The sequence below is a fragment of the Tasmannia lanceolata genome, unplaced genomic scaffold (assembly GCF_043159265.1).
Source record: "Tasmannia lanceolata isolate RefF3 unplaced genomic scaffold, GAP_Taslan_0.1 ptg000003l, whole genome shotgun sequence".
Classification (NCBI taxonomy): Eukaryota; Viridiplantae; Streptophyta; class Magnoliopsida; order Canellales; family Winteraceae; genus Tasmannia; species Tasmannia lanceolata.
The window spans coordinates 64,150,521-64,294,699 of record NW_027518680.1 but is presented as its reverse complement, the minus strand read 5'-3'; the positions used below and the strand labels follow the sequence as shown (position 1 = coordinate 64,294,699).

At 39.5% G+C, this 144,179-nt stretch overlaps 2 protein-coding genes and 1 pseudogene across 5 annotated transcripts in view; 2 read left to right on the top strand and 1 right to left on the bottom strand.

Annotated features, from left to right (window-relative positions):
• LOC143858674 (putative glycosyltransferase At5g03795) overlaps positions 1–11,683 on the top strand; it is a 23,460-nt gene extending 11,777 nt beyond the window's left edge. For 2 of the 4 annotated variants that reach the window (XM_077369408.1, XM_077369392.1), the window contains one exon: positions 10,778–11,683. In XM_077369408.1, the coding sequence (XP_077225523.1) occupies positions 10,778–11,246 (469 nt within the window). In that variant the 3' untranslated portion in view covers positions 11,247–11,683. Of the gene's footprint in view, positions 1–9,269; positions 9,962–10,777 lie in introns of those variants that run through there. The other 2 variants (XM_077369398.1, XM_077369385.1) reach the window with 2 other exon arrangements.
• Positions 11,684–19,693: 8,010 nt separating this feature from the next.
• Positions 19,694–36,703, top strand: LOC143870074 (uncharacterized; annotated as a pseudogene).
• A 16,215-nt stretch (positions 36,704–52,918) lies between these two features.
• On the bottom strand, positions 52,919–131,959 carry LOC143858668 (uncharacterized). The gene is made up of 18 exons (XM_077369373.1): positions 131,134–131,959; positions 121,520–121,755; positions 106,638–106,776; positions 98,660–98,811; positions 97,005–97,088; positions 96,822–96,884; positions 86,673–86,804; positions 86,376–86,582; positions 78,233–78,349; positions 77,755–77,804; positions 69,081–69,243; positions 68,848–68,985; positions 67,328–67,450; positions 67,117–67,215; positions 64,480–64,569; positions 64,246–64,330; positions 53,851–53,981; positions 52,919–53,497 (listed from the first exon to the last, which is right to left on the bottom strand). Exons 2-18 carry the CDS (start codon positions 121,649–121,651, stop codon positions 53,342–53,344), a joined length of 2,061 nt encoding a protein of 686 aa, XP_077225488.1. The 5' UTR covers positions 121,652–121,755; positions 131,134–131,959; the 3' UTR covers positions 52,919–53,341.
• Between the last annotated feature and the right edge of the window lie 12,220 nt (positions 131,960–144,179).

Sequence of the window (144,179 nt, the reverse complement as noted above, 5' to 3'; positions counted from 1 at the left end):
TTGTTTTTATTGTGTTCAAAGAGCTCTGTTGTAGAAACCTTCATCTAGGATTACCAAGGAATTGTTATGCTAGGTGAAAAATAAGAACTTAATTGAGAATAATATGTTTGAGTTGATTGTTTATTATGTTATGACTTTATTTGATTTCCACTTTGAGGTCTTTACTATGTTGAATAGATGCTTTTATTTTGGAACAATCACTCTTACTAGTGACCGGTGGGTAATTTTAGCTTTCCTAGGCATGTCCTCCTCTGGGAGTAAAATATGGTTACTTTCGCTTTCGTAGGCAGATCCTCCTTTGGGAGTAAAATATTCTTTACAAATATTGCCTTTGTTGTAAATTTTTTTTTTTTTTACTGTGATGCTTCAGGAGAATTTGGTTTTTGGTTTTGTTGGGCAGATCACCTAGAAATAAGCAGTTCAAGAATAGTAGGGTTTGTAGAGCACACTCTCTCTCTCTCTCTCTCTCCCTCTCTCTCTCTGTTTTTGCAATCCTCCACCTGCTTGAACCTGAAATTTAATCTCTTTATTCACATTCGGTATTTGATGCATATAGGGAAACGATGTCAGTCACTTCCCTATTTTGATGGTCACACTCCTCACTTAATTAAAAAGTAGGATATTGCCTGCACCATAGGATGATCCAAACCGTCCATTAGATGGGCCACAACCTAAATAGGTACATATAAGCCGTACAATAGGGACATGTACGTGGTACTAAGAATAAAAGCCACAAACCACTGGAACCGATACTTTTTCAGTAATGAAGACCCATAATTAACATCATGATCCCCTTAGCCAAATCTCACATATCGCTGCCGGCAAATATGCTATTGCTATTCCTGTGGTACACCTGTCCATTGTATGCTTGCTATAATAGCCACCTTGAAGAAAAAGACCAATGATTAGGAATTTTAGTGCCCGAAGTATAGCCGTCCAAGTTGCAACAACTTTGTTTGAAAGAACGATTTATTGCAGGAAAAATTCCACCAGCTTCATCTACAAGAATCATGAGAAATTAAAATATGGCCCTACGATGGTCCCCATCACTAAGCTTCATTATTTGTAAAAGAAGCTTAAAGAATGGAACTCAGATTGGAGAAAAGCCATAGTGGAAAGAAAAATCTGGTTGTTACTTAGAATAAACGAAATAAAGATGAAAGAGGAGAGGAATTCAGCCTCAACAGAAGAGGTGGAGGAAGGAGGGAGATTCAAAGAAGAATATAACCCTTTGTTTGTGTATGAAGAAATTACCTAGGGACAAAAATCTAGGGTGAAATGGCTTAAGGAGGGGGACATAGCCACTGCATACTTCCATGGTATTGCAAGTGCTAGAAGGCGTGGAAACCAAATTGAGACTCTGAAAATAAATGGGGTACGAATTGACAAGGAGGAAATAACGAATGAAATAGTGGATTTCAATAATTGGTTATACGTTTCTGAGAGGATAGCTCGGCCAAAGGTGTGAAGTATTCATCTAGAAGAGGAAGATATTAGAAAATTGGAGAAACCCTTTGAAGAATAAGAGGTAGAATGGGGCATCTTCTCCTTGGTTCGGGATTGGGCCCCAGGTCCGGATGGCTTTTGTCTTCCGTTCTTTCAAGCTTGTTGGGGGCACGTTAAAGATGATATCAAGAGATTCTTCAGGGAGTTTTTTGAATGCTTGTAGCTTGACAGAGGGAAGAGTGCTACTTTCGTAGTCTTTTATCACTAAGGTGCCTGGAGCCTCTTCTTTATCTGAATTTCGCCCTATAAGTTTGGTTGGGTGTTTGTATAAGGTATTGGCTAAGATTTTATCCAATCAGTTAAAGAATGTCCTCATCAAAGTAATTTCTGATTACCAATCGGCTTTTGCTAGTAATAGACAAATCTTAGATTGTTCTTTAATTGCTAACGAGGCGGCTTGCTGCTACTCAAAGATGGGTCTGTAGGGAATTGTATGTAAACTAGATATGGAGAAAACTTATGACTGAGTAGAGTGGGAGTGTGGATTAAGAAGTACATTTCCTCAGCATGGTTTTCGATACTCACTAATGGATCTCCTAAAGGATTCTTCAAATCCTTACATCGGCTCGGGCAAGGAGACCCGCTATCTCCTTTCCTTTTTGTCATTGTTGCTGAAACCCTTTGTAGACTGATGGATAAGGGTAGAGCTTGTGGCCTTATTGAGGGCTTCAAAATTGGCCTATCGACGATAGAGATATCCTATTTTCAATATGTAGATGATACGCTTCTTTTTGGTGCCCTTGTTACGGTGAAGGTATTGAATCTCAAGGTTATCATTAGGTGTTATGAGGTGGTGACTCGACAGATGTCAAATTTTCATGAGTAAAAAATTTTAGGTATTCATGTGGATTTGGAAGTAATTGAAGGCCTTGCTGAGATCATGGGTTCTAAGTGGACAATCTACTGTCATCATATTTGGGGTTGCCTTTGGGAGGTGGTAGACCAAAGAAAATGACTTGGGACAGGATAGTGGAGAAAGTGGAAAAGAAACTAGACACATGGAAAAGGAATCTAGTAGGGGAGGAAGAGTTACTTTAATTAAGGCCGATTTATCAGTTCTCGGTGTTTTAAATGTCCTATGAGTATTATCAAGAGATTGGAGCAAATTCAGAGAAGGTTTTTATGGGGGGATCAACGAAAAAGCATGGTATTTCTCTTGTTAAATGGGAGGATGTTTGCAAACCTTTTAGAGCTGGAGTTTTATTGATTAGAAAGTTAAATTAAGTGAACCAAGCGCTCTTGGGTATTGTGGAGGTTTGAGAAGGAGAAGGTGCAGTTATTGGCAAAAGTTATAGTAAGTAAATATGGTACATGTTTGGGGCATTGAGAGTCAGAGGGTCCGTTTAATCGGCCTGGAATCATAGTGTGGCGTGATATCTTGAAATATTTACATGTATTCAAGGCTGGAACTAGGTTCAAAGCTCGTTCTGGTGATAGGGTAAGATTCTGGTATGATAAATGGTGCTCTATTTCCCCATTAAAGGATCTCTTCCCGGAGTTGTCTGTAGTATCCACTCTCAAGGAGGGACTAGTGAAGGATTTCTTTAAGGAAGAGAGGACGTGGTTGTGTGGTTGCCCATCTTCAGGAGAAAATTCTTTGATAGAGAGTTCCCGTCGGTGGCTAGACTTTTCAAAATTCCTGAGGATTGTTTCATTAAGAGGGATGGTCCAGATATAAAGGTATGGGTTTGAAATTCTTCTAGTGAGTTCTCCCCAAAATCTTTCTACCTCCACCTTGTGCCTTGTCCTGTGTCTCCAGAGTTGCTCGGGTATGGTCTATCCCACGGAAGCAGGAATCTCTACTCAGAATGGGGACCTGAAACGCGATTCAGAAACAGGAATCTTCTCGATTCCCTAATTTTTTGGAATCCCTTTTCGGAAATGTGGGAAACGTGATTCCCACTCTATGGGAAGCATGATTCCGCTCTATGGGAAACGCGCATCCCACTCTATGGGAAGCGCGTTTCCTGTCTACCCTCCTTATTTCTTGATAGTCCTCGTTTAAGTAAATGTCGGATTTACATGTAAACAAGGGAATTCCCCGCATTTGAGTTTATTAAAAATAGTTTCAAGACCCAAATCTAAAAGGATAAAAAGCCAACTTACCAGTTCTAGTACAAAATTTGAAAAAATGTAGGGGTGCAACTCGGGTCGGGTTGGCATCAACCCGACCCAACCCGAGTTTGAACCCGAAGATGGTCAACCCAACCCAACCCGAATATTTTTTCTCTCAACCCGAACCCAACCCAACCCGACCTGAGTTCCAAAAAAAATCAGAAGTAGAAAAGATGAAAAAAATAGGAGAACAGTGATTTTTTTTTTTTTTTTGAATAGAGGAGAATGGTGATTTTTGTTCGGGTAAAGAAGATCTCTAATAAAAACCACCTTCGTTAATCCAGAGAACAACCAGGAAGAGAAAGAGACAGAAAAAAGAACAAGTTACAAAAAACTTACCTTGGACTATTTTTACAGTTCTTGGGACGGTGTCTCCGGCAGATTCTCTTCCTTTTTCTCCTCCTTCCTCCTCCAGTCGCCTTGTGTTATCATTGTGTTTCAGTGCTTCTTGCGTGAAGAGATGAGTTTCAATGAAGATTTGAGTTTGTCTATTTGGCATTGGGACAGGGAAGAGAGAAAGATAAATAATAATAATAAAAAGGATATGAGCTGTGGCTTTGGTAGAGTCCAGCTGTACATGTGTAGCGAGAATGCAAGTTCTACTTCATTTGATGGCATTGAGACTAGTAAAAAAGCAAAGAAAAAAAAAAAGGAGGGAAAGGGTGTGGAAAAGGGTGAAAAGTAATAGTTCTACAGTCAAATCAAATCAATATTTATTTAAAATATTAAAAAATCTAAAGTTTTGACTTTTGAAAAATGAGCCACCTAACGTTTTGATTTCCCAGGGGTTATCGCATACGAGATTCGGGTTTCGGGTTGGGTAGGGTTGTTCATGCCTCAACCTGAACCCAACCCGAAATGAATTCGGGTTCGCATATTCTAACCCTAACCCAACCCGTGGTGTGATTTGGCCAACCCAACCCGACCCAAAATCGGGTTCAACCCGTCAAGTTCGGGTCGAACCCGACCCAAGTTGCACACCTAAAAAATTGGGTTGGGTCAAAATCTTAACTTCCAAACGATGGGGTATTTTTTTCAATTTTAAAAATTCATAAATTCTATCATGTTCAAACATTATTAAATCTCAAAAGTCTAGTAAAAAAATCTCATAATTTGGTTTCTAAAATTTTTTCATCTTGTCAGGCACTAGTCAACACACTAGTCAACAGACTGGTCAACATAGGCATTTCATAGTTTTTTTTTAGCTATCAGCATTTCAGCTGATAGTGATTTTCCTTTAAGTAAATTTTTGATCTTTTAATAAAAAGTGTTTTTTTTATAATTGGTTCATAGAATTATTTCTTATATATTTTTAGTAATTTTTTTATTTTTAATTTCTTTTTAAAATATTTAACTATTAAAAAAAATTCTCCGACCCTTCAACCCTTCACGCTTCCCGCTTTCCCGCTTCCCACCTTCCTGAAAGCCCTCGCTTCCCGCTTCGCCTCCCTCTTTTGCTTCCCACTCTGGCAACCTTGGTCTATCCAAGCCCCACCCTGGTTCGTTTTTTGTTGGGCGGCTCTCCTTGGGCGGATTCTGTTGGTGGACTTCCTGCGAAAGCCTGACATGATAATTATACATCATTGCTCTCTATGTCTAGAGGCTGGAGAATCCGTGAATCATCTATTGATTCATTGCAAGGTAGCTCAGGAAATATGGAGTGGAATTTTGGGCAGATTCGACATTTCTTGGGTTTTTCCATTGCACCTCATTGATTTATTGGAAAGTTGGCAGTTGGTTCCTTGGAAGAAGAAAGGTTGGATTTTGTGGAATGTTTCATTCCTTACGGATATCTGGGATCTTTGGAAGGAGAGAAATGCCCGGGTTTTCAAGGGTCATGCTAAGAGTTCTCCTCATTCATTCCTGAAGGTGATCGCTTTAACAATTTCTTGGGTTAAGACGATCCCTTGCTTCAAGTCCGTGTCCGTCTTTAATCTTTGAAATGGGTGGAAGAAGGTGTACTTTAGTTCAGAAACGCGATCCTCAATATTGCAACGTTGGGAACCTTCGGCCTTGGGTTTCTTGAAGTTTAATTTTGATGGATCTAGTTTGGGAAACCCCGGACCGGCCGGGATTGGGGGTGTTCTTAGAGATGATTCGGGTTCAGTTAGATGGGCGTTTGCTGGCCCCTTAGGCGTGGCCGACTCTATTGTAGTGGAGGTTAGTGTGGTTCACCAAGGCTTAAAATTGTTGGTGGGAGAAAATTTAGATAAAATGGAGGAAGTGCACTCCCTTGATGTGATCCATTGGTTGTGGTTCTCAAGTTTTTCCATGGTGGTTCGCTATGTGTTTTGATCAGATTCGTGCTATTGCAGGTTCCTCAATGATTTGTTTCCACAACGTTAGAAGATCTGCAAATGGGGTGGCAGATAATCTAGCTAAGAGAGGAGTTCAGTTGGAGGCTTTGGAGCATTATGATTTCCTTCCACCTTGAGCTTCTTATTGTCTTGGCGTTTCTATTACCTGTATATATCTATTGTATTTTATGTTTATTCGTATCTTTGTATTTCTGTTGGACCATCTCGGTCTTTTATTAATGCAATTCTTGACCATTCAAAAAAAAGTAACAGGCCTTTCTTTTGACCGGCAGTCACACCAGTGTAGAAATTTAGTTCATAATGACTACAGTGACTGATTTTCCACAGCTCTCTTGCTTACCAAGTAACTTCATTAAGCAAGACCTGAGTATCCACACGTATTGAACTTGCCCTGCAATTACCCTACATCAAAAGTCAACACGGAGGATACAAGCATTGGATTCGCCAAGAATTACCTCGGAGAATAGTGGTTAGTAGTGTTTGGTTATGCGGCATAGACTCGGAGAGTAGGAGAATAGGTAGGGGGTGCTATTACCAATATAGAGAGGAGAGAGGAAGGGGGGAGAGAAAAAAGAGAAAAAGCACTATTCTCAAGATTTTTCAAGCCAAACTCCACATTTTTTGTATCATTCAAAAAAAAAAAAAACTACACATTTTCAGTGGAATTTGGTTTGAAAACTATGAGGGGATAGGAATTCCACCTCAGCAGACATGCAACAATTACTTAGGGCCTGTTTGGTTGCCACATGCCTGCTTGGAGCTGTTCGGGCCTATCAATCACACCCAAGGACATCGACAAAGAGACATGAACTACAGAGAGAGGTTAGTGAGCACCACTTTGATAACCGTGATCCTCCCCCCAAGTAAAGAACTCTTCTTCTATGGAGAATGTTTTTTTCCACCCTCTCAGTCAAAGTCAGAATATTTTGATTTTTCTTCCTCCTTTATGCATTAGGGAGATATATTTGTAAATACACATCCCACATTAGTTGGTCTGAATTAGTTCCCTATTTTATGATATTTTGGGAAATGATGTATCAACCATTTATGTTGCTGTGTAAACAGCTACTTTGGGGTTTCTTAACTCTCTGTATCTTATAAATGTGGATTGGGGACAGCTTGGTTTCCAGCGCAGTGGTTGTAAATGGATATAAACTTAAATGTTGATAACTAGTTTATATTCTAGGTTTTAAGAGATAATGAAAAATTAAAACAAGATTTATTACAATCTTTCTCAAAATCTTCCATCAATTGCAAAGTGAGAGAAAAGTATCCTTAGTCTACAGGTTTGAGGTTATGCTATTTGGATCCAATAGGTGAGAAACTGTAAAAAGCAGATCTTGAGCGCTTTTTTATTTCAAGATTTGAATGGAAGTTGATTGTGGAAAGAGCCTCTTAGAATGCAGTTAATTGGGTTTGAATATTCTATTGCTCCACGAAGATTAGAGCACCTCATTGATGAGTTCAGGAATTTACAACAAATGATGTATCCCAGACATATTACAAGTGGAGCCAGTATGGTTGCAGATGATGTACTTGGAGAAGGTATTTTAGGCTAGATTTCAAAATCTGGAAATCTTGGGCCCTTGTGTAATTTATCTCTTTTCGTTTCTTCTGTAACTTTTATTTATCTGAAAAAGAGGAAAAAAATTGATTTCTGGTCATTCTCAGACTCGGATGTAATTCAACGAGGATAAGAGGCATATTTTCCCATCAGGATTTTAGAGATTTATTTTCCATATTATTTAGTTTCTAGGATTTTTATTTTTATGTTTTAGTTTTAGGGCTTTTATACATAGGCCTCATGTATGGAACTTTAATTGGTTTTGATGATTAATTGATTGATTGAGAGTTTCTCCCCCAATTCCCCTCTTTCTCCTCTATTCTTTCGCTTCTCTTCTTCCCCAATTCTTCTACATATTTGATCCAGGCAGACTAGAACTTGAGGGTGAGTTCTTTTCAAAAGGGGGAGAATGATGTGGATTGTAGGCCCAATAAGTGGCATATTTGCCCATTAGCACTTTTAGGGGATTTATTTCCACGGTATTTAGTTTTTTAGGATTTATATTCCCGTGTTTTTAGTTTTTAGGGCATTTATTTTTCATGTTATTTAGAGATAGAGAATTTAGTTTTTTTCCATGGAATATTATTTCAATTGCCTATAAATAGGCCTCATGTATTAGGGATTTTTAGTTTTTGATGAATTGAATATTGATTGAGATTTCTCCCCTCTAATATTCTCTTCTATTTCTGGTTCTCTTCTTCTTCCCTCTTCTCTTGTCCCCTAATTTCTTTCTCTTCTTCCCCTATTCCTCATCTATTCTTCTCCTTCTCCTTCTCTTCTCCTAATCTTCTTCTCTCCTCTTTTTCTTCTATTTCTCTTCCTGGTCCTACATCAACATGTGGCTGAGGAATTGGCTCATTTCTTCATGGTAGGGAACCAATAAACATATCAGCCACATTATGGCATACTTTCAAATGGGAGGCCTCTTATACATGTGTATAGTGGCAGTTAAGCCTGGGCTAAATCTGTGGATGTTGTACATGGATTTAATACTCGTGAAAGCATCTATTTATATGATGTAATCAATTGACCATATGAATCAAGGCATTCAAAGTTGGCTGCTATGATTAAACAGATGGATGCTTATGTTGAAGACAAGTTGAAAACTTGTGGATGGTTTAAGTTTTCGTTTGACTCCAATGCGAAGAAGCTCAATTGGTTGATTCGACTGGCTGAAATTACTAGTACGGTTTATGATACTTTGCATCCACAATATCGGAAAGGGCTCTCTCTGCATAGAGTTTTAGGTGTTTTTATCACTTTAATGTACCACAATGTACCAACTATCATACATCAGAAACATAAAAGGCTTGATTTTATAATTTCTCGATGACACAAGCAAGGGTCTACAATCCTCGGTTTATCACATGCCTTTCACTTGGCTAAAGATTATGTTCATTGGGATTCAAAGAAATGTTTATTGACATTCTTGCAGCTAAGAATACTTGAGAATTTTCTTCTTGTTTGTTTCTGTCAGTTCATTTCTTTACAATTAGAATTAAGGACCACAGTTTTTAATTTCCACCAAAACCAACCGACACGAAACGATCGAAATGTTTCCATTTCCATCCCCACCAAAACGATACCGAAATCGATATTCGTATCGAAATCAAAACCGTAGGTTCATTAGTGGTATACTATATCGATGTGTGTTACATGATTATATTTATATTATTTTCATGTGAAATGCCGTGTATGAACTATACAAAATTTATATGTGTAGTGGCTTTAACTATATCCTGGGCAAAATCCCTTCCCTCTTTCAGATTTATCTCATCATATGACCTATGGCATGGTTGGAAGGAAATTTGCTATAGTGAAGAAAGAAGACAAAAAGCAATGCTAAAATGGGAGCCTCCACATGTAGGCTTCATTAAGCTCAACTTTGACAGCTCTAGCCTCGGAAATCCAGGTCCCTCTGGGATTGGAGGGGTTTTGCGTAATGAGAACGGTGAGGTGGTGTGGGCTTTTGCGGGGCCGATTGGTGTGGCGGATGCATTGGAGGCGGAAGTCCGGGCAGTTCATCAGGGAATGATTTTGTTGGGCCAGGAGATACTCGGGAATCTAGTAGTAGAAGGGGACTTGCTCAATGTCATTCGGTGGTTGAAGGGAACTTCTTCACATCCCTGGAGGTTTGATCATTATTTTGATGAAATCAAGGACTGTATTGGTGATGCCGCTGTGATTTTTCGGCATGTTCGCAGATTAGCTAACGATATTGCTAACTGGCTTGCTAGAGAGGGGGTCTCTAAGGATGCTCTAGCCCTTTTGGGCGATCTTCCCCCATGATTCTCGATTGATTGTCTACTTTGCTTTTATTCTCGTTGACGCTCCTTTCCTTTTCCCCTTTATCTTCCGCTTCCTCTTGTAATTGACCATCTCGTGTGCTTTATTGATATAATTTTGCTACTACTCAAAAAAAAAAAAAAAAAAAAAGAATTACATGTGAAATGTGATATGTAATGAATTATCGGGCATGTTATTAGGTGTATGATGTTATTAAACCATTATGGATGGTTGTCTTGCTTATGTGATGGTTTCTAAGTGTGTATTTATGTTAATTCTAGCATTTCCTGAAGTTTCATCTTAAATTTCTTTCATTTGCATAGCTTTTCCTTGATTTTACATGATTTCTCCCAAAATTTCCAACCAAAACCAAAATGTTTCCATTTCCGTGTGGCTGATGCCTAAACCGAAATTTAAAACCTTGTTTAGAACTAGGCATACTAAACTAAAATCTAAGCTCCATTTTCATGTTGATATAGAGATAATAGTGAAAAAAAGAGGTCAGATTTCTTTTGCCAAAGTTGTTATTCGTAAATGATAGAGATTAGAGTTTCTTTTAACCTGTAATTTCAATCTAAAACTACCAATATATTGAATGCTATTCTCTTCTTTTTATTCTTATGCTATCTATATGAAAAGTACCCACTTACCTAAATATCCCTGTAAAGTAGAATGAAGAAAAAGGTCTGAGCAGGGTATGATTTGCTTTGATTGTAGAGGCTGATGATATAACTAATTATATTTGTCTAGAAAAAATATCAATGAAATGTATAAATTGAAGTATTAGCAAAATATTATTTTTTTGGTTTTGTTTTTTTTGTTTTTGTTTTTTGTTTTTTTCCAGAAATAATGTTTCTAGATGCTATAATATCATAGAAAGGGTTCAGGTCCAAAGTACAGACTTGTGGAAGTTCATAGTACCTTCAGCTCTGAGTATGACAAGAAGTTCTATTTTGTACAGATTATGATAGGTATCCATTTGTTGCAGGACTAGACTGGCCTTCTTTGCTGGACGAACACAGAATTCCCGGGTTCGTGAGGAGCTGATATCCATGTGGGGGAATGACACTTCTATGGACATTTTCTCTGGAAATCCACCCACCTCATATGAGGAAGGGTTTAGGAGGAGCAGATACTGCCTACATGTGAAGGGGTATGAGGTAAACACTGCGAGGATCTCAGATTCCTTGCATTATGGTTGCATACCTGTTATTATTTCTAACCACTACGACCTTCCCTTTGCGAATGTGTTGGACTGGAACAAGTTCTCGGTCATCATCAGCCACGGAGACATTGCCTCCTTGAAACAGATATTATTATCTATATCCAGAGAGATGTATTTAGATATGTATCAGAACATCTGCCAAGTCAGGAAACACTTTCAATGGCATTTGATTCCGAAAGGCTATGATTCCTTTCATATGACTGCATACCAATTGTGGATCAGAAGATCGTGATCATCAAAGCAACATAGGTGGCTTGTTTTCTATAACTACTCATCTTGCTCTCATATATATGCTGGAAATGGAAAACCATTTACCAAGGCACAAAGAAGACAAATATTAACGACATTTGGATTGAATTAGATTCCATGCTGGCGGTAAAGATCATCATCGGAGAATTTGGGTGCCCATGGTGTGCTCGACCTTATGGGCAAAAGATCAGAGGCCTCCTAGACTCATTCTTCCAATGGAAAGCATCCCACACATGGAGAGAAGCAAACGAAGCTGCTGATTTTTGTCTAAGATTGATTGTCCGTGTAAAGGGATGGATATTGATCTGGTATCTATTCCATCTGCTCTCTTAGATATTGTGTGTAAGGACTCTAGTGGAATTCTCTATACTCAATTGTAATATTATTTTTTTCATTAAATTCTGGTAGGGTCATGCCTAACCCCAACTTGCCCACCAAAAAAAAAAAAAAATTGTGGATCAGAAGATGCATGCATTTGCCTACTTGATTAGACAATTATAAGTTCTGGGAGGCAATTCTGATTGGTCAATAAAAATACATTTCAATGCCCTTCAAACCCTGTATTTTACGTCTTTTATACAGCTGTTGGATCATTCTTTCGTTGCCCGATTCGAATGTTGGGTTCCGTACGACGGGTCTTTAGTTCCTTGAACAGTCTTTTCCCTACATACAGGGACCCACAGTTGTATGTCCTCTAATTGAGAAGACCTAAAACAACTGCACCCCAATTGGGGTTTCGTGATGGGTTAAGGTTAATACGAATGAGATAGAGGTAGTTGATTAAGAGGCCCCCTCAATTCGGATGATGATTGACACAGCCGATTCTCGTCGCCATTTGTTCCATTATTTCATCGGATAACGAATTGGTATTTAGAAAGAAAGTTCGGGGCGCTGATGAATTCGCCCCTGCCAGAACCTATCCGCCCCCTTTTAACCTTTATACCGGTTTTTTTTTTTTTTTTTGGATGGGTAAGCTGGGGTTAGGCGGGACCCCTACCAGATATATTAAATAAGAAAAAGATATACATGAAGCTTAAGGAAACAACCCCTCAACATGTTGGGGGAACAACAAGAAAGCAAACAAAAGCAAGGACCAAACAAGAACCACAAAAACTAAAACCTAAAAGAGGACAGCAACCTCAACAAACTTAAGAAAGGGCGGGCTAACAGAAGCCCACTAAGAGGTGCTCGAGGAGCAACCCCACAACGGCAAACATGGTTCAAACGAAAAGGAAATACAAAACAAGAAACAACAAGCAACAACCAACCACAGGTAAAGCCAAATAGAACAGCCAGAAACCACAAAGCAGCAACATAGAGCAAAACGGCTGGAGAGTCCATCTCTCGAAAGAGAAGCTAGGAGAGAGGGACCAAGCTAATGACTGCTGCCAACCCCAGAAGGAACCAACCACCCAGCCCTAGCCTAATTTTGGTGGAGGTTTCGAAGGGGATGGGAGAATGCAAGAGGGAGAGGGTCTAAGCAGCAGTGCCCCGGATTTTTCTTTCTTCTTCTTAACCAGATGCCATCCATCACCATCGGAATCAGATTTTTCTTTATACCGGTTGTGAGCTTAACGGTGGTACTCTCTCTCTCTCTCTGCACGCACACGCTGCATAAATTGTATTTTAAAAAACTAATTACGCCCAACTTGTTCTAAGATCCAAACCGTTCATCTGATAGGCCCTCGATCAAAATAGGTTTTAGATTTTACGCTAAAAATCATCTCCAACGGATTATCCTAACCATCCTATCTATAGATGGAAAGACATTACATAACAGATCGATGAGTTGGAAAGTTAGGATCATCCTTTTAGACAATTGAACAAAGTGGGCCCACTCTATTTTTGAAAAATAAGTTCATCTTCCTACAAGTTGGATCAAATCAATGGTTTGTAGATTTATTAATTCAATCACACCCTTGAATTGAATTGAATTGGATTGTGTATATGATGAATCCGGTCAATGGAAAATAAGATCAATGGATGTTATTTCCCATGAGTACCACATCAAACACACCCTTCAATTTTAATGATTATACAAGACCATATAAAACATCATCAACAATCATGCATACGAAAGAATATCAATGGCATGTATGATCTAAAATCCGAATTTATGAACCCTTGTATATTCAATTTTTTTTACAAGATTGAATCTAAAGCGTTGGATTACAAACTATCAATTTTTATCCTTCTTCATGGCTTCATCTAAACCCTAAGTTAATAAAATTTAGCTACTCATGGCTGATTTTAAACAAAACAAATAAGTTGAAGAAAACAATATACTCATTCAATAAACTAAAAATAACCAATAAATAAAGTTGACTTCCCTCTTATTCGCCAAAAAAGTTCAAGTACATCAAGGTTCAAGTGAGGCCCCAAAACAAAAACAAAAGCTATTTTTTCTTCTTCATTGCTCCTCTCCCCCTTCTTTCGATTGTGTTGAATCCCCTCAAAAAGAGAAAACTTCTTCTTCTTTTTTTCTTTTTTTTTTCGTTACTCTTTTTTTCCTTCTTTTTTCCTTACGGGCCGTCCCCCCTCTATATTGTAGCAAAAACCGTTTTTTTTTTAAAGAAGGAAATCCCAAGAAATTTTATCCAATAAAGAGACCAACCAACATAGCAAACTTGACTCCACTCTTTCCTTGAATGTTTGGATTTTTATAGAATACCACAAGAAAATAGGGAAGGCTCTAATCGAATAAGTGAAGTTCCTACAAAGTAGGAAAGGGTATTACAAAAAAGGAATGGCTACAACAAAATTGGGAGAAGCCTCCCAACGAAATAGGGAAGATGCCAACCAACGAAATAGGGAAAATCCCAACGAAATAGGGAAGATCCCACCTTTACTAAAATCGCATCTCACCCTTGTTGATTTTGGCCAAAAAAAAAATCCGAATTACTTTTGTTGTAAACTTGATATGATCTTGGCTATTGAAAGTATGATCATCCAAAAATCATCTTTGCTCTTCAATCAGCCCATAGTTGTGCGAAAATCAAAGACAAAAGAGGGTGTTAGTTACAAATTTCGGCCCATGGCTGCACTTTTTACTTAACCACTTCAGCTTGGTTCAACTTGATTTTCCTAGCTTTGATTTTTCTTCAAATTTCCATCTCCTTAGCTCCATTTTCCTTGAAATTTCTGGAATAATCCTGAAACAAATAAAACACAGAAAATACCTGAAGTAGCACTGTTCGAAGTATAAAAAATGCATGCTTTACTACCTAAGATTCACACATAAATGTGCTCATCAACCCCCCTGAAGAACAAAAAAGCGTTACATTTGTCTTCATACTTCCCGTTAAAAGGCTTGAGTCATTGTGTATGTCACTCAGTAAATCCACTACGGGTCCATGAGGTGCATTCACAATAATATCTTTTTTCCCCTGAAGAACAAAAAGGCGTTACATTTGTCTCCATACTCCCCATTAGTGCAGTCACGACAATATCTTTTTTCCCCTGAAGAACAAAAAGGCGTTACATTTGCCTTCATACTTCCCGTTAGAAGGCTTGGGTCATTGGGCATGTCATTAAAATAAACCCACTCTGGGTCCATAAGATGCATTCATGATAATATCTTTTTTCCCCAAAAGGACAAAAAAGGCATTACATTTGTCTTCATACTTCCCATTAGAAGGCTCGAGTCATTGGGCATGTCACTAACTAAACCCACTCCGGGTCCATAAGATGCATTCAAGGTAATACCTTTTTCCAAGTGCATACCTAATGGCGATTTTGTTTCCCCACTAGCAAGAGAATGGGCATCATCAACACGGCTTAGAGTGGTGGTTTTCTTTTGGACAGTGGCATCAAGGAAAATTATCTCTTGTGAGAGGCTTAAAAAGAAAGGCTACCTTGCAAGTATGTGTGTGTTTTGTAAGTGTGAGGAGGAGACCTTATAATCTTAGATCACCTCATGCTCAATTGTCCCCATGCTCATAATATATAGGCCAATTATATTAGAGTGTTTTGATGTAGCTTGGGTATTTGAGCAACTGGTTGCATCCATCCTTAGAAATTGGAGCTCCAGTCCCTTTGGTGATAATGGGAAGACTCTTGAGAAAAGGTACCATCTCCGGTGGTTTGACACTGCTGGGGGAAAGCAACAATAGAATATTTAAAGGAAATACAGGTCAAGGGTAGATCGGTAGTAGAAGTCCAGATTGACCAATTAAATAGGCAATTGAAAAAATGAATGTAATTGGATTACCTAAGTTGATATTTAGAGGAATTGGAAATTGATTATTTTTTCTAGAAGCTCATCATTAAGACCAAGGCCAAGATGGCACCCTCATCGTAATCTTTATCCAATTAAATGGACGTTCACAAGGTAACATCGGGCCTACGGGTGTGGGGTTTGTGTTGAGGAGCTCTTCGGGTGAAGTTATTAAAGTGTACTCTGGTCTGGTTGGGTAGATTGATTCAAACAATAGTGCAGATAAGAGTGTTGCTTGCATGCCTTTGCTTTTTCAAGATGGAATTAAACCAATTGGAATTAGTTGAAAAAAAAATTTCCATTGTTTCAACTCATCAAATAAAGAAGAAAAAAAAGCCGACAAAGAAGACGAAGAAGAAAGAGAACATAACTAATGACCGTTGTCGCCTTCTGCCTTAACAAGTTGCCTTCACCGGAAGCGGGTAAATTCTTTGTTTTTTCCACCTTTGACCGAGATTAAAGTAGGTGGGGACTACAACTAAGCATATGCACTTTGTCCTCGTTCAACAATGCTTCTCATTCTCCTTCATTCTAAACAGATGAAACTGGCAGGAATAAGAGAATAGGAATGCCCATAATGACTGTTTGTCACTTTGAAAAAACTACCCTTTTTTCTACTCAAAAGGCAAGGTTTGAAGAATCATTCATCGTGGGTCAGGATTGCCAAAGTTTTTTAATTTTTAATTCTTTGCATGAAAAAAGCGCAAAAGCACTGCAGAGAATGGTTGTCGAACGCCACCTTTCTTTTCTGGTTTTTTAATGGCCCTTTCTTTTCTGTTTTTCATCACTGAGATTAGAAGTAGTTAGGGAGAGCTTAGAAGTGGGGACTACATGTCACATTCTTTGTCAGAGATTAAAAGTAGGTGGGGACTTTGATGTTCGAAACTCTTTGTTTATTTTTCATGCTTACTTTCTCCTTTTTATATATTGGATGTGCACTTAATATTAAAAAATCAATATACAGATAAGTATTAATACTGCCACGTCTTTTCTCATTTTTTTCATCTTCCTCGGGTAAAGCATGTAGGTATCTGCACTTAGTCAAGCACATTGCAGGTGCTTGATGGCATTACTTACATTGTGGAGGGAGACAAGGATAATGACAAGAACGACTTACTCATTTTTTATAATTGATATTTGTCATTTGATTGTTTGAGACTTAGAATTGCTATGAACTCGTCTTTAATTACTTTTAAGGTTATTATCCAATATGCATAGTTTGGACGAGAAATAGATGATTACTGTGTGATAAGTTTGCGAGCAAACAATTCGAATTATGATATTGAATAACTAATCGTGACAGTTTCTATTTAAATTAGTGAATTTGGATGGAAAATAATTATTGAGGCATTTTATTGGGTCAGCGATATTGGAATTGTCATGTTTTGATAATTGCACTAACTCACTTCGTCTTTTCTTTTTTAATTGGCATTTAAGGGTGATATTGGGATTGCGATGTTTTGATAATTGCACCAACTCACCTTGTCTTTTCTTTTTTAATTGGCATTTTGAGCTTTTTGGGAATTGTAATAGCCTTTTACTGCTGGTTAAATAATAAAAAACAACGTTACATTAGTGCAATTATTAAAACATGGTAGTGCCAATATCAGTAGCCTTTTATTATTTTCTCTGATTTGTTGGCATTTTTTTAAAAATGTATATTATATATATATATGTGTGTGTATTTATGTTTGTAGAGTGAGAGAAAGAGAGAAGAATGCTAAGCTGAAGGATGTCTTTGCAAAACCCCGGCCACAAGGGCCTCCCATTGGTTTCACGTCAGCCAACTGAATTTATCGTTCATTTAATTTTGCATTTTCTAGTGTTGTTATACATGTGGCTGGGTGAACATTTGACGTAGCATGCCAGTGAATAGAATAAGCAACTTGGAAAAGTCAATAGCAAGTTGCTATTCACGTTAAATCCACATTACCAAGTTTCCTTTCATGCAGCCTTTTAACTTTAGCAAGCTTTAATTAACAACAGTTACTTTTTGTAAAATGGCAAGTCTATTATATGCTAGTAGTAGAATAGGAAGTCTCTTATATTATTATCCCTTATTTTTGGTAGTTACCAATGTCATAGGTTTAGTTTCCTTTCCAGACTATGCTAGTATTTTAATGGGGAATGTTTGAACGTGAAGGACTAATGCATTTTGGAATAAAAAAAATTCTTCACTATCTCTCTCTTGTTCTCTCTTGATCTCTTGTTCTTCTTCTTCCCTAGTGGATTCTAGGGTATATTTGGATCGGACGCTTCGGCTATGGTTTCACGTTTGATCCGCTACGCTAGTTGGTATCAAAGCTTTGATTGACCTGGGCTGATGGCAACTCAAGACGGAGAGAACGACCTCAACAATGTTGATCGTGGGGAAGTCCTTACGAGGGCCGAGTTTCTTGAGTTCCAACGTGAAAATCAACAGATGTTGCAATGTTTAGAGGCGGCAATCGGGAGGCTCACGGTGGAACCCAATCGGGATCGCGACAATGACAGACCTTGTACCGACGAAGGGGCTCAAGGACAGTCGGTTCTAGGGCGCTTCCCTGGTCACGTTCCTACAATGGATAGACATATGGCATATGAGGAGGAATCCAGCGAGGATGACGAATATGCCGAACGAGTTTTTGCAAGACCGGACAGCGTTCGAGGTAATCGCAATGGTGGAGATCGCGATTCTTGGGATTTTCGTATGAAGATTGACCTTCCCACTTTCAACGGTCACCTTCATATTGAAGATTTCCTAGATTGGCTAGCAGAGGTCGAGCGATTTTTTTATTATATGGAGATTCCTGAAGAGAAGAGGGTTAAGCTTGTAGCCTACAAGCTTGAGGGTGGAGCATCGGCATGGTGGGATCAATTACAACTTTCACGAACGCGACAAAGAAAGGCACATGTGCAGACGTGGACGAAAATGAAAAAGTTGTTGAAAGCAAGGTTCTTACAACCAGACTATGAGCAAACACTGTTTCAACTTTATCAAGAGTGCAGGCAGGGGGGTCGTTCAGTGCACGTTTATACAGAAGAATTTCATAGACTCTCATCACGTAACGATTTGATGGAATATGAACAACAACAAATCACCAGATTCATCGGAGGGTTGCGGACGACAATTCATGATCGGGTTTCATCACGGCCTGTCTTTACCTTGACGGACGCCATCGCTCTTGCTATGAGGGTTGAGAAGCAATTTGAGAGGCCTATTGGAAGAGCACAGGCACCTACTTGGGCTTCCTTCGATTCATCGTACTCTACAGTAAATAAAGGGAAGCAGCATGTGACCACTCAATCTAAACCACCCATTGACGGAACACGAAATGCAACAGCTGTTAGTGGCCAAACAAAACTGACAGAAGGACCTTTGTCAAAGAACCCATATGCCCCACCAACACAAGATAAGTGCTTTCGGTGCCTGCAACAAGGACATAGGTCCAATGAGTGCCCAAAAGAGGCTCAGTGAACTTCGTTGAGCCAGAACATGAAGAATACCAGGAAGATGAAGGTGAAACGATGGAATATGATGGTGTTGAGGTGACAGAAGGTGACGAGGGAGATAACCTTTCCCTTGTCGTGAGGCGATTGTTGTTGACGCCAAGGAAGGAAGAAGATCCTCAGCGGCATAATATCTTTAAGACGAGGTGCACTGTAAATAAAAGGGTCTGTAATGTAATCATAGACAGCGGAAGCAGCGAGAACATAGTATCAAAGTCGATGGTGAGTAAGTTACAGCTAAAGGCAGAAAAGCATCTGTCTCCCTACAAGATTGGCTGGATTAAGGAAGGCACTGGAACCAAGGTAACGGAAATTTGTCGGATTCCTTTTTCTATTGGGAAGAATTATAAAGATGAAATATTATGTGACGTGGTTGATATAGATTCGTGTCACATAATATTGGGGAGGCCTTGGCAATATGATGTGGATGCAACTCATAGGGGCAAGGATAATGTTTATGTCTTTGAAAAGAATGGGAGAAAATTTTTCCTTGGGCCTATGAACGAGAGAGACCTACCCAAAGCTTTACAAGTGGAGGGGAAGGCATTTCTCACTATTAGCAGTAGGGACTTTAAAAAGGAGGTAAAAGAGATGGACGAGGTTTATGCCATGGTGATAAAAGGGGAGGCGACAGCAAACTCTCTCATTTTTCCTGAGAAAATACAACATTCCTAGATGAGTTCAAGGAAATCATTCAAAGCGAGCTGCCGGATGGACTACCGCCAATGCGGGACGTGCAACATCAAATTGATTTTGTACCTGGAGCTAACTTGCCAAATCTGCCGCACTATCGTATGACTCCGAAAGAGAATCAAATTTTACAAGAGCAGGTGGAGGATCTTGTCAAAAAAGGACTACTTGAGAGTATGAGCCCTTGTGCAGTACCGCCTCTATTAGTACCGAAGAAAGATGGGAGTTGGCGAATGTGTGTGGATAGCAGAGCGATAAACAAAATCACTATGAAGTACCGTTTTCCCATACCCCGACTGGATGACATGCTAGACATGTTAGAGGGTTCAAAAATATTTTCCAAGATCGACTTGAAGAGCGGGTATCATCAAATCCGCATCAAACCAGGAGACGAGTGGAAGACGGCCTTCAAGACCAAGGAGGGCTTATATGAGTGGCTTGTGATGCCATTCGGCCTTTCAAATGTGCCAAGCATTTTCATGCGAGTGATGAATCAGGTACTTAAACCCTTCATTGGAAAGTTCGTTGTTGTTTATTTTGATGATATTTTAATCTATAGTCGCAGTGAAAAAGAACATTTTGCACACTTGAGAGAGGTGTTGACCGTATTGCAGAAGAACAAGTTGTATGTCAACTTGAAAAAGTGCAGTTTCATGACAGATAGGTTATTATTTTTGGGCTATGTGGTATGTGCTGAAGGTATTCGTGTTGATGAAGAAAAGGTCCAAGCCATTAGGGAGTGGCCTACACCAAAAACCTATGGAGATGTTCGCAGCTTCCACGGTTTAGCCACTTTCTATAGAAGATTCGTCAAGAACTTTAGTAGCATTGTTGCCCCTATTACTGAGTGCATGAAGAAGGGAAAATTTCATTGGGAGGAGGAAGCAGAAAATAGTTTTGCCTTGATCAAAGAGAAGTTGTCCACTTCACCAGTGTTGGTGCTACCTAATTTTGATAAGGTGTTCGAGGTAGAGTGTGATGCTTCGATCATAGGGATAGCTGCTGTACTTTCCCAAGAGGGGCGCCCAGTTGCCTTTCATAGTGAAAAGCTTAGCGAAGCACGCCGGAAATGGTCGACATATGAGCTGGAATTGTATGCTGTTGTGCGGGCTTTGAAACACTGTCTGATACAACGGGAATTTGTGTTATACACTGATCACCAGGCTTTAAAGTATATAAATAGCCAAAGCACCGTGAACAGGATGCACGCAAGTTGGGTTTCATTCTTACAACGGTTCACTTTGTTACTAAAGCACAAGTCAGGACGACAAAACCGGGTTGCAGATGCTTTGAGTCGAAGGGAAAATTTGTTAGTGACTATGCGAGCTGAAGTTGTGGGATTCGAATGTCTAAAAGAACTATATGAAGAAGATGAGGACTTCAAGGAGGTATGGAGAGAGATCTAGCTATGTATTCTTCATCTTTTTATTGTTGTTGTTATCATCACCACTGTCATGACTATTACTATGTTGTTATATTTTCAGAGCCCTTGCGAGCATGCTTTCTGTTTGGCCTGTGCAAGAAGTGATTCAAGCTGCTATCTGTAAGCCTACTTTTCATCTTTTATACCCATACTTACCTTTTGATACCCACAACCTTTTAAAATAAAGGCTTTACTTGTATGTTTCTAGCTATTGAAATTGTGTTATGCAGTCATGCTTAATTTTCATTCTTGGCAATGCAATTTCTTGATTGTAGAATTACAAGAAAATATATATGTGTGGCTCCTAATAGGAGTGCTTTAGAAGCAGGAGGAGAAGGCCAAGATATCGTGAGAGACCGACAAGAGATAGGATTCAACCGACTAGAAGTAGAGATCGTCCACAAGGGCTAATGATCGAAGACTCGTTGCTGGGCGAAGAAAGAGAGCAAGATCCAGAGAAAGCATAGGTTACTCGGTCGGACCGGGCGTCATAACAATTCGGTTGATGTTGTTGAGGTATCATGAGATGTAGTTTGAAGCAGAAATTTGAAGAGTTTCATGAATGCGCTGGAGAGACAGAAGAGGAACCTAGGAGACTTGGCTCAAACGAAGGATTTCTTGTCAACTGCAGAAAATATTAGAGTTTGTCAGATAGGGAGCTGTGGATTTGCAACTGAGGCTTGGAGCCGGAATCAAGGAACAAGATGGTGGTGGCTTTTAAAGGATCCAACATTGTTGGAAAACCAAGGTGGTTCGACTCGGCCTCTGGAGGGTCAAGAGGGAGTGGTACTGCGGAGGGTATCTCTTACAGGGAAGTTGTTCAACATGGGAGACTGGTGGTGGATGACACCTTTACTTGGTACGATGAGTTGCTGGACCTTTTGCCGATAGTGGGGTTCCTGACTTCCTGGAGAGATGGTTTGTGTGGGTTGGGGTCCACGAACAAGTGGTAGTTGTTGGAGCTAGCTAGGATGTGGTTTTGGTCTTAGCATTGCATAGGCTACTAATGAAGTGGACCGAGTACTGCGGCGTCCAGGCGAAATCGCCTTGGTGGGAGATTCGGGGGTTCCTCTCCACGCCTAGACAATTGAGACATTCTCTAAGATCGGTCTGCCTTGGCAAAGTCGTTTCAATGGACAGGCCATGTTATCATGGTTTCAATTGATTGTTTGGATGTTTATTTGCTAAGGTGACGTCGTTTTGCCCCTCATCGTTATGCATGGACCTAGAAATCGATGAAATGAAGTTTTAGCTGGAAATGGCAACTGAATGGACGTCGAGACTAGATGGAATTATGACATTATGTCTTGCGGGTTCGAGAGATGAGCTAGATGGTCAAATGCGGTGAGGCTATGGAAAATGTCGCAGTTGCAGGTCTCTCTAGATCACCTTGCATGAGGGACTTGTCGGAGAAGCAAGGTTTTAAATTTCGGTTTCGGTCAACACGGAAATAGAAACATTTCGATTTCAGTGGAAATTTGGTGGAAATCTTGTAAAATCACGGAAACATATGGAAACATATGCACATGATGGAAGTTTATATCTTTTACACAAATATATGCAAATGATAAAATTTTAAGATACAACTTTGAAAAATGCTAGAATAAGGACTTTTAACTAGCTTGCACAACAATCGCAATTGCAGTGAGGCTATGGAAAATGTCACAATTGCAGGTCGCTCTATGGATCACCTTGCATGAGGGACTTGTCAGAGAAGCAAGGTTTTAAATTTCGTTTTCAGTCAACACGGAAATGGAAACATTTCGATTTCAGTGGAAATTTGGTGGAAATCTTGTAAAATCAAGGAAACATATGGAAACATATGCAAATGATGGAAGTTTATATCTTTTACACAAATATATGCAAATGATAAAATTTTAAGATAAAACTTTGAAAAATGCTAGAATAAGGACTTTTAACTAGCTTGCACAACATGTATCAAGAAGAGACGACTTTTCAAGGGGAAGAAGATGATCTCTACACTGAAGGATAACCTCTGCTTTGTGAACATGTATGACCGTATGCAGCTTAACTTTTCTTTATAATCAACTATAATTTTGTTAGAACAGAAGACTATCAGAGACGTTTTCAGAAGCAGTCGGCCTCTTCCTACTGCGGCTGTTGTTTCTGGATTCCCGGTGGACTCCCTTATTTGTTCGTGTGGCTTTAACCTTGACCACACGGTCGATCACTTCCAAAATTTCCTTGATGCAGGGTACCATGCTTTGAAAGTATTTGAATCTTTGAGGATCCTCAATATTTGCTGTCGGAGCACTCTCAGTTTATTCGGGCAAGGTGATACCGTGAATAGGTCTCAGTGGGCTCCTCTCAGATCCCACTCGGGGCCCTTGGGTAGCATTGAGGACAGAGACACCAGAGTGAGACGGTTAGAATTCGGGGCCAAACGAATCCCTGGCCGTAGAGCCTCTGGATTTAACCATCGTTTGCCCCCTAATGGTAGTGATTGGATGTGTCCTAAATGTCAATACAGAAACTTTGGATCGCGAAACGCATGTAGAAAATGTTCAGATCTCAAAACCAACTTGGCCCCAGCCATGATTTGGAGGCCTAAATTCGGACCCTCTCAGGCTAATATACATGTTGACCCCATAGCCCTTGAGATCCCGGTTTCCTTAGTAGAGGAAAGAAAGAAATATCTAAGGAGTTGTCTCAATGGAAGCTTGAAAGCTGGAGCTTGGCTGCTGGACCGGTTTCCTTAGTAGAGGAAAGAAAGAAATATCTAAGGAGTTGTCTCAATGGAAGCTTGAAAGCTGGAGCTTGGCTGCTGGAAGACGTACGGGAGTGGGCTAAAAGATGTTGGGGCCTGCCGGATTTGCAAAAGCCTTTCTCTATTAACTCAATGGATATCCTTTTTTGTTATGAGTCAGAATCACAGGTGACTACCATCCTCAGGCGTGGAGGTGTTGCTCTGGAGGGCTTCTCTCTTCCCTTCAGCCTTGGTTTCCGGCATATAATATGCGTGCTAAAACCATCAGGATCAGATTTTACGATATTCCTCTTCATGCCTGGTCAACGTCAACTGTGGAGTCTCTTGGGCAGCACCTGGCCAGGTGATCCAGACCCAGCTCTTTGTTAATCATGACCACTACATGTCTTTTGCCTCAGCCTTGGTCATATATCCCCTTTGGAAATCTATCCCCTCATTCATTAATCTAAGAGTGGATTTCAGCATTTATTCTGTTGGAGTTAAGATGATTTCTGAGGATAGCATTAATAGTTTGGCGTTGTCGGTTATGGGGGAATCAATCAATAAAGATAATTTGGATGCTTGTGAGGGCATCAAACAGATCTCCGGTTGCCCGCGACGGTTGCCTCACCGGAAAAGGTGACAGACGTTGACCTTGATACCTGCGAACCTTCCAGGGAGCCGTTGGTGGGCTCTGATTTGAATTTTGAATCACCCAAGCCTTCCGTCACCAACTCGCCCGGAATGTCAGAGAGTAGGAAAGTTGTTGTGCTTGGAAATGGGGGTTAGACTGGAAATTGATCGGCACGGAAAACATTATATGCAGCAGCTCGTGGCAAGAAAGGAAAAACCTTTCGAAAAGATGTTGCTGACAGTTGTATACTGACTTCGGCTAAAGAGAAAAAGACGCTAAAGATAAAAACTAGATTTAATAGTGAAAATAAAAAACCTATGGAAAAGCGCCCACGTACCGGAAAAGGAGGAGGAGATTGGTTGTTGACAGTCAGAAACTCCTTCAAAAGTTTGACACCTCCGTTTTGCCAGCTATGTCAGGAAAGGAATCGGCTTAGGGTGAAAACTCTCCGTCCACCCAAGATTTCTCGTATGGAGCTGGAGATATTGAGCTCCTGAAAGACCTTCGCTATAATGAAAAGCTTGCTAGAAAGGAGTCACCTACCCCTTGTGAGACTTCTCTTAGCCCGTTAAAAAAAGCGTTGGGCCCAGCTAAAGAAAAACGCTACCAGCATCACTAGTCTCGACCTTAACTCTGAATCGACAAGTGATAAGGAATTGCACTTGCCTCTCCTTGACCTCCCCATGTTCAGCAAGGTCCTAAAAAAGGAAAGACGCACCTGGCAGCGCCTCTGAGAGGAGGAAAGAAAGTCTGTTATCAAATACCTGGAGAACAATCGATCCAACCCGAATCCTGAGGTAGCTGTTACCTCGGTCACTTCAAGACGGATTGATGATCTGCTTGCTGGGGGGCCAAGAGGACTAGTGGGGACTCAAAAGGTAAGGCAAAGTAGGTTGATGATAGCTCAGAAGGTTCAAGGAGTCGGGGATCGTTCTCGGAAGAATTCAAAGATTTGTTATCGATGGGGATGTATTTGGGATTGAATATGATGAAGACTTGGGGGCAACCAAAGACATGTTTCTTGCAATGGAGGCAAGAGATAAGGAAGAAAAAAAGGTAAGAGAAAAAGAAATTGAAAAGAAGATTGGAGAAGGTGTTTATGTAACTAGGTTAGAAGATGGGTATTGACTTCTCGCTCAGTATAGTGCCTGATGGGGGTAATGGAGTTTTGATTTAATCTGATGGCTTTTGTTGAAGTTTCAAAATTTGGACAGGTTCTGGAGGTCCAGCTCTCGGGTAACCATGACCATTGTATGACTTTCGCCTCTGCCAAGATCCTTACATTGCAGTGGAATTCTTTACCCACATTCATCAATTTGATGGTAGATTCCAGTATCTATCTTGTGGGGGGTAAGGCGGTAGTTGAGGAGAACACTACTAATGACGAAGTGCCGGTGGTGGGGGAGCGGACTAAGGAAAACTCAGTATTGCATGGGTGGCCTCGAACTTCTGAATCCGGTGAAGAATTGCTCGAGAAAAACGTTTCCTTGGAAAGGGATGGAATCCTTAAGGAAAGTAAGAAGGGCAAAATTGTCAGCAATAGGGAGCCGTTAGAAGGGCCCTTAAAAAATTTTGAATCACTTTTTGAACTGCCCCTTGAAAAGTTATCCTGGGGGGCTGAGAGTAGAAAGATATCTCTGTGAAGGCAGAATGGATGGCGTCGAAAATGGGCAACTTTGAAATCATTAAATGCCAAGGCACATGACATTAAGGGGAAGGTGACTCGAAAAGATACCACTGATAATATCAATCTACAGTCGGCGTAAGTCAGAAAGTTTGTAGAAATAAAGAATAGATTTAATATTGAGGGCAAACGGAATAAAAGGAAACTGAGGAAATTGGAAGCTTTTAGAACTCAGGACCACGGTGGTTGTGTCAATATCCTTTGGAAGAGCAAACGTCTCTGTGGTAGAAGAGATGTTCTAGACGTCGATTCTTGTGGCTCGAAGCACATGTATTGGCCACAAAAGGCGGTCTCTACCTCTTTAAAAGAAAGCTTCAAGGTCTATTCAGTAAAGAGGAGAATAGAAAGAAAAACCCAATATCTAGAACTCATATCGCGTGGGAAGACTCTTCCGCTCCAGCCATGTCTGAGGAAGGAGGGTGTTCTAATAGGAAAAGGAAGGAAGTTCAGGACTTTTCGACCGAGGCAGAGGATATGGAGCTATTGAAGGAGCTAGAATACGATGAACAAATGGCTTCAGAGGAGTTTCCTACACCGAGATAATCTCAAATGAGGCACTGGAAAAAGCAATGGACACAATTCAAAAAAAGATGCAAAGGATAACGCAGAGGAGTTTTTTAGGATTACAGGAAAAAAACATCAAGGGGTTATTCGTTCCTCTCCATAAGCTTCCTCATTATAAGGAAGCTTTGGAGGAGGAAAGGCTCGACGATCTCGCTGGGAAGAGGAGAAGGCGTCTGAGATTAAGAGGTTGGAGCTTTTGGTTATGAGTCTGGATGAGGAATCCAAGATCTCTCGAGAATTGCGGGATCTGGAAGTAAGCTAAGTGGTCCGAGAAGGTGTAGGTAAGGTAGAAGAAAATAAGGGTAAAGACAAAGTTGAGGAAGTGAGTTCAAGCGTAGTTGTGGAAAGAGGGTATTTGTCAGAGGATTTGGATGAAATAATGTCAATAGGTGATTTTTTGGGACGGGTTTTGAGGATGACGTCGGGGCAACAAAGAATATGTTTGGGCAAGGTGGGAAAGGATTTCAAGGTAAAATGGGAGAAAGAGAAGAAAAAGGGCTTAATGGTGCGAATGGTTTCGCCTCCTGGCAATTAGATGGTAGTTCCTTCCCTTTGGTGAAATAGTTATTTTGGTGGTATTCAGAAGTTTTGGGGGTCTAAGTTCGTTTTTGTCTTCTCTCTAGTTGCTTTTGTGTTTTAGTTTCTATTTCATTGTGTAAGTGGGGTTCAGAGGTATGTTGGGGAATAGGAATCAGTTCGGAGTTTGGGAGCCTTTCTGGATGATGGGCAATGGTAGATTGCAATCCTTATGGTTGTGTGGATAGTCGAGGGTGTACCTTGGTTCTTTTCATCTTCATGTTTCTTGATTTTTAGAGTGGATTCTGGAGGTTAGATTCAACATAGTATGCAATTTGGAGAATGCTAAAGCTTTATCTGTGTGTGCTTGAGGAGCTTTGTTCCTCGCCGCCTTGAGTTTGATGTAGATGCCTGACTTATCGGGTCACTTATAACCTTTCTCCGATGTATGTTGCAACCCAGGGTGCTAGATCTTTTGATCTCAAAATGATCTAAAAATGAGGGATGGATAATCTTTTTTTCTGATTTAGTCAGAGTTAGTAAGATTTTAAGCTGTGGATTGAAGCATTGAGGCAGGTTGGTCTCCTGGAGTTGGTCTCAAGATCTTCGTGGGAAGATCGCAAAGTTTAGAATTGGCATTTGTTTTTGGAATGTGTAGGAGGTAGATAGATGGCATCATAGATCTATAGTAGTGGAAGCACCTCTTGATGAATCTCAAATGTTCTTGGGTCACGATGCAGATGGCCTCGTTTGGGATTGGGATTGAGATTTTTGTATTGTATAAAGAACAGGTCAATCTATAGTATCTATAGTTATTTGAAGCACTATAGGTTCTTCTCTTATGCTGTAGTTCTTTGGGCCTAGAGTGAACCCTACTTCTCATGCTATGTAAATGCAAGTTGGGACTCCTGGTCCCCAATGTTTTTTTTTTTTTTAAAGGCGACATATTTCATTGATAATGAATTAGCAATCGAGACCAGTAGTCCCAGCCTGCTATTGCAACATATTAAGGGAGACCTGGGCACGCCCAAGGGCAATACAAGGGTAATGTATTGAAGAAAGATTACAGTAGCCAAAACTATTCAGGCTTTCCTTCTAAATTACGGAAAGGCTATTACTTTCATCTTCTCCCTTTGAGCTCTAGCCTTCGCCAAGATATCTGCCACATCATTCGCTGATCGTCTACGATGTTCGATCCTCGGGACGAGCACTCGCATCAGGTCCAATATTTCAGCCACTTGATCCTGTAACCTCCAGGGTCCCTTAGAGGATCCAGATGCCCAACCCACAGCATTAGTAGAATCCCCTTTGATAATTAAGGGACGTTGATTATTCATAAAGGCCCATCGCAAACCAAATAGAAGAGCTCTGATTCCTGTCTCATTAGCATCGCAGATAGCAACTGGACCTGAAAAAGTAGCAACTATCGAAGAATCATAGTTTCTGAACACTCCTGCTATACCGGCTTTCCCCAGGTTACCTAGGGAGCACCCGTCGAAGTTAAATTTTAGCCACCCCGGTGGTGGTGGGACCCATTTTGGTTTAGGTTTGGTTTTGATTGCCCTGTGCTAGATGACAACCCACCAGTTTCTTACAAGATCATCAATTCCATATGTAAACGGTTTCTTGGCTTTTGTCCAAGAAATTAGATCACTTTTAATATCCGCTGCTAGACGACCACAAGTTCTACTTTTTTCCACAAATATCCTCCTATTTCTTTCCTTCCACACATTCCAGATTATAGCATAGGGAAAGTTCAACCATAGAGCTTTATCAATATCTCCAAAGGGGCCAGCTTACCAGCCCAGAATCAAGGAACTGATTGTTTGAGGGCATACCCAGGATATACCAAAAGCCCCCACCGCCTTTACCCATAGATGGTATGAATATGGGCAATGTAATAGAAGATGATCCAGTGATTCCTCATGTTGTGTACTGAGGACGCACATGCTGGCCAAGCTAAAGTGTCTCCTCTTTAAACGATCACAAGTATTTAATTTATGATGAACAAATGTCCGTCCAAACACGACCACCCTTGGAGGAGCTAAGGATTTCCATATGCGACTGATTGGAGAGGATTGATTGTCATTTAAGGTAGAGAAAAAAGATTTAGCTATAAAGTCACCATTGGGTGTCGGCATCCATATCCTCTCATCCTCCTTGAACTGGGTACAGTACTTCGACTCCAGTAATGAAAGGAGTCTCTGTAAATCGGGAATCTCCTCCTTCAGGTTCCTCCTTAATCTTATATCCCAGAAGCCCCTGCCTGATTGACCTTCGCGCACCAGATAGTCTGACACTGTTGCATTCGGGTTGACAGCAGTTCGGAATAATCTCGGGAATTCCATACTCAGGAGGGATTTCCCACACCTGTGATCTAGCCAAAATCTCACATTCATACCAATGCCCACTTTATATCTAATTTCACAATCAAACGCATCTTTGACGGAACATATGGACTTCCATGCTCCCGATCCTTTCCCTCCAGTTGGTGTTTTACCATTCCAATCCCCCCATTCAGATCCGTATTTTGCCCCTACTATTTGGTGCCATAGTGCCGATTTTTCTAGCCCATATCTCCAAAGCCATTTATCAAGAAGCGATTTATTCCGCAGTCTGATTTTACCTATCCCAATGCCTCCGCTCCTCTTGGATTGGGTCACCTTCTCCCACTTAACCAGGTGTCTCAGCTTTTTTGTTTCACCCCCTCCATCCCAAAGGAAATTCCTCTGAATTTGTTCAATTCACAAAGCAACTTTCACCGGAATCCTGTAAAGGGACATAAAGTAGAATGTCATATTAAACAACGCCGCTTTTATTAGAGTGATTCTGCCCTCAAATAAAATGTATCTCCTCTTCTATGTAGCCAGTTTTCTCCCAATTCTTTCTACCACCGGGTCCCATTGGGCAGGAGATGGGACTCCAAACCCTAAGGGAAGGCCTAGATATGACACCGGGAAAGAACCAGCACTACAACCAATTGTCCTTACAAGCCTCTGGATCTCAGACGGATCCATATTTATACCCAAAAGCATGCTTTTACTGAAGTTGATTTTTAAACCCGAAGTAGCCTCAAACTAGTTGAATATCTTCATAATATTAGGAATAGCTTGAGGGCTATTCTGCAGAAATACCAGTGTATCATCCGCAAATTGAAGATGGGTGATTTCCTCAGCATTAGGTCCTGCTTGAAGGCCCCGAATGAGTCCCGAGCTACTTGCCATAGTCAACAACAAACTAAGAGCCTCGACCACCATAATGAAAAGGTATGGGGCTTGAGGTCCCCCTAACGAATTCCCTGGAAGCCTTGAAATATCCCTCGGCTGCACCATTGATAATTACTGAGAATGACTTGAAGGATATGAGTGATCTGACCCACATCCTTCATTGTGGACCAAAACCCATCCTTTCTTGGATAGAGTCAAGAAAATCCCAATCCACATGATCGTATGCTTTCTCGATGTCTATCTTGAACAGTAAACAAAGGCTCCTTGGAAATGGGAAATAATCCCACCCATGGCCTTTTTCACCCTTCTCGCCAACAATTTTGCAATGATTTTTGCCACACTGTGCATTAAACTAATTGGGCGGAAATCCTTAATCCCATTAACTCCTTTTTTCGGGATTAAGGCAATGAAAGTCGCTTTAGCACCCTCGCTAATGATGCCCCTTTGCTGAAATTCATAAAAGAAGGCCATAATATCCCCCTTTAGGACATCCTAGAACCGTTGGAAGAAGGCCATTGGGAAGCCATCCGGCCTAGGGGCTCTGTCCCCCGCCATTGAAAAAATAGCTTGTTTCACTTCCTCATCCAAGAAATTCCCATCCAACAGTTCTTTTTGTGCCACGGTTATGGACTTGAATTGGATTCCGGTCAACGTAGGTCGCCAATCCGAAACCGTAGAGTACACAACCTTGAATAGAACTCCACAATTGCTGCTTTAATGGTTGATTGTTCTTCTATAATGGAATTCTCATCTTTTAGACAATTTATAGAATTTATTCTCCTTCTCGAATTTGCAGTTCTGTGGAAATATTTTGAATTCCTATCTCCTGCTTTGAGCCACAAAGTTCGTGATTTTTGTCTCCACTGGATTTCTTCTCTTCGTAAGATCGCCTCATGCTCCTCCAGGAGTTTGAGGCGCATCATTCTGCCCTCTGCTGTTAGCATCTCATTCTCCTCTTTAGTCTCCTCATCCACTGTCTTTTGTCACTCTCTAATTTTAGATTTCAACCCCTTCAATTTTTGGCACAGTATATAGCCTTTCCATCCCCTGATCTCAAACTCCTCCTACCATTGTTTGACTTTATCATTAAAGCCTGGTATTTCCAAGAGATCTAAATCAAATCTGAAAGGTCGAGGACCCCCAGAGAAGACGGAAATATCCAATACCACAACATTATGATCCGACACCGTTCTTAGAAGCGCCCTCTGGGATAGCAGGGGAAAGCATTCCTTCCATTCTCGAGTAAGAATAACCCTGTCGATTCTGCTCATTATCAGCCGATCCTGGTTATTAGACCATGTGAATCTAGCTCCGTGAAGAGGGAGATCTATCAGTTCATGGTCTTGGATGAAGGCTGAAAAGTTCCTCATGCTAGTGATGATTTTGGTATGGGAACTTTTCTCTGATGGGAAACGAATTGTGTTAAAGTCTCGACCAATAATCCACGGACCCTGCCAATTTTCTCTGATAGTCCTTAGTTCACTCCATAGTTTACTTCGTTCAGAAGCTCTAGCTGGCCCATAGACAGTTGTAAGCATCCACCTCTCGTTCCAGTCAGAAGAAGAAAAGGTGATCGATATCGAAAATCTCCTCATACACACTGCCTCCCGATGAAAACGACCTTTCCAGATTACAATTATGCCTTCTGTTGTACCCACCGACTCTTTTGCGACTCATTCTCTCTGATTTCGGCCCCAAGACTTATTAATAATTGAATCATCTACCCCCATTAATTTTGACTCGATGACAGCCACTAAGTCAAGCTTATTCTGGATAATTAGATTTTTTACCGCCCGAGTCTTCCTATCCTCCCTTAAATTCCTGATGTTCCAAAATGCTAGCTTCATTGGGAGCGGGGTCCAGGACTCCTAGAAGCTTCACCGTTCTCTTAGATAAGAACTCCCCGGTGGTTGCCGCCCAAAGAAGCACCACCCACTTTCCACAACTGAATATGGCTTTTTTCCTTAGGAGCTTCCTTGATAAGTATCTCCCCCAGTGTTTGACTAGATCTCTTCCCCTAATTTGCTGGATTTCACCTTTGTGTTTGTCCCTTTACTAAATGTCTCGAGCCTTCTGACATTTTCATTCCCTGTTTTAGAATTTGCAGGGCCCTAGCAACTTTTTCCTGCAGGCTTACCGAGGTTAAGGGTAAGACTGTCAAATCGCTCCCCTTGGCGTATTCGATGTTTCCTTCCAAGCCCTACTGGTGATGTCCGGTCTAGAGACCGCTTTAACCGGTCCTGTCAGAGGCTTTTGAAATTTAAAATTTAAAAGTTCTTTCTGGGCCCACATAGGGGCCAAAAGATCTGATCCACCCTGGATCGTATTACCAGGCTGCCACGTGGCCAAAGAACCAACGGTCATCTTCTCAATAGCCGACGAGCCATCGAAGGGTGAAATCTCAGATACCGCCGACGACTTGTGCTCCTTTGAAACCATAGCTTGATTCGGAACCTCCAAATGGAGTAACGATGGCCGAATGTTTTCTTGCGGCAGGGGAGGATCTACCGGCTCTTCTCCTGCATTCTTAGTAGGATCTCGAAACTCATCTGTGTCCAACTTTGGGGGAGAAAGACCTCAGCGCCTATTTTGAACAGCGAATCTTGTACTTGGAGGTCCACGAATGGCAACCTAAACTTCCATTTTGGTACAAGAATTTTTGCCGACGCATATCTCATACAATCGGAGTGGTGTCCTTTCATGTCTGTTTCAAGGACTTCACCAAAAATCACCCCCATAGCTTCAACTGTTGAAACAGCCCATGCGTGAAGAGGAATTCCTAGGAACTTGACCCAGATTGCTTTAGACCCCGGTTGATAGTCCTTATTCCAAGCTCTAAGGGATGAAAATTGGCTTCCACACGCGTTCCCCCCATTTGCAGTAATCTGGATGCCATACTCTCCTCTTCAAACATAAAGAGGACCTCGTTAGAAGCAAGTATGGAAGGTTTAGGGAGAGATGGGATATCCCAAAACCATTTGGCCCATCTCCAGAGATCTTCCAGGTTACACTCATACTGTTTAGGCCTCCCGATTAAGCATGAGTGCAAAATCTGCTTCCTCTCATCTATTTCCTCTCCAGTTACTAATATAATCGGTGCTCCATTTCTATAAAAAAAAATGAGGTCTTTCCAGAGTCTGGCCAAACCTTTACCTCCTCCAAGCTGCGGTGGTTTAGAGGTTCACCTTTAAGTTTAGGAGGCAAAGATAATCCACCAGACCTTTTCGCATTGCATCTTCTACACGCCTCGCGCCATTTAAAGTTCATATACCTGCATCTTTTAAAAGTCCAGTCCCCCAACCTTGGAATTCCCTCATCTTGGCTGGCTTTATACGTCATCCTGTTCTTTGATACCTTGGTCCTAGAGTAGGAAATCGGGAAGGGCTTGGGCCCTAAAAGAACGAGAGGATCAAGAAGGGCTTGGGCCCTCACACTGCCGGAGGTATTCGCCGGGGATCCAAAACGGTTGTTTTAGAGATTATCTCAAATCCTTTTCATGAAACCTGAAAAATCTTCAATTTTATCAGACCTGTCCCCAATGTAATTCTCATGGTATGAATACAATTGTCACTTTTCAAAACAAAAAAAAAAAAAAGATCTGAAAAATTTCGGATCATGATCAAGACATTGTAAAAAAATCCGATGGATAGTCACAATCCGAAGTCCTTTTACTAAAATACCCTCAAAATATTTCTTATATTAAGTCTTAAAGGTATTTCCATAAAAAAGGGAACTAAATAATGCTTAGCTTACGACTTCCCACTTCCGCCCTTTTCAATGCATCTTTTTCTCTTCCTTTCCTTAATCGGTTTTTCTTCCTGTAATCTTGCCACTCACCCTCAACAAGGATTAGTTACTAGAAAGTTTTATCCTCACGCACCCTTGAACATTGGATTTCTTTTAATAAACAATAAAATCCTATTCTTCATCAAAATCATGGGTTAGTATTAGATAAAGTGACTAATTCTATTCTGAATTGAGGAAGTTTTGGAGATCATTTCAAATGAAGAAAGCTGATATTTTTTGCTGTTTTTTAAGTAGGACCTACTAGGACACTCAGTTGGGCTGTCTGATTTGAAATGGATCGTGATGGGGAAACAAGAAGTAGGATCCGAAGAACACTCCGAATCCGATCCGACCGATAAGGGATTTGAATGGATCGTGACTAAGACATAGGTGGATCCGATCCGAAGTGAATCCGTTGACACCCCTACTTTGAATGGGACTTTATTAAGGAAAAGATAGTAAGCTGGCATATTTTCCATGGATGCCTTGATAAGCGTAATTCTCCCCCCAAAAGATCAATAGTTCCTTTTCCAAGTAGCTAGTTTCTTTTCCATTCTTTCTATCACCGGATCCCATTATTAGGCTTTGGGAATTCCATGTCCCAACGGTAATCCGAGGTACGATAATGGTAATTCCCCACTTCTACAATCAAGAGTAGCCGCATAACGAGGGACCAATGCCTTTTCTACATTCAGTTCTACTAAGAGACTTCTTAAGAAACTAATTTTCAACCCTGAAGCCATTTGAAACCAACAAAAAATTTGCTTCAGGTTCCCTCTGCTTTCTCCTCTAAAAAAATAAGGGTGTCGTCAGCAATGAGGGTTTAGGAACACCAAAATTCATACCTCAACGGTACCCTAAAACCACATACCAACTGTTTCTTCTCTGCCTTGGTAGGTCGTACGAACTCTTGGAAACTATGGTATTATGCTTGTACGAAAAATGTCCAAGAAGCTCTTTTTGGGGATCCATACTGGGTATCTTACCTGCTTCTGCTTAAGGTTTATTGGGTGTAGACTCATCAATCTCTAAATCTCAAGTTTGGTTTCTGAAATTGATGACCATCGTGTCTTGCTATCTTTTGAAAGTCTGCCTGGTTGATGAAGTGATTCATTGAATTATTGAAGTTTCTTTTTTCCTGATGTTTTAATAATCATGCAGTTGTGATGAGCGTATTCAGAAAATTCAGACCATTAAGATGCTAGAGGGGATCCTCATCTGTGCAGCTCCTCACGGTCTCAAGTCCTTCCTCAAGCGATCCGAATTTGAAGCCCATATCAATGAAACCCATATGGACCTTCTTCAAACAAATGCGGAGAGAGAAGAGAATGAAACAGATGCTTTCAACATCATGAGGCCCGCCTCCGAGCCACAAGCTAGACAACAACCATTGCCAGCAGTAGATTATTCCACTTCCCGTGCTCAGCAAAGGCCTGTATTTTCACCGAATTCAAATTCTCAATCCCACGATCGTGAGGATAAATCCTGTCGCCATCAGGCCAGGGAACAAACACCCCTCAAGCCAGTGCAACTTCAAAAGCCCCCTCCATTTTACGGCCGACAGCTGCACCCGCCGGTTGAGCTGCAGCAGTCAGACAACAACCCACACCAGGTCTTTGACAGGCCCTACAATCATCAGTTCCACCATCACCAACAGTGCTTCGAGAACCAGGGCAGCCTCCTACTATATCGACGAGATTCTGATAATTTTGCAGACAAACAACAACAACAACAACAACCACCAGGAATTCATCCTGAATCACCATTTGCTGATTACCCACCTCAGCATCTCCACCAGCCATCGAGTTTTCCCGGACCCCCTGCAAATATGAACCAGGCGCCGACTCCCATTCCATCGTTCAGCTATCCCCCTTTTCCAGCTGATGGAGCTCCTCCGTTCTACACTGCTCATTATGAGATGCCACGACCAGAATTGGTGTCAGAGGGTGGGCCAGAACAGGCCTCCTTGCTTGTTTTTCCACCGCCAGGAGGGGTGGCTAGTAGTTTCCCAGAGAGTTACCCTCGACCATAGGGCGGCATGGGACCCACAGCGATGTCTTGTGAACTACAGTCTTTGCCAACTGCAGGTCAGGGAATTCCAGAAGGTTATAGTAACCCGTCAGATACTCAGGGAAGAGCTCCTTTTTTCCAAGGTGATTACAGTCGGGGTTTACCTATGAATCCACCACCTCCCGGTAAGGCAGGGTTGGAGACTAATAGTGCAGATCACAAGGATAGCAGCAAGGATGTTTTGGCACCATTGCCGCTGCCATTGCCACTTCCTCTTCCCCTTCCGCCACCACCACCACCACCTTCCAATGTCACAGTTCAAATGGGGAAAGTTTACAGGGTCTGGCGATAACGGTCCAGAGGGTCAGGCTTATCGGTGGCAGAATGACAAGAGGAGCTTCGGAAGCAGCAGCCAGGATTAGACTAAGGAGCCTTTTCATATTGTAAATGACATTCATGTTTGCATTTCTTGTTTATTTTTAAACGTTCCTGCTTCCTCCCTCGCTCCCTCCTTCATGGTGATCAGCTCTGTTGATCAGCAGTTGTCTATGACTCTTGCTTTTGGTATATATAACCAAGAGTAGTAGCTAAACCGTGACTTGTTTCTGGTCTGCTACTAGTGGCACTTGGCTGTGTTGTTGCCACTCCTAACGACTATTTTCTTTCTGGATTATAAGAGCAAAGGCACAGTAAAGGGTATCATAGTTATTGAAAAATGATATCAGCACTACCATGTTTTGATATTTCCACTAAAGCATCTTGTCTTTTAGTATCTAAAAAGAGCTGTCAAGAGGTTATTACAGTTCCCAAAGAGCTCTCACAGACGAGCTGGACCGTGCAACTATTAAAACATGGCTGTGCTGATATCATTTCCCTCGTTATTTTGTGAAAATTTTGGCATCTTATTATCCAAGTTTTCACCTTATTTCAAAGCATGTAGACAGTCGAGTGCAAATATGAGGTTATTAAAGTAACGGAATTTTCCGAAATATATATTAAAAAAAAAAAACAGTTGATAATCCTCTGACCGAGGGGATTTGTTGTAATATCATTGTTTAGGGGGAAGTTGTCATAATATAAATTATTGAACAAACAGTTGATAAATTTCACCTTTTCCTTGTGAGACCCTCTGACCAAAAGCTTGGAAATTCGAAACAGGAGAAATGTGGTTTCAAAACTATTGTGATCTTTTTCTCGTAAACCCACCTTGATGAAATTCATCCATCAATCTATGCAATGAATTCATTAGGAAGAGTGAAATGTTAGCAACTTCACACTTGTAACACAAAGATATAAGGGAAAAGCACTACCTCTCGAGACGTGATTTATTTCTTATAGAAATCTTCTAGAAAAACCGGCACAAGGGATTTGAGAACAAAACAGTGCAGAAAAAGATCCAGAGGTGTCCTCATTTAAGCTCCCAAAATGCTCAAAAAAACTGATTCTAGCAGAGTTTTCAAGGTTACCCAGTGACTGTTTAATTTATCATCTCCCTTTAACAAATCAATGTGTGTACTTACGTCTAAAAGATGGATGTCTTCTAAAGTTTCTAAATTAAGAAACTTTCTATTTTTTCAATCTTCATTCTCTGTTAACTAAATCTAAGATTCAATATCATCTCTTTCTCATCTCAAAACTTGGTTAAAAGCTCCTTGACACCATCTCTAGGGTTTCCTATGTTTAAAAGTTGAATATTTTATAAAGTTTCTAAAATAAGAAACTTTCTATTTCTTCAATCTCAATCTTTCATCAAAGAAATCTAAGATTAAATTTCATCTTATCCTCATCCCAAAACTTGGCTAAACACCCCTTGACACTATCGCCAGGGTTTCCTATGTCTAAACAATGGATATCTTACAAACTTTCAAAATTAAGAAACTTTCTATTTTACAATCTCCATCATGCGTCAACTAAATCTAAGATTTAATATCATCTCAAAACTTAGCTAACAGGTCATTGATAGCATCTCTAGGGTTTTCTATTTCTAAAAGATGTATGTTTTATAATGTTTCTAAAATCAGAAACTTTCTGTTTATTCAATTCTCATCCTCATCCTAAAACTTGGCTAAAAGCTCCTTAACACCATCTATAGAGTTTCAAATGTCTAAAAAATTGATGTTTTATAAAGTTTCTAAAATCAGAAACTTTTTATTTTTTCATTCTCTATCATTCGTCAACTAAAATTAAGATTCATTACCATTACATCATCATCTCAAAACTTGGCTAAGAGCTCCTTGACACAATCTCTAAGGTTTCATATGTCTAAAAAATAGATGTTTTATAAAGTTTCTAAAATAAGAAACTTTTTATTTTTTTCCCATCCTTCATGAACTAAATCTAAGACTCAATACCATCACTAACTCATCCGAACACTTGGCTCAGCGCTCCTTAACACTATTTCTAGGGTTTACTTAGTGTAAAAGATTGATGTTTTACAAAGTTTCTAAAATAAGAAACTTTCTACTTTTTCAATCTCCATCATTCAACAAATAAATCTAAGATTCAATACCGTCTCATTCTCATCCCAAACTTGGCTAATAGCACTTTGACACCATCTCTTGAGTTTCTTATGTCTAAAAGATGGATGTTTTATAAAGTTTCTAAAATAAGAAACTTTACATATTTTCATTCTCCATCCTTAATCAACTCAATCTAAGATTCAGTACCATGTAATCCTCATCTCAAAACTTGTCTAAAAGCTCCTTGACACCATCTAGAGGGTTTCCTATGTCTAAAAGATGGATGTTTTATAAAAGTTCTAAGATTGGAAACTTTCTGTTTTTCAATATCCATCCTTCATCAACTAAATCTAAGATTCAATACCATCTCATCCTCATATCAAAACTTGGCTAAAAGTTCCTTGACACCATCTCCTAGCGTTTCATATGTAAAAAAGATAGATGATTTTTAAAAATTCTAAAATAAGAAACTTTTATTTTTTCGCCATCCTTCATCAACTAAATTTAAGATTAAATATCATCGCTAAGTCACCCCAAAACTTGGATCAAAGCTCATTCACATCATCTCTAGGGTTTCCTATGTCTAAAAGATAAATGTTTTGTAAAGTTTCTAAAATAAAAAACTTTCTATTTCTTCAATCTCCATCCTTCATCAACTAAATCTAAGATTAAATTTCATTTCATCATCATCCCAAAACTTGCACAAAAGCGTCTTAACACTATCTCTAGGGTTTCCTATGTATAAAAGATGAATGTCTTATGAAGTTTCTAAATTAAGAAACTTTCTATTTTTTCAATCTCAATCAGGCGTCAACTAAATCTAAGATTCAACATCAACTTATCCTCATCTCAAGACTTGGATAAAAGCTCCTGTACAGCATCTGTAGGGTTTTCTATGTCTAATAGATGTATGATTTTTAAGGTATCCAAAATAAAAAAAATTTCTGTTTTTTGAATTCTCATCCTCAACCTAAAACTTGTCTAAAAGCTCCTTTACACCATCTATAAGGTTTCCTATGTCTAAAAGATGAATGTTTTATAAAGTTTCTAAAATCAGAAACTTTCTATTTTTTCATTCTCCATCCTTCATCAACTAAATTTAAGATTCATTATCATCACATCCTCAACTCAAAACGTGGCTAAAAGCTCCTTCCCTCAATCTCTAGGGTTTCATATGTATAAAAGATAGTTGTTTTTTTTAAGTTCATAAAGTAAGAAATATTTGATTTTCTCCCCATCCGTCATCAATTAAATCTAAGATTCAATACCATCGCTAACTCATCCCAAAACTTGGCTCAGTTCTCCTTGACACCAATTCTAGGGTTTACTAAGTGTAAAAGATTGATGTTTTACAAAGTTTCTAAAATAATAAACTTTATATTTTTTCAATCTCCATCATTCAATAAGTAAATTCAAGATTCAATACCGTCTTATTCTTATCCCAAAACATGGTTAAAAGCTCTTTGACACTATCTCTATGGTTTACTATGTCTAAAATATTGATGTTTTATAAGAACATCAATTAGAACTTCAACTGGAGCAACCCCTTACTCTCTTGTTTACGGGATGGAAGCAGTGCTACCTGTTGAGATCCGTGTACCTTCGCTTCGAGTATTGACTAAGGTTAAGTTGCCAGAAAATGAATGGGCAGATGCCAGATATAAAGAGTTGAACATGCTAGATGAGAAGAGGTTAAAGACGCTTTACCATGTGCAGGGTTACCAGCGCAGAATAGCCCGGGCTTTTAATAAAAAGGTTAAGGTCGGAGATTTAGAAGAAGGGAATCTTGTTCTGAAAGAGAATCGAGCACCAGTGTTTGAGCCAAGGGGCAAGTTCAAACCAAACTGGTCAGGACCCTACATTGTGGACCAAATCTTACCTGGAAAAGCCGTCAAGCTCCGTAATTTAAATGAAGAAATATTGCCACAACCAACAAATCTTGATCAACTCAAGAGGTTTTATGCTTGAACACCAGAAGGCCGTCTTTTGGCCGAATAAATCCCAAATTCATAACCCAAAATTAAAAAATATATAACCTTTTGCGAACCCTTTTGAGCCTAAATAACATTTTCCTTCAAAAACCCAATTTACTAAGGGCATCCGTTCTGAACTACGCATAACCTGATCCCTAAACTGGGGTACGTAGGCAGCTCGGTCAAACCGAGTTCGGTTGTTTCAAAAGAAGAAAATCAATCATTCCAAAAAAGAAGTTGAAAAGAAAAAAGAAAAGAAAAAGGAAAAATTCATGCAAAAAGAAAAGAAAAGAAAAATCAATTAACCTTCATACAGCTTGTCTTCAAACTAGGGGCATTCGCCCTGAACTACGCATGACCTGATTCCTACCCTGGGATACGTAGGCAACCTGTTCACAGGTTCGGTCGAAATCTTTATTGAACCTTAAGCCATTCTTTGAAAAGCCCTATCCTACCTATAAAGTCCTTCCGGTGTTCAGAATTAATGATCTAGGTCCCGAAACACAAAAAGTGAAAAAAAAAAAGAATGGAGCTTGAAAATCTGCTAGATTGAAAACCTGAAAGGGCGATCTAGGCAAAATTTAGGATCATTCCCCTGCTAAGTCGAAAACCTGAAAGGGCGGCTTAGGCAAAAGTTAAGGGGGTGGCCTGCTGAGTTGAAAATCTGAAAAGGCGATCCAGGCAAAAGTTAAGGCTGAGCGGTCCGTCAAGTTGAAAATCCAAAAAGGGAGACTTGGTCGTTGTAAGATTGGGTTCACACCAGAAGAATTACATCGATCTCTGAAATCGCAGTAGGTCAGGCAAAAATAACAACGATTCCTGAAACTAGGGGCATTAATTTCTAGCAATCGAAAAGTTGATAGAAAGACATATGAAGTATTACTGTCTTAAAAATAAGTGAAGATGTTTATCAATGGAGAAATATTCTTTTAAAGAGGCTAGCCTAACCCAAATGAAAATACTGATACGTCAGAAGCATCACAGGATTACTTGAGTAATATTTCTTATTTCGTCATTTTATTGCAAGTACTTGTAGTTTTTCAATTGTTTAGAAAAAAATTTTACGAATTCTATTTTTAAGAATTGTTGTAGAGTGCAATCGCTCTGAAAACGGGTCCATTAACAGGTTCTGAGAAACTTGGAAAAGGTGAGACAGTCATGAATGGCGAAAATCTTTGAAGGATGATCTCTGGTCAATGAATAGAAGAAGGTTAGAATGCCTCAAACTGGGGCAGGTTGCTAATGAAGTGGCGTCCCAAATTCGGGCCTTGAAAGTCCTTTATTATATGGTGTAATTAAATCCTTTGCTTCGAAAGTTGTTAATTGGAGATTTCGATTTTCTTTTCTGATAATCCCTATCAAAACTCAAATTATCATGTCTCTTATTTTCTTCGAGCATCATACAAGTATTATGTCTCGTTTTCTTGGAATCCGTAAAAATACGGTATTTCATTCTCTTCGAGTCCATACGATTATGATCTCTTCTTCTCTTTAAGCATCATAGAAATGTGATGTCTCATTTCCTGTGAACTCCGTATAAATACGGTATTTCATTCTCTTCGAGTCCATACAACTATGGTCTCTTATTCTCTTTGAACATCATACGAATATGGTGTCTCATTTCCCTGAAATCCGTATAAATACGGTATTTCATTCTCTTTGAGTCTATAAGAATATGGTCCCTTATCTCCTTTGGGCCCGTACAGCTACGGTATCCCGTTTCATTTGAACCCGTACAACTACGGTGTCTCATTATCTTTGAGTCCATATGACTATGGACTCTTATCCTTTTAGGCTTGTATGACTACAGTGTCCTTTTCCCTTTGAGGCTGTATAACTACAGTGTCTCATTCCCTTCAGGGTCCGTATAATTACGCCGTCATGTTTTTTTCGAGTCCGTACAATTACGGTCTCATTCCTTTGGAATCCGTATAAATACGGTGTTTCATTCTCTCCGAGTCTATTCGAAAGTGATCTCTTATTCTCTTTGAGTGTCATACAAATTTGACGTTTCATTTCCTTGAAATTCGTATAAATACGGAGTTCCATTTTCTCTGAGTCCATTAAAAATGGTCTCTTATTCCTCTTTGGGATCCATACAAATATGGTTGCTCATTTTCTTTGGGAAACCGTACAAATACGGTGTCTCGTTCTGGTGTCTCGTTTCCTCTGGGTCTGTATAACTACAATGTCCTGTTCTCTTTGGAACAATACGGTTATGGTATCGCATGTTATCTGAGCCTGTTAAAAAATGATGCTTCGTTTTCTTTAAAAATCTTTCGAAAGTCCTCTGTTATTCTCTCTAAAACCATTTGAAAATGGCGTCTCATTTCCTCTGAAACCGTTCAAAAACGGTATTCCTTTCCCTCCGAAAATCCGTTTGAAAATGGTATCCCCTTCCTTCATTGCCCGTTCGAAAACGGTGCCGCATCATAATCATCTTTTGTTCTGGATTGCAAGATCTTTGCACCCAGAGTAAATCCGATTCTCCGTTATTCTAAACTGCCATCTCGTGGTGTTTAGAGTAAATGATTTTTGATAGATGTTCAAATTCTAGGATTTCATCAAGGGTGTTGCATTATGTTAAGTTGCATGCATTCGCATTTAGGTTGCATTTTATCTAGAGAGTCCTTTGTTGGCAAAACGCTGCGCAAAATGGTGTTGTCACTTTTGCTTCGATATTCAATGACTACGTCATCTCTACCAAAGAGGGGCATCTGTAGACACCCCCATTTTGCTCTGCTTTAATCAACAAAGAAATTAGTGTTTTGCTATCGGTTTTTCAGTGTTTTCCATTCCCGTGTCCGCCTCTTATGTTTTCTCAATATTTTCGGTCATTTCTGTCATGTTTTGCGTTTTCCTGCTAAGTGTTGAGAGGGGTTGTTCGCAAGAATCAAAACAAGAGAGAATTTGGACCCACTGGATGAGCCTACATTGGACATTTCGATTGGAATGAGATCAAGAAAGTGCGCTCTGCATTGATATTCATGAAAAATGATTTGAGGATTTAGAGGTACAACTTGTTTGCGCCGCGGCCCCATTAATTTGATAGCTCGAATTTGCCTATAGAAGTGGCTTTGAATGTATAACCGATTTGCACTATGTGGCCCATCTAAATGGACAGCTTAGATCATCTATGAGAATAGGGGGTACAATCGACATATTAGGGCCCACTGTTGCCTTTTAAATATTTTTTTATCAAAGATGAAAATTCAAGTTGTTGAGGAGAATAAAAAATTCGGCTATGAAGTAGGGCCCACTTTAAAATTATCTTAAAGAAGGCTTTACTTGGAAAAGAGATATGTTTGGGCTGATATTTTGGGAAGCATTACGACAATGGCTCTCTCATGAAAAAGATCAACAATATGATTGGGAAAGAGCAGCCTTTAATTTGTCGACATAGCCGCATTTCATCTATAAAATTTGTATCGATTTTCACCTTCTAAATATTGGATCAAGTTGTTTTTTTTAGAAAGTGAGTAGTCAACTTTGGACTCTCCTTGATCAAAGAATCCAAGCAACCAATTTTAGGAGGAATTCTATAGAGGGCATCTCACGTTGATATTCTCTATGGACGAAAAAGAAAAAAAAAGAAAGCATGCACTTAAGAGTGGCAATAAGGAGTGATAAAAAGGAATGCCCAATTGTCTCTGTAGTCTAAATTCTAAATTATAGAAAGTAGGGTCCACCAATTTCACTAAGTATTGGATATATGTGGGGCCACCATCGTTAATCTATGCGTCTGTGGAACCACTGTTTTTTTATGGATGGTGCCACTATCATTTTGAGCTTCATAATCTATTGTGTGGGGCCTACAATTTACACATCAAGCTATGGTTTGATGAGGCCCATCATTTTATATTTTGAATATGATTGGAATTCAATGGTTTGATCTGCGAGGCCCACTATACCCTCAATTACATGCGTGACGTAGATGACCACAAGATTTGGTAATTCCACCTCCTAAAAAATAAATTCGGCAATGTCTCCCCATTCTAGTTACTATCATAGTATGGCAGCTATCTTCATTCTAAGATTTAGGCAAATAGCTACTTTGGGGATGCCATGTGTCATTATTTTGAAAAGGAAATTTTTATAAGAAAAGCATGGTGTAATTTTGCTCTCTGTCCTTGAATATTTTTGGTAATACCCTCTCTCTTTTTAGAAATAATGTTTGGATATTCTTTTCCTGGATGATGGTTTTTAGCAAGACACTAAATGTAGGAAAAAAAAGGATTTGAGGAGAAAACTTTCACAAAAAGGTGGGAGGGGAGTTTTTTTTTTAGAGGGACGGTGGTAGAAAGGAAGGAACGTCGGTCTTGGTGTAGTTCCCGAACACTCCCTCATCTTCCTCCAAATTCTGTGAGCACTCTCTCAACAGCCCCTCTCTATCTCTCTTTCTCGCTCTATCTCTCCAGCAGAACCAGTCTTCCTATATCTCTATTTCGTTTTTCTCATCCTTCTAAAAAAATAGAGTATTGTATTTCATCTCTCTCACCAGCCATCTCTCTCAACAGCCATCTCTTACAACAGCCATCGCTCAACAGAGCATCACTGTCGCTCCCTCTCCATCCCACTATCACCCTCTCCCACACTCAACAGAGCATCTCTATCTGTCCCTCTCTCATCTCTTTCCACACTCTCCACAACCCTCTCATCTCTCACATATCTCTCTCGCTCTCATCTCTCTCATATCCCTCTCCACAACAGTTCTCATCCCTACATATCTCTCTCACTCTCATCTATCACAGATCCCTCTCCACAACAGTTCTCATCCTTACATATCTCTCTCACTCTATATCTATCTATCTCTCTGTCGTCTCTCTCACTCTATATCTATCTCTCTCTCTGTCGTCTCTCTCACTCTCACTCTCACTCTCTCTCTGTCATCTCTCTTATCTCCCACTCTCTCTGTTATCTCTCTTGGATTCGGCAAGGATCTCGATTAAAGGTAGGTTCTTTCTTCTCAGATTTTTTCAGAATTATTCTGTATTTTTTTTACATATTTTTGCATGGTTTTAGCATTTAAGTTTATTTAATTCAATATTATATGGGTGAGCTTAAAATCGTGTTTACATGAGTGTTTCAAGTCCGATTAGTTTCAAAATTTAATACATTGATCCATTTAAATAGACTAAAAGAACTATTGGATCGGATCGGACGTTGGATCAAAGGATTTCCAGAATTTGAGTAAAGATTGAAATTTAATTTCAATTAATAACCGAGATATTAAGAAATTGAAAAAAATAGCTATCTCAGGATGATCTATTTCTTGGAATATTAAAAAAAATTTATGTTCATCACATCAGAACAATGTTAAAGGACATTTTTCAAAGTCATAATTTTCTCAAAAATCATGTTTAAAAAATAGAAAACTCTTAAAAAACATCTTTTTGAAGAAGAAAAATGGAAAATATATCAAATAAGGTCCAAAATTAATGAAATTTCATGGAAAAATAATAAAATGCTGATATATTCTTCCATAAATTTTTAATGATTTTATAATTTTATTTGGTATATTGTTTGATATTTTCTTTGGAAACAACCAGATATTGTGAGGTTTTTTATTAATATCAAATTATAATTAAAATTTTTAAAATTTTTACAGTAGTCTTATATTACATATATCATGTTTCTGTAAAATTTTCAATTGATTTGGAATTTGTTTCCTAGGGGATGTTGTGTGAATTCATAATCTGGTCTGAATATTTAAAAATCTGAAATTGATAATAAATCGTATCTAAAATTCATGAAAATTTCACAGTGTACTATATTCACTCATATCTTATTACTGTAGAAATTTCAATGAATTTAGATTTCTATTTCTAAGGGTTTCTTTGTAAATTTAACAATCTGGTCTCATTGTTATTAAATCAAAAATTAATAGGAGCTTAATATAAAAATCTATGAACTTTTTCCAGTAAGCTACATTCCTTCATATCTTTTTACTGTAGAAATTGCAATTTATTTCGAATTTGTTTGCAATGAGTTCATTTGTAAAATCATTCAGGTGGTCTGAAATTGAAGAAATCCATTAAAAATTGAAATTAACCAAAATCATTATGAAAATTTCTAAGGAACCTTAAATTTCTGTCACATGTTCATTCCTTAATCCACTGAAACAGAAATCTTAGGAGTCTTAGATTTTCCTTGTAAAATGGCCATAGCATCCATAATCGTATCCCAATTGCAATTGATCCTTGATAATTTGAATATTTAAATTATAGCACGTTATTGGCTCCGAGGTTTACTGTCCACGGAAATCCTGAGAGATATGCCAGGCAATAAGGTGTTATAACTTAAGTATTAAATTGCGCAAGGGAAGAGCGCACGATTCCCTTCCATGGATGCAATTCTAGGTCGAAATGTGTGAACCATAGAGACTTTGGTATTCCTTAAATGTTTAGGAATCGAAAATTCTTGAAATCGAAAATCATTAACTTCAACAAATCGAATCAATTTACCTCATGTCTTTGGAACTATTGGATGGCGGTTTCCATCGTAAGAACCATTAGAGCCCTACTTAGGAACACTTACGTCATGTCGTGTCATAGGTTTTAAGGAGTCCTAGAGTTAGGAGTCCAGCCTCATCACGGACGTTTGCTATGGATAGCAATCGTGCCATAGATCTAGTTACACTAGTCACCCAATTTTTCCCTAGGACAAGCCTAGTTACCTAGGATGTAGGTTAACCTGCATTAGTCTAAGGGACAACTTGCACTTAGATAGGATCATATAGCATCTTAGATGAAGTCCTAGGATAATAAAATCTTCAACTTGAATTAAATAACTTCTCTTAAAACTGTTGAAACAGTTAATCCAGTCTAGATCGGTGTCTTAGATGAGTTAGGCATAAGTAGCTTAGCTTAGGTGCACCGAACTACGTCGACTCTGATCCCAGTGAGGCTTGGGTACATAGGCAGCTTGGATGCCTGATGGCATACCAATCACGAGTCGGCTCCACACGTAAGTGGTGGGGTTTTATACATTAATTTTTAAATTAAAAGTAATTAAATCACTTAGGATTTTCCATGAAATTAGAATTTTAGGAGAACTTTCACTTACATTGAATTCAAACAAATTAAGAAATCAAGATACACATTTAGGAATTACATTGAAATTAGATCTTATGATGCATGTCATGTAGTTCGCACATTAATGTAGAGTTAAATGAGCCATTTAAAAGAAATTCAAAAGAGTTAACTTTTGGAATTGAAGACCGATTATCAGGCAGGAATGGTGCATGTGGTGGTAACTCCCCATACCTTCCATTCTCGTAACCAGGTAACGAGTCTAGATTTCTGATCAATTATGGGTCCTAGATCCCTCATCTAGGTGGCGACTCTGTCACTCTCTTTTGCATGGAATTCGGATTGCCTTAGTGATCCCAAGTTCATGGAAAAGATGAATTAAATCACACCTTGCTAGGCTCGGCGGCTTACCCCTGCCCTTATCGGTGTTGGGTTGCACGTTTGTTTGCACCCTATGGCTTGGTTACTGCCTGCTTGGTTGGGTAATTAAAATCAATAATAAAAAGCACACGCCATTCGCGTGGGTACGAGAGACCAAGAGAGAGCGTGGCGGCTCGCGCCCCACCCCTCTCGCGGGATCGGGTCCCACACTTCCGTTTTAAATTACACTTCCACACCATTCGGAAGTCCGAAGGTTTGTTCGACCTTCCGAGTCGGACTTCCGAACAAACGTTCAGACTTCCGACCGAAGACAGTCGGACTTTGTAGTTCGGTAAGTGTCATATGTTAGTGCATCCATTTGGTATTTTTTTCGTAATTTTACTACTTTGCTTCCATTTTTTCTTAATTTTTCATTTAAAACTTAGACTTCAGCCACAAATCCGTAATGATTACTATTTTTTGCAATTATGTTTTTGCTAGCCACCTTTGCACCCCCAATCTTTGCATCAAAGGATGGGCCACAAGCCGAGAAGTTGCCTCAGCGAAGGTGGCTAGCAAATTCCTAAACAAAAAGAGGAAATGTTATCCACACTACTGTATTTTGATGAGGGCACTCCTCACTTAATTAAAAGTACGGTATGGGCCCCCCATAGGATGATCCAAAGCGTCCATTAGATGGGCCACAGCCAAAATAGGTTGTGTCTCAAAAATCATTTCCATGGGTTGATCCTAACCCTCCGATCTATAGAGGGTTAGGACCAACCCTCTAACATTCTGATCAAAGGGTTAGGATCAACCTACGGAAATGCTTTTTGGGGCACAACCTATTTAGGTTGTGACCCATCTAATGGACGGTTTAGATCATCCTATGGTGCGGGCCATACCGTACTTTTAATAAAGTGAGGAGTGTCCTCATCAAAATACGGTAGTGCGGATAACATTTCCCAAAAACATCTTAAAAAATACGGCAAAAATCCGGGTGACCCGCGGGTCGACCCGGCCAGTACGGGCCCGGCGTGGGAACCACATTTTCTACCCCAGAACCACTAGGGAACCACATTTTATACCCCGGAACCACTAGGGAATCACATTTTATACCCCGGAACCACTAAAGAGCCACATTTTATACCTCGGAACCACTAGGGAACCACATTTTATACCCCGGAACCACATTTTATATGCCGGAACCACTAAGGAACCACATTTTATACCTCAGAACCACTACGGAACCACATTTTATACCCCGGAACCATTACGGAACCACATTTAATACCTCAGAACCACTAGGGAACCACATTTTCTACCTCAGAACCACTAGTGAACCACATTCTATACTCCGGAACCACTAGGGAACCACATTTTATACCTCAGAACCACGAGGGAACCACATTTTATACATCGGAACCACTAGGGAACCACATTTTATACCCCGGAACCACTAGGGAACCACATTTTCTACCCCGGAACCACATTTTATACCCCGGAACCACTACGGAGCCACTAGGGAACCACATTTTCTACTCCGGAACTACTAGGGAACCACATTTTCTACCCCGGAACCACTACGGAACCACATTTAGTACCTCAGAACCACTAGGGAACCACATTTTATACCTCGGAACCACTACGGAACCACATTCTATACTCCGGAACCACTAGGGAACCACATTTTATACTTCATAACCACTAGGGAACCACATTTTATACCTCGGAACCACTAGGGAACCACATTTTCTACCCTGGAACCACTACCGAACCACATTTTATGCCTCGGAACCACTAGGGAACCACATTTTCTACCCCGGAACCACTAGGGAACCACATTTTATACCTCGGAACCACTGGGGAACCACATTTAATACCCCGGAACCACTAGAGAACCACATATTATACCCCAGAACTACTACGGAACCACATTTTATACCTCGGAACCACTAGGGAACCACATTTTCTACTCCGAAACCACTAGGAAACCACATTTATAACCCGCAACCACTACGGAAACACATTTTCTACCTCGGAACCACTAGGGGACCACATTTTATACGCCGGAACCACTACGGGACCACAATTTCTACCCCGGAACCACTAGGGAACCACATTTTATACCCCGGAACCACTAGGAAACCAGATTTTCTACCCTGGAACGACTACGGAACTACATTTTATACCTCGGAACCACTAGGGAACCACATTTTATACCCCGGAACCACTAGGGAACCACATTTTATACGTCGGAACTACTACGAAACCACATTTTCTACTCCAGAACCAGTAGGGAACAACATTTTATACCCCGGAACCATTATAGAACCACATTTTATACCCCGGAACCACTAGGGAATCACATTTTATACACAACAACCACTAGTGAACTACATCTTATACCTCGGAACAACTAGGGAACCACATTTTATACCCCGGAACCCCACAATTTCTACCCCGGAACCACTAGGGAACCACATTTTATACCCTGGAACCACTACGGAACCACATTTTATACCTCGGAACCACTAAGGAACCACATTTTATACCCTGGAACCACTAGGGAACCACATTTTATACGTCGGAACTACTACGGAACCACATTTTCTACTCCGGAATAACTAGGGAACAACATTTTATACCCCGGAATCATTAGGGAACCACATTTTATACCCCGGAACCACATTTTATACTCCGGAACCACTACGGAACCACATTTTATACCCCAGAACCACTACAGAACCACATTTTGTACCCCGGAACCACTAGGGAACCACATTTTGTACCCCGGAACCACTTCGGAACCACATTTTATACCCCGGAACCACTAGATTCTAACATGTAACTAAACATGATTGTATACATAGAGAGAGATAGAGAGAGGTCAAGATAAACATTGCAACCAAACAAAGAGTCTCATAAATAGGGTGAAAAAACCAAAGCACAAAAAACATGAAAACATGAAGAGAAGATATTAAACCTAACCGAAGCTATGTTTATCACCCAAATAAGCAATGGAGATTTTTTTTTCCAAACTACAATGGCAATGGAGCTATATCACGTTGGCAATGGGCTTTTTTCCAAAAGTACAATGGCAATGGACCTTTATCACGTTGCAAATGGTGTTTTTTTTTCAACACTACAATGGTAATAGAGCTTGGAAACATTGGTAATAGAGTTTTTTTCCAAAACTACAATGCCAATGGCAAGCTTCAAAAACCTTCCATGAAGCCTTGAGGAAGAAGAAGGTGGTAGGTAAATGGCAACCTTCAAAACCCTCTCATGGAGTTTTCCACGTTAGAAATGCCTTGAGGAAGAAGGTGGTAGGTGAGAAGGTAATAGTGTATAGGGATAGGTGAAATAGTGGAGGGAAAAAAGAGGTAGGAGGGGTATATTTGTCCTAAAAGCCATCTTCTCTCACCTGACAACACCTTTTTTATAATTTTCAAATCACCACCCTTTATTCACAATTTAGACAAAACTTTGCATTTTTTTAATAATTTTTTCAAAACTTTAAGTTGAACTATTCATTTTTTTTTTTTTTTTAAGATGAATGTCTTAAGGCCCTGTTTGGATTGTAGGAATTTTTTAGAAAAGGAAATATTTCTAATATTTCTTATTTTTTACACAGAAAAATCATAACTTAAACTATCCAGTTTTTATATTGAGGGACCTTCAATTTATGATGATAACCCTCTAAATTAATCGTAACCATATTGTTTCCCTCTAAATTGGCGCACAGAGTCCACCTTATCTCGAGAGCTGATCCCTTGAAGTACATAATGTCGGAAAGAAATAATTTTCATTAGAAATATTTTTATTGCAATCCAAAAAGGGCCTTGAGACAAAAAAATAAGTATTCTTCTTTTCCTATGGGGTCTTTTCCTACTTCAAATCTTGAAAAATGCCATTTACATGAATGGAATGTCCACATGTTTTTTTATGCCATTTCTTGACCTATCGTTGTAAGCATAAATGGTAAAAATTTCCTATGAAAATGCTAAAAAGATCATCCTTTTGATTTTGAGGTCAAGATTGTTTTTTTTCCAAGGGACCATGCACACGTGTATGACCTCTTTGCGTCCGATAATATCAACGATTCGGATCACTATATGCGCGTGCCACATGTACTATAGTCCGAGACTGGATAATCTAAGCTCACTCATGCAAGTAAGCTTAGCATTTCTCAGAAAACACTTGGTATGCCTAATGCGTTGGACATTTTGGTGATTATCTAAAAAGAGTATGACCCCTTAATGTTTAAATTGAACTTTTAAGGAATAACATTTTGAGGATATGATTGAACATATAATATCTTTCGAAAATATTCGAAATTTTTTTGTAACGGGACTAGTTTGAATGATTTAGGACCACTATCAAAACCTTTAATTTCCATAACAACCGATCAGTGATCTGATGTAGGCCGAGTGCTCCTTGTAGTACTAATGAGCGCCTTTCCGCCCACTCTTTTGATACCGATACACATCCAGTCTACATAGAATAATGTTTGCTTGCTTGTTGGTTGATGTAAAACTCGCCAGCAAAACAAAATCCTTCGATCCTTTTGCATAGATTTTGCTCGCAACTCTTGCAACAACCAACCAGGATTTGAGAGACAAATCCGCCAAACTCAACGTCTTGGAGGAATTGTTACAGCTTCTTCATACTTCTTGTTGATCATCCCCCACTATTCTCGTGTGGGAATCAAACTGTGTTGAAATCTCCTCCTACAATCCACAGAACAGTGTTCATCTTTGTACCCTTGGTGGCGCGTAAACAGCCGATAATTTCCATGGATTTGCCAAATCCCCAATAGAAAACTAATAACGACAACGTAAATTTCCCATTTATTATTATTATTTGAAAATATTAACACTTAATAGAAACAAAATTGCGGCCGCGCATGGAAGGCCATGTTAGTTCTCTCTTATTTGAGATTGGGAGCGTGTCAAAATACAAACTTTTCAAGCACGTGCGCATTGGTCCTATGATGAGTGTGCCATTCCAATACCTAATTTTCAATCATAACAACAAGAAATACATATACATATTATGAATTTAAATGGTGAAACAGAGAGAGATTGAGGGCCCCATTCATGTCTTGAAACACTCCTTCATAGCATACTACTACTGCCCAGCCATTAAATGTAGTATTTAAATACAGATTTTTACTACCCATTTACCTGATAATAACAGATACATACTGGGCTCAGCCTATGTTGACAGAAAAATGGTAAGGTGGAGCTGGGCTTTCTTGGCTGGTGTTGTTTCCACTTAAACATCTATCAGTGCAAGAATAAGCTTCACCTATGGCGTCCTGAATTAGCATGTTGCTGGTGGTGCCTGTGGGCTTTGCTTTCGTTGTGTATCCTATCAGCATACATAGGCAGGCACACAATCTCGTTTATCTCATTCAGTAAAACTTCCTCCGTAATGTTATCCTTGATGCTTCGCATTACCTAGTCCCAAGAAACAGTTTTGTCAGTCACCTTAGCATATACACACCTGTCTCTAATGCCCTGTTTGGATTGCAAGAAAACATTTCTCACAGATATTTTTTTCTTGGGATTTTTTTTTCTTTCCCCAATTTGGAGGGAAATGATATGGTTATGATTAATTTAGAGAGATATCTTCATGGATTGAAGGTCCCTCTAAATAAAAATTGAATATGGCTGATTCAAGTTATGTTTTTTCATGTGTAAAAAAGTAGGAAATTTTAGAAATATTTTCCTTTTTCCAATTTTTCCAAAAAATTATTGCAATCCAAACAGGGCCTAGAGGAACATGATTAAAAAAACTTGAGAGAGCAAACCTTCCTGTATGTGTTGAACTCATTTGGGGTTGCTTTGTCTGTCCTGATGCGCATGCATACCCACGACTGTTCTTCTGAATCCCACGAGCATTCAATAATCTTCCCTGAATATGATGAGATGTCTGAATCACCTGCAAATTTGAGGACGACCATGGGTCAAGGAACAGGATTTTGGCTACAAAACTTCCAATGATAAAAACTAATGAAACTTAAACAGCCAAAAACAGAATAGGAACAGACGGGAGGCATGGACAAGACCCAAAATTTGAGATTTAGAATATGAAAACAGCCAATCTGATAATATGTCCAGTAATCAATAATTGCAAAGATTGAAGAGATGCACAATTTTTAGTGGTTTTATATTGGTTTTATTATGTTTGTGTAATTATGTAGGTTAGGATGGGCAGATCATAAAAATGGAATACTTGTAATTTTCTCTCCTTCCATCTATTCTCTAATCTTCTCTTCCTCAAATTCCATGACATGGTGGTCATTTCCAAAAGGTATTATCTTTAACTTTAACGTGGTATCAGAGCCAAAACCCATATGTGCCTTGGTTTGATTTGTCTTCTCTCCATGGAACCCCTAGATTGAATTTTCCTCATTCCTATTCTTGGAGTCTTGTGCTAAGTAAACCTTAGGGTTTTTTTTCTCCCTCACTTGTGTATAGAAAACCATGGGAATAAGGATGTCAATTATGGCTCGGGCTCGGAAGCTCGCTCGAGCTCGGCTCAAAAAAAGCTCGGCTCAAGCTCGGCTCGTTAAGGCTCGTTAAGAATTTAATATGTTTAAATATATATATATATATATATATATATATTATATTATATTAATATATACACTAAAAGGGTTGTCTAGGGAGTGAAAGGGGGAGGCAAAATATGTCACTTCTTTTTTAGAACCCCATTTGATACTTGGACCACCCCCCTAGTGTAAAAATAGTAAAAAAACACTAGATAGGGCTGTCCAGGGAAAATGAGGGGTGTAAAATCAATATAATTAGAGCTCGATAAGGCTCGCGAGCCTGGCCGAGCCGAGCCTGGTTCGAGCTCGAGCCCGAGCCGAGCCTGGTTCGAGCCCGAGCCCGAGCCGAGCCTGGCTTTTGAGCTTAACGAGCCGAGCCGAGCCTGGCCAAGCTCGGCTCGGCTCGGCTCGTTTACACCCCTACATGGGAACACAGGATTCGCTCAATCAAAGACAGTTCAATTCGATCTTAGCCGTCTGTCCTTCCCGGCCTGCTGTCGTCAACGGTCTCCACTTCCTTGAATGAGAGTTGGTCTTCCCGATCCGCGAATACTGTCTGTTGTACTTTACTTGTTTAGTGGCATCTGTCTCTAATCCTCCTCCCTTCCGTCAGCCACATAGCAGCGAAGAGCCGACATCGAGGTGCCAAACCTTCCCGTCGATGTGAACTCTTGGGGAAGATCAGCCTGTTATCCCTAGAGTCACTTTTATCCGTTGAGCGACGGCCCTTCCACTCGGCACCGTCGTTCGAGCTTTTCCTGGGAGTATGGCATGGGTTACTTCAGCGCCGTAGCGCCTGGTACTCGGACATTGGCTCGAGGCATTTTCTCTACCCCTTCTTACCCTGCCCTGAAAAAGCAAGGTCAAGAAGAGATTCGTCCACCCCCTAGATATTTGATCCCCTCTCCTACAAAGAAACTTGCAAGACCAACCCCATTCGTAATTCCATCAATTATTCGTCTATCAAAAAAATGATGTTCTCATACGCAGGAATACCCCCGTTAGCCGGCTTTCGTAGCAAATTCTATTTGTTCTTCGCCGCTTCGGTAGCCGACACCGGTTTAGTTACCATAGCTGACAAGACAGACTAGACAGACTACTGGACGGGCTAGCTTCCCTCACTTCTAGCTTTCCGGGCTCACTTGTATTTGTACACGAAATCCCGGAATTTAAAAAAATGGAATGGGCCAATCACTGCATGCATGTCTTGCTGCACTCATATTCAGTCCTTCTTTTAGAAAATCATTTCTTTGCTTGAAAGAGTCAAAGGGAAGATTCGAAAAAACAAAATAAAAACAGAGCTATGGATTCTAGCGCAACTCAACTCAATCTTATGTTCCAACTACAATGGACTGTTCACCATGAATTCTCTCCTTCCCTCTATTCTCTATTCTCTTTTCCTCAAATTCCATGGTTGTCATCCCCAAAAGGCATTGTTTTAGTTCAAAATCGTATCATAGCCAAAATCCATATGTGCCTTGGTTTGATTTTGTTCTTTCTCTTGGAAACCCTAGATTGAATCTTCCTAATTCATTTTATTAGTCATTTGCGAAGCAAATCTCATGGTTTTTCTCCCTTGCGCATATAAAACCCATGGAGATTTTTCGTGTTTTTATGCCTTCGGCCCTGTTCACTTGCATTCCCGCCCCTGTCGCGAGAAAAGAAAGTGCGCTTATTTTCTCGAGATACCGCTTTTTTCGGTGTTCACTTGGAGTATTGAGAAAGATGATTTACCGACGTGGTTGTAATAAATAATGACGTGGAAATTCCGATTTTCCCTCAAACGCGAGAAAAGGTTTCCGATCAAAATCGCAGGACTTCGGTTCTCGGGAAAAAGAGTCGGGCCTCATCCTCTTTTTCACGAGAAGCCCTAGCCTCATTTTTCACACGTTCGAAGCCTCCTCCCTCCTCATCCTCTGCAAGTAGCTCATCTCCGACGATAAACTCCGGCAAGGTACGCTCCCTCTCTCTCTCTCTCTCTCTCTCTCTCTCTCTCTCTCTCTCTCTCTCTCTCTCTCTCTCTTTGATTTGTCATTTTTTTTTTGGGTTTCAGCCCTCTCTCTCTGTGTCCCTCACCCTCTACACTCCGGCAACCTCGTCTAACCTCGGTGAGACCATCACTCTCTAATTCCGGCTCTCTCTCTCTCTCTCTCTCTTTCTGATTTTTCACCATTGATGTTGTTTTTGTTAACTGTAGTTCTCATTTTTCCCTCTTTTTGTTTCTTCTAAAACTGTTGCAAAGGGTTTAGGGTTTCGATTGGTATTGTTTGGGATTTTTTTCACACAGTTAGAATCTAAGGTTTGGGATCTAGGGTTTGGAAGTTCAAGTGATTCGGATCTATGGTTTCCCTTGCATTTTGGTTTCAGTTCTTGGGGTGGGTATTAGGAAAAAACGAATTTTTCGTTTTTGGTTTCATCATGCCCCTGTGGTTTCATCACCTGAAAAAAAACATATTTTGGTTTTTGGTTTCATCACCTGAAAATGAGTTTTTACACATTTTCTTTGTGGTTTTGACTTAAAACATCTATTTGTAGGTAGGGTTCTTATTTTTTTGGATTTTTGCAAGGTAGTTGGTGTTTTTCACTGATTCTGAAGTTTTTTGGGTGTTCTTGTACACTAGGGTTACGATTTTTTGGAGTTTTTGCAATGGAGTTGTAGATTATGGGTTATTTAACTGATTTTGAAGTTTTTTTGGTCTTTTTCTACATTTGGGTTCGGATTTTTTTGGGTATTTGCAATGGGGTTGCAGATTTTGGGGTTAATTCACTGATTTTGAAGTTTTTTTTTGTCTTTTTGTACCTTTGGGTTCAGATTTTATGGGCTTTCTGCAATGGACTTGCAGGTTATAGGTTATTGCACTGATTTTTAAGATTTTGGCTTTTTGCATTGATGGTTCTGATATAATGGTTTGGTTGTTGGGTGTTGATGATGGGTGTTGATAATATGTGGATGGATGGGTGTTGTACATTTTGTGGGTGGCTTGGTTGTTGGGTTCTGATATAATTGCTTGGTTGTGGGTAGATGGGCGTTGTACATTTCTATGGGTGGCTTGGTTGTTGGGTTATGATATAATGGCTTGGTTGTGCGTAGATGGGTGGTGGTGATATGTGGGTGGATGGGTGTGTACATTTTTGTGGGTGGTTTGGTTGTTGGGTTCTGATATAATGGCTTGGTTGTGGGTGGATGGGTGTTGGTGATATGTGGGTGGATGGGTGTTGTACATTTCTGTGGGTGGCTTGGTTGTTGGGTTCTGATATAATGGCTTGGTTGTGGGTGGATGGGTGTTGGTGATATGTGGGTGGATGGGTGTTGTACATTTTGTTTTGGTTTTCATAAAAAACCCCAGCTTGTTTTGTTGGTTTAGGGTACTAATTTGATCTTTTACAACTCGTTTTGTAGAGCTTTTTGTTTTTTTCTGCTTTTCTTGTGTGATCGGTTATAATGTCTTGGTGGTTTAGTGTTGCTCATATAGGGCTACCATCGATTATCATGCCTTGAGAACTACCAAATAGGAGGACACTGATTATTCGAGCTGTAGCTCTAGTAATGGCTGCGGTAGCTACAGCGACGGTTAGGGTTAGACTTTACGTAGAAGAAAATATGACAGGGGGGCCTTATGAAAGTGGGTACGAAACTCGTAGGACATTTGTTACACGTGTTACGAATGCAGAGAATCATTGTATTGCGCTTCTGCGAATGGATGTTCGGTGCTTCCGCAGCTTCATCGCGATATTTAGACTCTAGCGTCGACCTGAAGTTTACTTACGTGTTAGCTGGGTGGGAAGGGTCGGGCATCAGACTCTAGCGTCCTAGCATCTGCTTTATCAAAGCCGAATGGGATTCCTTGTTTGCCAGGTACTACTGAGTTTGTCTTTTACTCCGTAGCACTGTTGTTGTTCTCGGTTATGAAACTTATATATATCCCTTCGTGTGTCTGTAGGAAAGTTTTACCTTGCTAATGGTGGGTACCCATGCCTGAGAAATTTTATAACTTCTATCTGAGGCATTGGTTACCACCTAAACGACATTAGAGGGCGCAGACCTCGAACTGCAGATGAGTTGTACAATCAAGGCATTCATCAGAAAGGAATGTAATCGAGCGGACTTTCGGTGTCTTGAAGAAGCGATTCAACATAATTAATACGCCACCCATGTACCCATTCGAACGACAGGTCGACATAGTGTTAGCCGTCCACAATCACATAAGGAGGGAGATGCCGAACGATACATACATTCCAATTGTAGACAATGAGTTGGGGCTAACTGTAGCGGAGGAGGAGGATGAAGAAGAAGAAGATCGTTTTCTTACTAGGGCTGAAGATGTGAGAGCGGGCGATCAACTTCGAACAAGAATAATGAATCATATGTGGAATGATTTTCAAGCACAACGACGTAGTCGTCATTAGGATGACATGTTTTTGGGTTGTAATAATTTTATGACTATTTCGATTAGACTTCTGCAACTGTGTTTCATCATATGTTGTTTGATTGTATTAGGATTTGGAATTTTTTTGAGTTGTAATAGTAATATGTTTCATCGTACTCTATTTGATGATATATTGTTGTGAGTGATTATTTAGATATTTTTCCTACTATGTTCAATGGTACTCTATTTGATGATATATTGTTTCACAATGTTGTAGATATAATGGAATCAACTTCAGTAGAGAAACGGAAGAAAAATAACTCCTGGAACGACGATATGGATAGGCATCTCATGGTAGCCATGCAACATCAGATTGCCGAGGGCCAGAAGGCCCCCAATGGTTTTAAAGATGCTGCGTACAGTGGCGCAGTGCAAGAGCTTACTACTGTCCTTAAAAAGCAGATCACAAAGGAGCACGTTAAGAACCGTTTGAAGACGATGAAAACCAACTATAGGTTTCTTAACACTATCGTCAACCTGAGCGGATTGGGCTGGGATCCATAGCTGAAGAAAATATCCGTTGAAGACCAAGTGAAGAATGACTATTTGACGGTAATTATAAGTCGTCATAATTCCTTCATTATTTTCACCACAATTTGGTCATAATCCTTACAATGCCTCGTTTTGTTTTCAGAGGAATCCTGATCATTTAAGCTTCTTTAATAACCGTTGGGAGCTATATGAGGAGATGAAAGAAGTGTTCGCGGAAGATTATGCCACTGGAGAGTTCGCTAGGGACAGACATGCCCCTTCTCGGGACACACAGGATGTGGAGGGGCTTTTCTCATCGAGCCAGGCAGTAGGGCTCGATGATATGTTCGACGGTACGACCCCTGCTTTTACTCCTCCCCCAGCTCCTCGTGCTTCCAGATTACGTCATTCATCCCCAGTCAGAGACACCAGCATGGGCTTTAGTGACTCATCGCCACTGAAAGCCCCAGCATCAGGTAGTAAGGGGAAGAGAAAGAAGCGAACAAGTGGTGGACAACTTTCATCTGATATGACTTACTTGTCAGATAGTGTTAGGATGGTTGTTGAGGCCATCATTACGACTGGTGAGGTCCATAGCCTTGCTGAATTGAAAGAAGCTGTGATGAGCACCTCTGGTTTCACCATGTTCGAGCTGCTTAAGGCCTATACGTACCTGCACAAAAATCACAAGGATGCTGAAGTCTTCCTTTCCCTTTCCGAGGAAGAGCGAGTGGCTATGATGGGCGATATTGTGGCGCGTTTGGCGTATGTTGCTATGGTTTGGGGACCTTTTTTGGGAATCATACGATCGTAGTACGACTCTGCTAGTTTTCTGCATCTTTATTTTGTCACAATTTTGGAGGACTTGTTATGTTGTTGTTGGACTTGTTTTGATGTGGTTTATGTTCTTGGGCTTTATTGTAATGTTGTTTACTTTGTTGGGCCGCTTATCCTACGTGTTTGTCCGACTTTTTTGGTCATTTGGTTTATGTAGTTGGACTTATTTTGGAGTTCTTATGTTGATTTGGTTTATGTTGTTGGACTAGTCTCAATGAGATGTTTCTTGTTTCTTGGAATTATTTTGTTGGACTTGTATATGTTGTTACTTTTTAATACTTTATTTTCTATATTCTTGTAGTATTAGAGCAATATGTTGACTCTAGACATGGACAGGACTTTACTAACTGCCATGACGAATCAAATAATAGAAGGAAATAGAGGGATGAATGGATTCATTGTCATGGATTCAGTAGTGTTGATTGTTTGGTTATTTTTATTTGCATTTCTGCAGATTAATGGCAAAAAACAAGTTTTATGTGGTTTTTAAGGGAAGGCAGATGGGCGTATATGACAGTTGGCAATACTGCCATCTTCAAGTTAACGGGTTTAGTGGAGCGTGCTTCCGTTCGTATGGGAGTAGGGAGGAGGCAGAAGCTGAGCTTACTGTGTTTTTACATGGAATTAGTGAGCCCAACAAAGATAGGAAAGAAGGGACCAACATTCCTACGCCTCAAGCTTCAACAAGCTCTTCTGTGACGAGTTCCTCTTCCGGTTAGGTTTTATTGCAGTGTTTCTGTTTATACTTTCCAATTTGTAGGCCTGTAAGTATGTCAGACTATGAAATATGGTTTAATGTGACTTTTCTGTTTAGTTTTCCCAATACAGTTTAGTTTTCCCAATACAGTTTAGTTGGCAAGTGAACAGGCTTAGGAAACCTTTTCTCTGGATTTCTCAGATATTCCTGCGCAAGTGAACAGGCACAGGATTCATTTTCCTGCACAGTTTCTTTTCCTTTCCTTTCCTTTCTGCCACGTCAGATTCCTTTCCTTTCCTTTCCTTTCCCTAGAAAACAAGTGAACGAACCCTTAGTGAGTACCATTGGAGGTATTCCTCTTTTGGTAATAAATCATATGATTTTGATGCAAGCAAAGTTCAAGTAAGCCTATAATTTAGAAAAGATTATTCGAGGAAAAGGGGTTACAAAGATCCAAAAGTTGGCCCAAACGCAATCGAAACATCGTGCTAGCGTCAGTAGCCCAACACTCTTGACCCGCACTCTTGAGCCGCAACCTCTAGACACCTTCCTCAACAGCCTCCCACCCCATCTCTCCCATATTTACCACCCATAACTTTCCTCCACAAAAGCTTTCTTTTCCTCCGTAAACCTCCATAACCACTTACGAAGACAAGCTCTATTTCTAAGAGTAAGGTTCCCTAGCACTATATCCACATTCATTTTGGATTTAAATAACGTATCCTATCTCACCAAGTGCTAACTATGTTTCTTCTCCTAATTTATTCCCATAGGAAATTCCTTTGGATCATCTCAATTTTTATAGCCACCACTTTCGCATTTTGAACATTGATATTAAGTAGGGAGATTGGATAACACCGCCTTAATAAGAGCCATCCTTTCTCCCAATGATAAAGATGCCTTCTTCCAATCTACTAACTTCCTCTCCATCTCCACAACAGGATTCTACAATCTTATAGGGGCAATGCCGAACCCATGGGGAAGACCAAGATAAGATAGAACTTTCTTTATTGCACCCAAATTCCATAGCAAGTAGAATCAACAGATCATCCTCGATCTTGCAGCCCACAAATATACTCTTATTTTCACCTTTAATCTGGACATCACCTAGAGGAAGAACCACAGAATACCAAACATATCATCAGAAAAATTGGAATGCTCCAAACCGTTTTTATTCTAACCACTTGAATATAGCCATTTTCCTCCTCCATATAGATCATTTTGCTCACACCTTCCCCCAATAACGTGAAAAGAAAGTGGATCTCCTTGCCATAACCCCAGTGTTCCTTCAAAGAAATAAATTGAATAACGATTGATAAAAATATTCACACATAGTAGGTGGTGGACAAGTTTTATAGCATGACTTATTCACTCGAGTGCAAAGGATTATCAATGCTAGTGATCCTGGGATCATCCACATGTTTTTAATTTAGTTTATGTTCATGCTTTCATAGGGGATTTGTTAGGTTTTTATGGGCTTTGTCTATGGACCCCAATTGCAATTTTTTTCTTTATTTTCCCTTTCAATTTGATGCATGTAATGAGCTACTAGAAGTGAGCAGTATTTTTGTGTGTTTTCCTTGGATTTTCTATGCCCCTTTTAGCCGAAGAGTGGGGATGATTTGGGTAGTTTTTTTATGGTAATTGAATCAAGAAAAAGGAGGCCCCTTTTCTTCCCTTTCTTCCCCAAGAAAAGGTGGATTTTTAGGTGTTGGAGAAGTTGCCTTGTTTCGCACGCCATATCTTGTTGTGGGTTTTTTTTAATGGGAAGCCAAAAATTGGAAAAGCTCTTTGTTTCCTTATATGATTAGGAGAGGGGGAGCTTGAGTTAGGTGTTTTTAAGAGGAAGAAAAAACACATGACCATCTTCGCGTGGGTTGAGAGAAAAGCAAGAGGAATTGATAAAGAAGAGAGCTTCTTAGGTTTTTTTTCTTGAGTTGCTCTTGTACGGTTCTATTTGAGAGGACACGGGAAACGTCGTGGTTTGCTGGCTTTGGCTATAATCCTTATATTTTGTTTTCTCATAGTGGAAGATCGGGTTATCACCCGTGGACGTAGACACCTTGGTCGAACCATATAAATCTCAGTGTGGGCATCTTGTGGCTTGTTTATTTCTAATTTTCCGTTTATTTATGCACAATCAGATCTTGCCTGGCAGATTTCTCGACATTAGGGTTTTCTCAACTTATCTTGAGATAAAAACTTTTGGTTATTTTTCCACTGTTTTGTGGTTTCTTGCACCGGTGCCAACACCAGAAATAACATTTTTGAACAGACAGGTGGAGATCCTGACCAACCGGATATCCCAACAAGAAGAAATAACATTCTTGCTCAGGCAGGTGGAAATAACATTCTTGCACAGGAAGAAATAAGCCTTTTCTCATTTTGGTGCTTCTTCCCTTTTGTTTTCTTTCATCATTTCTTTGTTACGAGACCAAGGGTTATGCGAACATTCCCCCTCCGGCGCATATAAACACTCCCAATGAACAATGATTTACCAATCCCCATGAAAATATGCCTCAATTTGTTCTCCCCCTCTTCTCGGGTCTGCTAGTTATCTCCTTGGTCTTTACTTCTCATCTGACACCCCATTTCAGCATATCATGACTTCATGAGATCTTCTAAATTCCCTTGTCTGTCACGCTATCCTCTAAGAAGATGCCATCTCTCACTTGGCTAGATTTGTGTATTACATTATGCCTTTGTGTCTCAATTTGATCGTGATTGTGAAAACAACCAGTTACTCCAAAAGCTTAAGCTGTTGCAGAAGGCGTTATTTATTCTTTTATACTTTAACACTCCCCCTCACGATGTGGCGCCTCTTTCTTTGGGTTGGCCTACACGTGGCACATGTGGCCCCACTTTTGGGTTGACCATTGCATGTGGTTCGAATCCCAGGCATTTGCTCTGATACCATGTGAAAACAACCCCATGTGAAAACAACCAGTTACTCCAAAAGCTTAAGCTGTTGGAGAAGGTGTTATTTATTCTTTTATACTTCAACAGTGATAATCCTTCAAAATCCTTCATATCCTGAACAATTGATTCATCTCCTCTTGGGGTTTGTACTGCATTACTTATTTACTTAAACCTAAAGTTATGTGCTTACATGAATTCCACTAGTAAAAAGACGCATCATAACTAAAATAACGTATTCACTATGAAAGACCTTCCCATTAATAAGGAAAAGAAAAGAGAAACAAAAGAGTACAACTTCACCTTTAAAGACAACTTGATTCCCTTCCATTTGCTTCTTTTTACCTCTTTCAAAAAGATAAAGTAGTTGACGGTTATCATCTCCCACCTGCCACAACATGCACTTGTTATACATTCAGTTCCATGAGTTATGGATATCTCATCTAGAAAACCATGTTGCCATCCATAGAAGTTAGATAATATCCACAAAAAAAGAACACCAAAAAATCGAGCAACCGTAAGAAAGTCGAGTAAAACCTCAAACAGGAAATCGACTGAATTCATTTCAGGATATTTCCACTTTAGAAGACCTTCATGCGTACGGGGCACATATGGATCATCCCAACCCTGGCAGAAAAAACCATCAGAAATCATCATAATATAACCTAACATCAGATGGACTTTCTTACCTGTAACATAGAATTTGTTTGTTACTTCTTAAGTTTACCAAATGGGACACATATTAATGATTAGCTATTGAAAGACACCTTGGGCAACGGAAAATTTCACGACAAACACAAAAAGCACAGCTCATGCATCATAATATCAAACGCCACATAATTCACAGACCACATTCAGCCAAATCATATATGAGATAATTTTCATTTTATATCCTAACAGATTGCATTTTAGAGATGAATTAAAGAATTATTTTCTTTTCTACCATATTAAATCGCAACAAAACTCATGTGAGCATCAGATTGCATTTTAGAGATGAATTAAAGAATTATTTTCTTTTCTACCATATTAAATAGCAACAAAACTCATGTGCGCATCAAATCGTTCCTGATTACTTGAAGTGAGTACCCAAACAGATGGAATAAAGTTAAAGTAAGAAAAGGTTCTAGAGCATATTTTGTAAATCAATCTTTGGAAAAAAAAATATATCTTTTACGGATACAAACATGAAGTTCTACAATGAGGAATGCTAAAGAAGGATGCACCCTTATTGTAATACGGTAAGGTACATGTACAACCTTTGATCGATCACGACCATCCACCTGATAGACCATATGACGGATGATCTAAAAGTCAGATCAATCGGACAATCTTAACATCCAGTTAAATGTATTTTGAACCTTAAATGCTTCTCGCTGCCTTTACAAAGTCCAGGCCGTTAAATTTCTACCGAAACCGACACGAAATGACCGAAATGTTTCCGTTTCCAACCCCACAGAAACTGCAACCAAAATGCATAAACCAAAATCATAAATTTAATAGCCGAATACTATAATAGTATGTATTACATAATTATATTTATACGAAGTGAATCCAAAATGTGGTGCATGCATTAAATATTTATATGAATTAAATGTGAAATTTGGCAGGTACTAAATTGTTTAACATGCCCGACAGTGGATGTCATTAGGTGTTTGATGTTTTCAAACTATTATGGATGATTGTCTTGCTTATGTGATGATTTCTAAATGTGTATTTGTGCTTATTCTAGCCTTTCCTCAAGTCTCATCTTTAAATTCTATCATTTGCATATGTTTTCATATGTTTCCTTGATTTTACAGGCTTTCCATCGAAATTTCCAACCAAAACCGAAACGGTTCCGTTTCTGTGGTGTCCGAAACCGAAACCGAAACCGAAATTTAAAATCTTGGTTGTGATATTTAATCAACAAGCTTATTACTTGTCATTTATGGATTCCATGGAGCCATTCTAAATGTACTGCTAGAAATGTCAGACTTATTGTGGGTGTGTCGACAAGTTTTTATGCAGTGTCAACTGTGACAATCTGTGTTATTATTGGATATCATTTTTTTAATGGTTATTATTGAATATTGTATTTACATCTTTTATTATTAATGCTTTTTTTATTATAAACTCTTCCTTTAGCTCTTCTTTTACTAATACTTATTGTTATATCACCTTCCCTAAACCTAAAACTCTAAACAAACTCTTATTCCAATATTATATTCATGGTATCTAAATGGTCTCCCTCTCTTGCTGCTTATTGGAGACTGAAGAGAACTAGATTAAATTGATGAATGGGTTGTTATTTGATTATCTCATGTTTGTTTTAGATTATAGTTGATTAATCCTAGAGTTCTTTTTTTAATGGCAGATTAATCCTAAAGTTTATTAATTTGTTAAATGAATAGGGCTGCGATAAATCGACCCCCATATAGTGCAGTGCTTAGAGAGAGGAGAGATAAGACAGAAGAGAGAGACAGACATGGGGGTCGATTTAAGATATTAGGGGGTCGATTTATCACTGCCCAATGAATATCGTATTTATATTGTTGCAAATTATGATATTAATAGGTAATTGTATATGTATGTATGTGTATGAGCATGTCACCATTTCTAGATTTTTAGAAGTTGCTTTGTCAGACACCTCGTATCTGTGTTGAAACTCGACACAAGAATCCGTGTTCACAAATCGTGAGTATATACACTTTTTGTTTTAGCCACGTTCTGTTTCCACAAATCATAGGTCTAAACAAAAAACCTAGATTCCAATTCCACACAGATTACCAGTGTGTTTTCTTGTCAAAAAGGAACAATGAAAACAATTATGATTCTCCACACTACATATAAAATTCGACATTATGGACATGTTGCCGCTGCCTAGGCAACACCATTCCAATCCACAGCAAGCCAGATCTGGCCATGTAACTTCTGGTTATTTCTCCCTATGCAAAGGTGACATTTCTACAATTAGATGGGTTTTTTACATGGAAGACCAAAAAACCAGAAAAAAGTAATATATGCCACCTGAGTGATGGTAATTGGCCTCCAATGATATTTTTAACCTCGATTGTAAATGATGTAAATTAGAAGCCCCATATGTTTGTGTATAATACATACGCACACGAGCAGAGTAATAGTGGCTCTTTGTGAAACAATAATAGGACAACCTACCATCAGAACAATGTCAAGTACCTGAAAAATAAGACCATCTGCCTCATGTGAAAGCTTTGGAATGAATTCCTTTAGGAGCTTGGTAACAGTAGATAACAACCAGAAATCCTTCCTCCTAACCTGATGAGCTCTAGGAAAATTAGTAAAAAGTATAATTCTCAATAAACTGGTTCAAGTAAGCAACACCAAAATCATCGCATAAGGGAACAGACATATGACTCTTTTGATATACCCGGAATGGTTCCATGTCGTATCTGTAATAAGGATTTCTACTGTGAATAATATTTGAGCGTTCATTGTTTCGAGGTTCAATCACTTCTTTCTCGAGTAGTTTCCACCTCTCATAGAATGGCCGCTGCAACAATATTTCATTATCAAACTTACGCTAAACAAAAGAAATACACAACTACCGTAAAACATTAAACGAAAAAATTTATAGTCATGAAAACCAAAGAAAGAATAGACATCTGAGTATGAGACCTTCGAAAAGAAACTGATATTTGCAAGTGAATTTTGCAGGTGATTAGATGGGTTGAAAAGAATATATGCCACATACAGCAAAAATTTCTATAGATACTATTAGAAATTATCTGGAATTTGTTGTAGTAGCCTTGATTGGTTTCCACAGTGCACTAGTACCACCCGCATGGTTTTAAATTTCTACCAAAACTGACATGAAATAACTGAAATGTTTCTGAAACCCTCCATAAATGCATCTTCCACCCCGTTTCGCTCCCAAATTTAACCCAATGCCACTATCTCTGCATCTTCTGATTATGTCTTCCTCTCTTTCCCTACAAAAAGGTAAGGTCTCAAATTCCAATTCTGTAATCAGTTTTGCAGTTTCCACAAAAGAGTACATGAATCTCTTTCTATTCAGAGAGTTCTCACAATTTGACTGGTATCAGATATGAGGCAAAGAAGACTGTTGGTTACACCAGCCCTAATTCCATGGTGGGATGCGCAATTGTTAAGGGGGGAAAGATTGTTGAGAAACAAAGGAAGAAGGAGTAGAGGGCTCCGATGGGATGGGATGCCAGGGAGAGGTATACAGCAACATGCATGAGGACTTTGAGCATTTGGATAAAGGAGAAGGGATTGCATGCACAGAGGAGGATGTCTAGTTTCTGGGAAAGACTTTCAGCTCGCAGCGACGAGAGAAGATGATGATAGGATAGGCTTTTAGGAGGAAAAAGAAAAAATACGATGTAAACGGCATTTTACATTTTGTTATTTTTTGGGATATGGCGTGTCGGTCAGTTTAGCATTTCTTTTCTTTTTCCCCTTATTATATCCATTTTTATTAGTTTCTTTTTAGTTTCATTTATTTTCTTTTCTGCCCGACCCGAGGAATGCAACTGAACAGAGCCAAAGAGAAATCTGCTCCACTAAAACTTCAGCATCTCTCTCTTGATCTCGACGTCCAGCAGCTGGCATTTCAAAGGTGCAAGTTGGACTAGATAGCTAATTGCCGCCCTTAGGCATGCTGGTACAGCCATGTTTGATCACATGACTTACCAGAGAAAAAATAGGCATTTTACTCGTGTTAGTGCTTGGTAAAAGAATTATAAATCAAATTTCTAATGAACGTGTCATATCGAAAACAAATAAACTTGAAACTCCAAAAAAATTAAAACAGGGTGTCATAAAAAGGAAACAACTCATCAGCTCCCTAAACAATTCTAGTAAGGAAATTGGAAGAAGAGTAATAGTGACAGCAACCAGAGATTCTATGACTTTTGTTTAACTAACCTCTACAACAGACTGCATATTAAGTGCCATTAGATCATAAATCAGGTATCTTCTCTCCATTTTCTGTGTAGTCGGTACTGTGTCGATTACCATCTCACCATCAAGTAGTGTCAGGTTATGAGTCTTCTCATTTAGACCCTTAAGGACAAAAAATTGGGTTAGAAATGGATGGCATTTAAAGAGAAAATAACTATTTATGAGGCTATCAACAACAAAAAAGAAGAAACACAAACCTCATTTGTTTGTCTCAGAGGAAACCGCATCTGAACCCTCCGAAAAGAAAAGTTTCTATCAATCAAAAAACACCCATCCCAAGTGATAAGCATCATGTAACGTGTTCCATCAGCTTTCCATGTAGCATAATAATAGCGTTGCCTCAATAGTTGCAAATTCTCCCTGCATTATAAAATAATTATATCAAAAGACAAAAAACAAAGTCAAATTATTGGCTAAATATTGAGTAGAAAAGAACGAGACCAGCAATGTCAATGCGTCCATTAATGGAGAAAACATAATAAATCAATAATGACATAAAAATAACATCACACAGCAGATGAATGTGAGTCTTATCAACTAGAAACTGCCTCACATTAAGCAAATATCATCTTAAAAGAGATAATGATGCAAAAGTGAAACATTCATATTAAGAATGGTTCAAATATCAGTCTCGGGAATTTCTCGACGAGGGAAAATCTTGGGTGACTTCAATTTATGTTTTTGGGGAAAATACATGTGACAGCCTTGGGGGTGAATCTTTTTCAAGGGAAAGGCCCCAATGGTCGCATTGGCCCCCGCCTCGATCATTCGCGGGGTCCTTGGGGAGTTTGGAAGAATGGGATGCTAGGGGAAGGAGGCTGGAGTTCGGAGCTAGGAGGGTTCCTGGCCGTAAAGCAATAGAATCAAGTCGTAGATCATTCTCGAATGCAAGTGACTGGTTGTGCTTGAAGAGCAACTATAGAAATTTTGGCTCTCGCAACATATGCACGAAATGTTGGGAGCCCAGAAATAGAGAGAACATTAACTTGGTATGGAAACCCAAAAAGAACCACGCTGCTACTATTGACAAGGATCGTTTTCTGGATGTCCCAGCCTCAATAGTGGAAGATTGGAAAAGAAGTCTCATTGGAGGTATGAAATCTGGTTCATGGCTCCTGGAAGATGTCTGGGATTGAGCAAAAAAGTCTTGGGGTTAGCAGGAGCTGGAAAAGCCTTTTGCTATTAGTACAGTAGACATTCTCTTTCGTTTCAGCTCTGAGGCCCAGGTTACCTCTATCCTTCGGCGGGGAGGTGAGGCGTTTGGGGGTTACCTCTCTTCGCTCCAGGCCTGGTTTTCGGCTTATAATACGGGGGCCAGAACAGTTCGAATGCGATTTTATGACATACCATTACACTCATGGTCTGCCTCCACGGTGGAGATTCTTGGTTCACACCTAGGTCTGGTCCTTGAGACCCAGCTTTTTGGGAACCACTCTCATTGTTTAGCATTTGCCTCTGCCTTGATTGTATCCCCTTTGTGGAAATTCATACCTCAATCCATTAATTTAAGAGTAGAATCTATCATTTACTCAGTGAGAGTTAAGGTGGTGTCTGAGGATAGCATAAATTCCCTGGCAATGTCGGTGGTGGGAGAATCTAGCAGTAAAGACAATTTGCCCCTTTTTGAGCACTCTGATCAGATTCCAATTGATAAGGGTTTGCCGGCGGTGGTTTGCAGACCGGAAAAGGTGGCAGAGGCCTCTGAGCTTGTACCAGAGCCGATGGTGGTCCCTAGTTCAAATTTTGAATTGGCTACCTACCCAGTTGTCCTTTCTGAGAACGTTTGTGTCCCATCAGATAGTAGGGTAGCTAAGTGGAGTGGACCTGTGAGCATGCCTAGAGTACGGATAGTACGGCAATCAAATTTGACTGCCCCATGTGGCTCAAGGGGAAAGGCGAGCATAAAGGATATTGTAGACTCGTTTACCATAAGATCGGCTAAGGAGTTGAAAGTTTTAAAACAAAAAAACAGGTTTCTTAAGGCAGACAAGAAAGTTGATGCTAAGGGTACACAGTCGGGTAAAAATAAATTTAGGAGAGACCTCCAGAAAGATACTCGTATCCTAGCTACGCGTGGCGGGCTTTCAGTACTTAAAAGGAAGTTTACGTGTCTGAACCGAAAAAAGGAAGCCAGAAAGGAAGATAATGATCTAGAAAATCATCTCTCCGAAGGAATTCGGGATATCTCGTCTAATTCAAGTATGCCTGGAAATGATCGATCGGAGGATACAAATAGAGTAGTTAAGGATGTAAGCTCCCTGATGGATGGAGATCTGGATCTCCTAAGAAATCTCAAATATAACGAAAAGTTAGCTAGAAAAGAATCGCCCACACCAGGTGAAGTATTACTCTCCCCCCCCTCAAGAAACAGTGGCTGAAAGAAAAGGCAGCAGTCAGTCGAAACCCAGGATCGTCCCCCTCCCTTACCTCCTTGAATAGTGAGGAAGAACTTCACACGCCTCTTTGTAACTTGCCCATTTTCAATCAAATTTAAGAAAAAGAAAGACAAACCAGAAGGCGTTTGTGGGAGGAGAAGAAACAGCTGGCGATCTCGAGTTTGGAAAATCGACGAGAGGCCTTGGGTAATTACCCGGATCAGGGACAAGGATCCTTGGACGGCAGTCGGCAAGTAAAGCAGACAATTGAGCCCACCAATAATGATAAAGGAAAGGGTATTCTGTCATCGCCGGCGCCTGATGATCCTGGGCACTCAGAGGATGAGGGCCTTAATGATTTCCTAGCAATGGGTGATGTTTTAGGAATATCGTATCAGGAGGACCTTGGTAAGACCAGTGAAATGTTCCAGGAAATCCAATCCAGAGCTGAATTAGGAAAGGGTAACAAAATTGAAACAGTATCTAGAGATTGAGATCAAAAGACCCTATTTTGAGAGGTTGTTTAGTCTTACTGGTTCAAAGAGCTTGTACTGAGCTTGTACTGTTTCAAAGGATCTACTTTAGGTTTTTTTTCGTAAAGGGATGGCCCTGTCTAGGCGACTCCTCGTTAATCGTTATTCAGAAATGATGCCTCTGGTTGACCTAGTTAGAATGCCTGGTTGAGAAGGATTGAAGGATGTAGGGAGTCTAGGTAGGAGGTGGTGGATTTTGTTTGTCGGTCCTAGCCCTATAGTTAGGGGTAAGGTAATTTGCTACATCGAAGGTTTGTAGGGATCAAGCTTTGCACCAGATACTCCCTTCTCCCAGATGAGGTGAGAAAAGTTTTAGCCACTCATTGGCTAGAGAGACCATGGTCTTTCGCTAGTTGAGGCACTTTGATGTCGAAGGCCTTCCTATGTGATCAATTAAGAGGGGAACAGACAATGATTAGAGAAAAGGATTACGCGCAGACCAGAATCAAATGCAGCGAAAGTTTCTGGGTAGTCTAATAGAGGAAAGGAATAGTTCGTTTTCTGTTAGTTTTAGATGGGCTTCCGGAAAGGTTGTACCACCTATCTCTAATATTGTGTATTGCAGGCTGGGACCACTGGTCCCGAATGCTCTCTGAATATTAATGAAATTTGTCAATTTTAAAAAAGAAAAGAAAAGAATAACCCAGGTCTGTCACAACAAGAACTCGAGTAGGCGATGCTTGGCCTAGTATTCGCCGATTCAAGATATTCCTCTTAACTAACTGGTCCCCAATGAGGCTTTTCTCATTCAATGCACATGATAGAAAGATAGTGTCCCTTGGGGATTGGGGAGGCAGGAGTTGCCCAGATGCTGGGGAAGTTCCTTGCTGATGAATGGGATGAAATGGTGTACAATGATAGCACAAGGAATTCAAGAGTTCTGTCCAAACAACCTCATTTCTCCCATGGATGGGACAATACTGAAGGGCAGCCCAGTGCATGAGGCTCCCGCCATTGCGGGGTCTGGCTAGATGTAAGCAACCTTACCCCTGCTTTGCAAAGAAGCTGTTTCCGTGACTCGAACCTTACGCCTGCTTTGCAAAGAGGCTGTTTCCGAGACTCGAATCCGTGACCACCAGGTCACAATGGAGCAACCTTACCGTTGTGCCAAGGCTCGCTCTCTTGAAAAATCTAAGAATTCTTCAATATGCCCATAAAGATAGACCCATGCCAAGAATAAGAGTGATGGACCACTAACAACTAGGGGAGACATAGTGTGCCACCAAAGACCTAGGATTCAAAGCTTTCTTAAATAGGTTTGGCAAAAATCATGCAAAACACAATCATCACATGATCTATCCAACCACACGATCTATCCAACTAGAACATTGTTCTCTCTGTTTCCTGTGACACATAGGATGGATGTTTTTAACAGATTAAATTCTTTTTGCCAAGAATTCCAAATGTGCAATCCTTCCCTTCCCCATCCTAGATCAGAACCCAGAATTTGATAGTTTTCTCTAATTATTGAGGACCATTTTTTTTTTTCATTATGCAATCTCCACCATCATTTAGCAAATAGGGCCCCATTTTAAATCCTAATATTCTTTGCGATAATCTCGCCTCTAAATTGGGCATGCATAACTGTTTTCAGCTAATAAGATGAACCTTCCTGAAAGTAGGGAAATCATTCTACAATATTTTTATTTCGATTGTCAAAATTCTTTCGACAACACAAGGAAAAATCCAAAACATATAAAGAAAGTGGATTGAGATGTTTGACAAAGAATCTTTTAGAAGAGTGATTTTTCTGGGAAGAGAGGTGTTTGATGCTCCAACTCTCAAGCTAGTAAATAAATCGATCAACCACCAAGTTCCAGTCATGGAGACACAAAGTACCATCCTTCAATGCAGTATTGAGATATTTTATTGGGAGCTGAGTAGAGTATAATACAAAAAGTTCAGAGGAATGATGGAGAAACGTAGTGTATTATACTCTGCTAAGCTCTGGTCAAAGGTATGGGCCCACTAACCATGGGGAGACCACAAGCAAGAACTGCTCTTGTCCCAGTTTACAAGATAGCTTTTCCTTGTGAGCTAATGGAATGAGGACAGGTCTGATACCTCCCCATGACCAAAGGAGTGCGTAGTTGGGTTGTTCTCCTGTCGGTGCATGAAGATGTGCCTGTTGGTCATCTTCACACAACACTTAGGATATGAAGCCTTCGCTCTTGTGGGCCATCTTCATATACTCAAGCATTCAATTATGACTTCTCCTTATCCAACAGTTGTAGGAAATTCATCGTTAACTATGGCAACTAGGTGTTGGTTCGAAATATTGCATAGATGATTTCCAACATATATTTATCCATGAACTCTAAGAATCCTTCCATATTGGGGTTCTCGCACTTGGGAAAGAGAGTTCTCCCATGGATTTTGCAAGTCACCCACCATGTTTGTGAGTTGATCCACCTTTCATAAAAAAATTGTATAATTACAGCAATTGATTAACCTAATCCGTAATCAGATGCATCTTCAATAAGACGATGAAAACCTAGATCTCTGAAACCAAACTGTGTATGGACTACAGGGCTGGAATTGGAAAGCAATTCTCTAAGTCGCAGTGGATAAGAAAATATAAGAGATCTGATAGAAGAGTCAGAAAATACGTTCACCACAACCAAAAGGGGATGAAAAAGGCTTGATTCAACTATAAATAAATCAGATCTTACATCAAATCTACAACTAAAATATCTCATGGGGAGCCTTCCTATTCATTGTTTCAAAACTTAGAAAAGGTAATTGAAAAACAATCCCCCTCAAAATAACAAAATTTTCATATAATGAACCCATACTCCTTAACTTTGCTATTTCAATCAAACACTCCAAAAAAAAAAAAATTCTCCCATGGATTTTGCAAGTCACCCACCATGTTTGTGAGTTGATCCACCTTTCATAAAAAAATTGTATAATTACAGCAATTGATTAACCTAATCCGTAATCAGATGCATCTTCAATAAGACGATGAAAACCTAGATCTCTGAAACCAAACTGTGTATGGACTACAGGGCTGGAATTGGAAAGCAATTCTCTACGTCGCAGTGGATAAGAAAATATAAGAGATCTGATAGAAGAGTCAGAAAATACGTTCACCACAACCAAAAGGGGATGAAAAAGGCTTGATTCAACTATAAATAAATCAGATCTTACATCAAATCTACAACTAAAATATCTCATGGGGAGCCTTCCTATCTATGAAGCACGGGTACGGGTACGGGGTGCGGGTACGACACGACACGGGTACGTGGGTACGTGATTTTTCAAAAAAATCGGGTGCGGGTACGTTCGGGTACGCCGAATATAATAATATATTTTAATATTTTATTATATATTTATAAAAATTAAAAAAAAAATAATTGGAGAGCAATCAAATAACAATAACATCACCAAAATGGAAAATTCTAATATTACTCTTCATTTCATAAGTGATTAAGTTTCATATTTCATAACATGAGGCATCAATACATCATTCATTTGAAAAAAAGTCTGTCGCCAGTGTGTTGACCAGTGCCTGACAAGATAAATAATTTTTAGAGACCAAATTATGAGATTTTTTTTTACCGGACTTTTGGGATTTAATAATGTTTGGACATGATAGATTTTATGAATTTTTAAATTTTGAAAAATACCCCACCGTTTGGAAGTTAAGAATGTTAAAATTTTGACCCGACCCTTATTCTGCGAATTTTGTACTAGAACAGGAGAGTTGACTTTTTTTCCTTTTAGATTTGGGTCTTGAAACTATTTTTAATAAATCCAAATGGGGGGTATTCCGTTATTTACATGTAAATCTTAAGTAAATGGACAATAAAATAGTAAAGACATTTACTTAAATGGTTTGCACGTAAATACTAAGTGCAGGGAAGGAAATACTAAGTGCAGGGAAGGAGAGAGAGGAAGCAGGAAGGGTTTACAAACCAGTAGGAGAAGCAGGACGTGTCGGGTACGCGTGGGTGCGCACCCCTAACGCACCCGACACGCACCCGCTACAAGAAAAGGGGTTTTTATTTTTCTAATTATGGGGGTACGTACCCAGGGCGTACCCGAACATACCCGCACCCAATACGTGTCGGGTACGGGTACGGGAGGCCCGGGAGAGTACCCGTGCTTTCTAGCTTCCTATTCATTGTTTCAAAACTTAGAAAAGGTAATTGAAAAACAATCCCCCTCAAAATAACAAAATTTTCATATAATGAACCCATACTCCTTAACTTTGCTATTTCAATCAAACACTCCAAAAACAAAAAAATTCTTAAAGAACCTACTTGCAAAACCAAACAGTCAAGGCTTTCATAAATTTAATGATAAAACTTAGAAAACGTAATGGAAAAAACAGTCCCCCTCAAAATAACAAAATTTACATATAATGGACCCGACTTTTACATCATCACACCCTCGTCCCATACTTTTTGCTGTAAACTTTATTTATGAGACTTGCTATTCTTTTTGTTTTTCTAGTGTGTATTCTTTTTTTTTAATATTGTGCTTTATCGGTTTATACACACTCCAAGAAGAGAAATTTTGGAGAAATGATCCACGAAGAAGAATAACATAAATTAAGACATGGGACAGTTGATAATTACATATTAAGTAATAAGTTGGCATGTCTACGGATGATAAGATGGTAAATGTATCTACAAACTTGCCATTCAAAAAAATGTATGTACGAACTTTTAGTGTTTCAAAAACTACATGCAAAATATGCTTGCTTCTTGATTGTGCTCTTTAAGAGTCAATTATTTAAATGGTACAACCAAGTAGAACAGAAATTGAAATGATATGTTTCGTGATTTATCTATTGAAAGAAACTAATTATTTAACTTGCCAAGGTAGTTTCTACAATGCAAAAAAATATATATACTTTTTTTAAAGAGGAAAGCTAAACAAAGGGCCCTTGGAAAAACCCAGCCGGGGGGGGGGGGGGGGGGCGGGCATTGGATCAACGTAATTAGCAAGAAGAATGATAAATGCAAAATTATATGCATTGGTAAATGTCATGAGTGACATGAATCCAATGGGGGTTTTTGCAAGGGTGCTCACTTTTTTTAATGGGTGCAAACAAAATATTAGTATTTCCTTGATCTGATGATTTGTTCTAAAACTAAGAAACTAACACAAAACTTGTCAACCCAGCTGTTGTAATGAAAAATAAAGACAAACACCATTACAATTAGGATTCTAACAACGATAGGTGGAAAGTGAAAAAAAATATCTACAGGATTTGAAGATTTCCCAATATCATCATTATATTATTTTGATATTTCATATTTCCAAATTATTTAATTATACTTTTTAAAATTAGCTTAACAATTAATTTATTTATTTTATAATGTGGCAATATGTACATATATTAACTTCATCGAGATCTTGTCTATAAAACACAAGGAGAAACTCAAAACTGAAAATATTTGGAGACACTCATTCAATTCCAGAGTAACAATATTTCAATTTTTATGGTTGGCGGTTTGCCATATCATATCACCTTACATCATTACCCAAATCAACATGAGAAAAAACGCAATTCTCCCATTTCACTTTCTATCCATGACGATACTTGGTAACTAATTAGCATATAAAAATGGATAACCATTAATCAATTAGTATGCATTCCTAATGCCCAGTTTGTTTTAGATTATGACAACCGATTGTGGAGTCCCCAACCGATTATTGGACCGAGAATTGCACTAAATTTAAGTCCAATAATCGTTTGGGGACTCCACAATCGGTTGTCATAATATAAAACAAACAGGCCCTAAGAGTGACAATAAATTTAAATTATGTTACATGCACGCACATACATACATTGCATAATTTTAGAAACAGCATATTGACCCTATCTAAACACCTGCTTGGTGCATTACGAAAAGGAAGATCGATGATAATGTAGATACCTATATAAACCAGATGAGCCTTATTGTACTAGTTACTGCTAATGGATAACGAGGGATGCAGTTAAACCAGACCTGTTGAGTGAAACTGGATGTGATCCCGGAAATTGTGAGTTCCCTTTTGCCTGATGACCAAGGGAAGAAACGATTATGAAATTTAATCAAAATATATTTCAACACAATAGGCATCTAACCATGTGAAAGAGCAAACAAATAGCAAAAAAGGGGCACTTTATAAGCACAAATGCAAATAGTAAAAATGAGATAAGTCTCCAAAATGAATTGGAAATATTAAAACAAAAATATTTGTCGTATAATACAAGAACAATGATAACCAAGATGATGGCCCGAGAGAGGGATCAAGGGCAAAGTCATCAGAGAAAGGTTATATTGTCCTAAATAAAGAACTAAGAAACTCTATCTGAAACCTGATAGGATGAGCCATGCAGTGTGGAAGTGCTACACTGAATTATCTTTGATTAGAAAGTATGAATGGAGGGAGAATATAGTTCACTTCTTAGCAAAAAAAAAACTAGGGTTTTTAAGTGCCTACTCCTGATGCCAATTTCAGGGTATGATAGCAGAACTGCCGCATGGAATCCTGCTGGCCATAAGGTATTGCATCACCCAAAACATCGTCATTTGTCAACACTTCATTCTCCACATGCTCCTGTCAACATGGAAATACTTTCTGAATTGGAAATGACAGATGAATAGAATCAATAATTATTGTGTGTACATAATATATCAAAGTAAAACAACAGCCAGTTAAATAAGGAAAAGAAACTAATGAGCATGCAGCTAAAAAAGAACCCCAGAGAAGATCAGTCATCCCACAGTTACCGGAAACTTCCCAGTTGGATGGGAGATATTGTTTAAGAAAATGTCTCCATGCAGATTTGTTTGTTTCCATGGTTCAAAATATCTGAATTTGTGAGCGTATCGACCGGAGGCCAAAACAATAAGTATCATCCAATGGGTACTTGCGCAGTGTACCAGTTAATGCACTAGTGAATCTGCCGATATGATTGCCGATGGTCCCAGAAATAGAGTGATATACTATGTTTCGACCTTTTTTTAGGTTTACTATTATTTTTATTGAAGAGGGCGAGCCTTGGCGCAATGGTAAGGTTGCTCCATTGTGACCTGGTGGTCACGGGTTTGAGTCACGGAGACAGCCTCTCTGCAAAGCAGGGGTAGGGCTGCGTATATCTAGCCCTCCCAGACCCCGCAATGGCGGGAGTCTCGTGCACTGGGCCAACTTTTTTTTATTGACTTTTATGCATTTTCTCAACTAAAATTATGATTTGATAATTTTAGCTAATTTATAAGGTTGCCAGTGCCCTGGTAAGCCTATCAAAGTTTACCTATCTAAAACTCAACTAAATAAGAAAATAAATATATGCAAAGACAAAATCTTGATCAGTAAAAGACAAAAATCAGTCTCGCTAGTCCAGAGATTTCCTCTGCACATCTTGTAGTCTTGTGTGGATCTGGTTGTAAGGCTGCCTGAGATTGGTGCGTCTGGGTACGGATAGGGCTTCCGGAAAATCGTCAGATGGGGTTAGAGAAGGTGATTGGGCTCCGCCATGTGTGGCCAGTGGAGCTAATCTGGTCCCGGTAGGAGGAGGTAATGGTGGCCAAAGATTATCATCTGAGAACAGATGGTTTTTGTCTAAGGATAAGAGATCCAAAAGACTAGACAAGGTGATTCAAAGGTGTATAGAGGGTGGTTTGGGTGACTGGAGATGCTGTCAATGTGGGTGTAAAAATTTCAAGCGAAGATCGGTTTGTTGGGTTCGCAAAAAGCCTTGGTCTAGCCTAGATTTTAATTTCCCCCATTAGATAGGATCTGGTGCTTCTGGCCCTCAAAGACGTGTGGAAAATCAGTCGGGGTCGAAACCCGGTAAGATTAGCCCGGCTACTTCTGATGGTGTACTTTCAATTTGGAGGTGGTTCCTCTGAAATCAATTAGTAATGCTGATCTCGGCATCTGGGGAAGGATTAAACCGGGATGGTCTGGTAATTTGAAAGCTCTTGAGAGTTGGCTTACTCGTAAAAGCAATAGTCATTGTGAGGTGGTGGTTTATAGAATCACTGAGCTTGAGGTTCTGATCACGCCTTCGCTAGGATTCAATCGTTCTCAGCTTGTGGACTCTTGGAAAATTGCCATTAATTCCCCATTCTTAGAACTTTTACTGTGGAGTATGAAATTCCTAAGGTGGGGAGTTGCCATTGGTGGAGTATTGAAGGGGTACCGCCTGAGGCGTGGTGTGAAGACAATTTTAGGAGAATTGGGGAGAAAATTGGGAGAGTGCTAGAGATTGACGCTTCCTGCGTAGCTGGTAATGGGTACTACAAAGCTAGGGTTTCAAATCTTATCTGCTGGGGAGTTGGGGAAGGAGATATCAATTCAGTCTTCTCTGGATGGGTCTGTTAGATGGGTTCATGTTCAGAAGGAAGAGGACGGAGAATATAGTTCTGAATCTTCTGATGGTGGTTCTGAAATGTCAGATGAGTATGGAAGCGAGCTTGGGTCTGGCTGTGAGGTTCCTTTTGCAGAACCTATGTTAAAGGAGTCGTTGCTTCCGCTGGTGGAGGCGGTTCTGGGTGGTTCTGAGAAGGGATGCCTGGAGGAGATGGCGCACGATAGCCTTGGAGATGGGTTTTAGAAAATTCGGCGCCGATTACCGACTGGTCAAATGGCGGTGTTTTCGAATTTCAAAATGAAGTTTCCCCTGTGGTGTACAGATGGAGGAGTGTGTGGCTCAGTAAAAGCTGGTTCGGTGGTGGTGGACCCCACATCATCGATTAATAGCTTTTTGGATATTATATCCGCGACTTCCCCAAGGACTCCTCGTGAAGAATCTTTTGGCTTGGACAGGTGTCTGCGGACCTTGGATCAAGTTAGCGGGCCTGAAGATGGGTCCTTGGTCTTGGCCCAGAACAGTGCTGACAATAGTCTGGGATCCAGTCTTAGCCCTTTGGTTATATGGAACCGTTTTAATTCAGAACCTCCTTCTGAAGGTGGGGCCCGATTGTCTTTGCAAGCTGATTATGCTAAAAATAATCTATATGAAGCATGGGAAGCTGAGGAGGAGCAAGGTGAGGATGTTAAGGCCTTTTTATCGCCTTGGCAGGAGGGTTCTTCAAAGGAAGCCTTGCGTGTGGGGGAGAGTAGTTCAGAGTCTCGGTCCAGAAATTTGCTTCTGAGTGGTCTTGCCATTCGATTGGATTTTGAAGAAAGGGAAGAGTGAGAGGCTAGGTCATTGGAAGAGATTGATATGGCGGAAGGTCCTCTTGGCTTTCGATCTTCCAATTCTAAGCTGGTGATGGTAGGGCCCTGCCGGGTTCGAAGCTTTCAATGTGGTCTCCGATTTGTTCAAATGTTTTACCAAAGTGGTTCGAGTGAAGTCTCGGTGGGGTCTTTTAATTCTGTTCGGGCAGAAGTTATGTCGAAGGGGATTCCAATTTTCGTTTCTTCTTTTGGCAATCTTGAAAGAATTTTTCTGGGGAATATGCTTCAGTTTAGGGTTGCTTTGGCAAACTGTTTGGGGAAGAAAAAGGATAATTTCTCTCTAGATTTGCAGATATTGGAGGAGAACTATATACCGTTGAAAAGATATGGTCGTCGTAAGCATAGAAAGAAGCGCATTGCCTTGGTAACTGGTATATATGAACCGGTATGGCTTGATGGCGAGAATTCTACCAACTTGGCTGATTTGTATGTTAAATCAGCTTCAAGTTTTCAATCTCAGGTGTCTCCCGATTCGGCTAAGATGTGGGAGGGATCTCAGGAAGAAGCTGTGGAATTCTTTGTTAATCGCACTTTGGGGGTTAGTAGGGAGTTGGGTCTGGTTTATGTTGGATCTGAAGAAGACTTCAGGTCAGAGATCAAAATAGGAGAGTTAAGGGACTTGGCGGTTCAAGAACTGTCAGTAAAGCCTTCTGATGAACCTTTAAAAAAGAAGACTAGGGAACTTAAAAGGCTAAAGTCATATAGCAATTACGATGGAGGTTTAGCTTCTGGGGTTTCTTCGATGGAGCAGTCTGGGAGGAAGACGAGTAATAGAAAGGGGAAGAATTCCAGTAAAGAAGTTTCCTTATGAAGATATTCTCTTGGAATGTAAATGGGCTGGGGTCCCTGGATAAAAAAATTCATGTGAAGGAGTTTGTAAAGAGATTGAAGCCAAAGTTTTATTTGCCTGCAAGAGACTAAGATGGAAATTATCAATCGATGTGACATTAGTGGTTTGGGGGTTAAAGCGGATTGGAATTTTTTGTTCTTACCGTCTGTAGGAGCCTCGGGTGGAATAGTAGTAGCTTGGGATGAATCTTTTTGGAGGAAACAAGATGTCCGGAGGGGTAGTTTTTCTCTTTCTGTGTCTCTGAAAAATGTAGAAGATAATTCGATGTGGTGCTTTTCTGGTGTTTATGGTCCGGTTCTAAGGGAGGAGAAAGGCTTTCTCTGGGAGGAACTAGGGAGGGTAAGAGGTTCTTGTGGCTTTCCTTGGTGTATTGGGGGAGAGATTGGGTTGTTCTAGATCTAGTCGAAATATGAGAGTTTTTGCTGATTTCATAGCTTCTCGTGAATTAATAGATCTTCCTCTTTCTGGTGCAATGTTTACTTGGTCTAGAGGGGAAAGTAGGAGTCGATTAGACCGTTTCATTGTGTTGGCTAGTTGGATGGATTTAGTTCCGAAAATGTATCAGAAAGCTCTTCAACACTCGATGTCGGATCATTGTCCTATCCTTTTGGACCCTAGATTAGAATCCTGGGGTCCTCCTCCTTTCAGATTCGAAGTTGTGTGGCTTAACATTCCTCATATGGAGGATATTTTGGAGGGTTGGTGGGTTTATTGCAAGGCGGAGGGTCCAGCGGATGAAATCATAGGGCACAAATTGAGATTTGTTAAGAAAAGGTTAAAAGAATGGGCAAAAGAGAGAAAAGTACAGATAGTTGGCAGAAAACTCTGTTTGGAGAACATAATGGCGGAATTGGTAGCTTTACAAGAAAGTGGTTTAGGGGCGGAGGAGGAATGGGAGGAGTTGGGGAGAATTAGACAAGAGCATAAATCTTTGCTTCTTCATGAGGAGATATCTTGGCGTCAAAAATCCAGAGTGAAGTGGTTGTTGGAAGGGGACAAAAACACGGCCTATTTTCATGCAATGGTAAGTGCTAGAAGGAGGAATAGAATTGTGGCTCTTAATGCGAATGGTCAATTGGTCTCTAGCAAGGAGGATCTTTCAGAAGCTATCATTGAATTATATACTTCTTTGTATGCGTCTGAGCTTTCATCTCGCCCCATTCCCGAGGAGTTGGACTTTAACTGTTTGAGTCTACAGGAAAGTGCTAAGTTGGAATGTCCGTTTGAAGAGGAGGAAATTGAAAAAGCTTTGTTCTCTTTGGCAAAAGATAAGGCCCCTGGTCCTGATGGTTTCTGTATTGCTTTCTTCCAAGCTTGTTGGAGTTTTGTCAAGACAGATATTCTTAGATTTTTCAACGAATTTTTCGAAGGTTTATCACTTGACAGGGGTACTGGAGCAACCTTTATTATTTTGATTCCAAAGGTTTATCACTTGACAGGGGTACTGGAGTAACCTTTATTACTTTGATTCCAAAGGTGGAAGGGGCTTCAAGGGTGTCTGAATTTCGGCCTATTAGTTTGGTGGGCTGTCTGTATAAAATCCTAGCTAAAGTAATGGCGGAGAGACTCAGAGCAGTACTTTCTTTTTTAATTTCTGATGACCAAAGTGCGTTCATCAGCAAGAGACAAATTTTGGATTGCTCTCTCATTGCGAATGAAGTTATTGATTCCTATGTGAGAAATGGAGAAAGGGGGGTTATGTGCAAACTTGACATGGAGAAGGCTTATGACAGAGTGGAATGGGACTGTTTGGATTACCTCCTTGGGAGAATGGGTTTTAGTAATCGGTGGAGAGGGTGGATTAGGAAGTGTATTTCCTCGGCTTGGTTTTCTATTCTTATTAATGGGTCTCCAAAAGGTTTTTTCAAATCGTCTAGGGTCTTGAGCAAGGAGACCCTCTATCTCCTTTCTCTTTGTCATTGTTTCAGAAACTCTTAGCAGACTGATGAAGAAAGGATGCAAGAGGGGTCTTCTGGAAGGTTTTCATGTCGGTAGGGATAGAGTGGAAGTGTCCATCCTTCAATTCGCAGATGATACTCTTGTATTTTGTGCGGCTGAAATTGAAAAGATTTTAAACCTCAAGGCGACTCTAAGATGCTACGAGTTGATTACAGGTCAGCGATCTAATTTTTTGAAATCCAGATTGTATGCGCTTAACTTATCTCCAAATGAGACTCATGTTTTTGCGAGGATTTTGGGATGCCAATTGGATAATTTCCCTTCTTCATACTTAGGGCTCCCTTTAGGGGTGGGTAGACCAAAAAAATCCCTTTGGGATCCTGTAGTAGAAAGAATTGAAGGAAGACTTGAAACTTGGAAAAGAAATTTAGTATCAAGAGGAGGGAGATTGACTTTAGTCAAGGCGGTTTTGGCCAATATTCCCGTCTACTTTCTGTCTCTTTTCAAGTGCCCTGCGAGTGTGATTTTGAGAATCGAGCAGATTCAACGTAGATTCCTTTGGGGCAGTTCAGACAATAAGAATGGTATTCCTCTGGTGAAGTGGGAGAAGGTGTGTGCTCCTTTCAGGAATGGACGTTTGGACATTAGAAGAGTTAAAGGCTTTAACCGTGTTCTTTTGAGTAAATGGCTTTGGCATTTTGGGGAGGAACAATCTTCTTTATGGGTTAAAGTGATCGGGGGAAAATATGGATGTTTGGATGGGAGATGGGAATCTGATAATCTTTTTCGAAAGAAGGGTGTAACGGTTTGGCGTGATATCCTGCAGAATAGTTATGACTTCAATAACGGTATTCGGTTTAAAGTGTATTCAGGGGATCGTATTCGTTTTTGGTTGGATGCGTAACGTTCGGTTGAGCCGTTGGGAGATCTTTTTCCGGACTTATTTTTGGTAACCCTTGATAAAAAAAGCGTTAGTATGTGAATGCTTTGACCGTGTGCATGGTAGAGTGATTTGGAATCCAAGATTCAGAGGAATTTTTTTTATCGTGAATTAGATTCTATCTCCCAGCTTCTCCAAATGATTGAAAGTTGTTACATAAAGAGAAGTGGATCAGATAAAAGGGTTTGGATTTGGAGCACTTCCGGTTTTTTTTCAGTCAAATCTTTCTATTCTAAACTTGTTCCTTCCTCTGAAGAAGCTCTGTTAGCCAAAGTGTGGAAATTCCAGTGCCCTCCTCGAGTTTGTTTTTTCGGTTGGGCTGTGTGTAGTGAGCGTATTCAAACTATAGATTTCCTTTGTAAAAGGGGTATGATTTTAATTGATCGCTGCCCTCTTTGTCTAGAGGATGGGGAATCTATTGACCATTTGTTTATTCATTGCAAGGTAGCAAAAGAGATTTGGGGTCACATCTTGTTGAGGTTTGGTATTTGTTGGGTGTTCCCTAAAACCATCTCTGAAGTAATCAAGAGTTAGGAGTAATCAAGAGTTGGGAGCCGGTCCCTTGAAAAAGAAAAGGGAAGGCTTTATGGAAATTTTGCCTATTGGCATCGTGGTGGATTATATGGAAAGAAAGGAATAATAGGGTTTTTGATGGTGTTGCTAAATCTTCCTATTGGCTATACGTTAAAATTATTGGCTTATCTATTTTGTGGGCAAGATCCCTTCCTATGTTCAGGTTCATTTCGGCTTTTGATCTGTGGGAGGGTTGGTAAGCAGTTTGTTCCGAATCAGAAAGAAGGTCTCCTGTTAATCAGCAGTGGGCCTCTCCTCCGCCTGGTTTCATCAAAATCAATTCCAATGGGTATATCTGATTCGTCTGAGGTAGAAGTCAGAGCGGCTTTTCATGGTATTATGCATTTAGAGATATAGCAGTTGGATTCTGCAATAGTGGAAGGAGACTCATCCAATGTCATTAGCTGGCTGTCCGGGGTGGTGGTTCCTCCTTGGAGGTTCCTTTCGTTTTTTGACGGGGTTGAAGATAAGATTGTCGGTTCCTCTATTGTGTTTAATCATGTTGGGAGAACGGCTAACGGTGAAGCTGATGTGCTAGCAAGATCTGGTGTCAATAGAGTAGGTGTGGAGTAGTTTGATTTCCTCCCGCCGTGATCATCTATGTATTTCTTTTTTTCCTTTGTTGTAAATATTTCGGATCTTCTTGGTCCCTTTCTTAATATATTCAATACATTACCATTTCAAAAAAAAGAAGAGACAAAAATCAAAACATGAACTTAGAAACGAGATTAAACCATGGTATTCAGCCGTAGCCCCACAAAATAGATGATAAAGCACCAAACTCAAAACACTATGATGCCAAAATCGCAGAAGTTTCATGACTTGTTTTTTACTTCTCTGCAAAAAAGGTAGTAGACAAAATAATATAATTACTAATAATCAGAGTAATAAATATAAATAATATATAAATCATACTCAAGCATGCCCTCTCATCAGCACTTGTCAACAATTAAAATATCAAGCACCATATATATTTGTTGAGCGGACATTGGATATCTCTACCCCGGCCAAAATCTTCAACCTAATTTTCAAAAAGACTTATAATCCTGCCTCAAAAAGCATATAAGCATGTGGCAGCCAATACTTGTAGAAACTGGGGAAAAAAACTTTAATCTACACATTCCAATAATACCTACATGCAGAGGAGCTGCAATACCACCATCATCTTCTTCATCCTGCACTGCTTCACCGTTTAGATCAAGATCAGAAGATCTTTTCCACTCTGGCGTTGGAGGACAAAACATTGTTTCAGGCCTTTTTTCATGATAAAACCTGTAGAGTGCATCAATATAGTCATCCTTATAGATTCCAGGCGGGCGCGCTTTGGCAAATACCTGCAGTGCCTGCAAAGCCAACAGAGTTATAAAGTAGAGTTGATGAATGTCATCACCCAAGAGATGACATAAAACTAGAAACAAAAGCAGAAAGCTTACCTCAGTGACTGAAATTGGTTTGGAGCGCATAAGAAAATGAACAATCATGAAACCAGTACGGTTATGCCCATGAGTACAGTGGACAAGAACATATTTCTTCGAGTGCTTCTGGCGGGAGACAAATTGTAAAACCTGAAATAAAAATGTAAGGACAAAAATGTTGAGGGAAAACGTAATTCTTGAGCACCAAGAATCAGGTTCTTTATCATATCACTTTTTCCTTAAAAAAAGAGAGATCGAAGAAAAAGGATATAGATCAGCATGTGAGAATCAAGTGGCTGGACTACTTGACACAAAAGTTGGGAAGAAAAATAGAGAAGACCGCGACTTGTATTACTAATTGCATATATGTGCACAAAACAGATTTTTTTTCCCTTCAACAAGAGAACTACTGATGAAACCAAAAATAGAGAAATCAACTATGCCAGCTTACCAAAAAAATAAGGCATATTGTGTAAAGCTTTGACAGCAAGGTGACATTTATTGATAATAGTTACAGTTTCGCACGAGAATGTCACGAGAATTTGGTAAGACAAGAAAAAATGAAAATATAGTTGAAAATTTCATAAGCATAACATAACACCTCTGACGGGGAAGACCAACTACATAAATTTCATATAGTTGGAATCAATTTTCTAGATTTTTGGATCTGCTAGAGGAAGGCTACATAAAGCTAGATCGGGAAGACAAGAGGGTATGGCTCTGGAATTCATCCGGTGACCTAGTGGTTTGCCTTGCATCCTCCAAAGTAGCTAGGGTTTGGTCAATCCAGTCCCCCCCAAGAGTATGTACCTTTGGGTGGGCGACGGCTCTAAAGAAAAGGATCCAAACGGTCGACTTCCTCCGGAAAAGAAAGATGCTTATAGTAGACCATTGCGCCCTATGCATAGAGTTAGGAGAATCAACGGATCATCTTCTTTTACATTGTAAAATTGCTATAGAAGTGTGGAGTAAACTTTTCAGAAGATTCGGCATTTCTTGGGTTTTTCCTAAAAAGCTTGTTCATCTTCTGCAAAGTTGGTCTTTAGTACCTTGGAAGGAAAAAGTCAAAATCCTTTTGTATGTGTCATTGTTAACCACCATTTGGGTGCCATGGAAATAAAGGAATGCTGGAGTGTTTAAAGAGTTCTCTAGAAATTTGGATTTTCTTTTCATCAAAGTTGTAGCTCTCACGATTTCATGGGTGAAGTCTCTTCCATCTTTCAACTTTGTCTTTGCCTATGATCTTTGGAAAGGTTGGAGAGAGGTCTGCAATTCGGCGGAGCCCAAACATACGGTTATCCAAGAGTAGATATCTCCCACTTTGGGCTTTGTTAAATTTAATTTTGATGACTCAAGTTTGGGGAATCTGGGCCCGACAGGAATTGGCGGTGTTTTAAGGAATATCTTGGGGAGGTATTGTGAGCCTTTGCTGGCCCCATTGGGATAGCCGACGCTTCGGAGGTCGAGGTGAGAGCAGTTCACCAAGGCTAGAAGATATTAGCTAGAGACCGAGTGGAACACACGGTAGTGGCAGGATTAAATGTCATAAGGTGGCTTACAAGATCTCAAACGCCCCCTTGGCAGTTTGATTGTCTCTTTGGTGAAATGTTTGATTGGATGGCTCCCTTTTCATGGACATTTAAGCATGGTCGCCGTTCTGCTAACAACGTGGCCGATCGTCTAGCTAGAGAAGGGGTCTCTAAAGAAGCCCTGGCGTTAAGACTCTCTTCCCCCTTGATTTTCCTCTTTAGCTTTTGTTCGTTGTTCTCTTTGTTTTGCTTTTCTCCTCTATGAAACTTGACCATCTCGGTCGTCTTTGTTCTTCAATAAAATTGGATATCATTTTCAAAAAAAATAAAAATAACATAACACCACTGTCACCAACAAGTCTATTGGGAAATAATAAGGTAACATATTATATTGCTACATGTTGATTTATTGGCTATATATTGGTAATGGTAAATGATATCCACAATCACTTGTTTTACTAATGACACTCTTATCTTTATTTGGTGCTTTTCAATTAGCTATTAGAGGCTATTACAGTTACCTAAAAACAATCAACAGACGATCTGTAAATTTTCAATAAAGTGAAGATTGCTATTGTCAAAAAAAGGGAGTGTGGATATCATTTCCCATTAAAAATATACAGGTGGTATGTTCATAGCAATGTCGTGGCCATTTAGAATATAGTGAGAAATTGAAACATAGGCTCTCAGTAGAAACACTCTGTGAAGTATTACAATAGTGCCTTCAAAATATAAAACATCCACAGAAAAATTTATTTCCTGGCCTATTGGTAAAACATAAGTATTCAAATATATGCCTATTTAATATGAAATATCCATACCAGAATTTATGTCCTCAATCTGGTTCTCGTCACATATCATTTTTTTTATTAAAATTAAGTTGTTATTGTTGAGAGAAAAGAGTTAGAGAGAAAATAATGAGTTGAGAGGATCTCCCCCTCACTCTATTATATTTATATTAGAGTTACATGTATAAAGTCCATTATGCCCTTAGGCATATCACACACTATAACACTCCCCCTCAAGCTGGAATGTATATATCATACATTCCTAGCTTGTTACAAATATCACTCAATTTAGACTTGCTCAATGACTTTGTAAACATGTCAGCCAATTGATCCACCGAACGAGTAAACTCAGTTCTCATCTCCCCTTTCTGAATTCTTTGACAAATAAAATGGCAGTCCACTTCATTGTGTTTTGTGCGCTCATGGAACACTGGATTGGTAGCAATGTGTATCGTAGCTTTGTTATCACAATACAACTGCGAAGGAGAAGAAGGACCAAAGCCAATCTCAGATAGAAGTGAGCGCAACCAAATGAGTTCAGTGCTCGTATGTGCCATTGCTCCGTATTCTGCTTCTGCACTCTATGACATCTTGCTTCTTGCATCTCCAAGACTGGTTGCCGCCTACAAAGGTACAATAACCCGTAGTTGACCTCCTATCCGCAGGAGATCCAACCCAATCTGCATCAGAGAACCCTTCAATTCTCATATGGTCATGTCTTTTAAACAGTAAACCCTTTCCTGGAGCGCCCTTTAGGTACTTAAAGATTTGAACAACTGCAAACCAGTGAGAGGTACGAGGGGAGCTCATGTACTGACTGACTACTCCTACAGCATATGATATGTCTGGTCAGGTAACAATAAGATATATGAGTTTACCCACTAGTCTTCTATAATTACCAAGGTCCTCCAATATATCACCTTCTTCTGGAACCAATTTCACATTAGGATCCATGGGTACAAACGTTGGCGTGACCCCAAGATTGCCTATCTCTTCCGGTAGGTCCAACACATACTTCATTTGTGATAGAGAAAGACCTTTAGAAGAGGGTGCTACCTCTATTCCAAGGAAGTATCTAAGACCAAGGTTTTAAATCTCGGTTTCGGTCATCACCGAAACCGAAACGTTTCGGTTTCGGTACGAAATTTCAGACGAAATTTTGTAAAAATTTCACCGAAATTTCGGTGAAATTTCAGAAATTTCCGAAACGTTTCACCGAAATTTCCGAAATTTCGGGTGAAATTTTGTACTTCACCGAAACGTTTCACCGAAATTCCCGAAACGTTTCACCGAAATTCCCGAAATTTCACCGAAATTTTACCGAAACGAAACGTTTCGGCCGAAATTTCCGAAACGTTTCAGCGAAATTTGGTACTTTTCCGACTCACTGTGAATTTCGTTTCGTTTTCCACCGAAACCGAAATATTTCGGCCGAAACGAAATATTTCGGCCGAAACGAAACGTTTCGGCCGAAATTTAAAACCATGTCTAAGACAACCCAGATCCTTAGTGAAAAATTCTTTCTGTAAGAAGGTTTTCAATTTATGTATCCCTCTTGAGTTACTTCCTGTGATGATGATGTCGTCAACATACACGATCAGCAAAATGCAGCCTTCTGAAGAGTGATGACTGAACACTGAGTGGTCCACTGCATATTGTTTCATGCCAAAGCGCATGACTGTCTCGCTGAACCTTCCAAACCATGCACGAGGAGATTGTTTGAGTCCATAGAGAGATTTCTGTAGACGACACACAGAGGACATCTCCCCCTGAGCAACATACCCTGGTGCCTGGTGGTTGTTCCATATACACCTCTGTGAGATCGCCATGAAGAAACGCATTATTCACATCTAACTGATGGAGGGCCCAAGCACCATTTACTGCCAGAGAAAGAACTCGAACAGATGGAATCTTTGCAACTAGAGAAAACATCTCAGTGTACTCAACACCAAATGTTTGAGTATACCCTTTTGCAACCAGACGCGCTTTTAAGCGCTCAATAGTGCCATCTGGTAAGTATTTAATGGAGAACACCCATCTACAACCAACAGGGAAAGCACCAGACGGTAAAGGAACCAGATCCCAAGTCTCATTGGTGTGAAGTGCACCCATTTCCAGGTCCATGGCCTCACGCCAGCCAGGATGGGCGAGAGCCTCAGCCACAGTCTGCGGTAAGGAGACAGAAGACACAAAGCTTTTGAAGGAGGGTGAGAGATTATCATATGAAACAAAATTAGAGATATGATGTGCAGTAGAATGAGAACAAGTGCGGGAAGCAATAGGGGAGTCAAAAATCTCAATAGAGGTAAGCTGAGTGGATACCTGAGAAGAAGACGTTGGGATCATGCCTGAGAGGATGACAGATCGGCTGGAGGTGACGTGAGATCAGTTTTTTGCCGGTGTCGTGAGATCAGTCTTTTGCCGACACACATGAGTGGGCACAATCTCAGGAGCTGGCGAAGGAGCCACAGGAATAGAATGAGGAATAGACGAAATCACGAGTGAATCAGGCAGGACAGGTAGAGGAAGAGCGAGCTCTGAGTCTGGAAGAGAGGTACGATGCTCAGAGCTCTGAGTGAATAATGGCCCAGACTCAAAGAATGTAACGTCAGCAGACATAAACCATCGAAGAAGACGAGGACTGAAACAACGATACCCTTTGCGTACGCGAGTACCCCATGAAAACACATCGTTCTGATCCAGTTTGTCACGACCCGGACCTAGGTGGTGTACAAAACAAACACATCCAAAAATACGAGGGGTAAGTGGAAATGGCTCCTTGCCAGGATGTAACACCATGAAGGGCGATTCCCCATGAAGAAGGGAAGAAGGAAGGCGATTAGCCAAATAACAGGTAGTACAGACAGCCTCACTCCAAAACTGCTTAGGTACCAGCATTTGAAAGTGTAGGGTGCGAGTGACCTCGAGTAAGTAACAGAGCTTCTTCTCAGCAACACCATTTTGCTAAGATGTGTAAGCACAGGAGGTCTGATGAAGGATGCCAAAGGGTTGATAAATAATCCTGAAAACCATGCGAACCAGATAAAAATTCTCTAGCATTATCAGTACGTAGACATTTGATATTGCAATTATATTGATTTTGAATTTCAGCATGAAATGTGCGGAAGGCAAAGAAGACCTCAGAATTTCAGCATGAAATGTGTGGAAGGCAAACAACCATGTCATGCGAGAATAGTCATCAATAAAGATAATGAAATACTTGAACCCAGTTGCAGACGCAACCCTAGAGGGTCCCCATACATCAGAATGAATTAACTGAAATGGACTAGAGACTCTACTAACGACTCGGGAAGGAAAGGACACACGATGGTGCTTCCCGAGTTCACACGACTCGCAATGAAAGGATGATAGAGGGCCTGGAACAAGATGTGTCTGATGAAGCCGCTGAAGCGATGGATGACCAAGACGACAGTGCCACTGATAGGTATCCACGGAACTATGCAGGACAGTACGCGGTCGACAGTCCAGACGATATAGCCCATCCACCTCACGGGCCGATCCAATCGTCCTCCCAGTCGAGAGATGAAACACAATAAGATGGATAAAATGAGACAGAGCAATGGAGACTTTTAGTAATCTGACTAACCGAAAGTAAACTAAAAGGAGATTTAGGAACACACACAACAGAAGATAAGGAAAGACTGGGGTGAGGAGACACAGTACTAACACCAATGATGGGAGTAGTAGACCCATCAGCCAGTGTGATAGATTAAAAACCAGATGGAAATGACTGAAACGAGGACAAGTGAGGAGTGTTACCGGTCGTGTTGTTTGAGGCTCCTGAATCAATGATCCATGACCCAGAGCTCGAAAGAAGAGTGGTGGGTGAGCTACCTGGCTGGGCAAACCCTACAATAGATGGACGGGCACCGAGACGAAAGCGCTGAAACTCCTCATAGTCAGCACGAGAGAGGGTATATGAATCATCAGCTGGTGCAGTGGTAGAAGTGGTGGGCTGCGGTGGGTCGGAAGAACCAGTAGCACTCAAGTGTGTCGAGCGAGCCTGACGAAGCTCGGGATGAAGCATGTATCAGATGTCGATGTAATGGCCCTCTCTCTGACAGTGAGTGCAAAACGACCTGCCACAGGCGCTAGCAACACGGCCACCTCCATGTCCTCCACGACTATGACCACGGCCAAAGGAGGCACCACCACAACTGGGATGACTACTGCTATCATAGGCCGCAAGAACCGAGCCATCAACCGGGACAGGGGAGAAAGAATCAGTAGGAGAGCACTGATGTACACGGGAGACAAATAGAAAATTATTTGTCTATTTGTACTTCGGACCCAAACTCTCCAGGTACTGAACAACCCAAATCTGATCCCTCTAGCGAGCAGCAAAACAGAGATCAGTCGTGAGATGCATGAAGACATCAAGCTGCTGGCAGAGGGCTACAAATTGGCTGTAGTGAGTGCTAAGTAGGGGTGGACATGGTTCGATTCGGTTCGGGGGTATACCTAGAACCGAACCAATTGCAATTGGTTCCCAGAATTTGGAACCAGAACCGAACCACTCATCTTTGGAACCAAACCGAACTTGATCGGTTTGGTTCAGTTCGGTTCTGGGTTTACCCAACCTTTATTTTATAATATTTTCCCATTTATTAGAAACCAAAAACGTTAAGTTAAAAACTAACATTAAGTTTAAGGCAACCAAAAACGTTAAGTTTAAAAGGCAACAAAAAACGTTAAGTTTAAAACTTAAAAGGTAAAAAAAAAAACATTAAAGGGGGGTGAATTTATCCTCAAGCAGTAGTAAACCATTCTCACAGAACAGTTATGGGAAGGGGGATGATTTTATCCGTTGGGGGGATATCATCACTCTCGGTTCTCGGTTCCAAGATCCCAAACCCAGAACCAAACCAATTGCAGTCGGTTCCCAAACAACTGAACTGGAACCGAACCACTTAAATTTGGAACCAAACCGAACCAAAGTGGCGGGTTCGATTCGGTTCCCCGGGTTGGACCCGAACCATATCCACTCTTACTGGCAAGTGAAAGATCACCACGCTGAAGACGGATCCACTCTGAGTACGTGGAACATATACGACTAATGGTGGCTACTCCATAATAGAGAAGAGTGATCAGATCCCATTTCTGTTTGGCGGTAAGAAGAAGCATCAGAGGGCCAGAGATGTGAGGAACCACACTCTGCCAAAGTAGAGAACGAACTAGAGCGTCCTCTTGTTCCCACCGATCATATGTGGAATCAGTTTTAGGAGGTGGGTCACAACAAATAATATGGGCCTTGCCACGAGCAACAAGATAGGTCTCTACTGCGACCTTCCAAGTAACATAGTTTGCCCCATCTAGCTTGACAGTAGTAATCGGCGGGATGGAACCATCCACTGAGATCGCAAGCGAAGAAGAAGCCGAAGAAGGTACCGCACTGACGACACGAACCACTCCTGTCGATGGATTCTCAATCACGGGATCCATAATGCCAAACAACAAGGGAGATAACAACCTTGACAACGGCGAGGCACAGAAAAGGAACTAGAAATCAAAAGATGGGGCAAACGGAGAAGAGCACTAAATGCGGCTCCACGAAGTCCATAAATCGAAAGCACAATCCCAGACGAAATCCATGAAATAGAGAAGTAGAGCCGCAAATACGAGAGGTATATAAATTCCAAGTAGGAATCTAGGGCATGAGTGCGCACTAGAATAAAGAGAGAGTGAACCGGAGATGTATTAATACGTTTTGATGAAGAGAGGCGCTAGGGAAGACGATACTAGGCAATTGCGGCCCCAGTAGCCCTAGAGATGGATAGATCTCTAGGGATTGAGACATCATTTTTTTTTTTTTTAAAGTAAAAAGTGTCGACAATAGTTCCACTTTCGCATAAGAATGTCAGGAAATTTTGGTAAGACGAGAAAAAAAAATTAAAATATAGTTAAAATTTCGTAAGCATAACATCATTGTCACAAACAAGTCCACTGGGAATTTAAAGGTAACATATTATATTGCTATATGTTAATTTTTTTTTTACCAAATTATAATAGGTTGATTTTTATTTTTATTTTTAAAAGTTGACAGAATATAATGATAATCATACGAAGATATTGGCTATATATTGGTAATGGTAAATGATATTGGCTGTATATTGGCTATATACTGGTAAATGATATTGGCTATATCTTGGTAATGGTAAATGATATGCATTATCCACACTCCCTTCTTTTACTAACGACACTCTTATCTTTGTTTTGTGCTTTTCTATTGCTATTCAATGTCTTGTTATTTCCCGATTAAGAAAAATAAAGATACCTACGCGTATGTGTGCGCGCACGCGCGAGTGCATGTGCATGAGTGCAAGTGTGCGAGTAAGTCTGAATGATCAATTTTTAATTTTTTAAAAAAAAGCTAACGATAGAAGCACTATGTTAAGTATAAAAATATTGCCTTCTTAATATAAAGCATCCATGGTGAAATTTATTTCCTGGCCTATTGGTAATATGTTAAGTATTAAAATATATGCCTTTTTAATATGAAATATCCATACCAAAACGGGGAGTGTGGGTCATTAACAATTACGGATCCCACAAAGTGCATGCACCCTGGAAATTATTGCATTGGATGCAACTACATGAATCTAGAAGCTAAAAATACCAATCAATACTTAAATGTTACATAGATATTAAAGAAACAATCAGTAATTACAGTCCTCCCCTAGCCCAACAAAATGACACAACCCAAAATGTTAAATTTTAAAACTCATGTTTTCTACCCTAATGCATAGGAATGGTATTATCAACATTGATTTTTATGGCAAGTCAGCACTTATACAGCACTTATCCAGGTGCAAAACATGTGACCCATGATAATTTAAAGAGTCACTATACAATAATATTTTTTTTCTTGGCTTCAGTGTCGTTATCAAAAGAAGCATAGGTGTGATGAAACACTTTGAATATCAGCCGTGTGCAAATTGATTTTGATTTTTGTTTTGGAGTGAAATTGGGTGGCAAACTGGCAATATAAAAAAAATGAATGTTGAGATTGAGGTTATCCAAAAAAAAGCTTATCCCATTCCCAGTCACGTGCAACAGAGACATGTGACAAAAATATAGTATTTTTCCCGAAATTTCGACTGAAATTACTAAAATTTCAGTTGAAATTTAAAATTAAATATAATATTGTTTTTTAAATTTTTAATGGTGTACGAGATTTTGACCGAAATGCATCCCAAAACCTAAATTTAAAACCATGGATACAACTAGCCAGGAAACAACCATTCAAAAAAAAACACTAGCCAGGAAACAACAATCGAAACAAAGGGTGACAAACAGAACAAAAAACTCACGTTTTCCAACAGAGGTAATATATGATTAATCATCCAGAGGTAGAGGTGCTAACGTAGATAGCAGTCAGTTCCACACAAAGAGACAGACATAAAGGAAAAGGTAAGCAAAAACAAATAACGAGACCTTAGATATTTCAATCCCATTCCTTCTCCTAGTGTAGTCGTGCTTTTCTGTTGGCCACTAAAATCATTTTGCCTAGTTATCAATTGCAATTGCATTCATTAAACCACTATGCTTACTTGATTTTGTTTAAGTACTACGATCCAATTAAACTAATTCTGGTCTGTTATGTACATTGGGAAGAAAAGGTAAAATGTAAATCTATGCGGCTAAAAATAGTTTCCTCCAAATATGGGTAGACCATATCTATTGCAAATGTAATGCTGCCAAAATTGGTGGCAGAACGAGAAATGGAATTGAGCTTCGGAGGTAGGGAAAAAAGCATAAAATGCAAATATCCATTATAGGATCAGGAAGAAACCAATAAATGCTATTAATAAATTCTAGAAAATATTTACCTCATGGACAAAAATGTTAACAGACTCGTTATCAGGTACAGCATCCCGTCCCTTGCATGCAATCTGGAAGAGAGTAGAAAAAAATAAAAAATAAAACAATGATATTCAAAGAGTTACTTGGCAATTTAATCATCTTCCAAAAGCATAATTGAGAATGAAGAAATATAAAACCATCCATCTCACCTTAACATGTTTAATACCTTGTTTATTCCAATCTGACGGTGGATAGTAGCGAGTAGTATTCGTCAAATCAATCACCAAACTAAGCTGGAGAAGGCAACCAGAAAAAAAAAAAGGAACATTAATCAGCAAGTAAAAGATGTTCAATCATGCAACAACAGTACGTGCATTTTAGCACTAAGAACTGCTTCAATATTTCTCATTCATATCTCCGTACACTGTACAACTTAAAGTATTATCTAAAGTGTTTCTATGGTGCACAACACTTACAGTTCGAAGGAACATATAAACTGATACCTACACTTCAGAATCGGATATATACACAGGTTAGCCTTTATAAAGCTGTTCCTTGATTTATTTATCATCGCTCTTTTCTATCCTGTTATACAATGGCATAACCAAGGTTTAAAATTTCAGTTTCGGTTTCGGACATAGCCGAAACTGAAATTTGGCAAAACAAAACAAACTATTTAATTTCAGTAATTTCAGCCGAAATTTTGTGGAAAAAATTTTAAAAATTACAATTTTCCGAAGTTTCTTTCGCTATATGGTTCAATTCTACATAAGGAAGAAGAGATTGAAGATGATGTTAACCATAGAATAAGAGCAGGTTGGTTGAAGTGGAAGCTTGCCTCAGGAGTTCTGTGCGACCGTAAAATCCCTACCAAGTTGAAGGGAAAGTTTTATAAGACAGTTGTGAGGCCAGCCATGCTGTATGGCTCAGAATGTTGGGTAACCAAGAAGCAGCATGTGCATAAGATGAGTGTAGCGGAGATGCGAATGCTTAGATGGATGTGCGGCCACACAAGGCTAGATATAATTAAAAATGAAGACATTCGTAAAAAGGTGGGGGTGGCTCCAATTGAGGAGAAGATGAGAGAGCACCGCTTAAGATGGTTTGGACATATCCAACGTAGGCCTTTGGATGCTCCGTTGAGAAGAGGCGACTCCTGCCAAACTGATGGAGTAAAAAGAGGTAGGGGCAAACTGAAAACAACTAGAGGAAAGACTTGATAGCTAGGAACATAACAGAGAACATGACCTTGGATAGGATAGAATGCAAGAAAATGAACCACGTAGAAGAACCCAACTAGAACCAGGATTAGAGGTGGGTAGATTCCTTTTACCTTCTAAAGGTTTCATTTAGCCGACCCCAACTAGTTTGGGACAAAGGCTTTGTTGAGTTGAGTTGAGTTGACAATTTCGCGAAGTTTCGGTCGAATTTGGGACTTTGGCCGAAATTTCGGATTTAGGTGGTTTCGGTGTCGGTCCTAACCTAAATCCCAAATTTAGACCGAAATTTCAGTATTTCGGCGGAAATTTAAAACCATGGGCATAACAATGTTTTCCTCCATTACAAGATTTTAAACAATAAAATATCTTGAGAAATAGTGAAGCGTTTCAAACTGAATGTACACTAGGAACTGCTGATTCCAATAAATCAAACATTGACATGCATTATATGTTAAACCATCACCATGATGATTGCAATTTAGAAGGGGGATGGGATAGTTAGAACTAAAGACATCAATCTATGCTGAACAGAGCAAAAACAATGAAGGCGCAAAAACATAACTAGCGTCCCAATAGCAGAATCTACAGTGACCATGTAAATGTTTAGCAGGAACAGAATGTCCAACACAATATGTTATACTTACTTCTCTTCCTAACACTCTTTGTTGATGAATCACTTGTTTCAAAGAATATCTTTTACCAGGCACTACATAATCGTTGTAAAACTCGCCCAGAGGAACCTTAGATGGAATTATACAACCAATGTTCTGACCATATGCAGGGCATCCCAACCAACCTGTAATGCCAACAAAGGAAAGGAAAGGCTATAAGAAAGTAGAAACAAGGATAACTAAACCACATCATTGTACGATCCAAAAAAAAATTGGACGAAAAAAAGAAGTTATATTAATCAGTAATCGACAAAGAGAATATCCTCAAAACATACCATTCAAAAAAAAAAAAAAAAAGAATATCCTCAAAACAAGAGACAAATGTAAACGACAAATTACAATGCTAAAATCGTTGCAATGTCGGATGTTTGTTTCACCTACATAATTGGAATAAAATAGAAGCAAGAACAAGATAAAACATTGATAGTCCAGTTGAACTGTTTGTCAAAATCAAATAATATATCGATATATGAAAATTAGAAGACATATATTCAAACTCTAACATCCAAATTTAGGCTACTTTCCTCATGGTAGAGTAATTCTACTCATCCGATTCTTTGTATTGGGGAATCTAATCATGTTGGAATTTCCTAAAATTCGCCAAGGAGCCATCCATTGATCTTTAGTTACGCCCAATCCTTACCACAATTTCCTATGCATGTTAGCACTATTGGGCCATTTCGTGCTTCGACCAAATCATTAATACCTCTTAACACCGTCCTTCAACCACAAAAAAAGAGGACAACCATTGCAGCTCCCTTGAAACATCAGCTATTGAGGACGTCTCTCTTGGAACAATCGACCGAACTTGTAAAAGGTCGTGAGAGTAACCACCCCGTTGAAAATGTTCAGCACCTGCTTCGTGGCAAGCCAGAGAAGCATTCATAGCCGCACTTGAGTTCAATAGATTTATTCTCATACATGAGAAAGAATCACTGTCAGAAAATCCTTTCAATAACCCTAAAAAAGCACATTTAAACATTCTGAACTCCACACATGAGAGTTCATTTGAGGAAGACAAGCCAATGGAAGATCCCTCCACAAAAGATTTACGCAGGCTTTGAAAATGTCGTTACAGGCACTATTTTTTATTTTTTTTGATGATCTATGAAGAGCAACTTTAAGGTACACTGGCTATCTAGCGGGGAAAGAGACAACAAGCATCCACTGATGGATAAACACCTGTGAAATATGCAAGAAAGAACTCCCGAGGGTCAAAGACAGCTCCAGTAAAAAAAAGTGAATACAACCATCATCATAAAATAGAAAAAGTAACCGAAAAGAAGGATACAAATACCTTCTATGTCCTCAGAAAAAATTATTTTTCCGTAAATGGCCTAAAACTACTCCATCACAAATTCTCCTCTCCAAACATTACGTGAAGGCCTGACCCTGGATCTCAATTCACAACACTAGAGAAGTATACAAGAAAGAACTCTCAAGGGTCCAAGAAGACTCAAGTAAAAAAGTCATTACATGATCATAAAATAGAAAGTAACCAAAATGAATTTCTTTTTCCCTCATCAGGCCTAAAACTACTCCATCACAAATTCTCCTCTCCAAACATTGAGTGAAGCCTCATGAATGACAAGATACTGATCTTACCCTGAATCTCAGTTCACAAATCTCTCTTATTATCACTATATAATTATTTCCTTTTTATAATGTATTTCCCAAATAGTTATTTTAACTACAAAGCATGGGACACTTGTAAAGCTCCTGATTTCACGGATACTCTAATCACCATGCATGAGACACTTGACAAGCTCATGATTTTCCACATGAGGTATTATGAAGTCACAGAGTTTATATTAAGTTACTAAAACTTACCCCGTTTACTCCTTACTAAAACTCCGAATTTAAGAAGGTTGTGAGTAGCGCTAGAAAGTAGACCCACTAATGCCATATCATCAGCTGGGAATGTGGCTAAAAAATAGCTCCAGTAACTCCACATCGTCAATTGGCAGTGGGGCTAAATGTAGTGCCATTAAAGCCACTTCATCAATTGGGAATGAGGCTACAAGTAATGCCGCTTCATAAATTTGGGAATGGGGCTAAAAATTAGCCCCATTAATGCCCAACGTTCTACATTTCAGTTTCAAAGGAAATTTCAGTGGAAATCTTGTAAAATCACGGAAACGTACGAAAACAAATGCAAATGATGAAATTTTAAGATGGAACTTTGGGAAATGCTAGAATAAGCACAAATACATGCTTAGAAACCATCACATGAGCAAGAAAGCCATCCGTGATGGCTTAATCACACTGGACACCTAGCGGCATGCATTTTTGCACATGTCTGGAATAGTAAAGTCAATAAAGAAGTACAATGTCATGCAGTATAAGAAAGTGCAATGGCCAATCACCCTTCCAAGGACCCAACTCTCTGTCAATACCACATAGAGTTACAAGGTATTATGAGGGGGCTTTTGCAAGCTAAAAAAAGGGAAATATATCATTTCCCAAAGTTTATCATGAGAAATAGGGGATAAATTTTTTAAATTTTGATTTTTTTTTAGCTTGCATGTCATGTTATTAATGCATAAGCCCATCCCTTTATGTTTCGATACCACTGATGCAACCCCAAAACCCTCCAAACAGCAACCCATGGATGGTCCAACTTCAGATCCTAAGCATACTAGAAAATGGGGCAAATATAGCCCTTTAATTGTGTTGTAGAGATGATGTCAAATTATGAGATTTTCTAGGTTGGCACATATTTTCAAATGGAAGATTATCCTACAGATTGTATAAGTTGGCAGATTTGCAAAGGCTTTTAGTAAGTTTTCTAAAATGGGAAGCCTATCTTGCAGATTAGTTAAAATTGGATACGGATTGACCTATCTTCTAAGTAAAATGAAGATTTACTGACTAAGATAGGATGTAGAGTTAATTATAAACAATCATACAGAAGAACACCTTTTAACAACTTTGAGGATTGTGAATTTTTTGAGGTAAAAAATACGAAGGATGGGGATATGTTGTATCCCTTCAGGATATCAATCTTTATTCCCATGTTACCTCTAGTTGGACATCCAATAAAAGTATTTTTACTTCATCACATCAAGTTTGATTTGTTTCTTTTTCTTTAGGTTGCAGGTTACGTCATATATGATTCCCTAGGGAAATGAAGGATGATCTACCCCTCACTGTACTTCCTTCACTTGTCGATAACCTCAAAACAAAGCTCTCTGGATGCACTATAATTCACTGCAGTCTCTACTATCTCTATTGTTAGTGTTAGTTTAACCATCCACACTTCTACTATAAGAGGATGTCATACGTACTCTAATTACATTTTAAGATGGGTAATTCTAAAGAAGCCCTGCAGGAGAGTATTTAAAGTATTTTTGTCTCTTCGTAACAACAACACGTCCATATCAAAATGTCTTGAATAGCAACGTATGGCTATCATTGACATCTCTTGAAAATCAACAATGTGGTTTTTCCGTTTTTATATATTTGTTGTGGTCATTTTTCCATCATTAAATGCTTCCTCATTTTCAAAAGTTAATATGAGAATTCAATTTCCTTTTCTAAATGCTTAAATAGTAATTCTATTTATTTTAGTATTTATGGCTATTTATTCTAATTCAAGTTGAAATTATTTAATACATTCAAGGAAATCATGAGCCTCATGACACCTAGACAACTCTTAAAGCATGTTTTTCTACTCAGTCAAATTTAGCCAGACTGATTAGTTATTGAAACTTCAACCATGTATATGATCCTTGGAATCTGGAATCATATAGCCACATGTCACCTTAAGAATTACCACCAACCCCAGAAGGCAATGGAAAACCCAATCATGAACAATCACCCAATCAAGACACTAAGTAAAACAGGCCCGTCCCAATGAAAGATTCCCAACATGGAGATTAATGGGTAGTTGGATTGAGGAAAAGAAATTATTGAAAAAAATCCCAGGGTCTAGTAGGTTTGCAATTTCCCTTAAAAACGGGGAATATTGTTTGTTTTGGAAAAAAAAACTATAAAAAATGAGTTCACGAAATGCTGGAAAGTTTATTTTCCAATGAAAATTGTTAATGCATCCAAACAGGCCCTTGGACACATTTAGAGAGATATCTGATCTGTTGAGAGATATTGCATGTTCCTTCTCCCATATTCATAGAGTAGGAAACCCTTCTGGCGATCATTTGGCAAATTAAGGCGTGTTTTGGATAAGGCGGATGGTTCAGCAGGAAAAAGGTTTCAAGTTGCGATTTCAGTATGCGTTTCGGTTGTGATGGAAATGGAAACAAGTCGGTTCGGATGGAAATTTCAAGTAAATCCTGTAAAATAACAGAAATGAATGTAAACAAGGACAAATGATGGACATTTACGATGAAACTGTAGGAGATGCTAGAATAAGCACAAATACAAAATAAAAAAACATCGTGTAAGCAAAAAAGCACCATAGTTGTTTAACAATACTGAAAACCTAATGGCATGCATTGTTGTGCACGTCTGCAATTCATATAAACATTAATTCATAATACAAACACCACAATTCATATGCAATTCAAATAAATATAATTATGTAATTATGTAACACAAATTGGTATAGTAGAGCACTAATACACTCATGACTTTGGTTTCGCTATGCATTTTCATTTCGGTATGTATTTCGGTGGGGATGTAAACAAAAATATTTCGTCGTTTCGGGTGGGTTTCGGTTGACATTTAAAACTACTGGTAGGATATACCAATCTTATAATTTTTATTTTCCTTGCTTTAATATTGCCATAGCTTGCTTCGATAAGTTGTTTAATGGAGAACCCGTAGCGAATTTGGGTGAACTTGGTAACGCTTTTGATGATACAAACCGGAGGTTTGTTCGTAGAATCAGAGGTAAGAGTAGCAATGAAAAATACGAAATTAGGTAAGGCTATGGGGCCTGCTAGTATTCCTATTGAGACTTGGAGATGCTTAGGTGACTTGGATTTGGTTTGGTTAACTAGATTATTTAACAATATTTTGAATACTAAGAAGATGCCTGATGAGTGGAGGAAGAGTACATTAGTACCTACTTATAAGAATGAAAGGGACATTCAGAGTTGCACCAATTACCAGGAAATTAAGCTAATGAGTCACACCATGAAGCTTTGGGAGAGGGTAATTGAGCATAGACTACGAAAAGAGACTAAGGTGTCAGAGAATCGGTTTGGCTTCATGCCCGAACGATCGACTATGGAAGCTATCTTCTTGATTAGGCAGTTAATGGAGAGATTTATAGAAAATAAAAATGACCTTCATATGGTTTTCATTGATTTGGAGAAAGCGTATGATACAGGAGTGTTATGTGGTGGGTCCTTGAAAGGAAAAAAGTGCCTACTAAATATGTTGATGTGATCAAGGATATGTACAATGGAGCAATAACTGGTGTCAAAACTACGGATAGCCAGTCTAGTTAGTTTCCAATTGCAATAGAACTGGATCAAGGATCAGTTCTAAGCCCTTATCTTTTTACGCTAGTTATGGATGAACTTACAGAGGGTATCCATGATGAAGTACTGTGGTGTATGTTATTTGTAGATGACATAGTACTAACTGGCGAAACCAAAGCATGACTGCATAAGTTAATGCTAAGTTAGAGTTATGGAGAATTACTTTGGAATCCAAAGGTTTTAGACTGAGTAGGACTGAGACAGAGTATATGGAGTGCAACTTTAGTAATGTAAGGAGGCAAGGCGAGGCGAGGCGAGGCGAGGCAAGGAGTAAATATGACTGGACAGGAGGTACCTAAGAGGGATATCTTTCGCTATCTTGGTTCAATCCTACATAAGGAATGAGAGATTGAAGAGGATGTTAACCACAGAATAAGAGCAGGTTGGTTGAAGTGGAAGCATGCTTCAGGAGTTCCGTGCGACCGTAAAATGCCTACCAAATTGAAGGGAAAGTTTTATAAGACAGCTGTGAGGCCAGCCATGTTGTACGGCTCAGAATATTGGGCCACCTAGAAGCAACATGTGCATAAGATGAGTGCGGAGGAGATGCGAATGCTTAGATGGATGTGCGGCCACACAAGGTTAGATAGAATTAAACATCAAGACATTCGAAAAAAGGTGGGGGTGGCACCAATTGAGAAGAAGTGACTCGTGCCAAGTTGATGGAGTAAAATGAGGTAGGGGCAAACCGAAAACAACTTGAGTAGAAACAGTGAGGAAAGACTTGATAGCTAGAACATAACAGAGAACATGATCTTGGATAGGAGAGAATGGAAGAAAATGATCCATGTAGACGAACCCAACTAGTGTCAGGATTAGACTTGGTCAATTTGAGGCGAGTAGATTCTTTCACCTTCTCCATGATAATTTTCTAAAGGATTCAATTAGCCGACCCCAACTAGTTTGGGACAAAGGCTTAGTTGAGTTGAGTTGAGTAGTTGAGATCTCAATTGTTCAAAAAAAAGTTCTTACAGATTCCAATTAATCTCTCCAGCAACAAAATTTAGATCTTAAGATTCTATTAGTAATAATACAATAGTGTGATATATAAATAAGGCAACACAAAAAAGATAGCAAGCATAAACTTGCCAACAAAAAATATCTTAGATAAAAATATTTAACCTATCTTCGGTCAAAAATCAAGATTATTTACTACTAGTTGATGTAAAAAAGAAAGAAAAAGGAAAACTATAAAAAGCATCCATCCAATATACAAAAAATGCCCTAACTTCAAGTTAGTAACTAAAATCCATTATGGTAACTTTTAAATTTGGGTTTTCCTACATTAACCATGTCACACAAGAATTACACAGGAGGTAAAGATCCCGAAGCTTGCAGAATGGGCATGCAGCTTGGGTTTTGATATGTCCACGCCCACATGAATCATGGGATCTTATGTCCCAAAAAGGTCCATGACTTGGGGATTGTGGGTTGTTTGAATCCATACAAATAAGAGCTTTTTAGAAGCCAAAACCTAGTTTATTTTAGGCAGGCCAAAACCTCATCAATTAAGGAGTTTGGGGATTCCAAAACCAACCAATAAAGCCATTTTTAGCTTTCAAAACCAGCTGAAGAAATGGTCTTAGACCACTCAAAGAATATGCGCAGATCATAGTGCTCAAAGGTCAAAGCCCATGAATCATCATTTAAGGCTGACCTAGAACACTTGAATAAGGGTCTCCATGCTATATCAAAACTGATTTGGGCTTCATGGAGAGAGAGAGAGAGGGGGGGGGGGGGGGGGGGGGGGGGGGGGGGTTTCCCAAAATGACTGAATTCTTGCTTTGGTTGGAAATAGCTGAGGTTGAGATTCATCCTGTTATCCAAAACTTTGTTTCAAGGGAATAATTATTTGAGAGAGATAGTAAAAGTGATTTGGGGAGAAGGGATATTTTTTCGACATGGTATGTGATAAAAGCATTGCTTAAAAATTACACAAGGCAGTCATCGAGTCATCTGAGTCGACTCCCTTTTACCTTGGCTGAGTTCTTGCCCGAGATTGAGTTTATCCCTACCAAATCAATCAAAACTACTTCGCCATGACCAAGTTGATCAAAAGTTGACCACGTCAATCATTGAACCACCCGAGCAGACTACTTTTTACCTTGGCCGAGTTATAATCCAAATCCGAGTTTTAAAAACACTGGTTACTAGACAGGAAATGGTTATAATGGGTAAAATAAGCACAACGAAATTTAAAAAGTATGTTGGAGCTTTTAGTTATTAATATGGGTGATTTGGGTTTATTAAATATGGTTAAGCGGGTTCTAATAATTTTACCTAAAAACATTTCCAAATGTTTTGAGAAGACAATGATAACAGAGATGAAATTTCTTCAGCTCCACTTTCTCATGGAATTAAGAATATAACGCATTGCTAATATCGGTAAGGAGACATGTATATTCGTCAAATTCCATTTTCCATTGGAAGCATAAAATACAAAAAAGCATCACAGATATCTCTATTGTCAACAATTGTATACAATGAATAACATTAAATCCTACCATGCGGCAGCTTGGTTCTATCATAAAATCTGGGATTCCTCGTTTGTACCACTGGATCATTCTTAGGTAGTTGTACAGTACTCTTTGACCCTCCATCTGGGTGCTCTCTTTTTAGTCGTTGACGCCTTTCTTCGCGCTCCTAAGGAATAGATCACCAAAATGAGCAGCTCAATAACAAGAAAGGGTAATCTAATTTACTTTAGCTAAAATTGAACTGAAATGTAAACAAATGATCTTCGAGTATTTCAAGAAGAAAGCATGAGAGTTAAATGATGGAAACAAAGGTGGACATATCTCATCAATAGCCAAAGCATGGAAAAACCGAAAAAGTAGTAACTAGCACATCATAACCTTTACCATTGTGGTTGCACTGAAGATAAGACGTTCTACAATGAGAGCAATTGAGTCAACAGAATCGTGGCAATCCAATGTGATGCATTTACAAAATCAACTAAAAGATACCATTCAAAAAAATATCAACTAAAAGAGAGAGGTTACGGAATTAAAGAAAAGACTTGTTCCAAAAGCCTAGAAAATATAAAATAGGGCCTTCTAAATGTTTACAAGTTCCTCACAAATGATGGGGTTAAAAAAAATAAAAGAAATGAGAAAACAAATTACTTATAAAAGGTAGGGAAGACCAACAAAATAGTAGTCCAATTTTAAACACAAATGCATAAAATTAAACCAATTATTCACCATTCATTACACCAGATGATTACCAACCCTTAACTCATGACATAATTTATGGAGAAAATAGATAACCTTAAAAAAAAAAAGATCCTATTTTAAAATAAAGTTCAGCATTAAAAACCAAGTTTTAAAAAAAAATTACTTATAAACTACAGGGAAGACATAATTTATGGAGAAAATAGATAACCTAAAAAAAATTAAAAGATCCTATTTTAAAATAAAGTTCAGCATTATAAACCAAGTTCTAAAAAAAAATTACTTATAAACTATAGGGAAGACCACTACAACAGTAAGTTTACATCAAAGATTAATAAAATTAAACCAATTATTCACCATTCATTACCAATCCCTTAACTCATGACACAATTAATGAAGAAAAAAGATTAACTAAAAAGTAAAAGACCCTATTTTAAAATAAAGTTCAGCATTAAAAACCATGTTTCTAAATTTCCTTCAAAACTGAAATGAAACAACCTTGATTTCCACTCTCATAGAAACTCATACTGTCATGGCCCGACCCCATTGTGTAAACATTGATCGGTTATGGGTCTTCCACCCTCCCCGGTTTTGTTTTCTAATAGCACTAACCGTGCCTGACCCACTCCACGGGGCCCGCCCCTAGGAGATGCTGAAAAGACATCTACACAATGAGAGCGAGGGTTCACACATATATAGCGAAAGAACTTTCTCTCCCTTTCCGGACTGGGATCGTACAATCCACCCCCCTTGGGGCCTAGCGTTTCGCTGGCACACCGTACTGCGACAGATACGGCTTTGATACCATTCATTGTGAGATCCCAAAGAATGGTATAGAGCCATATCTCCGGCAGTACGATGTGCCAGCGAAAGCACGGGGCCCCAAGGAGGGTAGATTGTAAGATCCCACATCATAAAGGGAGAGAAATTTCTTTGGCTATATATGTGTGGACGCTCCTCCCTCTTCCTGTGTAAACGAGTTTTAGCATCTCTAAGGGGCGGGCCCCGCGGAGTGTGGCGGGCACGGTTAGTGCTGCCAGAAAACAAAACTGAGGAGGGTGGGTGGAAGACCTAAAACCAAACAATATTTACAAAGTGGGGTCGGGGCGTGACAAAATGGTATCAGAGCCGTACCTCCAGTAGTACGGTATGCCAGCAAGGATGATGGGCCCTAAGGGGATGGATTGTATGATCCCACATTGGAAAGGGCGATATATGTGAACCCTTCCTCTCCCCGTGTAGACGTGTTTTCAGCATCTCCAAGGCGCGGGCCCCGCGGAGTGGGTCGGGCACGGTTAGTGCTGCTGGAAAACAAAACCGGGGAGGGTGGATAAACCTAGAACCTGACAATATTTACACAGCAGGGTCGAGGCATGACAAAGCCGTATCTCCCGTAGTACGGTGTGCCAGCGAAAACGTTGGGCCCTAAGGGGGTGGATTGTAAGATCCCACATTGGAAAGGAAGAGAATATATGTGTGTGCGTGGATTCTCCTTCCCCCTGTCTAGAGGTATTTTCAACATCTACAAGGGGTGGGCCTTGCGGAGTGAGTCGGGCAAGGTTAGTGCTGCTAGAAAACAAAATCGGGGAGGGTAGAAGACCCAGAATCAGACAATATCTACACAGTGGGGTCAGGGCCTAACACATAACGAAACAAAAACTGTAAATGTATATATCACATTATTTTGTCCGCTTAGAAAGTACAGTGAAGAATCTATAAAATCACGAAATGTATGACACATATGCAAATGATGAAAAATTTAAGATGAAACTTCGGAAAATGTAATAAGAATAATTATTTATTTAAAAACAAGAAAAACAGTTAGCAGAAAATAATAAATAATATTTAAAAATCATAAAAAATCTCAGTTTAAAAAAAATAATAAAAAATCTTAATGGACAGGAAACTATGTAAACAACATTCACGCCATTGTAGTGTTCCATACTAAACTTTAAAATATTATAACTAATTTTTTGTATTTTTATAGAAAAATTTGAAATCATTAAACTTACAGAAAATTAACAAAATCAAGGCATGTGCAGATTTAGCCATGCCAATTCCATAAAATTTATGTTTGTCTTTTCTCACTATTTTCTATCTTTATTATATGATCATCTCAAACCTCCACAAATATGTCCATTTTTAACCTCCACAAATTGAAGGGTTAGAATGATCCTATGGAACTGATTTTTTTGGCACACCATATCTATGTCAGTGCCCATCAAATGAATGCTTTGGATCTCCAAACAATGTGGGCCCACATTGTTTTTGGCTAACATTATCTGCTCGACCAAGCAGAAACATTATTCCCTTATATATATATATATATATGTGTGTGGGGAAAGTGATTGTGAGCGGCCCCTCATATAAGCTTATATGAGGTGACCGCTAAAAACATGGTGGGCCCACATTTTTGGGGTGATCCGAACCGGTCATTTGATAGGCCCTGACTTAGATAGAGGGTGCCCAAAAAATCAGCTACATAGGATCATCCCAACCCTTCAAACCGTGGAGGTGAAAGAGGGGAAAATGGGCGGGTATAAATTTGCCCACTTACCCGTCCATTTTCCCCCTCTTTCACCTCCACAGTACGAAGGGTTGGGATGATTCTATGGAGCTGATTTTTTGGGCACCCCTTATCTACGTCAGGGCCTATCAAATGACCAGCTCGGATCACCCCAAAAATGTGGGCCCACCATGTTTTTAGCGGTCACCTCATATAAGCTTATATGAGGGGCCGCTCACAATCACTTTCCCCTATATAATAAATATATATATATATATATATATATATATATATATATATATAGAGAGAGAGAGAGAGAGAGAACGGTTTCTACACACAAGTGTAGATAAGTTATCTACACACTAGCTTAAAATACAGTGGAGGGCATATTGTCTGGGTGATCCAAACCATTCATTTGATTGGCCCTCACATAGATAGAGTGTGCCCATAAAAATCAGCTTCATAGGATCATCCTAACCATTCAAAACGTGGAGGCAAAAAATGGACAGATTTGTGAAGGTTTATACACGTCCATTTTACCTCCACAAATCATAGGGTTGGGATGATCCTATGGAGCTGATTTTTTGTGGACACCCTATCTATGTGAGGGCCAATCAAATGAATGGTTTGGATCACCCAAACAATATGCCCTCCACTGTATCTTAAGCTAGTGTGTAGATAACTTATCTACAGTTGTGTGTAGCAACCGTTTTCTCATATATATATATATATATATATATATATATATATATATATATATAGAGAGAGAGAGAGAGACGTGTATAAGCATATATATAATATCTATACAAGTATACATTATGTGTTTATATATATACATATATAAATTTATAAATACATGTATATACCAGCAATACATGGATTCTTCTAAATGGACGAAGAATCTGTGTCGGACATGTCTCGGATTCCAATAATTCAAGATTCTTTGAGACAATTCTAGATCCGATTTATTTGTTTTTTTCTGCATAACACTAACACAACTTAACAATTACTTCATGTTTTGAGTTTTACCCATCCTACAAGTAAGTTTCTTAAATAGAAATAAAATACTATATCTACTTAACCGATTAAAATTTTCAATATATTCTTGTTATAACCATATTATTATGTAAGAAAATAAAATTTGAAAATTGATTAAAATATTTTGGCAAATCCATGAATCGATTTTTTTATTTTTTATTTTTTTTAGGTTTGCTGAATCCGACACTAGATACCCGTGTCGGATTCTGACACTCGTATCCGTACTGATGCAACATAGGTCTATACATATATGTATGTGTGTGTGTATGAGGAAATGATGTGTGAGCATCTGCTCATATAGCTTATCTGAGAACGGATTTTTAAAACAAGGGTGGGCCCACATTTTGGGGGTGATCCTAAGCATTCATTTGGAAGGCCCCATCATGGATGAGGTGTGTACAAAAAATCAGCTCCATTGGATCATCTTAGGGTGTCCATTAGTGGAGGGAAACATGGACAGATACTATGTCCACAAATCAGGTCCATTGGAGCTTATTTTTGGTACACACCCCATCCATGATGGGGCCTTCAAAATGAATGCTTAGGATCATCCCCTCACCCCTAAAATGTGGGCCCACCCTTGTTTTAAAAATCCATGCTCGGATAAGCTATCTGAGCAGCTACTCACAAACCATTTTCTCTCTCTCTCTCTCTCTCTCTCTCTCTCTCTCTCTCTCTCTCTCTCTCTCTCTCTCTCTCTCTCTCTCTCTCTCTCTCTCTCTGTGTGTGTGTCTATATATATATATATAGGTAGGTAAATGGTATCTGAGCTAGAGTCTCTAAATAGGGTGGCTGCCTATGTTGTTTGGGTTATATTACAACGTGGGAGATGGTGTATTTGTAGTGGCTAGCTCAGATAAGCTATTTGAGCTTGAGCTCAGGTACTGCGCCCCCATATATAGACAAATAGATGTTTGTGTACATATGATGCAGATATTAGGATTTATTTCTGCATTATTTAGTTTCTAGTATTTTTATTTCCATGTTATTAGTTTCTAGGATTTTTTTTTCCATGATATTTTTAGGAATTCTCATTTTAGTAGGTTTCTATCTTTTAGATTGTTAATTGCCTATTTATAGGCCTCTTTACATATTATTATGTGAACTTTGATGATTAATACAATTGATTGAGATTCTCCCCTCTAATTTCCTCTCTTCTTCTCTCCCAAGTCTTCATCTCCTCTTTCTCCTCTATTCTTATTCTTCTTCTCCCTAATTTCATCTCTTCTTCAGGTTATTTCGTCTCTTCTTCCCCTTCGTCTATTTCTATCCCCTTTCGTCTATTTCTCTTCCCTTTTCTCAACTTTTCTTCTCGATCCTGCATCAATTTGGTATCAGAGCTAAAAGTTCCAAGACTCGGAGATTGCAGCCAAACAAGAATTTTGTGCAATTTCCGATTCCCCAGCCAAACCCCGAATCAGTTCTCATTGAAACCCCTATTTACTGTGTTAGAACTATCACCACAAACCCTTTTTAATTCTCAGCCGAACACCTCAACCCAGTCCCTTTGTTTTACAACCAAATTAGTCACCCGAACCACCATCTTTATTAGCCTCTTAACCATTCCGATTCCACCTTCCAACCCATAAATTTTTATACTTCCATCCCTCTTTTGCAACCCGAACAGCAACCTCAATTCAGGGAGAATCTGCCACTGGTTTTACTCACAAGAGATCAGCCCTAACAGCAACATTGTTGTTATTCAAACACAAACTAAGAGCCCACCTTCTTCATCATCTCCTCCACTCAAGCTCTGCAGAAACCCTACTCCTTGCTGCCTTATTCTGATTGCCTAAATCCCTTCATACCAACAAGCCACATAGTGCTGGCCACCATTGGAGGATCGCCACAAACCAGCTTGCATCACTGAATTTTTGGAATCAAAGAACCAGTTGTGTGGTTTCCGCAATACCTGCGACGCTGGCCATCACGAGAACAATTTTTCCGAGGATTTGATGCCATTTTTGCAGGGTATTTGATTAGCCGCATCCTTATCTTGCTAATTGTATTCGTGTGGCAGTCGGAAACTCTTCCCTTCCGAGAAAGTCATCTCAACAAGGCAAGTTGCCTATAATAGTCTGTATCTGTACATGAAAAGGCAAGTTGGGTTACATGCAACTCACGTTTCTATTAAAAGAGGCAATAAAAAAGTTAAGTTACCTTGTACAGTTGTCATTCAAATTAAAAAGGGCAGGTTTCTCTCTTTGAATAGTCTCTTTCCCAAATTAATACCAAGTGGGGTCATGTGCTATTCATCCACCAGATAAAGACTCTCTTTATTTGGTAAGTTGCACTTCTTGGATGTAACTTTCCTACCCCTGTTTTCCTCTTGGGCACCCCAATTATTTTACTTGGGTACAGACTCCACCCTCCTTTATTCCCTTGGACATCCCTTATCAAATTTCTCTTTATATTAATTAGGTAACAGTTTCGACCCCCATTTTCCCTCTTGGCACCCCTTAGCGAGTAAGTTACTAATAACTTATTTAATACCTTTTTTTTTCCTTGGACCACCCCGCACTTAGCTTAAGTAAGTATTTCTACCAGCCCCCTCTTTTACCTCAGGCACCCCCCCCCCCCCCCCTCTAAAAAAAAAAGAAAAATAGAATTTTCTTTTCTCTCTACCCCATCGCATTTTCTCTCTCCTCACCCGAGCTATTTCTGCACAAAATTGGCCCTCGACCTCAACGCGAAAGTTGTTCGTGACAACTTTTAGAGCGCATCCAGCCTATTTTCAGCAACGGACAGTGACTTTCAGCAAAGTTTCAGGAGCAATCTCAGCCGTCGATTACGTGCCATCATCCGATCAACACCTTTCTGTCATCCGATTAGAGATCAGAGACAGGTGTTGTATTCCTTTCGACATGAAAAACAAAACAGACGGTTGATTTCAGTTTTCGACGCCGATCCCAATGGCTCCGCCCTATGTTCCATATTTTGATGGGTACGACGATCAATACTTCCAAGACCGCACTCCCTATAGTTATTATGAGATTGTATGTCTACGGTGGATCAATGCTTTGGATGCGTATCATGAGTACTACGGCTATGATCACCGAGCGACCATCTACCGAGCCAGTGAAACTGAACAACGAGAAGCCCAGAGGTTATGGATAGGTCGAAGCACGGACCGTTATCGCAGTTCTCTATTCCGTCGATGGGAGGATGTTCGTGATGAGTTTATGGGTATTTATGCAATAAGGGCATATCGGTATGAAAAACAATTGCTGCGTGAAGCAGTTGCTCGGCGAGAAGAAGTTGTGCTCGTCGTGAACAAGCAGCAGCAGCCCGTCGTGCACGCGAAGCTAAAATTGAAGTTAAGAATTTAGAGCGTCACATGCGTGAGTCAGATTTGCAGAGCCGCTCCACTATTTCATCTGTCTTACCCGTTGCTGATATTCTTACGGGTCCAGATACTAGTACTGACGAGATCATTGATGTTGAGCCTTTGATTCCATACGATTCAGCCTCTGAGATGGACGATCCAGGGTTAGAGACTCAGCTGATTGCTGATATTGACATCGTTGCGCATGATGCTTCTGAGATTTCTACCGCACCGATTGCCGATCATCTAGAAAGTGAGCTTCACTCTTCTGAGGCAAATATTGTGACAAATCCACTTGAGGCTGATCCATTGCCTAAGTCCGAGCCGAGTTACCTGACTGTTGAGCCATTACTTGAGATGGGTGTTCGAGAGGATAATGTTGAGGATTGCGCTATTTTTTAGCCGGTTGAGCAGATTGTCGAGATTTGTGCTGACACAGAGGCGCTTGTTACGCAGATTGATCAGGAGGATTGCCCGTCTGATATCACTATGCCGGATACGATTCTAGCAGATGCCTTTGTTGTTGATTCCATTCCGCCCGATGTGATACCAGTAGATGATGACCATGTTGAGGCTAGTTATGGATTAGTACTGTCCATCGCTATTATGCCGATCCTACCGATCCAGGAGCACGTTGCGATCTTCCCAGCTAGTTTACTTCTCCAGCGCAGATTCTGTTCACATAAGTCTACATTGGCACTTTCTTTCCTCTTCTTCCGCCGACATTACAGATGCTTCTCCCGATTGTCTCGAGCGTTAGACATCATGACTACTTCCGCCGGATTACGCGTTCTATTACTTCAGTGGATTGTTTACATCTTTGACCCAGGTGAACTAGAACTCGAGGGCGAGTTCTTTTTCAACCGGAGGAGAATGATGCAGATATTAGGATTTATTTTCGCATTATTTAGTTTCCAGTATTTTTATTTCCATGTTATTAGTTTCTAGGATTTTTTTCCATGTTATTTTTAGGAATTCTCATTTTAGTAGGTTTCTATCTTTTAGATTGTTAATTGCCTATTTATAGGCCTCTTTACATATTATTTTGTGAACTTTGATGATTAATACAATTGATTGAGATTCTCCCCTCTAATTTCCTCTCTTCTTCTCTCCCAAGTCTTCATCTCCTCTTTCTCCTCTATTCTTATTCTTCTTCTCCTTAATTTCGTCTCTTCTTCAGGTTATTTCGTCTCTTCTTCCCCTTTCGTCTATTTCTATCCCCTTTCGTCTATTTCTCTTCCCTTTCCTCAACTTTTCTTCCCGATCCTGCATCAACATATCTACAGAACCACCACAAGGGCTTGCATAGGAAAGGATAATCTGCAAATTAGGACAAGAGCCCCACCCCCCCCCCCCCCCTTTTCTCTCTCCCAAATAGCTCCCTCATTGGTTGCAGTGCTACTGCCACTAAAATTCATTTTAAGCCACCCCTCAGCTAGAGTGGCCCAATCCTTGGGAGGCCTGGCAGTAGAGGAAAATTATGCACTAATCTAAGTCCAATTACAAGTAATGTCTTGAACAATCACCAAAAAACCTCTTGGTCTTAAAGGCATATGCAGAGGCTTCCACAATTATAAGATTAATAATTTTAGCCATCGAGCTATATTTATTAAGAAAAATCTGATCATTTTAACTTATCCACATGATCCAAATTGCCGATTGAAAAGAAAAAATTTCTACAAGCAATCATGTCTTTTATTAACTGATGGTGTACACCACCACTCTCAAATAGGTATAACCAAAGATAAGAAGATAGATCAGGCCATCAGGGAACATGTTGAAGAGACCATAGACGAAACTACATAATTGTTAAGCTTTATGGCAAAAAGAATAAACAGCTGAGTGGGGAATTCTAGAAGGAAACTACATAACACACAATCATGATTATCGACGGTGTGTATCTTAACCATCTAGCCCCTAATAAGGATTTTATTACAGATAGTGCACCAAAGGAAAGCAATTGCTCTAGGAGAGGCAAAAGACTTTCTAAATATCAGGTAAACATGGACAAGAGCAATGACTATTGGATAGTGCATAGTAGGACTTTACGGAGAACACCATTTCACTCAAGCATCCAAACAAGGTCATCAACATAATCTACATGCATATTTGCACTATTGTATAGAACTCCCCGAGTAAATCACTGAATCATTCGTCGACTCGGTGGTAGCCCTATCAAGTCAACCAAAAACTCCTTTTACTCCCCCAAGCTGACTAGGTTTTACTTTGGGTAGTTCTTGGCTGAGTACGTTTTTGTAAATACTGATTGGCAATCAAGTAAAAAAAAAACTACCAAAGATAATAAAACTAACCATACCTGAAATGAGTATAAAAGAGATAAAAGCAGAATGAATGGATACCAAAACATCGAATGAACCTGAATTGTACTAAAAAAGCATAGAAACTAAAAGAAGACATTTTAAAGATGCAAGAAATGTGCCATTTTCACTATATAAGAGCCAAGTCGGTATCCCTATACCAATTGCTGGAAAAAAAATAGAATGTACCTGAAGCATACTAAAAAAATGCATAGAAACCAAAATAAGGCATTTTAAAGATGAAAGAAAAAGTGCCCATTTTCAATATAGAACACCCAAGTCGTCATCCCTAGACCAATTATTGGAAACTATGCTCCTAATCTTAATGCACATGAATTTCTAACTTGTTCCCACTAAAGTTGAGCATAACAAAAAATATGCATTCCAACATGTTAACGGGTATTTTGGTCTTTGTCTATGTATCCCTTCTCTTTGTCCATTGAAGAAAACACAAAAAAGAAAACTATAACCCTAACTCTCCCCCTTATACCGCTTCTTCGTCCTCTCCGCCACCTCACACCGATCCACCTCCTCAGTCTGGCGGATCCGCCACAGGTATTGATTTTCCGGCTATTTCTAAGTCCCCTATTGCTTCTTGGACTCGTTCACGGTCTACTGCTCATCCTATCTCTCATTTTGTTTCGTATGATCGTGTTTCCCCTTCCTATATGAGTTTTCTATCTTCCTTATCCTCTCACGCTATACCTAACTCTGTTGAAGAGGCCTTATCTCATCAAGGTTGGCGCTCAGCTATGGAGGCTGAGATGGAGGCTCTTGCCTCTAACCGTAAATGGGAGCTGGCTCCGCTGGCTTGGGGTGCCCAAGCCATTGGTTGTCGTTGGGTTTGCTGTTAAATATCTCCCTGATGGTACTGTTGATCGGTTGAAAGCCCGTTTGCTGGCTAAGGACTATACACAGACCTATGGTGTGGATTATATGGAGACCTTTTCTCCAGCAGCCAAGATACCGTCGATTCGAGTGTTTATTTCTTTAGCAGTTAACCGTGGTTGGCCTCTCTATCAATTGGATTAAAAACGCCCTCCTAGGTTTGTTGCACGGGGGGAGATTGGTTCAATTTGTCGACTTCAGAAGCCGTTATATGGGTTGAAACAGTCTCCACGAGCTTGGTTTGGCAAATTTAGTGATGTTTTTAGGCAGTTTGGTTTGAGACAGAGTGTCGTTGATCACTCCGTATTCAGTGCTCACTCTGGTGATGGCTATATCCTTCTGATCGTGTATGTGGATGACATTGTGATTACTGGGGATGATGAGTCATGTATTCAGAGACTCGAGAAGTTTCTTCAGACAGTTTTGTACCAAAGACTTGGTGCGTCTGAGGTACTTCCTAGGTATAGAGGTGGCATACTCCCCTGATGGTATTTCCTTGTCGCAGAGAAAATACGTCCTTGATATATTAGAGGAGATCAGATCCATAGGAATAAAGTCAGTTGAGGTTCCTATGGATCCCAATGTGAAGCTTCTTCCGGATCGGGGGGAGGGGGGAGTTGTTGGAAGACCTTGGCAGGTACAGGAGATTAGTTGGTAAGTTAATATCCTTGACTGTGACTCGCACTGACATATCATATGCAGTGGGAGCAGTGAGCCAACTCATGAGTTCTCCTCGTACTTCACATTGGGCAGCTGCGCTTCAGATAGTTCGATAACTGAAGAGTGCTCCTGGAAAAGGTTTATTTTTCAAGAAGCATGATCATATGTGACTGGGGAGGTTTCCAGATATAGATTGGGCAGGATCTCCAACAAAGAGGAGATCAACTACAAGCTATTCAACGTTTGTGGGAGGAAATCTTGTCTCTTGGCGTAGTAAGAAACAAGATATTGCATCTAGATCGAGCAGAGGCTGAGTACCGAGCTATGGCTCACACATGTGCATAGTTGACACAGTCGAGGTCTCTTCTGCAACAGATTGGTATTCGTTCTTCATCACCAGCGACCGCATTGTAACAACAGGACATCAATTCATATCGCTTCCAATCCAGTATTTCATGAGAGGATGAAGCATATTGAGGTTGATTGTCACTTCGTTCGTGAGAAGCTTAAGAGTGGAGAGATTAGTACCATCTTCACTAGGTCCGCAGATCAATTAGTTGATGTATTCACCAAACCATTGGCAAAATCCAAGTTGAGAGACATATGTAACAAGCTAGGGTTGTATGATATATACACTCCTGAGAGGGAGTGTTAAAGGGTATTTTGGTCTTTGTCTATGTACCACTTCTCATACATACATATATATATATATATATATATATATATATATATATATGTGTGTGTGTGTGTGTGTGAGGAAAAGGATTGTACACTCGAGCGTACCAAGCTTATGGTAAGCTCAAGTGCCCCAATCACATGGGTCCCACATTTTTTGTGGTGATCCAAAGCATTCATTTGCAAGGCCCTATCATAGATAGGGTGTGTACCAAAAATCAGCTCCATTGAATCATCATAACCCCTCCAAAAGTGGAGGGCAAAAATAGGCAGATTTGTGGTCTGTCCATTTTGCCCCCCACAAATGGATGGGTTAGGATGATCCTATGGAGCTGATTTTTGGTACACACCCCATCTATGTAAGGGCCTTTCAAATGAATGCTTTGGATCATCCTAACAAAATGGGCCCACATGTGATTGGGCACTCGAGCGTACCATAAGCTTGGTACGCTCGAGCGTACAATCATTTTCCTCTATATATATATATATATATATATATATATATATATATATATATATATATATATATATATATAAAGAGAGAGAGAGAAAAGGGTTACTGCTAACGTTAGCAGCTAGCTTAGCCGCTAGCGATAGCATAAAACAAGGGCGGGGCCACATTGTTGGAGTGATCCTAAGCATTCATTTGAAAAACCCCATCATGGATGGGGTGTGTATCAAAAATCAGCTTCATTGGATCATCATAGGATGTCCATTTGTGGGGGTGAAAATGGACAGATACTGTTTGTCCCCTAATTTTCCCATTTTTTCACCCCGCAAATGGACACCCTAAGATGATCCAATGGAGCTGATTTTTTATGGACACCCTATCCATGAAAGGGCCTTCCAAATGAATGCTTTGGATACCCCCAACAATGTGGGCCCGACCTTGTTTTATGCTAATGTTAGCAACTAAGCTTAGCTGCTAACGTTAGCAGCAACCCTTTCTTAATATATATATATATATATATATATATATATATATATATATATATACACATATCATTTTACATGGGAGCTCCATCTTCTCCCTCACTTCTTCTTCTTCTCTTCTTCTCCTCTTCTCCTTCTCATTCGCCACAATAACACAGCAAAGAATATGCATTCTAACTAATACAATACCAAGACTCCCTTGAAACCTTGACAAAATTTGTGGTACAATGCCTAATGTCAACAAACCTAGGCCGGGTCATAGTAGCTGGAAATCCCTCGGGTGGGTGGGAAACGCGTTTCAGAAACGTTTCCGAAACATGATGAAAAAAATTGGGGAGACGTTTTCAAAATGCATGGGAAACACATGGAAAATATATAAGAAACATATGTGAAACATGTGAGAAACGTTTGGAAAACTCGTGGAAAACATATTGAAACAGGTGTGAAACTTACGAAAATTGTTTTGGAAAAATAACACCAAAAATTGTGGAATAGATATTAAAAACGAAAGCAATAGCATATATTGTAATAAAAATAAAAATAACAAATATTCTAATTGAAACTTGAAAGGGATTTGCTAGCCACCTTCGCAGAAAGCCATTTCGCACCCATCCTTTGCATGTGATGACAGCCACATCAATGAATAAGACAAAATCCGCCTCAAAGTCAACATAGGTGACTGTCATGCAAAGGACGGGCGCGAAATGGCTTTCCGCGAAGGTGGCTAGCAAATCCCAACTTGAAATTAACAAATTTTAAATCTACAAAACCATATATTTCGTGTTTTCCTTGTCTTTCATATGTTTTCATTGACAATTCTCTGTCGTTTCTTAAACGTTTCTCATGTGTTTCCTAAGACGTTTCCCAATGAGTTTCTCATACGATTTTCTATCGTTTTTTTGTTTCTCGTTTCCCCTCTATTTTTCCCTACATTTCCCATTTCCGTTTCACATTTGGCTTCCTGGATCGTTACCCACCCTGGTAACTATGGACCAGATTGTTGTTTTCTTCATGTTGATTCGTAATTTAAAAATGATAAATTACTTTTATCTGTTTAATTTAATAAATATGAATTTGAATGTTAAACTAGCACCAAACAAATGATAAATTACTTTTATCTGTTTAATTTAATAAATCTGTATTTTCAAAAAAAAAAAAAATCTGCATTTGAATTAAAACTAGCACCAAACTAGCAAACATAAGCGGCAAACAATGTAATGAACAGAACAAAGTACTTCCCTATGGGTTCAAAATAAGTTATCTTCAACAGCATGCTTAGTTAAAAAAAAAAAGGCACTAATCATCAACACAGAAATATGATAAACCTGAGGCCAGAAGAAGCATATTAGCACTACATAAGGGGCTGAATATAAACAAGTGACATGCATTGAAAGAAACAGGAGATTAAATAGATAAACTAAAATGGAATCTTTCGTCAAAAAATAATTCCTGTTTTAAACACACTGCAAAAAAAAAAAATCAACAGTCAATATGTTGACAATAAACCAAATATAAATGCTTGTGCCAGAATACCCTGTAATAAGATCATAAATAATAGGTATATATTTATGAAAGATATTCCCTTTACAATAATGATTATTATTGGATGAAAAACCATCAACAGTTAATTTCCGTTTAAGACATTGTTGATACACAAACAAGTCATCACCTTCTCATCTTCGAAAATGTGCTGATTTTGTGACAAAGAACAAGATGGGCACATGATGCTCAAAAATATAAAATCTGAATAAGGGAAAAGGCATAAGCATATTTAACCACAGTTTCTTTGGCCTCACACCCTACACAATTAATCAATAAATTTTCTACTCCTAAGCAAAAAAATATGCTAGAGTAGAAGAATGAGAGGTACTCTGCGATAGATTTCCACTGATGTTTCTGCGTTTTCTTCTACTGTAGTTTCTTCTTCAACATGTTCTTCAAAAGTCTCTTCCTCATCATCTTCAGGCAAAGGCGAGGCATTCAAGTCCATGGAGATGATCATTCAACATCAACCAAGCAACATTAGCTGATGTATAAATCTGTGGGTCCCTCGATGAAGCTTTTTTAATCCAAAAACGTACTTTAGCAAAGAAACTGAACTTCAACCTATACAGTACCAAAAATTAAATGTAATAAAAAATGGCACGATGTCGTCAACACACTTTTGACAAAAAAAAAAGTAAGCATTAAATTTAACCAAAGAAAGAGAAAAAGAACTAATCAGATAAACACCAAGCACTGTACACAAAGGTATGAACTAAATTGGGGCTAAAATAAGTAATATAATGTGTCCTAGTCAGCAAATAAGAAATAGTATCCTCTACGGGTATGCAAACCCATTTACATATAGGATATAGCCATGAAAACATCCCTTAACCAAAAGGTCCCCCAGCAAATGGGAGAAATTCAAACAATGAATTAAACCCACGGTGATGTGAGCAAAAATCCCAGCAAACAACAGAAAGCCAAACTAAGCGCACAATCAAAATTAGAGCCCAAACTAGAAGTAGTAAATGGCAAACTACAACGATATCTTCCAATTGACTAGCAAATAATCATCCCCATACTAATGCATAGACTAAACAATCTGAAAATTGAAACAGGTTTCAAGAAATCGTATGTGCTGACTAGTATCATGCCACATGATAGATATGTAGCATTGAACCACACAAGATGTTAGCATCAAAATTAAAATGAAAATAGGATTTCATATTCTGATTTCAAAAACCATGAACTATTACAGCAAAACATCAATAGCAGTAACAATACTGTTCTAACCCATATTATCCGTATCTAAACAGGAAAAGTACCCATGTGGGACATGTGTTGCATTTCAAGATACCATGGATTCAGCTGGCGACACTTCTAGATTTCTTGTAGTTTTTCCTAAATTGCAAATGACATAATTTTACATTTACCACCACAAATTTTGAGTTTTATACATCCAAATGGTAAGCATTTAATATAGAATTTATTAAAGTTTGAGTGGCATCACTATTGCAATCGCACGTTATACTAAAATTAAAAATTAATTAAAATGTATTGTTGAATCCATAATCCTAATTTTTTTTACTTTGGCTTGTGACAAAAAAACAGCCCTCCTACTGAACCGTCAATCCTCCCGATTGTTGTCAAAGCCTACAACAAGTCCAATACACTCGATTGTTGGAGTTCTTTCATATCCCATAATTGAAACCCATCCACAAAGAAGAGTTTTTTTCGAACAAGTGAAATATATTAATAAAACAGCACGAAACAAGAAGGCCAAAGGAAGCTCACATGGGCATCAACTACAAAACCGGCATATCATGCCAAACTAACAATTACGTGCAAGTACTGCCACAATTGGCAATTTGAGCTACCATTCCCTTCCCGATGAATATGAGAAAAAAAGAACATTCCAAAAACTAAACAATGTCCTTCATGTCCCTGAATACGCACCAAAATCCCCAAGGGGGCGTGATTCCTCCTTTAACCACCTGATAATGTGAAGCGAGTCACCTCCTCACTTTTGATCCAAACTATCGAGGGATTCAAGTAAGAGATTAGCTTAACACCCATTCTGGGCAATAAGGGCCTCTGCCAAAGCTGCGTCGCGATTGTTGTAAGGACCTGAAATGTCAAAATCACCTTCCAATAGTAGGATTAATAAACACCCTCACAAAACAGGCAACTCGATAATCCCCCCTTACCCAACTCCCTATTAAGCCGCTTGCAATGCTATCAAAATTAATCTTGATCCATCAAAGTTAAGGAGGAAGACATGTATTGGGATTGATAGGAGGCAGCCAGTAGTGTAGGGACTTTGAACAAACTGAATAAGAAGCTTCAAATGTTTACCACCATAGACATTGAATAAAGATATGCTCGAGGATATCTCCAGAGGATCCATAGGAAAAATAGTCCAACTAATCAGAGGCAAGGTTTTAAATTTCAATTTCAGTATCGGTTTCGGTCACCACGGAAACGGAAAAGTTTCAAAATACACACTTAGAAACCATCACACAAGCAAGATAATCACCCATAATAAAAACATCAAACAGCTAGTGTCATGCATTGTTGCACATGCTTGATGATTTAGCACATATCAAATTTAACATGTAATTCATAAAAGTATTTATAAATAATACATGCACCACATTTCGCATGCAATTCGTAGAAATATAATTATGTAATGCATAATGATATAGTATACTACTATTACACTTGCGATTTTGGTTTATGCATTTTGGTCGTTTCTGTTTCGGTTTCGGTGGGGATGGAAACGGAAACATTCCGGTCATTTTGTGTCGATTTCGGTGGAAATTTAAAACCATGATCAGATGTATTTCTTTTATTTGGCCCATTCCCAATGAGAATCTTATCCTGCATCGCAAACCAGAGATAGTAGTTAGCACTTGGGGATGCTTTGATTCCAAATATTCAATTCATTAAGATAATCATTTTGAAATAAATAGTGGCCAGTTAGCTAGTCCGATAGGTCAAGAAATTCCGCAAAAATTTTGAGAAGGCACCAAGAGTAATGATTAGAGTAGGGCCTCAGTTGTGTAGGTAGTTAGCCACATATACCCTTTGGGTCGATAGCTCTTGCATAAAGGTTAGGTAATGCCTAAGTATATGATTTCCAGAGAGAATCCACGGAGAACTTATCCCCCAGTAGGAGGAATTTTCCCTCTAATTCATGTTTGGAGAATAAGACTTTAGCCCGTATTTGGAGTCGGACATTCTTGATACCAAAACCACCAGCCGATTTCGGCATACAAACTTTATGCTAGCTTATTAGATGCACACATGGTTTTAAATTTCCCCGAAACGAGAGAAACGTTTCCATTTTTCATCCCCACCAAAATGAAATCTAAATGATTTCCTTTCACGTCATTATTTCCCCAAATTTTAATCCTGAAATTCATGAAATTTGAACGAAATTCATAAAATTCGACCGAAATTCTCGAAATTCAAATGAAATTTTTGAAATTCAACCGAAATAATCGGAACGACAAAAAATGGAAAGATGTTATCATTTGCATTTCATTTCATCTCGTTAATGTAGAGAATAATATTTGGTAGGCAACATCATTAAACTGCAACACAAAGTAGCCCAATCTAATGCACGGCATGTCATATCGGCATGGGACCAATAATACCTCGTACCCATATGTGGTATTGACATAGTGTTAAGGTCTTTAGAGAGGAGACTGGTCATTGTACTTTCTTATACTTCATTACCATTGTACTTCTCTATTGGCTTTTACCTTCTGGACATGCACAACAACACATGTCACTAGGTGTTAGATGTGATTAAGCCATTATGGATGGTTTTGTTACTTATGTGATGTTTTCTAAGTATGTGTTTCTGCTTATTCTAGCATTTCCCAAAGTTTCATCTTAAAATTTCATCATTTGCATATTTTTTAAATATTAAAAAATTTCATCATCTGCATTTGTTTCCATATGTTTCCGTGATTTTACAGGATTTCCACCAAAACAGAAATGTTTCTGTTTCCGTGCCAACCAAAATCGAAACCGAAATTTAAAACCTAGGAACATTCCAAAATGAAATTGTCATTCAGATATAGTTCAGTTGGATTCTCTGAATTATTTCTACCATTGAGATCGGCATCCTAACACAAATATATATATATATATATATATATATATATATATATATATATATATATAGAGAGAGAGAGAGAGAGAGAGAGGGAAAGAAGAGTTTCTACACACTAGCGTAGATAAGTTATCTACACACTAGCTTAAAATACAGTGGGGGCCACATTGTTTGGGTGATCCAAAGCATTCATTTGATTGGCCCTCACATAGATAGGGTGTGCACAAAAATCAGCTCCATAGGATCATCCCAACCCTACGATTTGTGGAGGAAAAATGGACGTGTATAAACCTTTACAAATCTGTCCATTTTTTGCCTCCACAGTTCAAATGGTTAGAATGATCCTATGGAGATGATTTTTTGGGCATACCCTGTCTATGTGAGGACCCATCAAATGAATGCTTTGGATCACCCAAACAATGTGGCCCCCATTGTATTTTAAGGTTATTCGGCTTGGAAGGAAAAGGTATTTCCTTTCCTAGCTCTCAAGTTTAGATAATATTCTTTCAACTATTAGATCCCAATCGTCAGGGTAGAGAATACGACCCTCAAGGCGAAGGCTCAGATACTTTAAAGGAAGAGGAGCTATCTTGCAATATAAAAGTGATACAATGTCAATGATAATTGATTCTTGGGAAAATTATATTTACACCCCCTCTAGTTTCTGACACATCCACTTCTACCCCTATAGTTTAAAACGTGACAACTACACCCCATGTAGTTTCAATTTGTATAAGGTAGGCCCCCTCAGTTGACGGTTTGTCCACAGATTGAAGGGTTAGGGTGATCCGATGGAGCTGATTTTTGGGGCACACCCTATCTATTTCAAGGCCCATCAAATGAACGCTTTGGATCATCCAAACCATGTGGGCCCATACCCGAATCCAAACACTACCAAAAACACTGTGGGCCCACATTGTTTGGATGATCCAAAGCGTTCATTTGATGGGCCCTGACATAGATAGGGTGTGCCCAAAAAATCAGCTCCATCGGATCATCCTAACCCTTCAATCTGTGGACGAACCGTCAACTGAGGGGGCCTACCTTATACAAAGAGTCTAACATAGACATCCATTTCAATGCAAAAACCAACAACATTCAACCAATGGCTAGGATTGGTTGGATACTCGGATCTATGAGCTTTTAAACCTATTGCCCATCCATGGTGAGCTCCTGCAATGATTGATTCCAATCATCTTACAAATGTTATCTAGACTTTTGTCTTTACTACTATAACCATAAAATTGGGGTTTTTATTAAAGAGCCAACAATATTCAATGCACCAAGCACAAAATGTTTGAAAAGGAATAATGAAATACTATGTTCTGGTTTATATCTTTTCGTTGATTGTAAATTATCAATTACTAGTTGACCCTAAAAATTATAGTTGGAAAAAAATCACAAATTGAGTTGTGCAACCAACGTTAGCAGATAACACCAATCTATTCATTGGAAAAACTGTGAAAGTTAAGGGGAGCATACAAAAGTCAGATCAAGTCAATGGGCCAAGATGCATATACAGTTCACCTATCAATATAAGCAGCTGGCCTGACAAAACAAATTAAGTGATTACAATAGGAGCCCCATAAATATTCAAATGAAAAAAAAAAAAAAAACAATAGCAACCCCGTCAAAATTAAAAGTTCATCAACAATAGCATTTTCGATATGAAGATACCGTAACTATAGTTGCACTAATGGGTGCAGTCGCCACTTCAGAATCTAGCAACCCATAGGCCTTTTCATAAGCCAAGTAGCTTATGTAAGATGTTGATTAACATCTTGTTGATCTCACATGGTTGGACATTCTTGTACTCTTTTACTATAGAGTATCCTCTAGTGGGATTTTGGAAATAGAAGTCTATTTTATTTCTGACTCATGGTTGCTTTGGAAATCGTATTCCTCAATGCAAAGGGATGCTTGGGTAAGACTAGAAAATTTTCGAAAAAAAGTGAGAACGTATTCAAGGGGAAAAAGTGTGTAAGATTTGGCTCTCTTGAGAAAGCAAGGTGATAACACACAGACAACAAGATCTTGAAGCTCATTAGATTCTGGATCTTGAGAAGAGATAAAGTTCACAAGCAAGAAGAGCATGAAACTTGGATCTCTCCAAAGAAGATCCACTGAGGAAGCACATTCAAGTGGAAGTGCATCAATGCTCAGATCCTAGACGGCATCGAGCACACCAAGTTTGTGTCTTGTGTAATCTGGTGAGAACTTGTTACCTTTTCTTACGCTCTCCACATAGTAAAATCTTTTGAAGTCTTCTCCTGTGGATGTAGCCACACACTGTGGTGAACCACTGTGGACCCCGATCCCGAGGACGGTGGTGAGGATACGAGATCCACATCAATCCTCTAAGATCTCCACAATGTGAAGGAGACCTCTATCAAGGAACTCTCGAAAGAGTGCCCCTCACAGCATGAGTGGCGATGTAAAATGAGATACCTCTTGATCCGGAGACAAAAGTCTCAAAACTAAGACGTACCTAAAATAAAGAAGAGTCGACATCCAAGGAAGTCGGCCCTGGATCCCATGAAATACTCTGTTGCAACGGATAACCAGAGATACAAAAGTCCGTGCCTGATGACGAATAGGGAAGGTGTTAAGCACCCTCAATTCGCCCAAATGCAAGCACCTGGTCTCTTATGCCATTTTTTATTAACTTCGAAGAATTTTGGGAGAAAATCATGTGAAATGGGAACATGCATCCCTGAGAAAACGTCTACCTAAGCATGCATGACCCAGGGATGGGTAAATAAAACAAACAAGTCCTAACTCATCACATCTAATCCTAACTCAACACATCTAAGAAAGTAGTAAACAACCACATGCACAGCTACAACTAAGCAGATAATCAAGATAAGATGAATGAATAAATGCTACAGCTAAGCATGTGAATGTATAGATAAGCACAGCAGTAGACAACCAAAGCAATAGAATAAACACACTAGCATGCGAGCCTGTGCAAGAGATAATGCTAAGAAAATAGTAATCAATCACATGCTAGAAAAGTAAACAATCTAAAAGTAACATATAAGAAACCAAAGACAAACACACAATGAGCTAAAAGATGCAAGAAAAAAAAGGAATCGGAAAATAAATGGTATACGAGGACCAAAAATGCCAGGGAAAAGAAAATGGGACATACGATAGGCTCAGGGAGCGATTCTAAAAGAATCAAGCCCAGCGGTCCTAATCCGTTAAAGATCGGATGAGTCTCGCAATCATCATAGCCTGTCGTTGGGCTCAGCGAGGACAATCCCTGTAAAGGGACCACGCTACGTCATCACCCGTCCCGAAACCCGATAAAACGTCGGAAAACCGATGAAAAATGGGAAAACCACGATCAAAATCGAAAATGAAATGAAAAGAGGGCTCCGAGTGACCTGGCAATCACCATCAACGCCGATTTTTTAGCTTTTTTATATTTTTTTAGTTTTTTTGTTGTTTTGAAAGGTTTGAAGAGGTTTTATTTAAAAGGTTTGAAAGAATTTATCAAAAGGTTCGACTGGACTTGGGATAACGGTCTCAAGCTGCCTAAGTACCCTGTGGAAAGGGATCAAGTCAACGTAGTTCGAAACCGCTTTTCGAAAAACATTTTTTGGTATTTTTGAATTTTTGTTGCTTTGATTTTTGGTTATTTGATTTTTATGTGTTTTTGTTTATCCCTTTTGATTGAAAAGGGGGTTTGGCTCAGGAGGTTTCCATCTGTCGTCGCCAAACCCGGCAAAGTGTTCCCATGATCGAAGGGAATCGCGAAACTCAAAGAGGATCCCGATGAACGTAAAGAGAATGACTCTGAACGAAGAAGAAACCCGAGAAAATGTCCTTATAATCGATGGAATCCCGAAGCTCAAGTAGGATCCCTAAGAACGTGAGGAGAATGAACCCGAAGAAGAAAGACCGAACCCTGTCAGAAATAATGATCACGAAGAAGAGGAAACCCCTAAGCCTCGTGAGAAGTGATGAGATAAGAAAAGAGGCATGAAGGGCAAAGGGGTGGCTCAAGAAATATTCTGTTATTGCCTAAAATCCGACAAGGTGTTCCTATAATCGAGGGAATCACGAAACTCGAAAAGGATCCCAAGAAACGTGAAGAATAAACCCGAAAGAGAAGAGAGGTAACTCTAAACCATACGAAAAATGATAATCTCGGAGAGGAAAGAACCCCTAAGCCCCATGAGAAGTGACCAGATAAGAAAAGAGACATGAAGGGCAAAGGGGTGGCTCAAGAAACATTTTGTCATCACCTAAGCCGAGAGAATGTTCAAAAAAAGTCGATGAGATCCCTAGATCGATAGAAAACCCGAAGACTCGAGAAAATAATCTCAATAACAGAAATAGATCTCAAAAGATGAAGAAGCTCCTGGAAGATCCGAGGCCGTAGATGCTTGGTAAAAACTAAAAACAAAACAGCTCTGTTATCATTACCAATCACAAAGAGGGAAAGAGAAAGCACTCCGCAAAATTACTGTTATAAATGAGTCAGCTAACACTAGCACAAGTGAATAGGGGACCAAACATTACTCAAACCCTTTTTGGATAATGACAAGAAAGTAACAGACATTCAACTGGAAATTTCAATAATAAGGCTTTTCTCTTATGCCACTCGAATATACATATTCAAGCGAAAATCAATATGGACTTAAGGGCAAGACCAAAGCCTTGTCACTGCGTTTTGGATAGCAACATGAAAGACCAGCATTAATACCTTATATGGACCAAAAAAAAACTCAAAACATCTCCATGCCCCTCTCTAATGACACCCATTGGGGTCGAAAAATCAGTGACTTTGGGACTCTCGATCCATTTCCTCAATGGTAATAAACCCACTTTAATCCTGATTATCGAAATCACCTTGGGATTACCACAAATTCAATTAGAAATACACAAAGAAAGTCCAATTAGCAGGGAGAAGAAAGTTGGTCTAGCGATGTCACCATACAGCCAACAAGTCAAACAAAATGACCGATCATTATTAATGCCCCGAGTCAATATATCGGTATTAATCAAGGACATTTGAAGGGAAGAATACATACATCAAGCCTGTTGGATTGTATGAACATTACCAAACCAATTGGTAATAACAAGAGTGCTATAGTGAATGGGTTGTATGGATAATCACAGGCATTAATGTCAAAACCATCTTGTTTCAAGACCTACGACGAATCTTTCATTCAGAAGAATTGTCATTTTTTTTTTCATTTTTTTAAAAATATCTCAGAAGAGAGTAATAAATCTGTACAATAACCAAGATGCAATGAACAATAGAACATGGGAGTCAATTCAAGAGGAAAAGATGTTTGCTAATTTTCCATAGCCCCATGATAGGTTTGGATATGGTATACAATTGTGTGGACAGGGTAATACTTAACTCAAAATTAAAATGTGCTACACTTGGAGTTAACTACTATAAAATCAGCAGAAGAACAAAGATATTGACAATGACATTGATATCTTAACCACTGCACAATATTCAATTTATCCTTCATTTCAACATAACCATTACTCTTCATCACAAGTGAAAGTCCACATCAATTCAAGGTTTAACCCGTTACGGAAACTGAAATAGCATTTGGATCCGCAACAAAAAAAAAATCACGTGTTGGAGGTTAATAATCCAAATCATAACAGAACTGAGAACTTTGGTTATGAGACTTTTGTAACTATTTTCTTTGTTCTAATGACATTCAAATCGAGTGAAAATCAATCCAGAGAAGAGTAGAAAAATCAAATTGATATACTAAAAGACCAGAGAATAAATGAAAGATTAATCACATCATGGAATCAAAATGCAATAAACTGATCTCGTCCCAAGAAACCACACTGATTTAGAGATCTTGCAAAATGAAAGAGTAAAGAACAATCAATACCTGGCTGAGAATTGGTTAGTCCTCCGTCCTTTGAATTGTCCTTAAAAAAAATCCAAATCTAGAGCCATCTCCCTCTCTTCTACTCGGATCCCTCGATTTCTCTTTATTTCCCTTTCTCGGATCTCTCTCTTCCCTACTCTCTGCAATGAATAAAGCCCCAAGGTCTCCTCTTTTTTTTTTATTAGGGTTTGTGTAACCCAAAAGGCAGCAAACCCATTAGATCTCTCTCTATTGATTTCTTTCTTCCTTCTTTGATTTTCTCTCTGAAAATCAGCAAACCCCTTTGAGAAAATGGCTGAGTAATGAAGGGGGTGATGGTGGCTGATTTAGGTAGAGATGACCGGAGGTAGAAGGGGGTAGAAATGGAGGCTGAGATGGGTTTGGGATTAAAATGGGTTTAACTTTGAAGAAGAGGGTTCCTCTGTATAGAAGATGATGGAGGTGGTGCTGAGGTAGTAAAGGGTATGACTGAAATAGGGTTTGATGTTTGGAGGGGGTGGCTGTAATGGAGGCAAAAGGGGGTATACTTGGTGGCTATGTGATGCAAAGTGGTGGTAGAGGTGGTGGTGTTCGTGGGAATTGGAGGCGAGGGTGAAGATTGGCCGGCGGATCCGGTCGGAGGTAGATTGGTCGTGGTGGCTATGGAAGATGGTGAGGTAAGGGTGCTCGGAGTGGGGGAGGTAGCTTGGTGGTGGCTATGGAAGATGGTGGCAAGGGCGGAGCTGCAAGTCCCTCTCTCTCTCTCTCTCTCTCTCTCTCTAGCTCCCTCTAATTTCTCTCTTGCAGCTGCAAAATGGGGCTCCTCTGTTGGGAGAAGAAAATGAAGAAGTCCCCCTCTTTGAAACCCTAGTTCGCATAGCATTGCAGGAAAGTGGTATTTTTCACACCCCTCATCTTCCCATTGACAGCCCCATCTAGTGAATTTTACTACTCTTTTTGTTTTAAATGGGGTGGTTTGAGCAGCAAGTGGCCCTAGGGAAGAAACCATATTATACCCCATGATTCTTCTTGGACAACCCCATGAATGCATTTCTAACTACTCTTTTTATTCCTTTGGGGGTCTTGGCAATAGCAGGGATAATACAACAATGATATTTTAGCACCTCCATATTTTGATAATTACACTCTCTCTGCTTGTCTTTCTCTCATTGTGGAGCACTTTAGAAAAATGTAATAATCATTTTATAATTCTTTAAATCCCAAGACAAACTAGGTTAGTGAAAATATCAAAATAGGATTGTGCTAGCATGATTGGAGCTTGGGAGGTTCAAATAGAGGGGTGCCTAGCCCGGACGGGTGTGGCTCTTCGGCATAAGTCTCGAGTTTGCTCCCTGGAGACGTGTGATCGAATCCCTCCCGGGCTTACCCGATGCGCGTGGTTTACGGGCTATTGCGCGCATCCGTAGGGAATAGTCCTACTTCCAAAGGGTGTGGGGACACCTACGTCACCCAAAAAAAAATAAAAAATAGAGGGGTGCCAATACCAAAACTAAGGGATACTTCAGTAATTTTTCAATTTTCTTTCAAAAATAAAAGGAGAAGATTGGGGCAACTAAACAAAGGTACCTAATGGGGTTTGGGGATTATTTCCTTCGCATTCAAGGCTCAGTTTTTTCGAAAATATAGGGACTCGGCTTCAGACACTTCGGGACTCTATTTGATTTCAAAATTTTATTCAATTTTGGGGGAAATTGTCCGATCAAAATGGGGTGTCTACAACCACGTATATCTAATGGGCTTTATTTGTGATTGTCTTGCACTTCTTTTTCTTTTTTTCTTGCAAATCTAGATCAACAAACGTTGCATATTGTTAAAACACAAAACAAATTAGCGTGGGAATACCCTATGTCATTTAAATAACACACAAGACCAAAATACATTTTTGAGTTTGAATTGTTATGGTGTTGGCTGTTTAGCGCCCTAAATTTACAACACTTTTGACATATGCAAAAATCAAGATCACCCAAGCAGTGAAAAGGATCTCTCTCTCTCTCTCTCTCTCTCTCTCTCTCTCTCTCTCTCTCTCACACACACACACACACACAAGAATCACTTCAAGAATCACTATAATTATATTTTTCATGATGTATGCAAAAATCGAAGATTATCTAAGCAATAGAGAAGATAATCAGTGCCACCCCCATGGGAAAGAAAAACAACATCGAAGTAAAAAATAAACAACCAATCAACACCACAATACCTGATATTGTAAAAAAAAACGCACGACGGAAACTAAAACAGAAACAGGACATGGATAAAAAAATCATAGGATGAAAAACAAGCACACATATAGTTTTTCAGTAATTGTAAGTTATCATTCTACATTTGCAAAAATCTACTCACTTCTCCAACCTTCACACTGGCCATTTAGCAGCAATTGAGCCACGATATACCTCCATCAAATCTGGAACTTCGTCCACATATTTAATCACTAACCTGTCTAAGAATTGCTTCTCATTGTACATAAATGACCAAACAGGTGTCTTACCCTTCTGAATCAGCTTCTTCGATTTCAAAACCTTTAATACCTCATACCTTGGAATAATCCTTTTATCCAACCCATACATAAGAAGCTTGGGATGCCTAGAAAACACCGATGACTCCATCTGCAATGTGTCACAAAGAAATCCATCATTTTCTTAATTTTATCCTCTGAACAAGTAATAAAAAGCGGTTCTCAATTAAAAGCATTCATAACCTTTTCTTCAGACCATCCCCAGCTCTTAAACAATTCCAGTTTCCTATCCAATGTTGACTTGCTCATCGATGTCATTACTCTAATTGTATGGACAAAAGTACGAGAATTCGGTTGAATGCCTAATTTTTTAACTACTTGAACAATTTGGATGAACCGCGTGGTACTTTGCAATAGAGCTCTTGGATGGGTCATGATCAGAAATGAAATACTTGAAATGGGCACTCCTTCATTTACTAAAAGTGTAACATTTGGAGCCAAGGTTTACCTCAGACCAGATGTTAGTAACCACTTGTAGCGCTTACACGCCTTCATAACATTGTCATCAGTATGAAGAAAGCTCTTCAATAAATGGAAGCATGGTTTTAACTGATTATCCAAACTTCTCATTAAATTGCTAGGATTTGATAGGACTAGTTCGTGGATGTTTGAATTTGAGAAGCCCAATTCAAGAAAGAATTTGATTTTCATCTTGATGGTACAGTCAACTCTGGGTTTGAGGATAATAGGGAGCTTTGTGATGAGTTTTGCAATTGGCACAAGTGACCTTTGCGGATCAGAGCCTCGATCTCTTCCTTTAGGCTTCGACACTCATCGGTATCCTGGCCGTTATCTCGATGGAGCCAGCAGTATTTAATCATGTCTCACCAGGTCCATCAATCTTCAACTTTCTCGGTCATTGAAAGAATGGCTCGTCGGTGATCTCCATGAGGACATGAGTCATTATGACATTCAAGGGAGTGTATTTCACGAATCTGTGAGGAGGGCTGCGATGACGACCTCTTGGGGATCCTCTAGCCGGTGTTGTTTTTTCATCCCGATCTGGGCACGGGGTCTTCTCTCTCTCTCGGAACTTCTCTGAATCGGCTGGCCTCTGCTCCTTTCTCGGTGGGCATATCCTCAACTTTGATGTACTTCTTTGCTCGAGCCATCAAGTCACGGAAAGTCTTGGCGGGTTTTTCGGCAAGGGAGATCTTCAGCCCAATGTTGGTATCATGGCCGTGAGGGCGATTGATGTGTCGAGCTCTTGAATTTCTTCCACCTCAACTTAAAGCGGGCAGCGTATTCTCTCAGTGTTTCGCCCCTCTGTTTCTTTATGGCCATCAAGGCGTCAGAAACCTTCAGGCGGGGACAACAATTGGCAAAGCAGGTGATGAACTCTCGTCGGAGCTGTCTCAAGCTACCGATGGAGTTGGACTAAAGTTTGGAGTACCATGTGTTAGTGATTTTGGATTTTCAAAATCATGTATTAGTGTTTTGGAAAATGTTTTATAAAAAGCGTTTGGGAAAAAGAAAATGTTTTCTTTGAAAGATTTGCTTTTACAAAAGGATGTAGAAGTGTAGTTGAAAAGATAGTCCCGTACCGGATGAGAGAAAAGAAAGAGAAGGGCTTATAAAGCACTACACTTTTCTATTACTTGTTTGATTGCACATTGGGTTGAACCCATGGTTGGACCCGCGGGACGGTGCAACGCACCGTTTGCACACGCGCGCGCGCGCGGCGTGGACAATGGGCTATAGGGCGCATAGTGGCGCTTTTTTAGGCGCACTTTGCACTTCGGTGCCCTGTAGAGGTGTTTTTCACACTGAAAAGACACCAGGTGGTCTACAAAATGTGCAGAATTCGGTCATTTCAAAAACAAAAAAAAAACGAATTGGAAATTCTGATAGACTTTACACTCTCTTCTACACTCCTACAAAATCCCCAAGTATTTCTACATACTGTTTTTCTTTTGTTTACTATTCTAGATATTGTTTTTCTACAGAAACATTATCTAGAAATTTCTCTAAGGCTTGAAATTTCGGAAGGGCATTTCGGGTTTGATTCCGCTAGTGCTACGCATCATCAAACATTAGTAGGGCTTCCCTACTAGGCTTCATTGTATCTTGGAGGCAATTCGCGGATCCCCTTTGCACACTACTAGTGGGGGCGAATCTTGTCTTAAGGAAAGTGATATCACGCCTTGAAGCAACAAGTTTCTGTTTTCTATCAACAACAGTACCCTCAATTTTTTTCAACACCATGCGTGCGGCTTTTTTTAGAGTGGTGAGGAAGGCTCGACATAGCATCACGTTGGTCGTGATGGGTAGTAGCATGGCGGTCTTGATGGACCTGACATGCTCTACTGAGTCAGTAGTTCCATTGTAAAAGTCAAGTGAGGGGAGTCAGAAACTTTCAAGGATCGTTTCCTTCATAATCTCTTGGATGAAGGGGTGTTCTTCGTCATCTTCCGCATCTTCGAGTGGCCTCTCCCTCTCGGCTCTTCTCCGATCATTTGTTGTATCTCGCGGCGAAGGTTGTGGGTGACAGGGGGTTGCTTGTCCGGGTAAACAAGGACATTGGGCTGCATTTGGCAGGGAAGCTCAGGATTTATTCCTGTGAGGTTGATCCTGCGAACGGGTATCATTTGATTGAATGTTGAGGTGGAAGGGCTCCTGGGGCTCCTTCGACGTGGCTTCTTGGGTACTTCTGTCTCCAGTCGAGTGGAATGCCCACCCTCTTGATGTGTTGGGGGTGCGGCCCCAGACCCCTGATCCACGTATCTTTGTAGCAGGATGGCCAGGTTCGCCACTTAGGTGACAAAATAATTGTACTTGTTCGTAGGAGCGGCAGGTGACGGCTTCCACACGGGGTACACATCCATCGGTGGTGGATGAGCTCGTGAGGGAGGTGCACGCGTCAGGTTTGTCGCCGGGTGTTAAGAAAATCAGTCGGGCAAATCCGATCCGACCGTTCACAAATTCAACGGAAAAGTAAATAAACAAACAAGCCACAAGATGAACAACAAGATTTCATGTGGTTTGGCCAAGCCTATGTCCACGGGCGAGAAACACGATCTTCCACTATGAGTAAAACAATATACAAGGATTACAATGGATATAACCCAAAACCCACAACCCGCAACCCTTTCCATGCTTATCTCACCCAAGACCATACACCAAGAGTAACCCAAAAGAAAAACCCACAAGAGATAACCCAAGAAAAACCCAAGAGAACAATCCGAGAAGAAAGCCTGAGAAGACAACTTCTTCTTTCTCCTTTCTCTCTCTCCTCCTCTCTCTCTCCACGGCCAAGTTGTAGCCGTAACCCTCTTGTCTTTCCCCTCACACCAAGAGAATCGAGAAAACCTCTTATTTATACCTTAGGGTTTCTAAAGCCTAAAATAAATTGTTTCCAAATTTGCCTCACATCGCGCATGGGAAAGAAGGCAACTTTCCCAACAATCTCCACCATGGCTTATTTCCCAGCCAACTGAAGATTTTCCGTTGATGTCGCCACCGGTACACTGTCACCGTGAAACCGTCATTAACCTTCTGAAGTACTAGCTACACACCCCTCGAATCATCCTGGCTCTGAGTCCTCTCGATTCAATCAACACGGCCAATGCACACGTCTAGCTCCCAACCCGTTGACTCACTCAGTTGACCCTGAAGAGGGATCTCGATCCATCCTCCCCAGCGCAGCTATTGTCACCTTGTCACCATCGTCTGCAACCTGGAAACCCATCTCTGCACAAACTGAGAAAGAGACCTTATGTGTGCAAGTGGTTCCACTCTGTTTCCAACTAGCCATCGAGATCTTAGGAACAATAGTCACCGTGTCTTCGACCAGACGGTATAACTTGCCACACTTCTATCCTTTCATCATAACCATACAACCGTTGTAGACACCCCCATTTTGCTACGCTTTAAAAAGCAAAAGATTCGCTAGTATCGTCGAGTCTTGAATCCGTATTCAGCATTAAATTAGGCATCCATGCATTTTAGGGTATATTTTATTTCATTATGGGAGTTTTGAAGTTGATTCGCGATCCTGAAGGTCTCTAGGGAACCCCTTTGGCCTCTGGAAGATGAAAGTTCAAGTTTTCAAGCAAGTGAAAAAACCTGCTTTTTTGGATTTTTAAGGTTTCCTTCATTTTCGCCCATTTTTGCACTACAGGGGTATTTTGGTCATCCTCGATGTGTCTTGTCTGACCCCCGAGTTATATTTGAGAAATCTTAAGTGATTTTACAAATTTTGAAAAAACTGCTATTTTTAGAAACTCATGGGGCTTCCACATTTTCATCATCTTATGGATATTTCAATCATTTCTCATATATCCAAAACCACCTTGAGGGTATGGCTGATGGATTAGGAGTAATTTCGTAAGATTTAAGAAACCTGCTAAATTTAGATCTCTCAAAATTTTCTCTTAGTCTTGCACTTCGGGGGTATTTTAGACATTTTCAACATATCATATTTGGTCCATAAGTTGTGTCTAACAAATCTTGAGTCCGTTCATAAATTTTCAGAAATCTGCTATTTTTGGAATTTCTCAGGGTTTTCCCTAGCTCGCCAAATTCTAGCACCTCAGGGTAATTTGGTTGTTTCCTGTGTAATTCTTTTAATCCCCGAAATATGTCTGAAAGATTATGAATAATTTCCTGAATTTTGAAAAACTTGCTAAATTTAGAATTTCTCAGGGGTTTCGCTTAATTTGGAAATTCTGAGTGTTGAGGGCATTTCGGGTATTTCCAGGGGATACCAAATGATCCTGTTTAATATTGCTCACCGAAATGACCCAACTTTAAAAGTTTCTATTTCTGAAGTTTGATCACAAAGACTTTCCATTTTTAACGTTTTCCTTTAGGGGTGAACTAATTTAAGGGTATTTTGGTCACATTTGGATGTGTAATTGTCAAATAGGGGCATTTTGGTCCAAAAAATTATTTTTCCAAAAAAGATGGTTCTATCATGTGTTATGGATGCACCATAAATGTCAAATGGGTTGAGTCCATATATAGAATGTTGAATTTAGAAAGATTTTATTGAATTTTTACGGAAAAACCCGAAACCTGTGTGAAATGGCCCATTTGACTAAAGCCCGCAAAGATGGAGCTCATGTGGGTTCACCCATATGGGTCAACCACCATGGTGGGCGCCCCACATGGCTGATCCACATGAGTTGAGCACCCAACCTTGATGATGTCACAATTGTGACATCATATTTGTTAAAAGAAAAATAAAAAGAATAAAAAAAGAAAAGAAGGAAAAGATGAATGATTGCTTAAAAAGGTTTTCTTCCAAAGAAATGATGTGGAATGAGAATAACATGTCTTGAATGACAAGAAATTAAGATTGGAATCAAATCAAATTTGGAAACAAGAAAGAAAGAAAGCAAGAGGGAAAAATTGGAAACAAGCCAAAAATGAGAGCTCTCACATTGGAAACTACTATTTATCTCATAACCTTAGCTTTTTTGTATATATATATATAAAACAATCCTAGGAAGGATAAAAAAAAATCTAAATTTGTCTTTTTTCTCTCTCCTCCCAAAAAAAGAGAAAAAAACATCTTCTTTCTTGAAGTGTGTTCATCTCTCTTAAGGGTTCTTCACAAAAGGGATTATTGAATTTTATTTTCTTCTTCAACAAATCACACATCAAGGATCTTTGGGGTGTTCTTTGGATCTTCTTCATCATATAAAAGGGTACGACAAAGCGTATACCTCGGATCTACGCACCCTAGAGACAAGGAGCGCGATCAACGGTATGATCTTTATCTTTGTAATATAAAAAGTAGAAAAGCATGCTAGGGTTTTACTTTTGATATATCAAATCAATGAATTTTTCCTTGAAATTCCAGTATGTTATAATATAGATTATAAGTTTTCAAAATCCAAAATTTTACAAAAAAATTAATTTTTCGTCATTTAATAATGATTTTCTTTCGTTTTTATTCAATATGGATTTAAATCGGATTATCAAAGCAAGTGTTTGAAAACGTGGGTTTCTTTCAAAACTGATATTTTTGGGGATTTCTATAAAATAAAATACTATTAGAAACTTATTTTCCTTCTATTTTTCAAAAAATAACCCCGAAATGGGTTATTTCTTAATGAACGAAGCCAAAAGTATATCAAACCATGTCCCAAATTTGTGAAAACTTGTTTCCAAACCAATTGTTTGATTTCCAGACCACCCAAAAATTTTTGAATTTTTTTGAATTTTTTTAATCCGGTTTTAAATTATTTTAGATTTCGGTCATTTTCAATAAATATAAAAAGTTTTAAAATTTGATGAAACTATCCAGAATTAATGTTCAATAATAAATTGAATTTCTCATGAAATTTATGTTTTAAAAAAAAGTTTTTTTATTTGTTTTCTAATCGCTTCTTCGTTTTATATGTCGTAATTCTTTTTTATATTAAATTAATAAAATTTTGAATCTTTTTCCTGCAAACCAGTAGTTTAGGCCATTAGAAGGTCAGTGAAAAATTTTCAAAAGATTTTAGAAAGGTTTAATATGATTTCACAATTTTCTTTTAAAAAAACGGGTTTTAATTCCTAGGAAACGAAATTTCCTTTTTATTCAAAAATTAATTTTATAGAGGAGCATTAATTATTAGGTCTTGAAATTTTGACAGTAAATCATATAACTTATTTTATATCTACTGAAATTTGTACATGATTTTAGGATACCATTTAATCTACTTTTTAATTGATTAATTGATTTTATTTGAATTGTGTGTGAATTTTAATTGGTATCAAATCTTGATAAACACCTTTGAAATTTTTACAGTAGTCTATTATTATGATTCTATCTAAACTGTAACAGTTTTACTTGATTTGAGATTCGTATGCTATGAGCTGATTTGTTAACTTGCAATCTGACTTAAATTGTAGAAATTCGAAAATTGATAGCAAAAATTATTTCAAATTTATGAAACTCTTCTAGTAGTCTAAACGCATTCATATATTGTTACTGAAAAATTTGCAATGAATTTGGAGTTCGATTGCTTAGGGTTACTGTGTAATCCTAGCAATCTGGTCTTAATGTTAATAAATCACAACTTAATAGCAAATCAACACAAAAGTCACTGAAAACTTCAAGAAAATCCTAATTTTTCATCATATATTTAACCTTAAATTTTTTTGAAATAGACACCCTAGAGGTTATAGATTCCCTTTGTAAATGGACTATGCTGTGACGGTTTAACTGCTGAGGTCGCATTCATAATCGTATACATAATTTGAGCATGTAAATTATAGTATGTTGTTGGCTCCGTGGTCCACTGTCCACGGAAATCCTGAGAATAATGCCAGGCAATAATATATATAATTTATGTAGTAAATTATACAAGGATTAAAAGCACATGCCCTTCCATGGATGCAACTTAAGGCTGAAATTTGCCAACCATAGAGCCTTTGGTATTCCTTAGATGTTAGGAATCGAAAATCTTTAAAAAATTAAAAATTATTTCCTTAATAAATTAAGACCATTTAATCAATACTTTTGGAACCGTTGGATAACAGTATCTCTTCGTAAGGACCTTTAGAACCAATTAGGAACACTTACATCACGTCATGTCCTAGGTTTTAGGGAGTCCTAGAGTTATGGAGTTTAGCCTCATCACAATTGATTGCTATTATTAGCAATTGAGTCATAGATCTAGTTACACTATTTGCACTATACACAAACATTTGGTTCGTTCTTGGGATTTTCTTCTTTACAGGAGGAGAAGATATGGCAGAAATAGCACAAGTATTTTTATTCCATCTTCGTGATGCAGTGTTTGGCAATCTGAAAGATATGCAAGAAATAACACAAGTATTAAATCCATATGGGGTTTTGAGGAGAAGCTCTTTACGGTTTGAAGAGTATAAAAAAGGGAAAAGAGAACTAGAAGGGGGTTTCTCATGCTCTCTCTCTCTCTCACTCGATTTGGTTAAGAAGAAATAGAAGAAGAGGCTTGCCATCTCTCTCAGATCCTCCACCTCCACCATCTCTCTCTCTCTCTCTCTCTATTTGGGCTTTACTTAGGGAAATTCCACGTCTTGTCGGAGTAAAACCGAACCAAAACCGAAACCGAGAAATCGAAATATGATGATTTTCAGTGAATTCGGTTTTCGGTTTTGGTTTCGGTTCGGTTGCACTCATAATCGGTTCGGTTTCGATTCCAAAATTGGGGTAACCGAAATTCGTTCGATTCCAACTATTCGGTTGGTTCGGTTCGGTTTAAACTGAATGACCACCCCTACTTGGCATCCGTCATCTTCTCCGCCTTCCCTCCTTTCCCTTCAACGCCTTAGTCAATCCTTGTTAAACAAGGATGTCCTTCACCCATCATCTGCCATAAGGTGAAACTACCCTTTCCTTCAAACTTGTCGGTGTTGAATTGGGTAGAACTCGATTTAACCGCTATCTCAGATTACTCCACGCTCTTCGGTGTAGTGCTCTACCTCGAACGAGAATCTTTCCACTCCCAAAGATCGCTCTAACCACGATCCAACCACAACACCCATGATCACTCCACCCTGCCTTGACGACCGCTCTAACCATATCTCTTATACCACTTGTTGAGAAAATCCGTTAGGCAAATCTGATCCGACTGTGCACAAATTAAATGAAAAAGTAAAATAAACAAGCAAGCCACAAGATGAACATTAAGACTTTACGTGTTTCGGCCAAGCCTACGTCCACGGACGAGAAACACGATCTTCCACTGTGAGAAAAACAATATACAAGGATTACAATGGATTTAACCCAAAACCTAAAACCCGCAACCCTTTCCTTGCTTATCTCACCCAAGCCCATACACCAGCAACAAGCTACTTCCTATGCTTCCCCCGAAGGTAGGCTTTTCTTTGCTTGCTTGGGTGTTGACTTGAGTTTCGAGCGACATACATACTAATAAAGGCGACTTTTCTAGTCCCGCCCGTTTGCTGCCGAGAAGAAGAAGGGGCCGGGCCTTCTTTGAATGTCCGACACCGATCTTGATTGACTACTACATCTAGGGGAGCTCAGTTGGTAGCTTTGCGAATCCCAGCATACCCTAGGTTGGGATGGGTAGGCCCACCACTTCACTTTCACTTAGGCCCGGAAAGGATGGAACATGGACAGAAGACTGCTGGGATCGTTCGCTACTCGATTTGCTACTTTTTGACCAAGAAGCGAGAGTAACCCAAGAAAAAGCCCACAAAAGATAACCAAAGAGAAATTCGAGAAGAAAACCCGACAAGAGAACTTCTTCTCTCTATTTCTCTCCTCTCTCTCAGTCTGTCTCTCTCTCCACGGCCAAGCTATAGCCGCAACCCTCTTTTGTTTCCCCTCACACCAAGAGAATCAAGAAAACCTCTTATTTACACCTTAGGTTTTCTAAAACCTAAAGTAAATTGTTTCCAAATTTGCCTCTCATAGCATATGGGAAATAAGGCAACTTACCCAACACAAGGGGTGTCCCCTGGTGAGTGTTTGGTGCCGTAGTTGTATTTTGTGCAGCTGTTGCACTCTGGGTAGACCTTCTCGTGTCCATGGCGCCTAGGTCCTTGTCTTTGGCTTAACTCCTTTTTGGGTGAGGAGGTGGGCGCCAATATGTTGTGGTCCAAATCCGGCTGAGTGCTCGAACAGGTCTTTCGTTGAGGTGCTCTGGGGTTCAGAAGGTATGCAAGGTGATCCTAAGAAAGGAACCTGCGATCAAACATAAACGGTTAAGGCCACCGGGAGTTTGGGAACTCCAGGGGAACCCTCGACACTCGAGTCAACTCTGGAGGTAACAGATGGAAGTGGCTTTACAGGGAAAAAGAAGGAAGCAAAGAAAATGATAGAGAAACGAACAAAGCATGCTTGGTGGCAAAGGACTATGCACAAAAGGAAGCAGTTGACTACTAGGCAAGGAATTCAGTTTATCGTGCGAGGATTAAACATATAGACGTAAGGCACCAGTTCATTCGAGGGTTATTGACAGATATGAGATTTCTTTAGAAAAGGTCAACACAACGAACAATACCACTGATACTTGGACTAAGCCTGTGCCGACAGGGTTCAAGCATTGCTTAGACTTGATTAATGTTTGACATGTAGGGTCAAAGCTAGCATCCTTCGGGGTGGGGTTCAAAAGACTTTGTTATGAAAGATATTTAACGGTGGTAATCAACTCAAATCAACTCAATTAAGCCTTTGTCCCAAACTAGTTGGGGTCGGCTAATGAATCCTTTAGATATTTACAGGTAGTAGATGAATCAAAATCAAGCCGAGGCAGATAATGTTGAGTTGCCTTGAATCCCGTAAGCTAAGTAGCTTACGTAAGATGTTGATTAACATCTTGTTGATATCACGTGACTGGCATTCTTGGACTCTTCTACTGTAGACTACCCACTAGTGGGATTTTGGAAATAGATGTCTATTTTACTTGTGACTCTTTATTGCTTTGGAAATCTTATTCCTCAATGCAAAGGGATGCTCGGGTAAGACTTGAAAATGTTTGAAAAAAAGTGAGATCGTATTCAAGGGAAAAAGTGTACCTGAGATTTGGCTCTCTTGAGAAAGCATGGTGATAACACATGGAGAACAAGAAGATCTTGAAGCTCA

Coding starts and splice junctions, on each gene's coding strand:
- LOC143858668 (XM_077369373.1), bottom strand. CDS start 121,651: ATGATCATCTCCATGGACTTGAATGCCTCGCCTTTGCCTGAAGATGAT. Junction 86,583..86,672: donor AACCAATTTCAGTCACTGAG/GTAAGCTTTCTG, acceptor TTGGCTTTGCAG/GCACTGCAGGTATTTGCCAA. Junction 53,498..53,850: donor AGTTCAACACATACAGGAAG/GTTTGCTCTCTC, acceptor TCTTGGGACTAG/GTAATGCGAAGCATCAAGGA.